Raw genomic sequence first — 144179 nt, forward strand, 5'->3', positions numbered from 1 at the left:
CTACCCCTGCATCAACAAACCCTGAACGGCCACCAATCGGACCAAAGTTAGGAGTAGTAATCCCTAGCGCCCCTTACTCACCTGGAAGTGTTGGTTGTCCAAGTTGGCGTTCAAGGGGTAAACGTCCAAGCTTTTCTTGGAACACCCCTTCTCCCAGAAACAGAAATTGGGCATCAAGTCCAATCCTAGTTACCCATAACTGACATTCCCAGCGGTGGAGCCTTGCCCTAGGATTATGAGGGCGCCTCCTCCTTCCCACTCTAGGAAATCTGAATTGAGATCAGCAACTTCCCTTAAGGGGAAAACTATTCATTTTCTACAACTTGTGTTTTCACAATACAAAACAATTATTTTATTGAGCCATATGTTTTTCTAGAAGGCAACTATCGGGATTCCCTTAAACCCCTCCAAAAGTATTGAACCTGATCTTACTTGGAAGATAGTTGCCAACTTTCGTGCTCCTTTCGAATTGTAAGGTGTTGTATATGTTATAGTTTTCATCCCCACTAACTTCTATCAGTATTGCTTTTTACTGTACATCGAAAATCGTTCATTTTAAGTGATTGGGTGGAGACAATGGATTACCCAACTATGAGCGAACACGTTAATAGTGTCCCTTACCTTTAATACCAGGTTCAACTTCATGCAACCCATTGATGTCGAGTAGTTTTGTTCTTGTGTGCACCTCGGTTACTTACTAGTCCGTCGACTGCACTTTGTACCACGTCCATCTCCCTCCTGAACCATGCCCCCTGCTTCGCCTGCCCACCCCCCACCCCCAAAACACCCATACCCCCCTGCATTTACGGCGCTGCCACTCACCCCACCAAGAGAGTTTGGTTAAACTTTGGTTAAGTTCCAAGAAGGCAACTTAGTGGTTCAACAAGGTTACAGACGAGCAGGTTCTCAGCACCTCCATAGCATCTTCACTTCATTCATAGATCTTGTGACTTACCAACAGGACTAGTCCAAAACATGTGTGCTGGGTCCGTTTGGGTACTGTTATGCTCCATGTTTTTCCTAAGGACATTGCATATGGTTGCCCAATTTTGACATTTACAAATTCAGTTTGAACCAGCCTTCTAACGGTTGTAGCATGTCGCGTAGGTAGCTGCCAGGGGTGCCTGTCGGAAGACTTGTGCAGCATGGAATATCCTGAGACTATTAAAACATGGGAGGAAATTAGATCAAGTGAACACCCCAATTATTTACTGGTAAAGTCTTACAATTGCAGTCCCAGATCCCATCCTCCTGGCCTGTGCGACTTGTCAAACATTGTGTCAGTAGGATTACAGGTAGGATGTCTGGTGATTTACAGACAGCGATGGGTAGTTGAGGACTCAAAATACGAGCCATGCCAAAGCAGACAAGCCCTCCCGTTGCTACTGCAAATGAACAATGGGAAAATGGGCTTTCCTTTATCCAGCGGCTCAAGATGCTGACACGGACACGCACAATGTGGCGGAAACAGCTGCGACGAAACCACCACTTTGAAAAGGCCAGCGGTTTAAATAGCCACGAGGAAAACACATTAAGCGACACATCTGGAGGGAGAGCCTTTCTAGTCTGCTTTCACAGTATCACAAGTATGCCCCACCCACTTTACAGCATACAAAGCGCCTCGCCTCTCAGTGTAATCTAATTTACACTGCTCCACCCCCGTAAAAACAAGAAACGAGCTCACAAACAGGTGATGGGCAATAATTAATCTACTGCAGGCCAGAAGAGTTCTAAAAAACAAAGTACAAACTTTATTTTGTTTCTTTACAAAGGCACCATGGCCTCACTGGGTTTTTTTTTTGTTTCTTGCTTTCTTTACAAAATATAACAGCTCCTCAATACAGACCAGACTTTGAAAAATCGTAAAAAAACAAGAAATTCAACAGAACAAGACATCGTGGATGTGGGTGGGAGCTTGCCGAATGGCAGGCACTGCGCACATGGTTAAGACCAGGGGATGAACAGGAGGGCCACTGAAAGGAAAATGGCGATGGATTCTCGATGGGAAGAAACGAGACAGGAATGGATGGGGGATTAGGACCACAGGACACCAAACGCCAGTTTCCAGACCCACGAAATACCCCACAGAGAACGATTTAAGTGCTTAAGGAGGACAACATTGGGGTGAAGGTGGGGTAAAGGATTAGAGATTTATAGTTCCTATTGTATATGGAAAACCCACTCTTGAGCGCTTTGCTTTTCTCTCAACAAGTGTCACAAGCATGGTGTACAATGCTGTATGAACTTGGTGTTAAAACACGGCTTCCATCTTCAGCTCCAGCAAGCCCCTCCCCAAAATGCTTGTTTCCACCTGCAATGAATAGCAGGCAACGCTGGTTGGTTCATTCTCTTGAATTACAGTATTGGTCAGGTCATAAAAGAGACCCAAAATCTTATGCATTTTTTATCAAATGTTCAGCATTTGAGATGTTTGGGGGCAGAGGGTGGAGAGTACACCTGTCCCTTGCTCCCGGTCTCCCAAGCAGTGCTTAATCCTGATGTCAGGGGAGCTCCCCATCACCAAAGGCGTCGTCCTTGCTATGTTCTGCATCGCTGTCGTCGCACTCCGTGTCGGATGCAGTGTCAGTGTCTGCAACATGCTCCGAACATGGCCAACTTGGGTTTACTATGACTGCCCGCCGCCGCTCTTCCTCCATTTGCTGGTTCTCTTGTGTGCCTTCTATGTGCTGGATTGCCTGAGTAAGCAGGAGAAGAAAAAGGCAATATCGTCAGTAAAAGAGGTTGAGACTCTTCAAATACACATAATGGACAACAAAATGCAATTTACACCACTACATTTTAAAAATATGCACCCATAATCGACAAACATCACACTTGATAGGCTGAGATACTGTCAAACGTTTAACAGACAAATCCAGGCTAATCTTTAGACCCTGGAGCATCCTCTGCTCTAACCAGTTTCTTGCACGTAACGGGCACAATGAAAGATTCACAATTACACCAAAAATAACTGCTTTAATGTGCCCTATATGAAGATCATGTGTTGTCCTAAGAAAGCTTGATAAGGAGTCCAAGAAAGACCAGTCTGTCAAAGGTGAACACATTCCAAGCTAGTGCCACTTGAGTTTGTAGAAGAGTGGAGTTAGGGCAGAAAATAGAGGTGGATGGGCAGAGCACCCACCTACATCACCACTTGTTCACAAATACAAAATGCAAGACAATGGATTTTTAAAACAGAGAAGCTGTAGTTCCGAGGAAACCTTCCTGGCTCCTCATGCCCTTTCACAGAGGAGTGGATCTGTAACCTAAGAAAATGGGGGCAGAGGATCCGGAAACCTAGCTAGTCTACAATACGAAATTTAAATAGTCCCATGGTGCAAAAATGCGAAGAGTTTGACATCTGAAAGATATCCAACCATTTCAACATCCTTTTCAATGAAGCAATAAGGGTATAACGACCCCTTTTACTTGGCCCCAAAGTATCTACAATAAACTTCTACATTCCTTTCCTTCAGAAACCTAGTCATCTTCCCATCATCAAGCTTACTGCAAATAAATCAGGGTTAGCGCGTACCTAGGGGTTTAATTTAGGCTCATATTGAAAAGGTAGGTTTAAAGAAATGTTGGGGGTGGGGGAGGCATAGAAATTAAAGCTAGCTGATGCAGCACACTGGGAACCCAATGGGGCCAGATAATCAAAAATGTGAGTTCTTGGTTGTCCAAGCCCGAAATAGCAAAAAGGCAGGATTCTTAATCTTCCTGGCCTGTTTGCTTGGTTACCCTGCTCCAAAACTTTGTGAGCCAGCATTTTCTTAACCAGAACCTGTAATGGAGCCTGGGGCATGGACATCTTTGGAGGGCCCACCCTCCACCAAAGAAAAAGAAATTATGGGATGAGAATAACTGTTCACACCGACAGACCCTCCCCTCTTGTCGCGATCACAACCTTTAGCTTGGTATCCTGCCTCGCAGCGATCAAAATAAGCATGGGGGTCCCCTTAACCTCTTCGTTCTTGCTGTAATCAGAACTATCAACAAGTAGCATTTCAAGGACATTAGCAGTCCACAAGGGTACTTCTGTTCTTGCACAGGTAAAGAATAGCAGTCACGAGGAAGGTATACCGGCTGTAGTATAAATGCAGGACACAGACCATATGAAAATGGTGCACAAAATCCAAACAAGACAAGGACCCAGATTAACTTCCTCACAGTTCAGGCATGGATATAGGAGACCAATTGGAAGCAAGGAGAAAGCTACACATACTATAGCACAGTGCAGGGTTCTACTCTTGGCAGCTACCCAGAGGTTTAGACCGACAACTCCCATGATCCCTCCCCATTGACTATGCTGTCTATGTCTGAGGGTGTTTGTAGTCCAAGACCTGTAGAGAGCAAAAGGTTGCAGACACCCGACATAGTGGGCAAAAATTAGAAGCTACCAGGAAAGTTTCCCTATCCAGACAGAATGAGATTAAAAGAGGGACATGGTTTTCAAGTAGGGTTGCCATTAGAGAATTAAAAAAAGAAATGAATATGCAATAACAATTATAAAGGATGCAACATTATAGCCAGTGAAACCGTGAGTGAGGGTTTTTTGAAGATCATGCTGTCTGAACGAAATCACTCTGAAGGGCTGACAATTTTGACAGGTTAGGCAATTTGAGAGTAAATGGGATGCCTAGGATCACAGGTGAAGCAGGTATTTGCACAGATCTGCAATTTTCCATTGCCTTCTCCTGTTCTTACTACGAATTAAAATGACATTATAGAAATTACTTTCAAAGTACACAAATCGCATAACCAAACATTTCTAAAAAAAACATTAGCAAAGCATATTATGCAAAATAGGAATGATTCATGGGGAATATACAAGTAACAGCACAGTAATTGATGTGACCTTAAAATATTTACTCTAGGTTTCTGCTTTGTATTTTAAAATCTTTAAATACACCCAAAGCACAGGTTTGTACATATTTTATTTTAAAAATTGTGCAGAAAAACCTTTGAATTATACAAAGGTAAACATTTTTTGTGTCAAATAAGCAGACCTTAACATATGCTTACAACAGGCCTGTGAGATCTGGTCCGCGCACTCTCCTAAAACCTTTATCACTGAAATAGCCCATGGCTAACAATGAAAAGAAACATGAGAAGGCAAACCTTATCACACAAGACAGTACAGTATGGTCGTTGATCTAAGATGATTTGTCCAGGATAAACATCGTCTACCGCAAAACCAGGATACAAGCATGTATGCTTTGACTACACGGTCTTCATTGTGGGAAACAATTACCGCTCCCAACTACCCCTTTAGATCATTAGAGGTGGCTGTCTAGGTTTTACAAGTCCCCATCTAAGCAAACCAATTTAAAGACCTCGCCATACTGATGCTATGTAAGTTTGCATGGCAACTGCTATCTGGTGCAGGCACATTGGTGATAATGTCACCTGTTGTGCTACAAAACTAAGTACATGTAGGTTTTTCATCTTCAGACATAGGAAAGGCTGATTCAGCCTTGCTGGAAATTGCTATTGTAATCTTGCAAATGAACACAGATCTCTGCAGCGAGCGCTTAACACCCTGTGCACTGTCTGCACTATCAATGTGCATTTCCACTTTGGCTACAGCACATGATCAATGCAATCCCCAAAGAAAGGGGAGAATGCTACAGGAGTAGGTCATAGTGAGTCCCAAACTATGTATACCACAGTGAACACAGAAAGCATTGCAGGATGAATGACCAGAGCAGAGCGTACCTGTCAACAACAGACAGACGATTAGACCCTGCCCAGCATGACAAAATATCTTGAAATGTGCCATTTAAATTTGGTGAACGATGAGAACTGACTTCTTTTCATCATATTCTCCCCCACTCCCCACCGCATCCGCAAGGTGGAGGCTTAGGGTAAGTGCCCCTTCTGCCCTCCCTTAAAGAAGTCCCTGGTCCATATACTGTACAATGTTAAAGGATATTTGTACCGCGCATTATCACCGGAATGGTCCCCTGGCGGCTCTGAAAAAGGGAGGCGCAGGTGAGTTAGTGGGAATGAGCTGGAGCAGTGCACGATAGCAGTAATGTGCTGTTGGCAGCCTCGGCCCGGTGGGTCCGTTGGCTGGGCTTGGGGTGTTTTACGGTCGGTAGGGAGGGGGGGGGTGGCGGTCTAAACCTCTGGGCAGCTGCCAGCATGTTGAACGGGCCGGCCTCAGGGCAATTTGAAAGATATACTTGCTTTGATATGGTTAGACTTCAGGACAGGCCATGGCCCCTTGACATTAAGAGAATAACCTCTGCTGCTAGGTTGGAGGCCAAGGTTGCATTTTGGTGTAGGCATGTTTAAAGTCCAGTCTGCTTTTACACTTCACCACACCTAAAGAAGACTGCATGCTCTCCCTGGCTGCCTTTTAGAACTCACCACTTGAAGAAAAAAGGTATTTGCAGATATCTTGACTACGGCACAGTTCTCCATGTAGCTCAAAAACGCCCATGGTGGGGATTAGCATTGGTGTGAATACATGTGGGTTTCCAATGGTTTTAATGTAATCCCTCCTGGATTTTGTCAGGTACATCCTTCACAATTGGCCGCCCACCATTTATACTGCTGCAGGTGAACTACCGAGGTCTGAGAGTCTGCTTTGGAGGAAATTCGTTTGTTTGGACAGGTTCAATAGAAAACAGCAGTCATACATTTGAAACAAGAATGGGAACCCAGATTTATAAATATACAAGCGCACGCACACTTTACTCAAATGTCTTTCTGTGGCTTGCATCAGCTTTGACTCACATGCTTTGCATAGGCTGCCATCTAGTTGTTGGCTTGGAGTATTACATGCTGTTTATCAAATTCGGAAAAGGTGGGTTTTCCGACATACTGTCCTACCTTGCACAGGAACATCCTCTGAATCATTGTTTTCTGACATGACGTTTAAAAAAAAGAATCATCTTTAATGATAGATTTGGGCGATAAATGGGCAGGGGCCAGCCAGCAATTGGAATTGAACGAAAATGTAACTCAGCTTGCAAAGCGAAAGGTTGATAATAGAGGCCAGGGTGACAAACTGGGAGGATCAGATTCTGTATGATACACCTTTGTCAGAATCTATTTTGAAAGAATTAATTCGCCTGGCTCAAATTGCAATTGAGGAAGGGCACCCTCGTCTACAGAGCCCAGCATCCTCAAAGACGATCCAATCGCATACAGATTAAGAGTTACGAGCTCCAAGGATTAAGCTGAATGGGAAAACGAAGAAAAAAAACGGGGTCGAGAACATGGTACCCCACAGCTCAAAAAAAAAAAAATCCGAAAGGCAGACAAACCAGTTTAAGAAAGGACTTACTTTGCTGCTTGTGACAGGAGCAGTAAGCTCACGAAAACGAAAAGAGAAGACTGCCGAGATGGTCAGGGAGGAAGGAGGAGAAAGACTGCTAAAACAAAAAAAAAAAGAAGAGCAGAGGCACTAATTGGAAAAGGAATAAACTCAAATGATTCAGTAGTGGCAATAACAGTAGGCGTCCAAACAGATACTCATCTACCGCCAGTGAAGCTAGCTCCTATATTTTTAAAGGGGAGTGAAGGCCGGTAAGGCACTGCAAGTTCAGAGCGTAGTTCGGCCAAACCAGTGCCCAATGAAAGGAGAAACATTTTGCACGTACAGGGCAGAGATGGTCTATATAAAGAAAGTCAAACACAAGAACAGTTGAAGACGGACGATAAAGCAAATATAAAGGCGATTAGGGAAGGAGTTAAACTAACGTCATTACCCCTGCATTACGATTATTTGGAGGGATAGAAAAAGATCTGAAGATCTGTAATTGCAGGGGTTGTGTGGGGGGGGGGGGGGGGGAACTAGAGAACACAGACTGCAAGTCACAGGAAGAAAACTATCTTTTGCAGATGAATTCCAAGGGTCTGGATGAAACGTGTGATCAGAAACGAGAAAAAGTCAAAGTCTTTGAATCGTGGCGTGATTATTTCAATTTGTAAGGCAATGCAGATCGGTTTTTGTTCTCATATGCGTATAGAGAGTATGTAAGGTTTCCTCATTCTAACTGTACCAGTATGGCGGAAATGGGATTAAAATCTTGTTTGGGGGCAAATGCAATATTACAGGCTAAGGCAGAATTGCAAATGAGGTCATGATGCATCGTTAAGAGTTGCTGTATGAAAGGGCTGTACTAAAAGAAGATAAGCAGACGAGAGAAAACGGTTCATGAGGCGGTGGGTCTGAAATCAAGAATTGTAATCTTAAATACAGTGAGAAGTTAGTTAAAGTCAGAACACAATTAAACATCAGGGCAAATAGATGGGCACTGTTGCCAGTAATACTAACGCAAGTCTTTCAGAAGCTGGCGCTTCCTGGGGAGTCTCTTTAATACAAATATGAAATTAGACTCCTTGGATGAAAGAGGTTCCAGCTCGTTTAAAAACAAGCCAGCTAGAGAAGAGAATTTCAACCAGTATGACAATTACGTTCCAGGAAACCTGGCTTACTTCAAGTGTTGTCTATGGATTCGAGATTGCTGAGCAAAATGCTGTAGGCGGGGCAGAGTGGAGGCCTTCTGGGGGGGCATCCGGGGGATGGGGTCGGCCTCCTCAGCGCCTGTCGTAATTCAATTTTTAAAAATATGGAACTGAGTAATGGCCAACAGGGCATATTTGGCAGTAAAAACAGAGGCAAGAAGTAATCTGTCAACTCAATTATATTAACAATTGATGTATAAGAACCCTGCGGGCCCACCTTAAAGATTTCCTACAGAAGCCATCTTTTAGTGAGACTAGAGATAACATTTGGCTCAATCAGCATAGTAATGGGCGACTTAAACTCTGTTAAAACAACAAATCATAACAGAAGTCAATTTTAAGAGCCATCAGAAAGTGGTAAGCGATGGCTCTTTTCAGAATCAAATGCATCTGTGGTTAATGAGAACATACGGGGAGGAGGGGTGTTCTATCAATGCATACTTGGAAGCGAGGGGTACTGTGGTCAACTATAGATTACTTGCTTCCATCAAAAGATAGAATCAAGGTGAGGAGTAGTAATCACAATATGCTTGTAGAGGTGGTGGCGCATGAGACGAGAAGTAGTCAACCTTGAAGATTTGATAGTAAATAATTGGAAAAACGGAATAAAAGAAATTCGGAAAAAAGGGACAGTTCTCAATGGTAAACTTTGAAATATATTTGATGAATTAGATCACAAGGACATGAGAATGGCTTGTAGTCTCCCCCAACTTTGTAGATTTCCTATGGGATATAGACAAGCCTGTTATTGAAGATCTTGCATAAACACTCTTGATAACACCTGGGAAAGAAAGAATTGGAGGAGAGAAGTTAGTTTACTGAAGGCCAAGAACCTAAGAGGGGGATCTGTATAGAAATAAATTGAAAAATCTGAAAAATGAATACAAGAACTGGCCAAAAAGCATGCACGTTTTTACGAATTCAGAAAGATGGGGAAAGGATCTTGAGGGCCGTCAGTCACTTTAATTCAAGACTTGTTTGGTCCGTTATTAATTCGTTGACGAATAGTCACTAATGTGCAGAGGAAAGTTATAGGCGAAGATGGGTGGAATAAGCACTTGACAGAGCCTTCCAAGAAACCGTCATATTCAGCAAGGGTTGCGCTTGAAGACACTGTATGGGATTTAAAAAAACACAGATTTGGTAGGAGACTTGATAAAGAAATCATCGTCCTCCAGGGCTTCACGGCCAAATGGCCCAACAAGCCAGATCTTGAAATCAAATATCCCAAAAATACTTATGACCCTATTAAGGGGGGTGGCGAGGACTGGAAATCTCCCAGCGTCATGGAAAGGCTTGATGGGAATACCAATTTACAAGGGAGATCTCCCTTCTTGATGTAGACAACAAAATCATTGCGGGTATTATTTGGAGGGAGTTGGGCTGAGACAAAAAGCGTCTTGTCAAGACAACAAATAGGCTTTGGGAGGGGGCTCTCCACCTCGCTTAATAGCCTGGTGCTTGGTTTGGTCAGTAGTGATTGGTTTTGGAAGGCCAAGAGTTTGGAGGGTCTGGGTTGGCGAGTCATAAAATTGGGAAAGAAAGGCAATTGGATAGCCTATGCAGATGACATTGTACTGCTGGATTACACCCTCCGAAAGGGCTTCAACGGTTATTGAGTGCACTTGACACGTTTACAGCACAGAATGATCTACTGATCAATTGTGCAAAATCAAACAAGTTTTAACAGCATTTGACATTTGATTTTATTTATATAGCGCCTATACACAATGTGTTTCAAAGCGCTTCAAGGAGGGAGGGAACATGGGGAAAAAAAACAGTTATATTCTTAAAGTCCTTGAAACAATACAGAATGTGAAACAATACAGAATGTGAAAATAACTATCGTAATAGTCCTGGCTACATTTCGGATTGTGCAAGTGCATGGAACAGGCAAGGCAAAGAGGGAAGGGAAAAGAAGAACAAAACAAGTAGTAACATTACTATGCCTGACAATGGATGTAGTGCATGAAGTATACATGAGGAAGGGGAAGGGGGAATGGAGGGAGGGAGAATGAGAAGGAGAGGAACAAACAAGCTACTGTCAAAATATGTCAGACAAATTTCATAGAGCGCGGGGTTGTCGGAGAAGACAGGGAGGGAAGGAGGGGAGACAGACAAGCTGCTATCAAAAGTCATGGGACAAATGATAAGAGTAAGTGCAAAGGACAATGAAAGATAGGGGGGGGGGGGAGGAGGAGGGGAGGGCAGGGAGGCTGCAAAGCCAGGCAGCTACGATTACTATGCCTGATGGCAATTGGGATCGTGCCGGGCTTAACAGGAAAAAGGAAAGGGAGGGGGAGGGGGGATATGGTGGCTGCAAAAGACAGGCAGCTATGGATTTACGATACCTTACGGCAGTTGAGGTAATGCTGGAAGTTAACAAGGAGGAGGCAAGGGCGCGGGGAGGAGGGAAAAGTAGGAGAGGAGGGAGAATAGAGTGGGTTGAAGAGTAGGAAGGAGGCAAAAGGGGGATTCATGCGAGGGAGGGGGCAGACAGGCAGTTCACGAGGGGGTAAGGGAGCACACAAACACTCACAGGGGGCATAAAGACACTCACAGGGGACACAGACACTCATAGGGGAATGGGGCACACAGACATGGGGCACACAGACACGAGGGCACAAACTCATGGGGCACAGACACTCATGGGGCAAGGGGACACAGACACAGGGGGCATGGGGCACACTCATTGGGGGCACACAGACACCGGGGGGGAGGGGGGTGATGGATGCTAGCTGGTAGTTGGAGAAGCACCAGGAGCTGTAGCAGGGCTCAGAGTGAACAGAGGAGGCAGGAAGAAGTGAATGCAGGGCCTCATTACGGCCTTGGTTGTCTGTGACGGCTCCCGCCTCCTCCAATTGGTCTATCAAGACCAGTGCAACCAGTGGGAGGGGGAGGCCGAGCCCAGACAAAGGCAGCAGCAGAGAACAAAGTGGTGCAGCCATCTTGAAAGGCCAAAGGCACAATGAGGCATCAGTGCCCAGGAAAGTAAAGTGAAGCAAAACCCAGCAAATGGGTTGAAAACAAGAAAAGCAATGTTGACCAATGTTGAGATCTTTCTTGTATCTGGCACCTAGATGGCCAAGTAATAAATGTGGCTCAGGAAAGAACAGGTTTCAAATTAAGGTCTTTCCCGACTGGGATTATAGACAATATTGGAGATGAAATTGATGCAATTGGGTGCCCACTTGAAGTTTAGCTTGCATAAGTACCGTACATTTTCAATGATCCAATGATATGATATGATATGATATGGTATTTGTAACGCGCCTATACACAAGTGTTTCAAGGCGCGACGAGGCGGGGGGGGGGGGAAACAAGGGAAAGACAGACAAACGATCCTACTAGGCCAGGTGTCATTCAGATCGCGCAAGTGCCGAGGTAAGGGGAAAAAGGAGAAAGTGCAAGGGGAGGAGGTGGGGGGGAAAGTGCAGTACAAGGTAAGTAGCGTAAAATAAATAAATACAAGTATTGTAGCTGAAATGTAATCCATCTCCGATTTGCTGTATGGATGTAAATCCAATGGCGAGATTCATTAACTGCGAAAAGCTGGAATGTAGATTGTGGAAAATGTACTAGACATACCACAATCACTGCCCATAGTAGCTTTGAAATACGAACTGGGAGTCCCTCCAATCAAGAAACTGGAGGGTATTGAGTCACTGTACAGATTAATAGTGGTTCCACCGAAGAACACCCTATGAAGAGATGGAGGTAATGCTGAAAAAGAATACCAATTTGTTTTTAAACGGTTTAAGATCAAACATGTTGGAAGCGGCATGTGATCTCCATCAAGGAGACTTGTTTCAAAATTCAATTAATGTAAAAGAAGCCCTGAAGAGGCCAGATTGTATAAAACAATCTCAGAGATGTGTAACTTGAAAACGTCTCAGTCATCCAATTTGCATAAAAGAGGTTGTGTCCTATGTATTTAAAGAGGTTCACGGATTCTCAGTGGAGAAAAGAATTTAAATTTACTCAAGACAAGGCTCATCTTAAACCTAAGGTATGCGGTATTGTACACAGATGACCTCTGCCAATTGTGCGGATGTGGAAAAGAACAATCTCTGAAACACACACTGCTAGAATGTGATGGGACCTGGGAGCTCAGAGGAAAGATTGCCGATTTGTAGAGAACGACTAGTGGCTAAATAAGTCTGTTTTGGGAAAGAAATGGTAGCAGGTCATGAAACAATGTTAACAGTGGAAGTGCTGAAATTCTTGAAACATTTTGATTGGTGTTTTAAATGTTGGAAAGGAAGGCGTCCTATCCAATTGAAGTACTATGAACATTTCGATCATGTGTTTCTCCTAATAATTCTGTAGGGAAAGAATGGTAGTAGGACACAAAACAAACGCTAATAATGGGATAAGGAATACATGGAAATGAAAGTGACAAAAATCTTGGAAAAAAAAATCAAAGTGTGATTAGTATTTTAAAAGCTGCAAATTAAATGGTCCTCGCAAATTAATTATGCAACTGTTGATTCTTTTAGTCTTCAATCTTTTTGTCTGCTTTTACTCTCGTAATCTTTTTTTTTCTTTTTATATATGTGTCTAATTTTGTGGTTTAGTTGGGACTGCTTATTTTTTTTAAATGTGTTTTTATATGTGAAAAGCCGTAATACGGCTAGAACACAGTAATATAGAACACCGTAATAAAAAATAATTAAAAAATATCTACCACACGAGTGTAGCTGTATTTTGTGCCGAGCCTTTGCTAAAGTGCGGGGAAGATGGGCATGCACAGGATTCTAAGGAGCGGACTGTGTAACGTTGTGTCTTCGAAAGCTTGTGAAGCAGCTTCACATACTTTGCATAGGTTAGCAAGCACTACCCAGTCAAGGTGTTGGTGAGCTGAAGGGACAGTGGACAACACATTCTTTAAAAAAACTGTCCTACTTGGCAATCTCCTCTTGCCTGTGTGTCCACACAGTAATGTGTGTGTGGTTGCCTTACCAATCCTATCAAACGGTTGCCCGGGTGCTGTGTGCAGCATGGGCTTTAGGAATGAATGGAAAGGGTTTGTTGGCTTGGGTTGAACAGTAGTATACACCAAACAACCCACCTTGCATGATGGCTTTACTTCGGGATCTCCCTCCCAGTTGCCATTGAAACAAAGAACTGGTCGGCTTTTCTTCGCTCTGCCCTTAAACATCAGTGTGTGTAGTGTTTGGTCTCTATTTGGAAATGACAAAGCTATTCCATTTGTTAAAGTAGCAGTGTGTTACGGGAGGGAAAGAAACCCAGCAAGTTATCCATGCATCGTGGGGGGCTATTTAAGAGTGGCCAAATTCTACGATTTCAGGAGCCAAGCTGGTTGTGTGCGCGCTCGGATGTGTTATTTTCCGTTTCTGCTGTTGCAGATTGGACAGAGTTGGATCGGTAGGCATACCGACATGTTGAAGTACTGGCCATACCTCTCCTGTCTCACCGTCATTGGCGCAATGAAAATGAACATTTTCCTCAAATAATTTATGTACTACTTTGTGCAGTAAGTGTGTCTAGGAGGGCCGTGGGGGAAGCATTTGTAAATATCCCAAACCAGTTCATCCATAGTGCATTGCATTAGCACCCTTGTAGCAGGTATCTGGGTGCAAAACTTGTGCATTTAGTCTTCTCTGCCGAGAGCTACTGTTGGGTGTCCCCATACTGCAAAGATCTGTTTGAAAGAGTTCCCATTAATGTAAAAGCACACATCCTCTGTGAGACAGAGTTACTCCCCTGGCATTTGCTGGGATTGGATGAATATTTTTTTGGGGATGCACCGGCACCATACCAATTTTACGAGCAAAGGGTCTGTGAATGTGTGCCGCGGCTGCGGTATTGGGTGCATTAAGAAGGAACAAGTTACTTACCTGTAACTATTGTTCTCCATCATGGGTCTGGCATGGATTCACATACTCTGGGATAACGAACATTACCCCTTGTCAGGCTGGGAATCCTTGGTAAAAGAAAACAGTATTTCTCCTTTAAACCAATCACTGTCCTCTGGGTCATATTGACCCCACCTCTCCCTAGGCCCCTTCAGTGGCAGCAATCTTCAGATTTGATAAGCCCGTAAAGTGGCAGTATGACCAAGAAGAGCTGCAGAGGGGTCAGAGGGAGGATTTGCATGTGAATCCATGCCAGACCCATCCTGGAGAAGTTAAGTAACGTGTTCCTTCTCCAGCATGGGGTTTTGGCAGTGATTATGCTCACAAATAATGAATACATAAAAAGTACAACACATGAGGTGGCAAGGCTCAACAGAAGCTATGAACTCTTACCTCTGGAACAGACACACCCAAGCACAGGTTGCGTAGCACTGCTTGGCCGACTCTGGACTCCTCCCTGGAATCTCTGTTGATGCAGAACTTTTTGAAGGTGTGCGTGGACCTCCAGGTAGCAGCCCTGCAGATGCTCAGCAGGGGCACACCACATAGGAACGCGGTTGTTGCAGCGATCGCTCTTGTGGAGTGGGCTCCGACGGCCGGGCAGCGGTCGATTCGCCAACCGATGACAGTGCGTGATGCAGCCAGAGAGCCACCTCAAGATGGAAGCCTTGGACAAGGCCTTCCCACGGTTCACAGGACCAAAGTTCACAAACAGTTGAGAAGTACTCAAAAACTCTGTGCGTATCACGTAAAACCTCAGGGCACGAGCAACATCCAGCGAGTGCAAGGCCCCTTCAGCCAGTGGCGAAGGCTTTGGAAAAAACACAGGTAACACCAAAGGCTCACTGAGGTGGAATTCCGACAGCCTTTGGCATGAAAAAGGGGTGCGTCCGCAGCACCACGATCAATTTGTGGAAAGTCAGAGATGGCTGCTTGCCGGATAGGGCCTGGATCTCACCCACTCTCCTGGCAGAGATGATGGCCACAAGGAAAGCAGTTTTCCATGAGAGGAACGGGGGGGGTGTCTGACGCATAGGCTCGAAGGCCCGACCCCCCCCGCCCCACCCCCAATGAGCCTCGTCAGTACCATCTTGAGTTCCCATGCCGGGGCAGGAGCCTTCACCAGTGGGAAAGATCGATGATACAGTTGTTCTCCTAGAGCCTTTTCTTTAATGTGAATGTCATCTTTGATCCAACCCAACAGCTTTAGATTATTTAAAAACCCAACATCTAAAATGTATTAGTCCTAAAGAATTTCAGTGGCCCATTTCCCAACTCACTGCATATAATAGGAACTCCTTTGTTTTTCTCCACAAGGCCAATCTGACATGACGAAATAGTGAAAGATCCTTTATATCCAACTCTCCTTTGGTGTACCCCAACACTAGTTCTGCACACAGTCAATTACTAGTTATTACACTGCCATCAGCAGGTTCTCCCTTTCCAGCCCCCATCAGAGGATCCAACATGGTTATCTTATTAGAAAGTACCATAGCTCCTAGGAACATTAGAGCACACCCAAAGGCCATCACGCAACCACAACAGGAAATTGCACCTGCACACTAGTGATTGCACCTCCGCCCACAGACCCACTAAATTTCTGCCATCCAACAAGTGAAGATCTGTGTCTCTTCTTTGGATTACATTTGCTTCTAGTCCTCCCAAAAAAAAACACCATCACTAACCTCATCTTTTAATGTCCCCCCACATGTGAGTCAAGTAACTACATTCGTCTCCCTGACTCTTCTACTCTTCCCTGCTCTCCTCCCCCCCCCATTTTCCATTTCAACTCACAGAAAGAGTCTGGAAATCACACTGCACCTAAACGAACATGGCTCAGCGCTTTAAGGCAACTACGGTATTGGCGTGTGCAGTTTAAAGAACGAATGCACCATACACCAATGGCCCACACTAAGGTGTAAGGCCTGCTAGAGGTTACTTATTCATGTTTCAAATGCTCTCACTACGGCACAATATCCTTTATTTCAAGGTTTGGAAAACCACACAATATCACCATGGCACAGAACGAAATGCAAGATTACCCAAGCAGGTAATTAATGACCATGTTTCCTCAAACTCAAAAAAATATATGCTTACCCAGTATTATTTAATGGATATATGCACTACACAGAAAATAAATTACTTGTTAAACACTAACATTAAGCATGTATCCATCTCCACAGATTACCAGTCGTTGGGCTTAAGGTTATCTGCAGCAGAATATGAACACTTGCGAACAGAACTTAGGACAGTTGAATACCAGCTGGGAATGGGTGCCTTCTTTTCCCTTCAATAAATGTCGGCATAAACTGAGCTAGAGTGCACTTTACCCTCAAATGGCGGGTCCGAGGACAGTGTGTTGTGGAGACCTGCACAAAGCCTAGCTTAGTGACAGGTATACAGGGACAACATGGAGGAGAGAGGCAGGTTAGTCATACAGAATAATTGCCAATTTACTAGAATTTCAAATCCTGTGTGGTTGTAACTATGGGTCTGTAACCCAGGAAGGGAAGTTTTCATCTTTTCTTTCTAGTCATTCTCCCCACCCCCTATTCTGCGAATGTTACAACTTATTATGGTGCATTGACTACCCAGGAAAGCATATCCCTTTTAGCGCATTCCCAGTTCCTTTCCAGCTGTCCAGTTCCGAGGACTAGGTGGTGTGAATGGGATGGTGTCGGAAAAAGGATGCCTGCATAGAGTGTCCATTGTGTTGTTGAGAAGCAAAATGTCAACCGTTCTTAATAAGAATTGCTTTATTTTGCAGAAGAGCGAACGCTAGTATCAAGCTGTAGGTTTTCTTGGTAACATGTATTAAAGGGTGGAGCACCAATGCAGATCTGACTCACCTGTACAATGGTGTCCAGGTTGTGCCTGGATGTGGACACAGTGTTGATCACAGACGGGGGCCCCATTGTTACTACGTTTACGTGATGCGGTGGCAGGGGCAGAGCAGGGGCTGGGACTATCACAGTCGGATGATGAGTGGGCGCAGGTGGAAGGTTGACTGGTAGAAGCTGCAAGGCAAAAGAAAAGTAAAAGGTTAAGTCCTACAATGCATCCCTTCAAGTTAGGCCATTACCAATTCAACCAGTTGTGCATTTTCTGCATGGATATTCCCATTACTAAAACAGTGTTCAGGCACCGCAGAGATTACAAGCTGGATGTTGACAATCCTCCAAGCAGAGCATAGACTGCAGTGGTTATCAGAGCAATTGTTGGAGCAACTGAAGTCTTAATGCATCATACTTTTAACATAGAAAGCAAGTCAAAGGCGGTTACTAAGGAAAGGAGCTCAACGAGCATCTGTTGCCAATTTCCCGATACTTTGCACAAAGCAGCAGGAGTGGATCAAAATACAGACTTGCTAAATTCACATCACCCAAGTATTTAAAGAATCGTCCAGTCTGCTTTAAGTGTTATCCAGTGCAGGCAATACCCTAAGGAAAGGGATTGGGCAACCTTAAAATAGAGCATCACGAAAAGCAAGGGTACAACCGATTAGGGGAGATTCCCCTTTAGCCCTGTGATCAGGGTCTTGAGGTGCAGCTTTCAGAATTTAGTACGGTTACGGATTCCCTCAAGGTCACGAGAGGTGGTTGGGGGGGGGGGGGGGGGTTTAGGAGGGAATTGATAACTAGTACCTTACACGCTATTAGAGAATGCCCACACTTTATTTGTACACATACAATCTTTACATAATGAAAAGGCAAAAGTCACACTTCTAGGTAAATCAACAATGTTCAGGTAAGTAGATTCAAGAAGAGTGCTTTATTCAACTCCAAATAGTCTTTCCTAGAAGGGAAATGCAGTACCAGGCAAGTAAAATGGGTCTCCTTTCTAGGCAAGAAGGTTTCCAGAGACCAAGGAGTACTGGGGTCAGCTTGTTGGGGGGTTGGGTGGGGTGGGCAGTGCTACTCTGGTCATTCTGGAGAGGTGGAGCTTCAGATTGTCTGCTTGCATCCCCCTCGGGAGGCAGTGAGCGAACAACTTGCCAAACCACACACCAAGTGGTCATTCAAACAAAGGTGTGGTCAGCCAACGACAGACCACCCCCCTCCTAGTACACCCATTCATCTGAAAGTCAAGTAATGAATCCACACTATGCCAGACCAGCATCTACCAGTCTGAAGTGGTTTTTAGACTGACATAGCCCCCACAACAGCCCCCAGAACTGGGATACAAGCACTCAGTAGTCATGGTGGTGCCCCACAACGCCTCCAACCCCCACCCACACAGGGACAAGGGATAGTGTGACACTGCCCCCTCAAGGCAAACAAAGGCAACTATTTTGGTTACTGGAGTAAGGGGTCAAAAAGATGCAGCCGGGTAACATTGGTGCAACTCAGTGGAACCATATTAAACAGTAAAGAGCCACCACCAACCTGCCCACATGACGAAGAGAAGGGACACAGTCTATAGGACAAGATAGCTCACTTTTGGGGTACCCCTATACAGCATACCATGAAGCCTAGCTGAAGCCCAGACCAATGCCCGCGTATCAGAGAAATCTGTCTGCCGCTTTCAACTTGGTCTACCACTCAGAACGTATGAGGGGACCCCATTTCATTTAGAAATTTGAGATAGGGTATTAGACAGGGTAAGGTCTGGTCTAACTGAGTATATCCAACACTTCTTGGAACCTTTCCAATCAGAAGGTCATCAACGGTGCTGGGGTTTCCACGGTCCATCACTCTCCATCCTTCTTTTCAACCTGTTCCCATCTCCTCTGACCTCAAGATCACTCACTCTTTCATTCTAAAACTATGCAGAGGACACCAAATTAAGCCTCAAGCAGGAGTCTACAACTGCCAACAGCCTTGCCAGCATAAGGAATTGCAGTCCAAAGAATCTGGCAGCCACAGGTTGACGACCCAAGTCCTAAAGCTTTACAACAGCTCCACACCACTACCAAACATTTCAGACAGCATTAATGAAGTGGACCTATGGATGGCACACAACCAACTACTACTAAAACCATAAAATAAACATCTTGAGCAATCCTACTCTTAAACCAGAGGCACAAACCGCCATATCTGTACTTGTTACCACATCACCTCTGGTAAACCCTCTGTGATTCAATGAATTCAGATCTTGCTCTTGGCCCTCAGATAAGTGGTTGAAAAACAAGTACTTAGAAGAATTCTTCCTTTCTTAACTTAATGCAAAAACAGCCATCGTGCTGTCCAAACTAGACTATGCAAATAGCTTAATTGATAGGCACAGTAATACTGAATTGCTAGACTTCAGTAGTACAAAATACAGCTACCTGTAGTTTAATCAGTCCTTGATGTGCACAACACACCTCTCCAGCTAGCCAATCTATAGCCAATCTAGCCAATCTCTACACTGGCCCATGCGAGCCTGCATGCCCACTGTATACGAGAAAACTCCATTTAGCCCTTCATTGTGACCTACATCTGTAAACCAAACATTGCCTGTCAATGCATCGCACCTTTGTCTAAATTAGCAAACTTTTTCCAGCTCACACTGCCCTTCTATAGCATATTGTACTTAGCCTGCCCTCATTCCCCCAACATGCTACTCATTGGTAAAGTGCATCTAGCCAACTCTCCAATATAAATACCATATAAATTTGTCTGTTGCTGCATGGGCCGTGGGCCAGGAACCCTGCCCAAATCACCTACTGCACACTAACTCGTAAGTACAACTGCTCCCCTGACTTATTCTTAAGCAACTCTCGCTGCCGTTATGCCCGCCCGCACTCATTCTAACTTTCACAAGCAGCTAAACAAAGACCATGCCGGATTATTCCGCCATAACCAAGGCGCACTGATTGTGCTCCCCTGCCAACCTCTAGCTGCATACCACTGTGTTGCCAATGTTATTATGACGCCATTACCACTGTGTTCCACTGCCAGCCTCTAGCTGCCTGCCATTGTGTGGCCAATGTTATTGTGACGCCATTACAACTGTGTTCCACTGCCAGCTTCTAGTTGCCTGCCATTGTGTTGCCAATGTTATTGTGACGCCATTACCACTGTGTTCCACTGCCAGCCCCTAGCTGCCTGCCACTGTATTCCACTGCCAGCCTCTAGCGGCCTGCAATTGTGTTGCCAATGTTATTGTGACGCCACCGCCATTGTGTTCCTTTGCCAGCCTCTAGCGGCCCTACCACAGTGTTGCCCTGCCATCCATCGGCCCGGCCACTACACGCGCCACCAGCCCCTAGCTGCCCGACAGCCCTAGCACTGCTGCAACCTGCCCCTAGCTCTGTACCGCATAGCACCACCCAGCTCAGTGCTCTAATGCATCCCCTTGCCACCCACCTCACAGTGCCCACACCCCCCCCCTCTCCTTCTCCTCTATCTCGCTCATTTCTCTCTCTCTTTGGGCCATCTGCCGCTTGCTTCCTGCATACCCAGACCTCTCCCCACCACCCTCCATCATGCCCTACTCCCTATTCACATCACCACACACCACTCTCAACCACTGCATCACCATCCCTCCTGAACACCCTCTTAGGCGTTTCAGACTAAGCACGCACCAAATCCTCATTTTGGCTCCGCAGCTCCCCTCCGTCTACCCACAATAGGAACCAAAAGCTCAGCTATCGCACCCACACAACATCTTTACGCTCACACCCTCCAGCCCATGCACATACCCACCTCCAGACGCTCATTTATGCTCTCACCCCCTTGCTCTCACCGAACACCAGCATTCATGATCCACCACCCACCAACCGCACCCTAAAATGCGCACTCATCAACGCACGCTCCATCCATGCCCATGCCATAGAGATCAATGACCTCATCACCACACACAAACTAGACATTAGCAGTATCCGAAACTTGGCTCCATGAGGCATCCAACCCACTCATACACCTTGCCCTCCCCCAGGATTACTCCATCCTTAGACAGGACCGCAAAACCTCTAAAGGAGGGGGCGTCGCCCTCATCTATAGAAACACACTTGCCATTAGGCAATGTAACCAACATTGGGACAACAACGCTGACCTTCTCTACGCCAAACTAGCTCTTTCCCCTAATTGCACCATCAACCTCCTAGTCACATACAGACCACCAGGCTCTCCTACGAACGTCCAAAAGCATCTCCTCTTAATCATTAGCAACAACCTGAAAAGCACCACCAAAACCATTCTACTTGGTGACCTTAACCTGGGCTTAGATGACCCTAAGGACAAATCTGCCACCCACTTGGCCAACGACCTTTCCAACAGGGGTTCATCCACAAAATCACCAAACCTACTCACTGCAAAGGCCGGTCCATCAACTGGGTAGCAGATCATAACTGTTCATCTACCATCACCTCCATCTCCATCTCCATCTCAGCCCTCCCCTGGACAGATCATCTCATCCAATTCTCCATCCCCACCACACCCACCCGTAAAACCCTTACTTATGCACCCCCCGCCAAAGTCAGAAGCTCCAAAAAGCTCACAGCGACCAATCTCGCTCCTCTTCTCGATATCCCTGAACTCAAGCATCCCTTCACCCAAGATCCCACCTCTCTCGCTAACATCTACAACAACGCCCTCACCCAAGCCATTGACACTATTGCCCCGATGGAAGACAAAAAAGGAAAAAAATCCATGTATTCCAACTCTTGGTTCTCAGAAGAACCATCTGTCCTGCGCACCTTGAAGCGCAAAGCCCTATCCAACTGGCAGTCTACGCCCAACCCATACTCTGAACTCGTTGAAAGAAATCTCACGGGCCTACAAAAATGCCATCTTCGAAGCTAAATCCGAATCATACAAAGAATAACCAAAGCCAACTCCAAAACTAGAGAAATATTCTCTATTTTCAAAGAACTCACCACTCCCGAATCCAGCCCAGACAAAATCATCAAGGATGAAGCTTGGTGCACAGGCATCCAGACAGCCCTCCTAAATAAAGTCAAAACGCTTCAAGACAAAAATTGCATCCCAACGTAAAGCACTCAATACCTCAGCCACGCCCCCCCCTCACAACCCTCACCCACAAATACCCCTATTTGCCTTCAGAGAAGTCACAGAACTAGAAACCGCCGCCCTACTCAAAAACATCAAACCCTCCACCTGCAAGGGGGACATATGCCCTCCCACTATCATCAAAGAGTGCTCACAAGCCCTCACCCCCATCACCACAGCTTTCATCAATGCCTCCTTCTCCTCAGGAACCGTACCTCACTGCCTAAAAGAAGCTTGGGTTCGCCCACTCGTAAAAAAACCCACCTTAGATCCCACCTCCCCCAGCAACTACCGCCCCATCACCACCGTCCCCTTCCTCCTCAAAATACTTGATAAAACAGCCCACAACCAAATTCAGCAATACTTAGAAACCCATGCTATCCTAGGCAGAAGACAATCGAGCTTTCGCAAAGGCCACGGGACCAAAACTGCCCTACTAGATTTAAAAAATCAAATCACCAAAATAATGGACACAGGCAAACCTGCTCTCCTCCTGCTACTCGACCTCTCTGCAGCATTTGATTTAGTGGACCATGACATCCTCACATCTCACCTCTTCAATGCAGCCCACTTCTCCCTTAAAGCTACCTCCTGGATCACATCCCTTCTAGAAGGTCGAGCCATGAAGGTGTATTCTGACCAGGCCAATGCTCCTCAGACCATCATAGGTTGTGGAGTCCCACAAGGGTCATGCACTGCACCTACTCTTTACAACCTCTTCACTAAACCCCTCTTTGACCTACTGGACTCCCTCAGCATAGCTTACAAAAACTATGCCGATGACACTCAAGTCCTCCTCCCCCTCACTGGAGACTATGCCCGAGACACAGAAGCCCTCCTCAACATTTACTCCACGATCCAAGCATGGATGGCGATCAATGGCCTCTGCCTTAACAGTGACAAAACAGAGATCATCATCATGGCCCCCAGCGAAATCCTAGCCAAGCTCAGCCAAGACTACTCGCACATAAACATCGACAATACCAACATACCTGTAGCCACTGCTGTGAAGACCCTAGGAGTATACTTAGACGCTACTCTCTCCATGACAAGACAAGTCAATGCCATTTCCTCCTCCTCCGTGCTGACCACCAAACTCATTTTCACCATAAAACCCTATCTCACCTCTCCCAATTGCCTCTCCATTGCTAGAGCCACCATAGGAGCATAGAGTGAGGCTAGACTATTGCAACGCCCTCTTAGCCCGGCACATCAACAAAAAAATCTTAACAAGCTCCAAACAGTGCAAAACAATGCGATCCGTGCTGCCCTGCACATCCCCAGAATCGACCATGTGTCACAGGCCAGAAGAAACTCACTGGCTCCCAGTTAAAGAAAGAATTAACTTCAAAGTACTCTCCCTTACACATAAATGCATCAATCATACCGCTCCCTCCTACCTAGCAGAAACCATCATCAGGAAATCCTCCCTTCGTCCTACAAGAACCCCACATGACAACCAACTCCGAGTCCCCACCATAAGAAGAGCTAAAGCTGGAGGCATTGGCTTCCCACATATAGCACCTAAGCTCTGGAACAACCTCCCCAACTCTCTCAGAGCGGAACCCTCACCGCTTTCCTTTCGGAAATCCCTCAAAACCATGCTCTTCACATAAGCACCTCCCTTCCGACATGAACGACAAATCTTAACGCCCTGATGTCGGCGATGCCCATGTATGTAACTAAAACTTGATACTGTAAATTGAAATGCCTTGTAAACGTATATATCTAAAACATGATACCGTAATTCAAAATGCGTGTAAACTTAACCTTCCTTCTGTAACCAGCCAAATGCTTATATGTAACAGTGCCACGATGCCCACGGGCTGAGCGTGTGCTTTAAAAATACGAATAAATTAAAAATAAAAATGCTGGCAGGAGAACTGCTGTTAAAGACCCTTAAATTATATTCTGAGATGCATGGAACTGGTGCTATATGTTTTGCAATGGAAGCAGAGATCATTTTCTCACTTGACATGGTTGGCGGCTTGTTTGGCTCCACACCACTGCAATTACCTTAAAGGGCATCAGAGCCACTACAGATTATCCAAGAGTCAAAAAGGGGCTCACTCTTTGATCCCCAACTAACAGCACAATTCAGAGTTGGAATTTGTATTAGGACACCTTTGGGGCATTTCTAAAATAGCACTGAGGCCAGAAAAGGGAGGCTTGATTCACCATTGCATACTTGGTTTTCTAGAGCATAGCCATAATTTCTCCCGTTTGTCCTCCGTGGTTCTCTTCACCATTCAATACAACTTCTTCACAAATATTCATCTCGTGTTGTCAGGCAGTCTACGGCTATCAACTCTTATCCACATGTTGATTCACCTTTTAGGTTCACTCTTTGACAAGGTGGTCAGACCGGTTAACAGTTTGATGTTCGATTTATTATCGTTTATGGTTCTTCATGGCCTGAGTGGACATCTACCTATTTGGAAGGTTTCTGCTTACGATTTCTGTTTTCAGAGTAGAGCTCGGAAACCTTCACTGCAAGCTGGATCTCTTATTGCACTCGTTAACATTCCCACTGACCTTCAAGCAGTCCAAAAGGTCTCACAAGGGTATAGGCAAGCCTTCATAAGGATAATCTGTCTGGTACCACTTCGCATTCGGTTAGCTAACATAGCATAATTTATTCTAGGGGAGAAGGAGTCTTCCCAATTAAGAATTGCATAGGTAACTATCACATAGGTAGCCATCACAACATACGTATCTGATAGGAATACATTTGAGCACCTTAGTATACTTCATCTATTGGTCAAGCTTGCGTGACATTTACTTCAAATCATCTCCCGCCAGTGGCCAAATTGGTTCAGTAGGTAGAGGCATGAGATCACAACAGCTCCCATTCACCCCTCACCACCTTTCCACCATACATTGCCATCTCTTTGCACCAACACCTTGGTCAGTTGGCTTGACACCACCACATTTCCTGCCGACTGTATGTAGAGGGGAACCAGGCTAGACTATCCAGTGTTAAAGCCTCCACTTGGCAACTTTCAGCACATGATGACCTCATGCATCAATGACCGGATTGAGGCTAGGATTACCCAGCATGTGTCTAGAGCCGCTATGCATGAATGGGTGGTTGCCGTCATGTACTGCCCCCCCCCCCATCCTGAAAACATTTAGCTTGCATCAAACCTTTGACTTTAAACACATTCTTTCATCCATCCAATTCCTCCAATTTGCCAGCTTACTCCCATCTAATCCACTTTTCCTTAGATACCCCTCCCCCCCACGGACCAGCCTGTTTCCTCCCCTGGGCTGCAGCACGAGTCCTCTCGAAATCGGACTGCTGTTGAAGCTACCTGCGCTCCGTTCTGCTTGACCTGCACCGTTTACCGATTGAACTGAATCTTGCATGTGTGCTCCAATTTCTTTTAATCGAATATACATTGTAGTAATTTTATGAAATGTACTTAATAGCACTAGATATGCGAATGGAAGCGGTGTAATTCCTTAATCAGCATTGGAGGATTTTGACCCCAGAAGGAAAGAAGCTTACCGGGGCTGGGTGGTTTTGCTGCTGAAAACTACATATTTGTTTGGCCTGTTCAGGCTGGTTGACGTAACACTCTGCCCGTTTTATTCTCTAGTCAGCAGAAAGCCACTCCTGCTGGTGCGGCGGTCCTAGTGGGTTGGACCGTTCACCCAAACTTGGATAAACTGTAAACTTGACAATATTATTCACACACCTAGCCTGCCAATATACAAGTAAAATGTACTCCTGTGACTCCCTGTTACAAATGAGGAACAGCTTGGGATTTCTCAGGCTACGCACATTAAACTCAGAGGGCTGGCCATTGTTAAACCTAAGCAGGCCTTGCATCACTAAACAACATGGAACACACCTCCTCCTTCTTAGTGCTTTGATCAATACTAGGTCTGCAATTAAAAATGCTGTGGCTTTGTAGGACTTTACCTCACAGACTTCCTTTTCATTACAGAAACTTAGTTCCGGGTTATTTCGGTCACCCAATTTCACTTGTTGGTACCTTCTGGGTTTTTGATAAAATTTGAAACTAGAGACACTAAGAGGTGGTGGGGAGGCAACGATTTTTAAAATCTTTACCATAAGCAATGTTCATGGTTTGCAATGGGACAACGATGTTCAGACGCTTGCCTGCACCTTCTCTACTTCAGCTAAAGAATCCATGCGGGTGCTTCTATGCCATCGACCCCGGGTCCCGTTGGGTCTTTTTGAGAAATGTAAACAATATTTGGCATCAGAAGCATTGCACTGCCCTAAACTGTTGATCCTGGGCGGTGGTGCAATTACCCTATTAATATAGATTGGCTACGATTGAGCGGGATACTAACAGCCCACGACCGGTCTCTGTTCAGTTCATCTGTCTCGCAAAATCTGGGTCACTGTCTAGATATTGTTTTATCTAGGGGGCTGAATATCTGCCATGGGTAAAATGAAGCAGTTACCTGGCCAGACCACTTTATGGTGGCTTTCTATATCCTGCTTCATTTAGAATGTCCATCGGCAGGCACACTACCTAAATCTGCTTTATCACAAAGCAAGATGGCGCTAGATGCAATAACAGGATCATACCCAACTGCTTAACTCTTGCCTGTTTCTTTGGTGAAGGACTACATCAGCTTAATACATCAATATTAAGGAAATGCTGTGATGCAAGAGCACCTCCAAAAAAGAATAAAAATGATTACCTGATACAGACTCCTTAAAGGAATTGAAGCAGAATTACAAAAATATGGGCGAGACTTAATCCGTCCTCCCACCAGAATGCCAAAGAGGAACTGAAACTATAAAACAGCGAACTATTTCAGCCAAATCTCCGTTCCTCCAAGAGCAGATCAACTCATCGAAGAATAGGTTGAATGACCTTTTCGCCTTGATTAGGAGCCGGACGTCAGGGGCCAGTCATGCTCCAGCAAATTTAACGAAAAAAAATAATCTTGCAGGCAATTGGATTCTCAAATCGAACATCGCAGTGATCTCTAATCAATTCCAAGAACCTCAGAAGGTCTATTCCTCAGGTCCCCTTTTTCCTTTTCCCTGGTTAATTCCAAAGTGATTGAAGACTTGATCTCACAATTTAAACCCACAAACCAGGATTATGATCAAATCCCAGCATATCCGGCAGTAGCACATGCCCCCATCTTATTGTGAATGCATCAGCGCAGGGAGTTGTAAACCAATATCTAAAGAAACCTGTTCTCACATCCCTGTTAAAAAAAATCTACTTTGAAACACCAAGGCATGGGGAATTACCACCCAATTGCAGGTCTACCCTGGACTGCTAAAATCCTGGAAAAGTTATTTAGAGGAACATTTAATTCTTTGACACCTTTTTAATCTGGCTTCAGGCCCGGTCATGGGACTGTGACGACACTATTGGATGCGTGGGATGATATCTGGAGGGCAGCTAATTGGGAGGGGGAGGGGGAGGGGGAGGGGAGGAAGGGGGTCCAAGTATGTTAATTATGTTGGATCTGTCTGCAGCCTTGGACACGGGCGACTGAGCAATTGACCAGATTCTCAAACTCGCCCAGGTGTCAGAGGTTGCCTTGAAATGGTTTTCCTTCTTCCTGAAAAACCAGACCCAAGTAGTTAAGCTAGGAGGTTATAATTCCGAAGCCTCCCAGTACTGTTTGGAGTTTCACAGGGATCTTCACCATCACCAATACTGTCTAATATTGATCTCAGGACAGTGATGGATATCTTCTCCAGGTTTAATCTGAAATACCACTCCTATGCAGACGACACGCTAATATACGTCAGACTAAAATCAGCACCAGAAGCAACAAAACGTGACTTGGCCTGTACTGAAGCCATAAAAGATTGGATGGTTGGGGCTAGACAGCGCGCCATGCGGCAGCAGCTGCTGTAAGCTCCGTGTTGGTGCACCCATTGAAGTAGTTTATGGCGGCCTGAAGTATACGTTTTTTTACTGGAATGGAGGTCGGATGGTGCCGAGCCACTGCTGAGCTCGTCCAGGAGAATTCTGAATAACCGAACGCCGGCATTTGGACTTTTTCCCCCAGGCTCGCCACTTGCAAGATGGCAGGCGTCTCCTCGGAACATTAAAGTGAGGAGATGGCGGCGGAGAGAGTGCCCTTGCATCAGTGAAGAGGGCAGCGACACAGGTGTATTTATTTGCCTGCGCAGGGCAACAGAAAAGAGTCACTGAGGACTCTCTACGTCGGAGTAGGGACGTGCCGCGGCGGGGCACCCCCCTGTACCTTGGGGCAGCCTGTGCGTGCGTGTTCCACCTTCTAAGGTGGAACAGCGGGAGGACGCAGACTGCTGCCGTTGCAGCGGACGTCCGAGGAGGAGGCTGGCTGGCATGAAGAGTCTCAGCGGATGGTGCCTCTCTCGCCGTCTGCCTGGCTGCCGTTTTAGGCTTGCGGCGGGGATGTTAGGCCGGTAAGCGGACACCCGAGGCCCTGGAGTTGATGCGCTCCGCCAGCAGCGGGAAGGGGTGGGGACAAGGCTTGAAGAGGGGTTAATTGGGCCCGCCAAATGAGGGACTGCTTGATCTTTCGTGCAGTGGGGTGGTGATCCCCCCCCCTTTTTCTTCCAAGAAAATACTGACGACCCCCCCAACTTTTCTCTTTTTTTATTTTTAAAAAGGAGAAAAAGTGAGCTAATTGAATCAAGTGCAGACATTGAAAGTGGCACAGAGCTTGCATTGGGCTTTCACAGGCCTTCGCCTCACAGGGGCTCAGCGCGCCCTTTGATGAAGCTAATGTAAGGGTGGAGTACATGGTTGAAGCTTGAGGGGGGGCTGACGCAGCCAGTTCACCTGGCAATGCCCAGGTCTGCACAGAAGCATAAAGGAGGCAAAATTACGGCATATTTGACATCTCGAGGGGACGGTGAACAGAAGATGCAATCAATAAGAGCAGACGTACATTCCCCGCCGTAAGTTGAACCCTCTGTGGAACCTGCGCTCTCTAAACAATATTTTGGAGAAGTAATAAGGGCCCTTAAACAGGACGCAAGAAATAAAATCTGAAATAAAATCTTCCAAAGACTCCCTTGCACACTATCACAGAGCTAGACTCTCACCTAAAAGGTCTGGAAGACAGTCAACGAGCTGGAGAATACAGCATGTGAGCATGAACATGATCACGAGGAACTCTAGAACACAACATGTGGAGGACCGACTCGAGGAATTATGGGCTGAACAAATCGATTTTGAGAATCGGTCTAGAAGAAATAATATCCGGTTGCGTGGAATTCCAAAGAATGTGCTAGACCATGAGCTCCCGGAATATGTCGGAGCCCTCTTCAGGTCCTTTCTAGATCTGGGCGAATTAGACAATCTGATCCTTGACAGGACCCATAGAGTCTACTCCTCAATAAATAATAGATAAAAGATCTTCTGCCTGACGTACTCGCAAGAGTGCATTTTTTTCACCAAAAAGAGGAAATCATGCCGGCAGCGAGAAAGGCCGAAACAGTGCAGTTTTGGGGCTCCACGTTGACTCTTTTCCAGGATCTCTCCTTTTACTCTGGCGAATCGCAGACTACTTCAGAAGGTTGCGGCCTGGCTTCGGGAGAAGATCCGCTACCGGTGGGGGTATCCGTGCAAACTGCTTTTTGAATACCACAATCGTTCTTATACAATCCACTCTGAAGAGGAAGCAGAGAAACTAATGCAGGGTGAAGGTGATGTTAGAGATGCTGGGATGAGAGCTGATGATGCAGAAGACCGGTCCCATAGTCCCACACCGAAGTATGTAAGAAGAAAGCCCAATGGCTGGCGCGCAATGAAGGGGACTCCTGGTGCAACGAGAGACGGTGCAGACCCCACATGATCTGCCGAAATAAGTTAGCACAATGTAACGCCCCTCTGAGGGACTGGAGAAATTGGCCTTCTGATACCCTTAATTTTTAACTTGGTATAGGTTGGGGTCCGTCCCCAGACCCTGCAACCGTTTCAGGAGTACATTGCCAGCCTCTGAGATGTAGATTGTACTTAGTCTTTTTGTGGGTCTGTTAATGTCGCTCTGACATGCTTTGTTACTTTTCCTCTGGTCTGGAGGACTGCTCGTCTCTCTCATGGGAAGACCCACTGAAGGATATTTCCTCTCTGCCATAAAGGGTTTCCCTGAGAGATTCCATACTGGGATAATTACATTCCCAAGTGATGACTCATTTTGTAATTTTATCCAACGTCTTTTGTAAGTGATTATTGTGGGCTGTCCTCAAATGGTAATCGCACAGATGTCTACGAGTTGCTGGCTTCAAGCAAACTCCGCTGGTTGAATTTGTGATCTAAATACCACTGCCCATTAACAGATAGCTTTGCTTTGTAATTAGCAGAAGGGCATATACAAAGTCCAATATTAATGGGGGCCCAACATACATATTACGCCCCCCACAGTGGTCCTATGTTCTGGAATGGGCTACGCTTTAAACTCTTAGAGGCTTTTGAGACCTATCAACCGATGGTCTTGTTTCTGGTTTGGTATACTTTGCATGTTTTCTCATGGTTAAGTTGTAAATTTTGTTTTTACTTTGGTCAGTTCACTTGGAAACGTGGCTCAGCTTGCAAAGTTGGTACTACGAGAGGTTACACATCATACATTACAACATGGTCAGTCTGGGGAGGGGGTTTCTCCTGGTTGGTTCATTGAACCTGAGCATATGTTACGTGGGCAGCAGGAGAGGAGTTGGGGAGCTCTCTGGGTGAAGTTCTGCGTGGGAAATTATTATGTCTGACATGCATGATGATCAGGGGGATATCAGAATGGCGATTCCGGATCTAAGTTGCCTCACCCCAAATGTACAGGGACTAAATTCCCCACTAAAACGGAAGGCCTTATTCCATCGGATGGCCACACTTTGCCCCAGCATATCGTTTGTCCAGGAGACTCATCTTTTACCTACGGATGAAGCTCGACTTAATGATAGACTCTTCCCCCGTCAAATGTATTGCCTCCTCTGGGCTAAAGAGGTGCAGATTGGCCATTCTGGTCCGTAAGGGAGTTCCATTAAAGGCTCATAAGATTCTGCGAGATAAAGAGGGGAGATGCATCCTAATAGTGGCTACACTACAATGGAAGCGGGTGACTGATATCTTTATACGCACCCAATTCTCAGCAAGATTTGTTCTTTGCCTCCATGTCAAAGATTATGTACAAGCATGCAGACAGGGATCTCATCATGGGAGGGGATTTCAATGCTGTGATTAACCCATTGGAGGACAAGTCTTTACCTCCAACTCCGGCGGACAAGAAACATTTTTACCTCTCACAGCACTTCTCCAGGAATATAAGCTTGGCGTTTTTTTCATCAGGGAGAGCGCCATTACACTTTCTTTTCGGCAGTACATAAAGGGTTCCCTAGACTGGATAGGTTTTTTCTTTCGGATAACCTCATTCCGCAAACAACTAGCATAGAGATCCTCCCGAAGGCTGTCGGATCATGCCCCGGTACTGTTAACAATTGCCCCCCTGCATGATGCCCCGGAGCCTGAACGTACATGGCGGTTGAATGAGTTCCTCTTGGGGGACCCACAATTCTGTTCCCATATATCAGACATTGTAACTCATTATTTCACTGACAATGATTGAGAGGAGACGGATTATGCGGTGGTATGGGACGCAGCCATTGGATTCCTTCCTCTAGGTAAGGGCCCAGGGCCAGATGGCTTCACAAATAAATTTTATAAAACCTTCAGGACCGTACTTCCCCCTACCTAACAAAACTGTTTAAAGTGGTCTCGGAAACGGTCGTCATGACCAAATCAGCCACAACACTGGTGCCGAAGCCCGGGAAAGACCCTACGAATTGCGCTTCCTATCGGCCAATTTCTCCGTTAAACACAGAGGCAAAACTCTTCAGCAAAATGATTGCGTGACGGTTAGGACGAATTCTCCCTTCGCTGGTAATGAATGATCAGACAGTATTCATACACAATCATTCAACATACAACAATGTGCGGCGAGCTATAGACCAGAAAGCCTTGGCTCCGAAGATTCCAGGGAGATTTTCCTTACTGTCTTTTGATGCCCATAGGGCATTTGACAATATGTCCTGGAAATACTTAGAAGCTGTATTAGTAGGGTTTGGTTTTGGTTCTGGGTTTTCGAAATCGATTCAAGTTTCCAGATTCCTTCGAGCAAAGTAAAATTGAATAACTGGATCCCACTGATCGTTTTAGGAAAAGACACTAGGCAGGGTTGCCCCATCTCACCTCTGGTTTTTGCATAAGCAATAGAGCCCCTGGCCCAACACATTAGGCTCCACCCAGAAATTCGTGGTTTTGAGGTAGCAGGGGCATGTCATAAAGTAGCTCTATGTGCGGATGACTTGCTTTGTTTTTTTAAATGACACCCCCAGCTCAATTCCGCCTCTTATGAATCTCCTGGCACAGTTAGCCTCAATCTCTGGCTTTAGGGTTAACTCGGCTAAATCTGTAGGAATGGCTCTAACTGAAGACCCCTCCAGATTGGGTGGCATATTCGCTACATCACAAATTCCATGGTCCTCTACTGAGATCCCATACCTAGGGATAAAAAACTCGACTTATGCTGGCCTCTACAAAGCAAATATCCCTGCTCTTTTTAAAGTAGCCAAAGAGTGGCTGCACCGCTGGGATTCCCAAGAGATCTTGTGGCTAGGTCGGATTAGCGCAGTTAAGATGTCTCTCATCCCGAAACTCTATGCTTTCCATTCCTTGCCAATATTCGTTGCAGAGAATTAACTCATAGCTATGAAAAATGAGATTGGCCAATTTATTTGGAAAAAGAAAAAACCAAGTGTTCCCCACAAGCTCCTCACAAGAGGAAACCTGGTGGGAGGTCTAGACCTTCCCTCGGTTTTGCGATACTTTAGGGAAGCCCAAGTCGCGGTGATGCTGTCTTGGGGGTGGGGCTCCCCGGAACCTCCCAGATGGCAGGAGATTGAACAGGCGCTGACTCCATTCCCCTAGCTCACTTCCCATTTCTCCCCAAGGAGGCTCGAAGGTATCAGGATGAACTATTAGCCACTACTCTAGCCACTCTTCGAAGTTGGGATAGGGCATGTACGCAGGGGGGTATTCTATCAGGGTTGGGCCCATTGTCCCCCCATCTCTCAGAATCCCGCATTCACCCCAGGTTTGTGTGCCAAAGCTTACCAAAATTGGAGTTCAGATAAACCCTTGCGGCTGAGAGATTTGATTATACATCTCAGGAACCCCTGACCTTTCAAGAATGCAAGGTAAAATTCGGGATCCCCAAAACAAAACGAAATAAATACATACAACTCCGGCACTGGTTAACAAACGGGGACACCCGCCAAGCCGATTTAAGAACTCTGGCTGGTATAGAACTCCAGATCCTAGAGGGGCAACAATCTCATGAACTAGCTAGCTACATGCTACAGACTTTTAGAAAATGCTCCATTAGAGGAGAAACTCCCATATATGTCAGCCTGGGAAAGAGAATTAGGCCTAGAAATTTCAGGTGGAGTCAGTGCAGCGGATTTGGCACAGAGGCCAAAAGAGTTTGAGATGCACCACAGTAAAGGAGAACGCCATTAAGGTCTGCTTCCGGTGGTAACTACCCCCAAGCAAGCTTCACGCAATGAACCCAGAACACCCAGGCGCGTGTTGGCATGGCTGTGGAGAGCGGGGAGACCTTGCTCACATGTGGTGGCATTGTTCAATTATCCAAACGTTTTGGTAGGATGAGAGGTCTAAAATTAAGGAGAGTATGTGCTCTTTGCTCCCCATGGACCCAAGCGTATTAGTGTTAGGAGATGTGCCGGAAGATGGGTCTTTCCCGACGGCGTGACACAGGGCTGCTTTGATTTCACAATTACTTATTGCCGCCCGACTTACAAGAGCCCGAGTTTGGAAATCTGTGGAAGGGCCACACATAGCATATTAGTGGGTTAAAGTGTGGGAATTGCTGGGACTGGAGAAAATTACAGCCATACTTGAAGGGAAACTCCCGAAGTTTATAAGAACATGGAGCCCATTCTTAGACTATGTTTCAGACAGGGAACATATGTATTTTCAACCTCAATTGATAAGGCACTTTATGAATTCTTGATATGGACTATGAATTATTGGCTTATTTAACTACCCCCTTTTTTATTGTTTTATTTGCTTACCTCTTTCCTCGCTTTCTTTCCTTCTTCTAGTTAGACGTCTCCTCGACGTTTGCCTGTGAATTAATCTTTCCTCTGCTAATTTGTTGCATAAGGAGTTTCAGGAATGTTTGAGCCGTTTATGAATTGTGGAAACTATTATGGAAAGGATGAGGATTGTATTATGAAGGCGAATGAATTATCATGTCTAGTTATATGTTCTGTATTTGCTTGTTAAAAATGTTAAAAAACAATCCCTGTCCAGTAGTGTCCATATTTCAGAGGTTGTCAAATTGGTTTATTTCAAGATTAGACTCCTGAAACCCATGCTGCCCCTGGTTTCCGAAACAGATCATGCAACAATTGTAGGCACTATGGTAAACTCAAGATTGGACTATTGCGGCACAAGCCCCAGATTGTCAACTGCAACGGCTCCAGGTAGCCCAGAATGCGGACGTTCAATAGTGTACAATCTTCCAAAAAGAGTTTCCATCACCAAGTACCATAGAAAATTGCACTGGCTTCCAGTGCGGTAAAGAATTACTATACCTGATGGTGCATTCAGGGAACTGCACCCAAGTATTTGATATCAGGACCCCATTGGTCTGCACATTCATTACGTTCCACCGGTAAAAATATCCTGGTGGTCCCCTCATCTAAATGCCTCTCTCGGGGAGACCAATGCTTTTTCATCAGGGGCCCTCAACTCTGGAATGCTCTTCCAGCAAAACTGCTTAATATGTCGTTATCATTCGCTTGCAGATTTATTTATTTATTTATTTTTTAACATACCTGTTCCAGTGTTCAGTTGCGCTCTGTCACTGTGCCTCGATGCGAGTAAAGGATCTTAACACATGCGCCTAGATGAAGTTCACTGTTTGGCTCAGAAAGGATGTGTGCACTCTAAATCCCAAATCTGATCTAATCTCCACAAGGATCACCACTGTGGTGATGTTCAACCATTTTTTTTCTTTTTTTTTTTTAAGTGATCAACCTCTTTCCTTGCTCCGCTGTCTTGAGGCACTTGGAGCTGCAGGCATTTGCTGAACCATAGACAAGGTGCACCGCTCCCTCCACCTACCAAGGGTGACGCCTCAAAAAGACCCCCGCCCCCACACACTAAAAACTGGAGTGAACAGTGCATCAGGCTCTTTCTGCAGTGCTTATGCTAGGAAACCCAAGAGATTCACCATGCACCTTGAACGTCCCTTCATCAGTGTTCCCAGACTGCCACTTCCTGCGATAGGTTGCTCCAGGGCCCCGCAAATCAGAGAACAGCAGCAGATTAGGTGTTACCAAGGAGGGGGAGCAAGAGAGCGCAACTACATGGAAGCAAGCGTTTTGCATACAGGGGGAAGGGTACCTCAACAAGTTAGTGCTAGTATGTTGCGTGAGCAGCATCATGAGTGCAATTTCCAGAAGTAAGGTACATTTAGTGCAAACAGCATCATGAACACAGTTTAAAAATGAATACTGGTGTGGGTGACCTTGCAACCATTTGATTTGTTTCCCATGATATACGATTGACAGAAAATTAACAAGGAATGGTGTAACCCACCTAACCTGTCAATGAGGTTCATTGTGAATTATGAGGAAGCATGTTACAATGGTCCATAAAAGGGAGACACCATGTCTGATAGTAATGTGTCGAACTGAGTGAACAGGTGGTATGATAAGATATGGCATTTAACGCGCCTATACACAAGTTATTCAAGGTGCAAAGAGGCAAAGGAGGGGAACAGAGGACAATATTACTAGGCCTTGTGACATTGAGATTACACAAGTGCGGGGGGGGGGTGGAAAAGTGCCAGGGGAGCAGGAGAATGGGCGAGTGCCGTACAAGGGATCAAAACAACAAGTAGTACAGCCACCGAGTGGCAAGTGTAAGGGTTAAAGTGCAGACAGCAGGTGCAAAAATAAGAGGCCCATCAGGGACCTGGGCCCGAATTCAGAGGGAGACTGAAAGGCTCCAGAGAGAGTAATCCCACACCAGACTAGAGCCATTGGCATCGAGGGGGCGAGTTCAGAGGGGAGGTGGGCATTCTGGGGTGGACGAATGGGGACAGGTTTTTAGCTCCGGATATCTATGTACAAAAAGTTACAGTAGCCTACATACAGACGAATTGCACTCTGGCTTCCTTCGTCTGGTATGTCCCTAGACAAGGCACGATGCGTCTGCATAAGGAGATTGTAGAATATTTTTCTCACACCCTTTTCTCTGTTAGAGGGATGATAAATCACTATAGCCAATTGATGCTACAATTCTTGTTTCAGTCACTGCTATGGTCTGCGGGATCCATTACAAGGTAGCATAGCAAAGTTCCCAAACAGATTTCTGACTACCCTAGATCTGCTTCGAAATCAATAGTAACGGATCAGATGAACGCCCTAATATTTTATTGTAATCAATAAAGTGTGCTTATGAAGAAAGTTTAAAAAGAAATCAATTGGCCAAAAAAGCACTGCTGCCGTACTTAAATAGGCACACTTCAAAACAGGTTATGAAACAGCCACTTTAAATAGACAATGTCACTCCCCCTCCTCCCCCCCCCCCCAGCATGCCCTTGAAGCCTTATTCATAGATGGTGTCATTGTCCTAGAAAACAGACCCACACAAGTTAGCTAGATGGTGCATTTCGGAGAAGAGAATTTGATTTTTTATAAAGGGAAAAAAGGCACGATCCATGTCAGTGGACAGAGTACAACTGTGTATTGAGAAAGAAAAACTACCAACGTAAGGCAATTTCCCACATCGCATGTAGCCAAAAGGGTTTTACATTGGTCTCCTTTAATGCCAGCCTAAAGGCTTCCAAAGGGAAGAAAAAAAAACAAAAAAAACACGACTACAACAGCAGCAGCTGGTTTAAAATGTTCAAATTAAAAATCCAGGTTTTCATTTCTGGTAGCTATTAAACATAAGAAATGAAGGGTGTGGGGGATCCAAAAGCCTTCTTTAAGAGAACGGGGATCTCACCTGGGTGTGAATCTGCCGCCCATGCTCCACGGGTTCCTGGTGCAGTAGCCGCACCTGTTCCTCCTCCACCTGCACCTGCTGAGCAATCTCCTTCAGCTTCTCAGGGTACATGTGAGCATCGAGGAAGCGCACCTGTGAGCCAACCAGAGAAAGAACCCCACACCATTTGGTCACCAGAGAGAACTCATCCTGGTCCAATAAATGGGGGATGGGCAATTGTGACGGTTAAAGTTAAGATGGGGTGAATAAATTCAATGTCATAGCCAATGACGCAGGAGACAAGACGACCACAGACAAACATGAAGATGCGTACACGAGCAGTGACTCAGACAGACTGAGCAATTGATTGGCAATGTGGCCTGTACAAACGAAAAGTTTAACATATAAACTTCACGGCACCTTCAAGGAGGATGCTTTCTAGTCTAAACAAATCTATGGATAGCAGCAATGGTGAGGAGACGGTGCGTTTGTTCAGAAATTATGCATTCGAAGGCCATTTCAGCAGCTCTTCAGCATAAAAATATATATATATATATATATATGTTATATCCCGCTTTATGCCAGAGTCCAGCCTCCAAGTGCAGGATCCGGTTTCAAACCCACGCTGCTCTGCACCGTCTGGTTTCCTAGATCAGTGCGTTCCCGCTGAGCTATACTCCCTGCTGTACAGGACAACAGTACCTAGAGAGAAGCATGAAATCGAATATGGTTGAACGCAGATGTAGGCACCTTAAAATTAAGCCATCTTCAAAGATAAATGCCTGCATGGGCTCTATACTATGTAGACAATGCTTTGGGCTACCTACCAAACCACGGTTTTACAACTCCCACCCCGAGACCACATTTCTTGCCCAAACATCAAGAGCATAATATTTAGGACCCAGTTCAGATTACATAGTGGTACACCAGAACTAATCCTTGTCAGTTCCAAAATATGCCCTGAAATTACAACCTAGTTTCTCCCACAGCGCAGTGAACAGTTTAAAGTTTTCAGTTTAGCGACACCGTTTCACCAATCCCTCTCATTTCAACTTTGTGCATTTACAGCATGACTGACGTTAGCTGGTGCAGTACCCTTCTTATACTGCATTTGCACCCCTCTTTGCTTAGCCCAGTGTCCACTTGCTTCTGGGCCCCCTCGCCATCCCTAGGTGATGATCTCCAAAATGTCAGAGATCACATATCCCATTTTGCACCAGAACCTGCTTCCCAATTCCAATTGCGCTCTACCGACTCATATTGGCTTTCTAAAGTACCCCAACATAATTCTGCTAATCCCACACACCACCTCACTGCTTTAAACTATAGGAATTTGATAATTCCCAATACACTGGTCATATTATTCATCTCAGGAACCAGGACTAAGGAGGATAGTCATAAGCAAATATGCCAACATCTCGCTAACCTGTGCATATCAGTGTCACAATAACTACAGCAACATGAATTGGCACTATGGGCCATGACCCACTGTAGCACATCATTCTGCCCTCGCCGAAAACCAAGATATACTATAGAGTTTGGACGACACAGCAATAGAGGATGCAGGTTATAAAAGCTGTGATAATGGCACAAGTTATAGCACACTTCCAGAAAGAGAGAACCTTAAAGTAGGCTTGTGGATTACTGAAACAGTGACAGTACCCAAGGCTCTTCCCAGACTTCGAACGTCTCGTCAAATTAACAGGGAGCACAAGTGTTAAAACGCACTACAAGTTGAGGTCCAGTTTCAGCCTTTGTTTCTGCTGCATGGCATCCAGAAGAGGTAGCTGGACGGCATGAACTTTTTCACAACAATCAGCCTGCAGGCAGTGTCTGCCTCCGTTGAGCAGAGAAGTTCTTAGGTCGACCGGCAGATTCTTGTGTGCGAACTCAAGAAAGTGTGCCGAGATTTCTTGCCTACCAGAAACTGCCAAGGAGGTTTTGCACGGTTTTACCTCAGATTTCAAGAACGAAGATTACTATTGTGGTTCAACTTTTGAGAAGGATATACACAGGTTAAAAGACAGCCCACAGGCAGGCTACTGAAGAAACGCGAAAAGTTAGGAGAGGTCATGGATTTGGACATTTGAAAAGTTACTTCTTTTTGACAAGCTGGGGAGCAGCTACAGATTTGCATAAAGAACAGGTTTTCCTAGAAAGCCGTTTCAGATTTAAAGGAGCGATAGTGAGGGGTGGGAGGGTGGCGGGGACAGGAATTGTGCCAAGACATTTAAATGCATGTTGAGAATTAGCAGTCACACTACGTTTTTGAGAGTTGTCAAAAGAGTGCATCAGTGATGTGCAAAATACCTGTGCATTGTCTTTTAATAGCTATTAATGACAAACATCCAAACAAGCGTGGTTTGGATTTTTCCTCTAAAAGCTAGGGGCCGGAATCTGGTTTAAAAAAAAAAAAAAAAAAAAAAAAAAAATATGAAAATCCACATTTCTAAAACCGTGAGGAAAATATGGCGTTACCTTCAACAGTCACGATTTGTAGAACTGATTTGTCCCTCAACAAAAGGATTATGCATATCAATGGCACTCTTAACAGGTGAACGTGTTTTTTTCGATTATGTAGTTTCCTAGTAGTAGTTGAAGACGGATGAAAGTAAAAAGCGATCTACTTTGGGTGCATTCTATGGCCCGCAACTCATTCCAAGAAATATAGAAAATTACCTTTTAGGATCTACCGAAAGGGATCCGAACGTAGCGTTTGAAATTAACTTGGTAAAGAAAAGCATGCACAGATAGTGCCAAACTAAAAACGGTGGGTACTGAAAAGCCGCATCTGGGCTGAGGGGACACATTTCGACTTGGTGGATTCCTGGTGGAACAGACATCCACAAACAAAGAGGCTATACCCGTTTTTTCCTTTAGTGTACCAACCCTATTCTAGACTTCCTACGTTTTTATTTCAAAACAACTGGTGCGGAGCCTTGTGGGAACTATACATTAGAAATGGATTGAGATTTTTGGAACAGTGAAAAAGCAAAAAGCAGAAAATCACTAATGAATGAGCAGCTCTCTATGAGCAGGGAAATCAATCATGCAGACTTCAGGGTAATGGCCCGGAATGTAGGTCCTTCATAAGATATTAGGTTAGAGATAGAACGCAAAGAATGGCGTTAGAGTTGACAACCTTAATAAAAGACCAGTATACTTGAAGAGATCTCCTAGCTCCAATAATCTTAGAAACATAAAGACCCTCGACTACCCCATTACATTGGAGGTTTTCCTACTGGTCAGGTCATAAGCGGCTTTATACAAATCCTTTCTGGAAGGACGTGAGCTGGCCGCTCGATGTTGGAAGCAAGGTGATGGTCAGTCGAAAGCCAGGAAAGATAAGAGGCTTTGTGCTTTTTAATCTGAAAATTGGGTTCTTGAATTTCGAGAACTAGGTTTACTCATTATGCGATAGGGTCAACGGGCTGGCCCGGTCAAGGTTGGCCAAGGAACCCAGAGATCGTGTGGGTGAAGTTGAGTGGGACCGCTGTCCCCAGCATGTTTGGAGCGTGTGTAGTCATCGGTGGCTTGCCCACCTGCCTCCGTCCTGGCCAGGTCTCCTTTGACCTTTCACAACATTTCCCCAGAGTCGTTGAGTTCAGAGCAGCTCGATAACAGAAGATCCACAAACCACAGTAACCATCAGCCTCAGAAATCTGGAATGGATCTCGGGAAGCAGCGGAACATGAAGTACCACAATGTACCTGGGCCTAACTGACAGGACGCATACCAGAAGAGAACGGTTTCTTCTTTGGCTCCTGAAGGAAGATGCCTAGTGCTTTGCATTTGGTAAACCAAACACGCACCCCAGGAACCCCAGAATCAGTGCAGGGAACAGTGGAGTAGCAGTGGCAAGCCTGGAGCCAGTGGTAAATGTATAGTAGTATGGGAGACCAGGGAACACTCAAGCTCATTATGGCAATGACTAGCAAACTATTCAGGGAGCAGTATTCAGGGAGCAATGTCAGGATGAAAGACAATTGCGGCTGAAAGAGGGCGGTCGGGACAGAGGGCCCTTAAGACTCCCTGGAGAAAGCCCAGCACACAATGGGAGGCGTTGGCATTATCTTAACTACAGATTGGCAGTGGGAAGCATCGGATGGGAGCAGAGAGCCTTTTAGGAAGGGGAGAGCTATAAAAAGCCAGCAGCTAGTCACCAAGAGATGTACAGGTGAGCTCAAGAGGTGGAGAAGAGGTCTAAAAGACCAGAGAGAAGTGTGCAGCAGGTGGAGGACGACTTGGAGAAGATCGTTTTGGAGAAAGTGAAGAGATTGCACGAAAGGTAAGAAGTTATAGAACAGTGTGTGCAGCAGAAGAGGATAGCAAGGAAAAGGTTGAGAGTCAGTCAGCCAGACGAAAGTCATGCAAGGGAGAACCAACAACACAGTTTAGGTCTCCTGTGATATATGATATTTTATTTGTATCGCTCTCGTACACAAGTGTTTCAGAGCGCAACAAGGCACAGGGGAGAACAAAAACAATGATCTTACTAGGCCCAGTGACATTGAGAACGTGCAAGTGCATGGGAAAGAGAAAAGCGCATGGAAGGGATAGTGGAAAGTGTGGAGCAGAGGAGAAACAGATAAACAATACATACATACATACAAATAAAATAGATATGGAGCAATAGACCGGGGTAGTGCAGCCAGCGAGTGGCAAGTGCTGTGATTACGGCAGCAAAACTGGGTAAATCTGATAAGTGCATAAAAAAAAGAAGTTGGGGGACTGTATGGGTACAGATACAGTGCCCAGTGTATAAGGGTGGCCGGAGGCAGTACAGAAGGGTTGCAGGGTGAGCAGGTACCTGTGCCAAGGGGGGCAAAGGGTGGCCTGGTGCACAGTGCGAAGAGAGCAGATCAGCGAGTGAGATGGGGGCTGTGGAGTCCCTGAAGTTAGAAAATGATAGTAGGGGCACTCTGGTTATAGTAAACCAATCGTGGAGCGAGCCATTTTGGTTAGGGAAATACAAGCCCTTTCAAGGGGTTGGGGAAAGGTACTTGGACCACCACTAGGCTGGGAAACTGAATTATCCATTTTGTAATAATAAAGGTCGAAAACTCATCTACATTGTCTTGCGACCGAGAACCTGGTCAGAATCATTACAGATAGGCTAAACTGAAAGAAGAGTAACTTCTCTCATAGAAACACGTTTGACAATTAGACAAGTTTTACTTGTGCTAGATTAGACAAACAGGATCCTAGCCCTATCCTTGCCAGCTTAAATTGAATTTTGGCCCCCATATAACTAATGTGATCTCAGCAAATCATACAACCTTTCAAGGAATTAAAGTAAATGGGGCAGCTACAACCCGAAATCAATTGGAGAAAGGAACTAGACAATCCTGCCCTCTTTCAGCCCTGTTCCTGGCCTCATCAATGGAGCAGCTGCCAAAACCAGGAAGGATCCCGAAACTAGGTGGTAACCACCATCAAATGTGTCTTTTTTTGCAGAGGATTTATCATGGCGACGTCTGTCCTGCCCGCAAGGAGTTTAGAAAGGATACCAGGTTTTAAGTTCAAATGTCTTGAAAACAGAAATTCTGAATAAAAACGGTCCCAACACTTCCAATGGGCCACAAACTAGACATTTGGGCATTAAAATCTCTTGGCCTTGACAACTGAAATGGGAAAGCTAATTGCACTCCTTTGTCTCAGCCACAGAAAAAAAAGAAAATCTGATTGGAAAAGAGACTACTCAACAAGGTTTAGTTAACACATTTCCAAAGTATACCTAATCCAAGCCATATCAATATCAGAATCAATTTAAGTTACATTTTGCCAGGCAATGCTTCGTGAATTGTATTTGGCCGGGGAAAATGACAAGTAAAGTTAGTTATGTTCACTAGTAAAAAGATTCAGATGCCCAGACTTGTGGAAATACTACTTCGAATCACAAATAACAGTGAATCGCTACATGGATGTGAAAATAGCTAGGAAAACATTGGTTTTATATAACAGGCCGTTATATGAACATTATTCTAACCATGGCCCCAAAAATAATTACAAAAGGCCAGGTTCTAAAGTTTAGGGATACAATAGTAAAAACTCCAGGTCGAACTCCCTTTCCCATCCCAGTTATAGGACTTGCCCCCAGTCAATGAAGATACGGGTTGTGTAGGGAGTTATAAAATCAGCAGTGCAAGGAAGATTTAGATTAAGGGGAGCATTTTCATTATTGGCAGATTAGATGTGCCTTAACAGCCCACCCGCCAATAGAGAAGGAGCAATTTTAGAATTATTAGCTCAAGCAAAATGCGGAGTCCAGTAAGGGACTAAACATCTATGCCATGCTGGCAGGAAAAGGTTGCCAAGAGGAACTGGGGATTACCATTATAGAGTAAAAACTTGGAACTACACAGATGACGAGAGACCCTTAAATATGTGCATGTTTGGTAGAGGCTTGAAGGAAAATAAAATGTGGCATCTGAACAGGAAGGTCTCCTTTTACCGTAGCAGTTACAAATTATCGAATTTCTGATCGAGTCCAAACTGAGAAATAAGCGATCTTGATATTCCAGATGATCTGCTCTTTTAATGGGTGCTGCAGATGAATTATCGAGTGGCCTCATAAAGAGGGTTTTGGAGGTACTTGTGGCGGTTAAGTAGGCTCTCTGGAACCAGATCTCTCCTCCCAATTAAACTTTGAGGGGAGTCAAGGTTTGCGATTTAATCTTGGGGATTATTAACAGCTCCAATCTGAGAAGGGGGGGGGGGATACACTCCTTCAGAAGAGATGAACTACATTTGGGATGATACGAGAGAGGGGTTGGCGGTACTTCCATGACTGAACATTCACAGGGAGAGTCAAAGCCCTGAACTGGTTTGATATTCCTGTAGAAGTTACAACTTGTTTCTGGGGACAAGAATATGAATAAGTGAAGAGAGCTCAGTTTTAGAGGTAGCGTAAGGTTTCAGAGGAGAAGGCTACGATGGAGGGGTACTCCTATATAGTTCTAAATCGAGAGCACTAAAATAAAGCAAGCCTCTGATTCAAAGCAGAAACTTTATTATGCACACATTGGAAAGGTGGAAAACAAAACTAAAATCTACCCACTGAAAAATCATGAATAGGCTCTTGAATAATTATTCAATTGAAGAACATAGGTGCTCTCCTCGAACACAGTCAAAATAGGAGGTTGCACAACATTTACATACAAGAAAGCAAATCTGGTCAATCAGAAGTGTTAAGCCCACAGCAGAAATCCAATTCCAACAGGTCTGTGAAAGATGCAACAGCACCAAAAAAAAAAAAAAAAACAAATAAAAAAAATCAGTGGATACTACAAAAACTGTGAAAAGAGCAGACAGGCTTGGTCTGGCAGTTTTGTTTATTCCTTGGCATTTTCTAGGTTTAAATGACAATCAGAGGCAACAGCTAATGCAAATAAACTTAGCACAACAGGGAACCTTACATTTCCTAAAAACTGAATCTAGCAACCAGAACCGCAGTGTAAAAAAATATAAGTGGAAGGCAAAATATGTACTGTTGCAGTACAGCCACACACTTGCCATCAGACCTTCCACTCATCGAGTCGAACATAGTTATACTAAAAAAACGGGTTCACTGAAATTAATCTGGATTATTCGCCGACAGAACCGACAGTAAAGGAAAATACAGCACTGAACACCTCCTCAAGGTGGGATGACATTTGGCTTCCGGCGTACAAATATTTGAAAGAGTGCCACTGCCAGGAATAGAAGTAGGCCACTACCTCCAGCACGAATGCCAGTTCTTCACATGCACACAACACACCACTTCTTATTCGCCAAGAGTGAATTTTCATTCACCAATTAAACGTACACATTTTGCAGCCGATCTTAACATTAACTTTTAAATGAATGTCCTTTTCAAATGTTTGTTAAACGACTTTCAATTCCAAGTGTCTACTGATGCATTTGCTCGCAAGTCAGTAAAGGTTGCCAGACAAGCTTCCAAGTGTTGCATTTGAAAGAAGAGCAACCAAGGCCCACGCCCCAATGCCTCATCTGCTACAGCAGTGGCTTCAGGTACAGGCGGAAACGAGCTGCTTTGCCAAACAGCCGCTTTCGGTCCACCTAGAACAGATTGGCAACATACTGGAGGGCCATCAATCAAACTCACTAGATAGTAAGCTCACTGGCTCCCTCTGAAATAATGCAAAAATACATCTTCCTCATCAGGCTGTCTTCCCAGTAGAGGCTATACGCTCAAAATTTCTTTTTTTTTTTGTTAAACGGTGTGCTGCATAAGCAGAGCGCGGCCATTGGGTTTTTGTTAAAAATATGCGTCTCACGAATCAAAATTATTTGTACAATTTAATACAATACAGACAGGGTATTGTTAAAGCATCTACTATCCCTTTTCGCTGCACTTTGCCTCTTGTTCCAAGCTGTTGCACGAGGTGTTGGTGACGTCTATTATCAAGAGGTTTTTCTCAACTAACTTCTATAGAATAAAGATTTTACTCGAAGAAAAAAAAATACTCTGCCCACACTGGAACTGGCGTTTTATCAACTGTTCTTTTGAGCAATTGTGAACTATGTGTAATTAGGTTTCATACATTAAAAACATGCATGTTCCTTATTAAGGAGTTAAAGTATAAGTCCAAAACAAATCTGTGGGAACAGTGTTGAATATAGGGGTGTTGCTGGGGGGGGGGCAAAGGGGGCTATAGCCCCTGATCTTTTGGTTGTAGCCCCGGATAGAATCTCTTTAGCTACAGCCAAAAGACTAGCTAGCCCCGAGTCCCAAAAGTTCGACATCAGCGTAGCCCCGGGTCTTTTCCAGACCTAGCAACCCCCCTGGTTGAATAAATGAGTTTGCCTACAGCAAACCATTTATGCCAAAGACCCATTCCCCAGGTCCAGCTTTGACGCTGCAGGGAAACATTTTGTGGGTCCGCTCCCTCTCTCCTCTTGTGCAGGGGACAACCCTCAACCTCTAGACCTCACTCCCCTCCCCTCCCCCACTACAAACCACTCCTTAACCTACCTTGCTTGCAACTCCTGCTTTATGGAACTCTGCTGTCATGTGGGAATTTGCACATGAGCTAATTGAGACAGTACTATGGGAAAGGCGGCCTGTTAGGGAAGAAATTGCACTCACAATACTTGATCCATAAACGGATTCACCATCATTTCATGTGATGGCTTAGAACAAGTGGCAAAGAGCAGAGTAAAGCAACAAGGATTGTATATGCTTTAAGATTAGTCTAGCAAACTTCTGCAACATTGCCATTACTTAGAACGCCATCACAGGGTTTTGGCTCACTTTCTATCCTCTTCTTCTTACTGCTGTTTAAGTAGTGTACACAGATTTTACTGCAAGGACGGTTATTTGGTGCAACCAGGGAAACAACTGAGTTTTACTAAAAATAATTTAACGGGACCGCAGGTTGTAATAAAAAAAAATTAAAAAGAGAATAAAAAGTAGTACATAGCCATCCGTTATCCGACAAGTAGTTTGCCATCAAATACCAATGGGGCAAATTGTACCCTGCCTGGAGGCTAACCAATGTGCACCAACATACCAGTCTAGAAAGAGCATCCAGGGGCAAAAAAAGCAGGCATTCCTCAAACACCATTTTGGATATATTCACATCTTAGTGCCCTTTATTCATTGCTCTGGTTGGAGCCTTACAAGAGAATCCACTGGGCATTTCTAAAGCAGAGAACGACACACGACGTAAAATCGTGGTTTCTTTTGCATGGGTGGCTTCAGTAAATCTACATCTAGTGCTTTAACAAACTCCCTTCTTGTAGCACATCAAGTTTTTGCCTGCTGAAAAGTAAGGCTGTTGTGGAAACCACATGACGTTTTTAAGGAGGCCCACACAAATTAGTAATCCTCCTAGCCTCGCCAAGCCTTCCTTTTCCTAGGCGTAGAAGGCAACCAAGCCTGGGAACCTATGCAGGGCACAAGAGAAGCAGGTCAAATGCAATGGCATCATTGGGCGAACTACTGTTTTTTTTCATTAGGGCACGGGACCCCATGCTATGAAACCACAAAATCGGTCTTTATGTGCAGATCCAGGTATGCAGGCACAAGCCTTTCCTGTTAAAGGGTGACTGAATAGTGTGCCACAGGGAATAATAGGTGGCCACCTAGAACAGTAATATTCCTAGGTGGGGTGCATAGCCTATAGACCAGCTGATCGGACACTGTCCAATTGAGAAACAGTGATCAATTGGATTCTCTTCCAATATGTGATCCAACTCTTTTTGGGGTGGAAGAAGGAGGCAAGAGTTTATTGTGATCAAGACTTGTCCAAAAGTAACTACCGTTCGGAGCAAAACAAAATTTGCAAGCAGGAACGATTCAAGAAGCTTGGAAAGCAAAGATAAGGAAAATGTACAGGGAATAATATGGGGCTCACAGGAGTAGATTCAAATTCCTACAAGATTACAAATCTCGGTTTGACATTTTATGTTTTACTCATATCGTTATGAAACATGGTTATGTATTTAACGTGAAGGGGTTCCATCTGTGCCCTAGCATTTATATTACGGCTAAGACTAAGGCAGAAAATCTGAGATACCCATTCTACTCGATCCCGGAAAACGTTGGTAGTATGAATGCACTTCAGTATAGGGAAACACGTGCATTGCATGTGCAGAGCGGTCAGATTGTTCCATTGCAAGGCTGCATCTCAGCCTCCATATATACTGACCCAGCCCGCTGAAGCCATGTCAAGTTTATTAGTTTCAGCCACATTTAGATGCCCCAGTAGGTCCTACTCTTACCTAGCTGCGATTCCTCCTGATATTGGACCACTTTGCAGAGGAAAATGTAAGCTTTCCTCATTGAGGCATACCAAGTTTGTCCATGGTTCCAGATCTATAGGTCTGTTCGATTCCTTACTGTGGCAAATGTAACTTGCCAGCAATAAGCAGACAGATACATTCCAACAATAGCTTGATCGACCACCTTTAAGAGTCCATACGAGTGAGCAAAAGGTGCATCTGGCCATGACCAATGCACAGAATCTTGCCCCCACCACCCAAAGAAAAGCACACAGGGATGGTAGCCATGCAAGATATGCACAGTAGCGACAGGATGAGTAGACAACCCACCTCGCATGATCGCAGAAGCGCGACAAGAAGCTGTATGTCCTCTGCGCCTTTTCCACTTGCCAAGGATACCATGCCACTGCACTCACCTGCTCCTCAAGCATCATGCGCACCGATCGCTCTTTGTCCAGTTGCTGGCGCAGTTCAATCATTTCCCTTCGCAGATCATCGGCCTTCTCGTCCTCCCAGATATCAGGGGACCCAATGCCCTCATCCTTGTCTTCTGCTCGCCGCCTCTTTGGAGATGAGCCACTGAACTCTTGCTATGGAGAAAATAAAGGCACATTTGGCCCAGTGAGGAGCATGGTCAACTGATGCAATGGAAGCAGCCAACTGTGACAATTTCTGGAGTAGCAGGTCATCCGATCACCCGCTTAAACTGTCGGGGCAGGGTGGCGCAAAAGGCCAAATACACTTACTAGGCGCACCAAACGTCAGTGATGCGTCCAAAAGAGCACATGGTGAATGCAAAGAGACAGATCACAGCATGATGGCTAAATAACATAGCAGGGAGGTAGACGATGCAAAAGGAGTGAGTGAATGAAAAAAATTAGGACATTAGTCAGCATGGAAACGAACAGGAGAGGAAAAGCAAAGAAAGGGTACAACTACAGCCTTGGACATGGCATCGGGGGGTGAGGGGCTAAAACCCAATCTCATAGGAGCACAGTCTATAAAGTTACCTGGATAAACCTTTTTAGCTGTGTGTTCTGCTGTAATAACCGGGTCTTTTCCTGTTCCAGTGAGAAGATGTATTCAGCAGTTTGCTGCAGGATTGCCGCCTGTGACAAGGTTGAGAGACAAGTGGTTAAATGTAGCACAAACTTACCCAACCCAGAGTCATGAGGAGGCAGCACTTCTACAGGATATACAAATACTGCATACCTTGACATTAAATTTAAAAGAATGTATGTCATAGCCAAATGCAGATTCATCCATAAAATGCATTTTAGATCAACCTGTGTTTAGATTTGAATATATACACAGACATCAGCTCATTCTTCAATGACTCCATAGCATCAGATAATCAGGGGGTTGCTTGCTACTAGCCAGCCATGAATAGTCACTAGCCACCTCAATTCTACACATATACATACCACACCATTTCTTACTGGCCAACAGTAATTGAACACTAACCAACAGCTAGTGGCGAGTGCTAATGTTTCGCCCGGACCATAATCCTTTTTTCAAACGCCACACATCTAGAACCGACCAAAATAACAAATGAGACAAAGATTTAAACTAAAATGTGGCCAATCCGATTTATACTCCTGTTGAAAATCAAGGCCAAATGACTACACTAATAAATACATTGGCGCATCCAAAAAGGTAAACGCATGGGTCTGCGAGGAAGGTCTACCATAATTTCAGCATATCTGGGCACGGAGATTTTCTATGAACCTGATGAAACTGTCTTCATCAGGGTCATTAAATTGGATATGCCACATATAGAAAGTGAATAGGTCATGGAACGGTGACCGCTCATTCCACTCAATAGGAATTGCCACAAAGAATTCCAATGGAATACCAGGCATAGACCAGCAACTAACCATGATGCTCCCGCTTTCCCCTCCCCGGACTGACCGTTTCCATGAACTTGGTAAATAACTAAACATTCCCCACAAAGCAAAACAAGTCATCTTTATCGGTGTGGTTTTCAAAAATAGTGTCAATTGCTAGCGATTCAAACATCAACATCAGTGTTCTCTGGAATGATTCTATCACAGGACCAGCGGCGCTACAATGTTCAATTACTTTACGCCATATAGCTCGCAACTCTTCTGCAGCAACCTACCACGTCAGTCCAAAAACATTGCAGACCCCACATACTGCTACCCAAGTGTGCCTTGGCCGCCCACACAGCACTACCTTCATGATATCTGGGTCCAGGAGCACAGCTTGCCCTGTGCAATTGAACACCAACCTGAAGCAATAATTCACACTAACTTTGCTCAGCTAACCCTGCACCATGGAATTCCACCAGCAAGACCATACTCCTCTACCATGCGGCTTTGCACATGCACCTCAAATCATAACTTGCATTCTACTTGATGAAAAAAGCCGTTTGGACATTAGCATCCTAGAAGACCACCAAGTCCACAGAGCGAAGGATGAAAATAGTTTATATACAGCCTGATGACCTTAAAGTACTAGTATTAGGATTATGTGGCCTCTGGTCTTGTGATAAATCTCAGGAGAATTTGCATTTACTCAGTACCTCAATCCCTGCTCAGTTTGTGGAATGTCAAACCATGCATATCAATATTTGCCCCCCCCCCCCCCCCCCGATATCAGCCCTTAGTCAAACTCCTTCACCTTGCTAAGCTTCTCCCCATCTGTGTGTGGAATGAGTGTTTTCAGAGACTGGAAACCTGCGTTGATGCTCTGCATGCGCCGCCTTTCGTTACTGTTAGCGATCTCCCTTCGAATCCGGCGCTCCTGGTCACGCTGGGTCTCTGGTGTTAACGGGATGTTAGCCAGGCTGTGATTAAACAAGGAGAAGAAAAAAATAGCCCCGTGTTAGCATATGAAAAGAACTCCATGCTCTACAAAGCCCTGCAAACTTTACTTTATCACACAGAACCATGGACTTTCCAAAGCATTGGGAGAAGGGGAGATGGGGTAGAGACCAGAAGACATAAAATAGGCTTGTAGCAAAGATGGAAACGAGACAAGGAAAATGTGCATAGAGTTAAAGGTGTCCTTGAAGTAAAACATTCAAGCATAGGACATGACAAGGGAACAAAGCAGCACTTCATGTCAGCCAGTGGCAGCAGTAGGGAGTATTATTCCATTTACTCATGAATCTGTGAGGCCCTGAGCATATTGGGACTAGGTTAGCATTCCGCTCTATGGGAGAAGTATGCTAGGTTAGCATTCCGCTCTATGGGAGAAGTATGCTAGGTTAGCATTCTGCTCTATGGGAGAAGTATGCTTTATAACAGAGTGATCATTATGCGCAGGAGATGGCCGCAGTTTGAAGCAGATCACGTACAGCGGCGAGGTCTAATGTTTAAATGAATTTATACAGCGCCACAGGCAGACTGAAATCAAAACCCAAACAATGACTAGCAACAGAACAAACGGGTTTCAGGGATTTGTGGAATGCAAAATGGGGATCCACCAGATGAAAGAAAAGGGGAATCGAATTCCAAATGGGGGGGGTGGAGAGGTCGGTCAGATGTTTGCAAACCATATAGGCATTTGAAAACGAGGCAAAGGATAGTCTACAACAAATTGTTGACCAGGGAAGGGATCAGCAGGGAGATGTTCCATGGTCAAAACAAGAACAAGAGATTAAAAATCAATCTGACTTCCGCATTTTGCATCTTTGCAACCCATCCAACTGAAACTGGCATTCCAAGACAAACTGCAGAAGTCAATATGTTATATGATAATGATTGGTTTAGAACACACTTAATACCCAGAGGTTTCTAAGCACGGACTTGGGGAATCAAACCTGTATTGCTCTGCGTCATCTTGCTTCCAAGATGAGCACGTTGTCGCTGAGCTATCCTCCCGAGACAAAGGGATGTCTCAGCAGGCCTATACAGGCTGCAGGCATTTTTCCCTCATTCTTGGTTTCTTTTAAGTAACCCACTCGGCAAGTCTTATTGCAGGCATTAGCAGACAAGTGTGTGGGAATGGCCAATGTCAAGCCACAGCTCACTGGGATGGCCTGCTTAGCAGACTAACAATGCATACTAGCCTATGCCTTGTCTGCTGGGTTGACATGATAACAATGTGTTTATCCTTCATGAGGCACTGCACATTGTATTTACGTCCTGCATAACAAGATGCAGGACATTGTGAAAACTGCATTCTGGGGCTCGTTTGTAGTTATTACAGGAAAACCAGAGGTATACTCCCAGAATCAACTTCGAGGCTGGAAGGCCTTCTCCGAATGGAATGGTGTGTGGGTGCGTTTTCCAAAATGTTTGGAGGTCCCCTTGCCTGCAGCTAAAACCTGTCTGCATGTGCTAGCAAAAATGTATTCATCTGGATTAGTGTAATGCTTCCAAATGCAAAGGTGCCCTGTAAAAATGGTAAATGCGTTTTTTGGGGGCAGTTTCGTTTGATGCAGTTTTGCGCACATAGCCGATCACACATTCAGTGTAGTTAACCTTTCTGACGTGGGCGGCGACTTGTCCAATTGGGCTGAGTCGTGTGTGTGTGTGTGTGTGTGGCTATGGGCGGGGCATACCTTAGGGTTTTTGATTTGCAAATGTATGCAGGTATGCTCCCACTGCTCAATTAAAAAGCAAAACATGACTGGGAGGCTCTCGAAAAAGGCCAATGACCCAGATGGGAAGTGCTGCAAAGCAGCGAACAACTTACCTCGAACTTAAAGAGAAGCTGCAAGCATTAATGAGAAACACCCCTTCTCTTTCAGCAGATCCCGAACAAACTCTAAAAATAATCTCCTGTGGCTCCACGAACGAGCCTGCCTGCTTGGTATCGACGTCACAGAGCATCGAATCGGCCACAAGAGGGCGCGCGTACCTGGAAAGACGACGACCCTGCTTAAATATCGTGCGGCGATGAAAAGGTCTGCTTCGGGGCTCAGTTTCAACGATGCACAAGCCACCAAAACAGGGCCGCTTGACTTCTGCTATGCGGCCTCATAGTAGTTCACACGGCCGGGTCGGGGCAGGGGTGGACTGGGAAACAAAGGTGGCCCTGGAACGTTTTCAAGTGTCCCCATGTTGCCCTTTGCGCGCATATGTAGCAAACTATTCCTTCCCAGTAGGTAGACATGGCAAAAACGGACATGCAAGATAGGATAAGGAGAATAGAACCCTGGAAGCTTTAGAACAATCGCCTACAAAAAAGGATTGGAGAGACGGCAGGGGGTGCAGAAAACTAGGGTACCCACACAAGACCCCAGGTGCAGAGGCCCACTGGGAAATTCCACGCAGGCCATTCAACCATTGGTTGGAACCGGGGCTATGTGCACTTTTGAAAGTTCGAATCCTCTGCACTAAAATAGGCAAATGTTTTCACTTTACAGTGCTTAGAAGCAGAGGTGGCCGTTAGGTTCTGTAAAATGTGAAAATCTGATAGCATTCCATGCCCCTCAAGACACCATACGCTTGTAAAAGTGCATACAATCAGCAACTCACAGTAAGCAGGGAGGTCAACACTTTACCAAGCGCTATAGGGTTACATTTAAAAAAAAATAAAAAAATTAAAAAACGCACCACACTCTAGGGCGCCGTGTGAAACCACAAAAATAATAACCGAAAACCAAAGTGGCTGACTCCCTTGCTTTACATCTAACTTCAAGGTTAAAAGAAGGGCCACACATCAAAGAGCAGACCCCCCCCCCCCAGCCACTCTAAATGACATTGCTATGGCTTTCCTCCCGTTTATTTCGACTAATAACGGACAGAATCTTTGTGGTTGAGATGATGTTTTGTTTGCAAGTTACCCAGGACTAATTGGAACCTCTGTTATGGTTTTATTCAGCTGAAGCCAGCCATTCTTGAATTAAGCAGCATGCGAACGTGTGGGGCTGTCCTTCCTATCGGCGTGAAGATGGGCATTAACCATGTACATTTATTTCATGCTGCATAAGGAGATGGCCAGCTAAGGTTAACTATTCCAACCATTGAGGCGCTGCATGCATCCTACCATGAGTCGTCAGGCAAACCAGAACCTTGATGATGCCATGACAGATCCAGTTGACCCACAAGAGTTTCGTGGCCTCCGACCACATACATCCCTGAAAATAGTTACATGATGCAGTTCCAAACCACCTGAATTTTCAGTCACTTATGGGCGTGCATGCAGCCAAGGCCGCCATCGCCCGACGAGAGGTGGGTGGGGGGGGGGGGTACATTTTGGACGTGTAAACGATTCACCATGTACCGCTCAACCCCTCCGACCCCTTCCCAGGGCCTTGACATGCATTTGTTCAGTCAGAGCAGCTCCAGTACCATTTCAGAGAACCCCTCCCACCCCCCCAACCCCCCACCCGTTAAAAGCACCTGCAGGATTGCCACCTGGTCCACGCCTCATTAATTCTGCAAGCATAATTTCCTGGTTCCTGTGCAGATGCAAGGTTCGGTCAGGAGTACCCCCATAGAGCAGGGATATGAATGTTACTCTTTTCTCTGTACCCATCCCTACCTGGTCATACTCACAAAAAGGTATGAAGAAAAGAGGCCATGACATAGGCGCAAGTTAAAGTTACTCACTGTGTGGACTACTACAAGGCCGAACCGAAGACTCAAAATACTGGTGTGGGCCACTTTTTATTTTGCCAAAGTGGGAGACTTGTTTTGCCCATGTGTGCCAGTTTGAGGCGTTAGTTCACTCTTCGGCTAATAGCAATGACCAGTGTTGCTGAATAAATATTCTTTAATGCACAATTTGCATTACATTTTAATCAACACACTCCCCATTGGGTACTATTCAACAGTATCACAAAATGAACGAATAGCCATTTGCAACGGTGGGTCACTTTTTCATTGGTGTTGTACGAGACAATTTCATGGCCCAGTCCGACCCTGCTGGCAGTAGAAGAGGCGAACGATTGGGAGCCTAGGAGCGTCGGGGTAGCCAGCGCACACGCATTCCCACACATGCACCCTCAGCATTTGCACAGCAGAGTGCTCTGGGCCCTACCCTGCAGAGCTGGCATTGCAATGAATGGTAGGAAGAGGATAGATTACAGTAGCCTTTAAGTCCACTGACTTTTTCAAAGGCAGACCATTCACCCAAACTCCTTGTGCGTTTTGGTCAGTGGAAGGGGCGAGTCTTCAACATAGTAAACCCCATCACACCAGAAAGAGGTGCTCAACAAGGCACAAGTCTGTCCAGGAAAGGAGTCTGCAAGCTAACAAGGACAGGGTGGGAAAAGTAAGGGATACAAAGAAACATACAAGTTTGCTGGCATGGATAGGCCCTGTTAAATATCAAATCTAAAGAGATCCTGTGCATCGCAGCATTACTCCAGGATAGCAGAATTTCAGACACTGGTAAACGGTTCAGAAACCATTTGCCTGAACTCTGGGAATAACCAACAGAAGCCTTATTTTGGAGAAGATCTAGATAAAGCAATCCAAAAATAAATAAAACACAAAAGTATGCGATGTACTGTAAAGTCCTAGAAAAAATATCAGATATATAAAATAAGGCAGTTAGGAGTCTTAGAAGATCTGTAAATAGCACATAAGCCACTTGAAGGAATGGTTCGGTCAAACATTTTTATTGTCCCTACGGGTCGGCCATGTGTTTTTAAGCCCAAGTAGCTCGCTTTTAGATAAATTTCCTATGGACCTTGCCCGAGTTTGTCCATTAAACGCACGCGAAAACAGGCACCAGGGCGCTGCCATTTTGTGATAATCCTATGACTTGCCCCATCGCCCTGGCTGACCTGCTTTTGCGGCACTAAATCATATCCCCCGCCTCTGAGCCTGTCATCAGAAGACACGTACCGCCCATTTCACAACGCCAAAGCACGTCGTGTCAACAATCGATGCGCTTCAGCTAATGACATGTCGCCATGGAAATGGCAAGACGCCTCTTTCCTCAGTAAGTATAAACAGACCGTTTCACAACACACAGCAGCAGATTTTCGATTCCATTCCTCTCTGTGTTAGAGTATTCTGTGACTCGTTTCTGTGCTCTGGTCAGCTACCTTTGCCGCTTGTAGCCCGTGTGAACACCTGCACCATCGCTATAAATTTTAGTTTGTTTACCACACAATGGCTACAATAATGCCCTATATGTACGAGCCAGAGTATACAGAGGAGGAACTACTGGAAAGGGAAACACGCGAAAACAATGGGGCTTCGGACGGCAGTTGGCAGGACGAATCAACGGAGGAAGACACTGGACCTAGTCGCATGGACGGTGTTTCCACCTGGTGCACATGCAATGGGTGCGAGCTAATGCCAACCGAGGAGGAGAACTGCTGCTGCTGTGAAAACTCGGGATGCGTGGCCTACATATCGGAAGGCGAGCCACGACCGCAATGCATCCGCTGCCAGACTTCAGGGCAGCCTGCCTCACACGGTCTGTGTTGAGGATAATGATGGTGCTTACGCACGAACTTCATGCAACTGTTCGTCCTCATAATCAGAGTAACTAGTAAGTATAATCTGCTTGTGATGCCACTACTATTTCATGGTCGTCTCCTATATCCAAAATTACATCTACATATTCTAACGCATGAAAGTCATTCAATAGTGTGCAGTGTCTAGATAGCATTTGCCCGAGCAGAATGCCATTAGTTACAAGAATTGTCATTGACAACAAACGTTTAATCAACTTATCTTGGTCATTTAAAAACAGTTTATATCATTTTTCACAGGTGGTACCGGCTGGTGGCCCATCGTTCCTTTACATGGTGGCTTCACGGGAGGCTTGGACACCGCGTTCGAAGAGTAATACCCGCCTGTGCCGTTCGTGCCATAAGAGAAACTTTCCCGAATGACAGCGGTCAGTACAGGGGATTTTCCCCTCGCTGTGCTGCAACCTGACCTGTACAATGTGTAAAGTTTTGTATTTTTGTGCCATCAAAAAAAGAAACAAAATAAAACAACCACATATTTTAACAACGGTTGTTTCAATTTTTTAAATTAATCAAGTGTGTCTCCATTCAGCAGTCTTCCTGTGCCTTGTCTGCACGCCCACCGGCCCATCCATCCATCCACCCCCCCCTCCTCTATCAAAGGCGAAGTATAATTATATAAAATATAATAAAGTGGTTAGTTTAACAAAAACAAAAGTCCATAACAAGTCCAGTGGGTGCGCCAGGACACCCCCTCCTCAGACCCAGTGGGTCCGGCCAGGACACCCCCCCCTCACGCTGGCCGGCCCCCGGCAAACAACATAATACCACGACATACACACGTCATTCACAAACACACCCGTTTGTAATACTTTATAAACCACTTGATGTCTCATGAGAACAACTTTGTGCTTTGCAAGTCAACTCCTGAACGTGCTACCTGAGAACCACTGAGATCTATGCTAATCTGCTCATCGTCGTGCTATCCGTGAACTTCTGTGACCGCTTCGAGCAAACTCGCCAGTGTGCTCCTTGTGGCCATCTACCTGTTCTCCTGCAACATACTGCTCTGCTTGCTGAATCCAACTGTTTGTTGGTCAAGGTAAGGCCATGTATCCTAGTGATATCTGGTTGATTTTTAAATTTCTATTTGCGAGTAGAGTACTCAATAGTGCTATGTTCATTGGTCTCATTAATATTGACTTGAGTTTTCATTGTTAGGCTATCAATAGATCTATTTATTTTCATCTGTGTCAATTGTCATCAAATTGCATCCTTCAGGGGTCCAGTCTGTAATGTAAGCAGGTTTCCTTCTCGTGCAAGACAGACCATCCAAGGGACGAGTCACATGTTCAGAGTTTAGTCACATCATTTATACATTTCTGCAATTTATGCAAATACTAAGCCGCACATGATCAACTGGTATAGTTCCTGTGACCAAAACAAACCTTGCATTGAACATTGTATTTACTTTTGTATTCACATTTTTATTCATCAAGATTGTATAATAATGTCGATATTCAGAATTTTCAACAATGCCTGCCTGTTCGATTAGCAGTTGCCCTTCGAAGACCCATGCTAAATCTGAAGGCACTACAATGCATGTATTCCCGAAAACTGTTGATCGAATAAGAGAATGGGTCAGACATTGCGGATAGCTGGAAAGTAGAGTCCAACAAGTTTTAGAGGACAAGAGGTGTGATCGATACCGCATCTGCCCGGCACTTTTCCTCAAACATGTACACAACATCTTGGGTAACAAAGAAGAATAAACGGCGAACGACACGAAAATTGCTTGCGAATGCTATTCCCACTCTATTCGTCCACATTCCGCCACTGGTGAGTCAAGTGTCCGGATTTAGCTTTAGGCTTTGCGGTAGTGTGTAGGTAGCCGAATGGATTCATTGATATTTTAGGTGTTGTGTCCCTTGTAATACTTGACATTGATAGGAGTGTATAGCTTTTTGAATAATGACATTTATCAATATATTCTTTTTCGATTTCATAACCCACAAACGAAATGTATATATGGGCACAGGGAACTGTGCTATATTGCGCATTTTCAATAGCATTCTCTCAAGTATTCTGACTCCTTACATGACAATTTTTAATATTGCCATTTCATTATCAATCAATAATTTACCTTTACAACTGCTTGACTATCCCTTGAATCTGAAGCAAGAACATTCTCTGCGACGTGCTCGCAGTCATCAACCACTTCTAGCACGTATCAGGTAATCTTACTTGGCTATTCCGCTACAGACTTGTTTTATGCATGTCAAGTAATATTTTTATTGTATCTTGTAATTATTTTACCAAATGTTTGGTTAGTGCTTTCCAATTGATATACACCTTAGTTATCGTCCACTGGTGTTTGTTTTCAGCTATGATTAGTGTTATCCATAGTAATGCAAGTACTGTCTTTCAGGGAGATGCTGAAGCATCCACCACATTGACAACATCCCTAGATGTTCTTCAGCAGCACGAGGTATGGATACTGACAGCTCCATCGAACTAGATCAGAGCTGGAATACTTGTCGTTTGATTTTTCTACACAATGTTTCATTCGTGGTTGGCCATTGATATGTACCTGTGCGGTCGACCCAAAGTGTGTGTTATGTTTTCAATATTGTAATCCTTACTAATGCAAGTACTATCTTTCAGGCAGTTGATGGAGCGTCAACCCCTGCACTTGATGCGGAGCCTGACATTCAAGTAATTCCTGGGGAAGTGGAAGCGGGACCTTGCGTATACGAATCGGCGCAACAGCTTTCGGAAGTGCGCACTTCATTTACAACATCCCTACATATTCTTCGGCAGCACGAGGTATGGATACTGACAGCTCCATCGAGCGTCATCATATAACGTGATTCCATTTGCTATACTTTCTTCCCTATTAAACACAAGTACTGTGTTTCAGGGAGACGACGGAGCTTCCACTACAATAACATCCCATTTATATGCTGCAGATGTAAATAAATCAGAGAAATAAGTCGATGAAATCTGATCATATTTAGATATTCCTTGATTCTTTTAGACAATGCATCATTTGTGGTTATCTCTTTATATGTACCTGTGCCGTCGACCCCAAGTGCGTGTTATGTTTCCAATATTGAAAACCATACTAATGCAAGTACTGTGTTTCAGGGTGTTGCTGATGCCTCCTCTCCAATACAACCATTCATGGCAGTCCATACGGAGCCAGAGGTATGGATACTGACAGTTCCATCGAACTAGATCATCAGAGCTCAAATACTTGTTGTTTGATTGTTCTACAGAATGTTTAATTCGTGTTTAGCTATTGAGATGTACCTGTGTGTTCGTCCTCACGGGTGTTTTATGTTTTCAATATTGTGATACATAGTAATGAAAGTACTATGTTTCAGTGAGTCGATGGAGCGTCATTCCGTGCTGCCTATGCGGATCCAGAAAATAGTCGTTGCAGCGCAAGAGGAAGGGAAGACATGCGGCAACGAATCGGAGCAACAGCGTGCAGATGTTGAAGTTCGAGTCAAGAAAGTTGCAAAGAAAAGAAACAAAAATAAGGTTAGTTACAAACAGTTCATAATTTTAGGAATTGGTTTGCGCTGGGGACTATATTATGTTTTTTCCTGTCAATTGTACTACACTTTATATTGTGTTTAAAATGAACATCCCTTTTCCAATCTGTAATGAACATCCCTTTTCCAATCTGTCCTCTAGTTACCCGTTGGTGTACGAACTATACATACACACAGTGAAGCAAATGAGAGATGTTGCTTGCCAGACCATTTACACTATGGAGGAATATTAATTCAGACGCAGCGTGTTGAGACTCGAGATGCTCATGTCCAATGGCCAGAACATGAATTGAATGTGTCTGGAGAATCCAGTAAAGTTGTATTGGACCATTGCTACAGTTCGACTGCACCACCAAAAGAAGATGATACTGAATGTATTGAAGATAGCTCTGAAGTAGTCGCAGATCAATTCACACAATCTACACCCGCCAAAAAAATGCCACCCAAAAAGCTGTCTACATTGTTGTGTTCTCCCATCAATGCTGAAGTAACAGATGTTGAAATGACAAAATGAACCAGCAGCAGCACCCAGCGAAGCATCAGAACTTGGTATCAGCGATATTTCTTTCAAATTTGTTGATATGTCCTAAACGGCACACCCCGAATCAACTTTCACGCCGGATGACAGTCTAATGAAAGAGGGCAAATACATAGTATTCGACAGTTATTTGATGAATATTTTAAGTATGCTGAAATGTGGGCATTTAGTTGTAGGGGGGGTGGGAGAATGTGGGGAGCCATTGATTCATGTGACTCGTCAAAAACAAGGCAGTAACGTCAAAATACATGCCGCCTGTAGATTAAATCATGCGTTCTCATGGTCTGCACAACCGATGCTGGGGAAGCTGCCAGCAGGCAATCTACTGTGTGCAGGTGCCTCACTTTTTAGTGTGTCCAGTTTTAGAAAGTTAGAGTCTTTCTTTGTTTGTGGGACTCCATTTCATTTCTAGAAACGCAGTACTACAAATACCAACATGATTATCTGTTTCCAGCCATTAGTGATGCTTGGAAAATTGAACAATTGTCTCTAGCAAGTACATTCGAAGGGAAACGATTCAGGCTAGCTGGCGATGGCAGAAAATCCAGGGCTGTCGCACTGTCCAAGTACTGCACCTACCACTTTCAGGACATGGATAGTAAGAAAATTGTGAGTTCGGTGGTCGTGCAGGTAACACAATGTACACCGTCAGTGGCCATGGAGAAACTAGGATTTATAAAATCATTGCAATATCTACAATCAAGGGGAATGCACATCGACCTCATAGCCACAGATAGACACGTTTCAATTGCCAAGACAATGAGAGAGCAGTTCCCACATATTAAACATCAATTTGACGTATGGCATCTTGCTAAATCAATCATTAATAAAATCTCGGCTGCAGGGAAAAAAAAAAAGGTTTTTAAAGTATTTCACAGTGGTCCCAGTCTATCAGCAACCGTCTATGGTGGAGCTCCAAAACTTGTGAAGGGTCAGTGGAAATCCTACTTGAAAAATGGCGGTCATTGATGCACCACTGTACCAACGTTCACCGCTGGACAGAAAACCAACATTTCCACCAATGTAAACATGGCCCTTTGTCCACAGAGGAGGCACGGAAGAAGAAGTGGTTGATTGCATCTTCACCTACACACAAAAGGCATTGAGAAGATTGTTTGATAAAACAATATCAAGAGATTTGACTGACAGAATTCTGTCACACAGGAGAATTGAGGTGTTCCACAATATGTGCCTAAAGTACAGGCCAAGGCGATTGCATTTCAGTTTACAGGGCATGAAACATAGGACTCTACTAGCGGTCTTGGCCCATAACGAGAATGTGGGCCGTGAACAGTCTTAGGACTACGGGAAATGTAGGGATGCCTCGCTACACTAAGACCTTTGGAAAAAGAACTAAGAAATGGGGGGTAAAACCAGTATATGAGGAAATGAGTTCGACTTTGTTAAAGGCCTTATTGTTAGTGTACTAGAGAAGCACAGATATGGAATTTTGAGCGTTTCTGTGCAGAGCACTGATGCGTTGCCACCAAACATTGCCACTGTGCCATATCCACCCAAAGCAGAGCTCGTTGAGTAGTTCAAATCCCGGTTTAAATAAATCATTGTAATCTGATTGTCTTTTTAAAAATAATGTTATTGTACAGGGTGCATACAAAGTATGCTAACCCTAAACCCTCCATTCACCATCCTGGGTGGCGAACAACATGGGTGTCATCTTTGACTTCTCTCTCTATTCACCTCATATCGCTGACCTTGTGAATGTGTATGTATATGTATATGTATATATTTTTGTTGCTGTAACTAAGTTTCGCAATCTCATGTAAATGCTGTGCACTGTTAACCGAGGGGAGACTTGCATATTGCAAATAATAAAACAAATAAACAATAAATCTCACTTTCAACTCCACTCCGAGTACTTTATACTTTCCCTGACCTTCCCCCAAAAAGTTAATGTCTCCATAGTTCTGGTTCTTTAGGGCTGCAAAGCTCGCGGACAACGAGGACAAAATTGGGGGCCTTAGAACGCGCCAAGCGAGGCCTAGTACAAACATGGAGTCGAAAATTCAAGTTCTCACAGATGGCTTTAGACAGGATGCTGCAAAGTAAGAATGTACGCTCATGCAGAGTGAAGGTCAGCGGCTTAGATTTTTTTGCTCGCAGGCTGAAGAGGCCCACGAATCGCACTGGCAGTATAAGGTTCTATTGTTCTTGGCCTTGAGACAGGGACCATACTTCATTTGAAGGAGGGGGGCAATAACGTAAGACGATAAGTCTGAAAATTCTGAAACTAGACAGAGTTTCATGTTAGTTCAGTATATGAAAAATCGGTGGCACGAACACAGTGGGATTTACGGACTGCATTACGCAGATACACAATGGAAATGGCAAATATAATGTAAGTAACTCTTTAGACGCTTTTATACCGGAATGAATGAAGAGCAAGTACAACATTTGTGGGATCGTCTTTCTACCGGGCACATGGGCATGCATGTGCCCATTCGACACGCATGTAGACAAACAGTCTTTTCTCAGTGGTTCAACGATAAAAAAAAAAATCGTTAGTTTGTGGGTTTCCCTCGATTTAGTTTTCGCATTGCTTTTAGAGCCGAACATACTCCATTGCACTATCCTCGCAAGCAAATAGTCAGCTCGCCCGTAATAAATAAAATGAATAATAGTAATAAAGATCGGCTGGTGAGACTAATTTCAATTTTTATGTTTTCTAAACAGGTACATCGTACCGTACTGCCACTGCCACCTATTCCAGACCCCGGCAGATGGATTTTTCAAACGCCAGCTGCAGCTTCTTGTAAACAACTGCACTACATTGACCATCTTATGGGATGATCGCCAAGGGGCCATACGCCCTTACGCAGTACTAGCGGATAGAAGCAACATATCGACCTTTACGGTGGCCTAATGCCTAGTTGATGGAACAGCCTTGCGGTTCACCGTGCGTCCAAAGTGCTTCTTTTAAAGAAAAACAACACCCTGTGTACCGTAAAGGAACAGCATGTGACTCACTTTCCGGATTTGCGGATCGAGATAAAGAAAAAAAATTCCATTCCGATTTAATATGCCAATTGCTGAATATTCTGCTGAATATGAGCTGCCAGAAGCACGGAAACTGTTCTCCTGAACATCCGTGAGGACCTGCTCTCAAACCTTGACTCCAACACCCCTTGTGTTCTCATCTTGCTCGACCTCTCTTCTGCCTTTGACACGGTTAACCACACCATCCTACTCAACTGTCTCCGTGATAACCTGGGTATCACTGGTCAAGCTCTGGCGTGGCTGTCCTCCTTCCTCTTCAATCGACCCTCCCCAACTGGGTTTCTTCCGCTGACATTTTCTCTACCCGTGGTGCCCCCCAGGGATCTAACCTCTCCCCCTGGCTGTTCAACCAGTATCTGGCACTTCTTTGTCACCGCCATAGCCGCTCTCTGTCCCAACTTTCAGTGCTACGCGGATGACACCCAGCTCATTTTCAGGCTACCCTCGGCCTTCTCTTCCACTTCCCTCATCTCGGACTGTCTTTCTGCTATCCAGGAATGGTGTGCTGCCAACGACCTCTGCCTCAATGCCAGCAAGACTGAGATTCTACTTATCGGCACACCCACTCCCTCCTTCCCTGCAGCTCTCTGGTCGGCCTCCCTTGGCCGGCTTCCTGCTCCTACCTGCACGGCAAAAACCTCGGGGTCATCTTCGACTCCACACTCTCCTCTCCTCACATCTCCGATGTCTCCAAGAAGTCACACTACCAGCTACACCTCCTCAGAGGTATCCTTCCTTTTCTCTCCTTCCCCCAGAAGCTCACTGTCTCCAGAGCTCTGGTTCTCTCTAGGCTGGACTAACAGCCTCTATCTAAATCTTCCTGCCTCTACTCTCCGCCCTTTGCAACTCATCCAGAACAGGACTGCGAGACTTGTCCTTGGCCTCAAGCCCAGGGACCGTATCTCTCCAGGACTGAAATCACTACACTGGCTCCCAGTGGCTGCAAGGATTAAGTTCAAAACCCTCTGCATTGTCCACAAGGCCTTCTGGGGCCTTGGGCCAAAATACCTGCAACTCTCTCTTCCTAAATATCTTCCTTCTCGAGCCCTTCGCTCATCCACCTCCAACTACCTCAGGGTCAGCCGCTTCTCCAAGCAACAAGCTGGGGGGGTAGATCTCTCGCCGCAGCAGGGGCCTCCCTCTGGAACAGCCTTCCTGAAACTTGAGGAGAACCATCTCCGGTTCAGGAAGCACCTCAAAACCTTCCTCTTTGCCTCTGCTTTCTCTCCCTCTCTCCCCAGCTAAAATCACCGAACCTGCAACTGGGCCACTCACCGATCTCATGTCCTGGCCCAGCCACTCTTCCTTGCACTGCCCACATGCACTATGGAACTGTCTGTATCCTACAGCCCCTTCTCCCGGCACTAACTTTGCACTTGCCACCAGCTGGCCCTATTATTTATCTTGTATTCTAACCATGTACTGAACTTCCCCTCTCCCATTCCCCTGCACTTTTCCCAGTCCCCCTACTCTTGCACTTGCGCAATCTGAATGACACCTGGTCTAGTAGGATTGTTGTCTGTCTCCCTTTGTTTCCCCCCCGCCTTGAAACACGTGTATAGGCGCGTTACAAATGCCATATCATATCTAAACATTTAATATCAAATATATGTGCTTTACCAAATGTACCGTATTGCTGTTTGATTTTAAAGTACAGTTTCATATTCCGAATTGTGGCGCGCTGTGTTGCGAGTTGATCTGTGTTTGTTTCCGGGTTCTGTGTGAAGTCGCGTAGAAGACGACTGGGTGCGTTTTACGCAGCACAGTAACGTTACGGAGAGAGGCGGGGAATATGAATGTTTTGATGTCAGGCTCAGGGGATATGATTTAGTGCCGCAAAAGCAGGTCAGCCAGGGCAATGGGGCAAGTGATAGGATTATCACAAAATGGCAGCGACCTAGTGCCTGTTTTTGCGCGCGTTTAATGGACGAAAACTCGGGTAAGGTCCATAGGAAATTTTTCTAAAATCGACCGATTTAGGCTTAAAAACACATGGCCGACCCGTAGGGACAATAAACATTTTTGACCGAACCATTCCTTTAACAGGTGTGCATTGTAGTGAACAGTCACTTTTCTGGGCACAGGACTTTATTTACAATGCCAAGGGATGTTGGGAGTTGTAGTCTTGATCACACCAATGGCCCCAATCAGGTACTCCTACACCTTGGTTTGTAAGGAGAAAACAGTACCAGCCACCTACCGTCAGATTTTGATGGTCTTACAATGTGCAATTTTAATGTTTTGTTCAGTGGTTTAGTGCTGGCTTCCAGGTGATTCAGAGAGGTTTGCGTTAACTGCAGCCATTTCGGTTCTACATCTTTGTTACCACTTGCTCCCGATTGGAGTATACAGGCGTTGGTTTAACCAAGGACACAACGTCAGTTTGTCTAACAAATGTATTCGGATGTTAGCTTGCGACTTTTGATAGTGCTAAAAGTCGCTGGCCAATCAAATCAAGTCAAATCGGGGCATTGCAAGGACTCACTATTGTGTACAAAGAAAAATATATAACACTATGTAGAGTGGTAGCGTTGTACGGGGGGACTGATAGGGGGGGGCACCAGGCTTTTAGGAAGCCGTCCCCCCACCTTTACGTGCAATTGACATGTTCTTCCAGGCAAATTATTTAAATTCTGAAGTTGGAGACGTCAAGGCAGGATTTTAAAGAAATACCTCAAATGTAACGAATTTCCTGCAAATATTCAGCTTTCAGTTGTATCCCAGGGAAACCACCAACACTGTATTCCCCACATTGGCCTAGAGGCTCCGATAACGTCCGTATTCCTTCACAGAACTCATAATCAGCACTTTGGTGTACCTCAAACAGACCTACGCAGTTGCACCTTCACTCTCCCCCCCCAGCCCCCTCTAACCTCTTCCTGGTGTTCCGGAATTATTTCGATACTCACACCAGCGTATCTTCTAGGGCAAGCTGCGGTCGCTGCAGCTCTTCTACACTTGCCATTATTACATTTTTCAATGCCTCATCTAACGTTACTAAATTGATGCCAAATGCAGTCACTGGCCTCGCCTAAATAAGGGTTCAGTCAGCTAGTCACATTACCCTGTGTGGACCTACTGAACCAACGAGGTGATCCCACAGTAACCGCGTGTTTGAAAAACAAATAGAAGCTAGTAAAATGGCCCCCAAATTAAGAAACGTACCATGTTTCAATCCGATCTCCAATATCGGATCTAGAAGACAGCCTTGGAAAACCCACCCATTAAAAGAGGATAGATGAACGAACTCAATGGAACGGGCATGCTAACGTTTTGGCCATGCCCAGACTTTTCCCCCCCCGAAAAGCATGGGCCTTCAGGTGAGAGTTTTAACATTTTCCAACTTGAATAAACGGCATGATCCTGGACAAAAACTAATCTAATTTGGCTGAGTTTTCTTAGTTGCAAAAACAAGGATCCCTTAAGGACTATATTTTCACTGTTCTAGAGACTAACGGACACTGCGCAGTTTTCAAAGTAGTACCCCCCCCGCCTCCTTCAATTACCTCAATGTGTCCAGCCGGAAACCCCTCCTGTCCATCGGAACTCTCTGGCCATTAGCTGGCCGCCTCCCGCTTCAAACTTGGCCCATCGGATCAGTAAGCCTCCTACAGGCCCATAAAATAAGACACCAACCCGATGTTCCTACATCCCAGGCCTTATTTTGCACATAGCGCTTAGAAGGGAATGCCACACGCAAGTGCTTGCGAGAAAATAAGCCAAATAAACAACTAGGCATTTAAAACTTTCTAACAGTTTCCGGTGTGGGAGATTGCCACAGTGCTAATAGGTCCGATTTAAAGATCCTGGGAAGTCTGGCAGCGCTTAGAAAGGGTCTACCAGGAAACTAGCCGCGTTACTGGCAACACAAGCATTCTCAGCACAGACCAACACAGCAGCTCAAACTCAGGTCAGTCTGGCTACAGAACGCAGCCGTGGTGGAGGGGGCTGTGCATGCGGGTGGCCCCCCTCAGACCTCATGACTAGAGGAAGTGGATCAGAGACATTCCAAGCCCCCTCCCTACACTAATGGCTTCCAGATGAGAATGCAGGGAAGGGCGGCAGGCCCCACCCTGCCAACAGGCCTCGCCCCTGCTTCCGCACTCAGACCACCCCTTCCCCCCCCCCCTCTCCGGCCCCCCAGCTTCCGCCCCACCTTCTATGCTCTATCCTGTTCCCAGATGAGCTGGCAACAGGGGGAGCAGGCCGCTGGGAAAGGGGCCGCGGGTAAGGCAGACCCAGGGAGGGAGGGGCGAGAGGGGAATGTCACACATCCTTTGTTCTGCAAGCAATCCACGAGGAGAGGCCTGCGAGTCTCACACGTGCCAACTTCCGGTGACGGGCAATGGACGGCGAAGAGGAACAAAAAAAAAATCCTTAACCCACGCTACTCCCGTTGGCCCGACGGTTGCACTCACCCGGTGTGAGGTGCTCTTGCAGGGCAAATAAGAATGTATTGGTGTCATTTTCTGGCCATGCAGGAGCGAGCAGAGTCATCGACACAGGGGCTTTAATCACAGGTTTTTATATAGCGCCTCAAGTCAGATTTCTCTCGCTTGAAGTGCCGTTAGGTCAGTTTGTTTTATACCGTGCTTTGTTGACACTTGCATGGACGATTATCCTTCTCGTGGACCTGAAAGCGTGGAGAGGGTTCGCTTAGTCGGCCGGGAAGGAGGAAAAATGCCGATACATGCACTTCAGAAGTACTTTAGTACATAATCTCTTCCTGGGTTTTGCGTCATGATGGGCTTTGAGGCACTGTGTACAAAGTGTAGCCTTGTGTGGCGGTGACGTGAGGCTACATTGGCCGGGGCGTTGGTTTAAGATGTGTAGTATTCTTTTTTGATGGCAGTTTAGAGAGGCTATTAAAATCTCCCCATTGTATGCATATAGTGCGTTTAAGCGGGTTACTAGTGCGTTAGATCACAGCGGACGCGAGGTCACAGAGGACTGAGGCCCTGTGATGAATACTTCCAGGGCACCAGTGGTCCAGGGATGAATATCCGTTTCTAAACCATCAATCAGCCCCATACTTCTGGTACACCAAAAGGGATCCGAACAGATTGGAATACAAGTGAAATATAAGACCCCCTTGTCCAATATTTGGTAACGTGGACGAAACTACAGGCTTATCTCTGCAAGGTTGTGGATCATTGGTTAGTTGCAACACAGAAAAAATGCAATTATTACCCAATGATAAAAAGGGACTGTCCAGTCAAGGTTGTATAACTTACTTCCTTTAGTATTCAACAGACAGTTCTAGCACACTATAAAATACACCCCACCCTGTAAAGGAACACAGGACAGAAAGGAAAGGGATGCACTCTGGATACTGACAGGAGGGTAGTTGGTAAAGTAATCAGTCTTACTGTTCAAGGTTTCAGCACCAAGGGGGTCAAAGGATCATAACTGTCTCTAGGGGCCTGGGGAGAAGGACCAAGGGGGCAGAACCACAATGCACCTGGTGCTGAAGAAGTTCTTGGTGCTTGACATATCCCTGTCTGTTATAGATCAAAGTGTGTCTCTGGTTAACTGAGCCCTCTGACTCTTGATTAAAGCGCAGGGTTCCCTTGAAGTTTGTGCTGGGAGCAGACTTCCCATCTCCCCCAAACTACATACTTCTCCCCTCTGAAAGGGGTCATTCTAGGCTAAATAGTTGACCCAGACATGTATTTCACTGCCTTACAGAGGACTGGGAACTAGCTTTAAGTTGACACATTGCATACCAAAGGGATGTTAGTCCTGCCTTCCTGTTGTCTCTTCCGGCAACCAAGCCTCTCCTCTAGGCATGCTTCAATTATCTCGTTAGTATGCAGTACAAAAGGAATGCAGATCCATTGGGCCTTCGATATTTAAATTAGGCTGCCCATGCTGACGGAAGGTGTGCCTTTCCCCTCCTTGAGATGCTTTGATGTACCTGGGGCCGTCACATTCCAGCTGAATATGACAGGGGAAGACGACGCCTGTAGGCAGTTTCTTCCCGGAGTACATGTGGCCATGTGTTTTGTGCGGGAAGCAGATGCACTTTGTGCGGGAAGCAGATGCACTTTGTGTGGGGTGGCCTCAGTCCTCGTAGGTTGGTCCCCCATCATTCTTTTTCATTATTTAAAAAAAAAAAAGCCCAGGTGAGAGCACTCTCCCAGTGTGGATTGTCAAATTCCTCACAATACCCATGACAGGAAAATGTAGATACGCTAGTGGTCAAGTTGACTTGAAAGTGCAAAGCTGGAAAACCGGGCCCAGAGTGGTTTTGTGTCTTCGGGTTGCTTGGGGACACAGTCTAGGGTCTCCAGGGGTAAAGTATACCCTTGATCTGCACTCTCTGCCAGTAAGGCTGCCAGATGTCTTGTCCAGGGACCAGGAAGCTTGGTGGTTTTAAGTGCAACCGTGCCTTTTCCAGAACACGTCACCCCCAGTGTTCCAATAAGACAGTAAGGGGGGGGGGGGGGTTAATCGTTCTCTCTTGGAACCTTTATCTTCATCTCTACTGAAGAGGACTTTAGGCCAGAGTGTATCCCCGCCCCCAACAGAGTTCCATGTGAACTCCCATCTGTAATCCAAATGAGGATTCATATGGGGGTAGTCTCACCCCATTATATAGGAGGGCTGCCACACTGGATCCCTCCCCTGCTAGCCTTCTGTAAGAGTCCAATCCTTGCTGCCGTGTTCAGGGCCTTTTGCCTGGCAAGTTCAATCTCAGAGTGCTTTGTCTGCAAGAAGTGAGGTTGGGGAGCCGTAGGTCTGAGCTAGGCCCAAATGTGTTCCGTTTTTTAGTAAAACCACAGCCAAGACATATACTCAACAAGGCCCAGTTAGTGGAAAGGGTCTGCAGCAGTCATACAGGGAATACAATTGTGCTTTTTAGAGATGCATGTAGCGAGGTAGGCGAGTGCACCATTGTGGATACAGCGGTGGATGATTGAAATGATTTTAAACTCGATATGTGCCTTGATGTACAGCCAGTAAGCTTCACGTCTCACTAGGGAGATGTGATCTGCTCTTTTTAGGCCCCCCCACCTCTAAACAGCACAGAGGGCGTTATTTTGGATCAATTATAGTTGGTTAGGTTTTTGGTGGCAGTTCCCAAAAGTATGGCATAATCCAATTTGCCACCGATAATGGCTCTCACCAGGGTGAGGCAGATGGTTGGGGAGAGGTTGATAAGTTGGAGGAGTAAGCGGCAGAGGAGGCAACAGCTTTTACATGTTTGGTCATGGCAAGTTGAGAGTCTAGGTGGACTCCCAAGGTTTTAACAGAGCTCGACACTTGAACGTTTCCATCAATGGACAAGGATGCAAAGGCAAGGTATAGGTGTTTGAGACGGTGTGGGGAGCCTGTGATGAGGAGCTTGGTCGTCATTCAGGCATAGGTGGTGGGTAGCCATCCAGGCCTGAATGATGCTGTAAGCCGGTTGATATTAGCTGAATCAAGACAGTGATCACTAGTGAGTTTGAGGAGAATTTGCGTGTCGTCATCGAAGTTGGTGAAGGGGATTTCAAGGTTGTCCAAGTGGTCAAAGAGTGGCTTACTATACAGGGTGGGAGAGGCATGAACCTTGAGGGAACGGGGATAGGGATAGGGGCAGCAGCTTCTGATCCTGGAGATCATTCACTCAAAAAAAGAGTCAATCCAGTTTTTTTCATGAGTTGATGAGATGGTGACACAGCATATCGTGGTCAACAAGGTCAAAGGCCGAAGAGTGGTCTAGTAGGAGGAGGCGAGGTCGCCTGCACCCCGGATGGCGTCAAGTTGATGAGCACACTCTGTACTATGATGTCTTGGACTAAAGCTGGATTGGCGTGTAACTAGAAGGTTATAGGCTTGCATGTAGGGTTGGAGTTGTGTGTAGGCTATGCAGTCCAGCATTTTAAGTAGGTAAGGTACAGTCGTAATGGGTCAGTAGTTTGTGGGGAGGGTGGGTTTGAGCGATGGCCTTTTGAGAAGGGGAGGGGATGACCCATGATTATTTGATGGTTTTTGGCATTGTGTTGCAGTTGAGAGGCATTAATACAATTTGCAATAATAGGAGCGAGGGGTTGTGCACACATCTTGACGATCTGGGATGGGCGGAGGTCTCCTTTGCAATTAGAGGTTTTTAGTCGATTGATGCTAGGGATTACTTCAGTTGAGGATACAGAGGAGAAGTGGAAGGGAGGCAGGAGCAGTTTAGGGTGAGCCAGTGTGTCTGTGGTGGGTGCAGCATTGCGAGAGAGCAAGGATTTATGAATAGTTTTCGCTCAGGTTATGGGTCTTGTTGGCGAGTCCAGACTGGACCAGGGAGCACCAGGCTTGGTCTTCCGGAAAACTTTCTATGGGCTGTGCCAGGGATTCAAACTGAGTATTGGGGTCTCATTGATCTAGTTTTGCAAATGCTGGCTTTGGTGGTAATGATGGCAGTTTTATAGGATTTGTCCGTCGTAAGAAAGACCTCCTTATGGCGCATGGATATACTGCCTAGGTGTTCTTGGGCACGTTTGGTTACAGAGGGGGATTAGTTCCTCTGTTAAGCAGTTATGTTTGTTGGTAGTCTTTAGTTGTAGTTTTGAAGGGGGCATGCAAGTTTAGGGCATGGAGGAGGGAGGAATTGTAGACCACAGGGATAGTGTCTGGGTCCGTGCATTCAGGTATCAGAGCTAGGAAGCACTGATGTCAAGCAAGTGATGGAAGGCTAGATGTTGGTTATGCGTGGTGCGTTTGGGTTGGTGGGTGTGGAAAAGAGCATCGGTGTAGTCTGTCCAGGCGACAGAGTAAATAGCCGAGATCGTGATGGGCAGGTTGCAGTTCACAATCTAGTAGAAGATCCTCCCTTTAGAATGGGTGGGGACTGAAACGGCTGGAGTAAGGTTCATCTTAAGGAGATTAGTACTCAAGGCTGTGGCCTTTAGGTCAGAGGATCATTAAAGATTGTGTTGGGTTTGAGGTTAGGTGCGATGTGCGATGGTATGTCCGTTTTCTGGAATGTTAAGGGTGTTGGGTTGGCGATGGAGTAGGATATGTTAAATGTAATTTGGGGCTAGGTACAATTTTGGCAAGGAAGATTTAATTACCTGGTATGGGAGGTAAGGAGGCCGCCCTGATGGGGACAGAGGTCTTGGTGATAACAGCAACTCCACCTCTTATGTTGCATAGTCTGTTCAAAGTACAGACTAGCCATCCGGTATGGCGAGGGACATTGAGGGGGCATGCTGCGTCATGTCGCCACGTTTCAGTGATGGCGAGGAGGTCGAGGTTGTCTTTAGTATGAGATTGTGTAGGTGAAAGGCAAGAGCACACAGCGAGCCATCATTAATAAGATCACAAGTCAGGTGATCGGGATGAGGGGCATTTGAGTGTGATGGTAGGCTAGTCTGAGTAGGTGTCTGGAAGGTAATGGCGCGTGAGGCGCTCGGGAGTAGTTTTCCTTGGGGGCCTGGTGTTAGGGGCAGGTTGTGTGGGTCTGGGATCAGAGCGGTTGTCGCCTGCCTTGCCCAGTACGGGCTGGCAAGCAGATTCAGTTGGTTGGTGACCGTTCTAGAGGTCTTTGGTGTTGTAGGACGAGTGGTGGAGTGGCGGGTAGTTTTAGGATGGATGTGGTGTCTGGCAGAGCTGACAGCAGGGGCGCTGGTAAGGAAGACGATTGGGGGTCCTATGGAGGTGCTGGGTGAGCCAAAAGGCAGGGCACTGGGCAGGGACTTAAGACAAGGAACTACAGCAGTAGAGGGCACGCTTTCTGCGTGTTTTGAGGTGAGGCACTGGGGAGCTTGGCGCAGGCATCATAAGTAAATCATTGGGCACGGGTGCCAATAACAAATTATTGGGTGCAGGCATTATAGGCAACTGTTCTTGGCATCTTGTTTTGGAGCAGGGCAACCGATTCTACAGCTTTTCACCAATATAGCACTTGCATCTCACTCCGACCTCCATATCCCCAACCAACTCGTCCTCCCAATAGCTTGGTGTCGAATGGCACTGCAAAAGCTCAGAAGTGGGACATACAAGCGGAACATACTTTCTTCAGACTAGATGCATTGCATAAGAGTTTCATTTAAGAGCGGGTCTACGTTGCACTGGTTTCAGAGTACTTATCCTTCCTCCAGTCCGCACATTGCCAATTATTTTTAAAATCGTAGTACATGTTCTCAATAATAGCACAAGTTCAGCTTTTGAAACCCATTATTCCTCATGGTAGTTGACAGGATTTATACCTGCGCTTCAGTGGGGACCACTCTGAAACCAAGTGTAAATACAGCCATGCAAATACAGTAAAATAATCTGCACAAAAAAAAAAATACTAAAAAATTAAAGCCAGCGGATAACACGTTGCCTAAACTAAGATAGTCATTATAAAACAATTGGATGTTTGCGCTTCAACCATGTCAACGAAAGTTGTACCTCATTAACAGCAACCAATGCACTAAATAAATACGCATTAAATGACTAGAAACAAAAAGGGCAGCTATCCAAGAATTAAGATGAGCCGCTGGCCCTACGATGCACACAAGGATAAGAAAACCTAGCAAAAAGTACTGTTAGTGTAACAACTGGTTCATTTTCATAGCTCTTATGCAAATCGAGCATACGCATTAAGAACTCAATGACAGCCTTACAGTCACACATAATGAAGTTGCAATACCATCTCCCCTCCATCCTCTACAAAGCAGGGCTACCCAAGTACTCTTACAGGCTTGCTCTCCGGCAAGTACAAGACATACTAAAGCAGGCCTTGCACATTCTTACAAATACCACTAGACCTGCAGGGCGAGTTCCTTAGTTTACACTCTACCTAAGAGAAATGCACTTGCCCCAAGGCAACTGGTGACAACATATTTACCAGTGCTTTTTGTAAAATAGTGCATGTGGCCATAAGCACACTTCATATTTGGTGCAATGCTGTCAAGCATATACACAGTGAAACATTTGCCATTTACTGCAACCAAATTCTGTTTGCAGCAAATGAAAAATATGTTTCTAACATCCCCATGCCCGCCAGCAAGGTGGAGTATCATGCAAATGGTACTCGCCCTTCATAAAAACTACTCAAGGCAAGTGAGCTAGTAGATTCTGTGAGCCCTGTAAAGGGCTCACAGGTGTAATCTACTAAATTACCACTACTTTCCACCAACAGTAGACATACCTGTACTCGCAACATTAAACAAACAAGACCAGCTAGGTGTCTCTCAGTGTACAATCGGACGAGGAACCAGTAGAATGCTGGTGGAAGGGCAGCTGCGAATGGCAGTACACAAGAGCACATGGCCATGGCAAGTGCGCATTTGGATACATGCCAGGCAGTACATTGTGCACTCTTAACTACCACTGTAAAGCACCTCTTCCACCATTACACCTTTGACAGGGGTTTGCAACCTTTGGCTCCCCAGACGTTTTGGACGACAAATCCCAATTCGCCCTGGCCAGCTGAACCCATGGAGAGACCAAGGGAATTTTAGTCCAAAATCTGAGACACAGGTTGCAGACTCCTGGCCTATGGACTGCTTATTCTACTGCAGTTTCAGAGAGGATAAGAGTATGTTTTCCCACCTTCCGCATGATTTCCAAGCAATCGGTTTTAGACTACTGCACAGCTCATGTTCTGAGCCCCTCTGTAGCCCAAGACCCCCCTTCCTATATAGAAGGGGGGAAAAAAAGCTCAACTGTGAACAGCACACCTAGGAGGGACCACCCTCAGCCCACGAGGGATCCAGAAGACCACTACAGTCATCAGCAAGACACATTCTAAACATTTGGAGGCAGCTCGCTCCAGTGCACTGTTCTCAGAGGAACCACAGTTCAAAGTTTGGGAGTTTGTCATCCCAATAGTCTTTTGCCTATAAAACTTGAACGATCAGTGCGTACGGTGCAAATAGTCGACCACCCTGCTTCGCGCAGGGCTCTTCCAAGCACTGCTTAACACATTGGTCCCCAGTCTACCCAACATGACTCAGATTTCAGTAGCTGCCCTCTCCTAGTAACCCTTCCAATGGCGCGACCTGCACAGAAAATAAGTCTTCGGTACTGTAAGCACTCCATTACCTAAATCAAAAACTTGCACCCATTCTCTCCCTGGATGGGACAGTCACGGCCAAGACTCCTGCCCCATGGTAGATTTTGTAAATATGGCACAAAATGTTTAACGGTGGGTCTATTGCACCAATTTGTCACATTCCCACTGTATACACAAACCATAAATGCATACCATTGTAAATCACTTGACAGAAATGCACCATTTGCTCTATTGTTGGGACCGCGATTCTGGTAGCAGCATTATCCCCCAGAGCAGATAAACAAAAATACAATATGCTCTGCTCATTCCCACACAATGCCAGAGCCTTCCCAGCCCTCACTGTTAAGAGGCCACCAACTACAAGTCCACATTGCTTTACATGGTCTCCTGACCGAACCACATACCGCATTGATATTACAAGAGATTCCACAGTATCTTTCTGCTGAGACCACAGTAAATATAAACCAGCCTAGCATTTTACTGGCAGTGTAACCCAAGTATCGCATGCACCCCACAGGAGACTGGCCCAGGACCACCCCCAACAGTCGAAGGGAGGCAGAGCTTGCCCAGTTTAGTCTTGGGAATCGGGAGGGACTGGTCTGATCTATGAAGAGCTTGTTGTGACAGGGACTGGGTGAGGTGACACGAGGCGCCTTGTGCTGACCCATCTCCAGGGCAGAGCTACAGCCCCAGCGTTGCCTAGAAACGTGGGTTACTGGGCGAGTTTGCTACCATCCAGAAAAGATCTGGAGCAAGGAAAAAGTATGTGTGCATAACTGAGTATACTGCAAGTCGCACTAACCCAGGGCAAGCCCAGGGACTGTATCTCTCCTGCCCAACAAAGTTTTCACTGGCTCCCGATAGCAACACAGATTAAATTTAAATCCCTCTGCATCATCCACCCATTGGCTGTATGGGGCTGGGGACCGCTATCTGCAACAACCAAATACCCTCCCTCTAGACACGTGTTGCACTGGCTCAAACGCATGTGAAGCGGTTTGCGAAGGTGGTCAGTCGCTTTCCTCAGCGGGCTCCCTTCTTTGGAACAGTCTCCCCCTTCGTCTTTAGCTGACCTCCTTAAGTTCCAGAAAAGCCTCAAGACCTTCCTCTTTACCTCTTCTTTCACCCAGTGTCTCTGCTGCTAATCGCACAGTAGCTGGACTGGTGTGCAGGGCCCTTATGCATCCTCTGGGCCCTAACCTCCCACATCTTTCATCCCAGCTGCCATCAATCCCCTGCACTTGCCACGGCTCACCTTCCACCACTGGAGGTTGCACTTCCCTTTATTTATAGCACTTCTCTCCATGAGCACCACAGCACCTATCCCACACCCCACCCCTGCACTTGCACGTTCTGAACACTCACAGGGCATTGTAGGGTTGTCTTCCCCTCCCCATTGCCTCTTCTTTGTTGTATTTAATTATTTAACATTGTTGCAATTACTATCCCTGCTCCCTCCCTGTTGCCCTGTGGGCACTTTGAAACCGTATTTGCTTCCTGTGTAGTCGCCTAACAAGTGAATAAGATATATATTTTTTTAAAAACCAAAAAAATAAAAAACTCCCAACCCCCTATTATACCCCCCCTTTTCTCCCCCTGGGGTCACCCACCCCACCCCTCCCGACTGATTCAGAGTCACCCACTACACTCCCGATAATCCAGGGAATAAATATTTACACTGACTAGTAAAGTTCACCAACTGTCGCTGGCTGCATCTGCCCCACCCCAGCAAGTCTTTTGCCAAAATAGTTGAAACTGAAAGCAACAGCACTGCTTTCATTGTTACTCAATTGCAGCCTCATTGTTTTTTGCTCAGTGCTACAAGACAAGTTTACGCAGTTTGAAGGACACATGTACGGACCCATTTTTATTTTTTTGTATATCACTCCTCTCCCAATTGGCACCTTTGAACAGGTTTTGTAATAAGGGAGATGGAGACAATTAAAAGAAACAGATTAGCAAACATCGAGATTAATAACTTCAGGATTTTCTTGTGGACTTCACAAGATCGAGGAACAGTGGGGGCAATGCTCCAGATAAGATTTGAGTGCAAGTATTTTACTCCCAGTTTTTTTGTTAAATTGGCATTTAAATGATTTTTATTTTTAAATGATTTTTAGGGAGTACAAAATTAAGTCCCAATTCCAATGCGAACATTTGATAAGCGATTAAACACGTTTAACAGAAATGTTTTCTAAGAAATATTTTTCAGTAAGTTATGTAAGCACATTAAACTATATATGGTTACCTTTTCAGATCTGTTAATAGGTATATATGCAGCACCCCATACACTACCGATCCAGTCTGATCCATGGAGTGGGGGTGAAAGCAGAATGATAGGCTCTAATCTTTTACCTATTTTATTTGGGAGTATTTTTACTCCCTGGTTTTATTTTTTGGGAGTATTTGCCTATTATTTTAGGGAGTAAAAGTGACTGATACACACCTTCTCTGTAGGGCTGAATAGGAAGGCTTTGCACGCCGGGCTAGACAAGCAACTAAGAACCCCTTATATCACAATATAAGGGAGTAAAGCATGCATAAAGACACTTAAACATTTGCAAACTCTGCGAAGTCTGAAACGCCAAGGAATTCTACTCCTGGGTGGGGCCACCATCATCAGCAAGGAAGCACCTTGGGATGTGTCAAAGACACAGATCGAACCCAAGAAAGGGAGAGGTGCAGAAAGAGCCATCTCCTTCACATCCATTTTTCCGGTCTTGGACAATGAGAATCAGACCAGTGAGGGAGTAAGCAACAGGGCAAGCGTACCAGCAGGTGTGGATATTTTCCTTCCCCCCCCTCATCTCCTCCCCAGTTGAGTCTTCCAGGTGCAGGAAGTTAGGTTTCAATACAAGGCATGTTGCTGGCTTTATACACCTTAGTATTGGTGAAGTTAAATCCAATGTTCATGCAGTGTAGCCAAGCTTACATTTTTAGTGGGTGTAGTATTACAATTGAAAACTCTGTATACAATGACCAATCAAACACAACAATGTATGCTGGCGTACTCCAACTGCGAGGGGCCAATACCGAGTACAGCTTATTCATCTCACACTGGTGGACTGACTTTCACACCTATTGAAACACTAAAGCAAGTGCTTCTAGGACTGTGGTATCTTACATGTCACGCTACCATCAGGTTGACCCTGGACCAGGAGGTAGCATCTCTGAATTAACCAGTCTTGTTAAATGCAGTCAATCTTAATTCCCAAACATTTTGGCTTTTGCCATATGATGGTACTCTCCATACAATCGAACACAACAAGATTTCTTCACAATACAGGGCTTGTGTGTAAACGGTCAACAATATGGAAGGCATAGGGGATGATTTTTAAATTGGACTATTATACCTGATCACCTTGGTCAGCACCTTATAAGCACCCTTAATAGATCCAGGTAAATAATCCCCTGTGAAGTTCAAAAGGACAGTCAAGAGTCAGTTGCTGCAGCTTAGCAACTGCACAAGTGAACCAGTATTTCGTTACCACCACAGAACAGGTAACATGCTGCTCCATGGCCCAGGCAATCATAAGCGATGAGTTACACCCCCACATATCCCACTCAAGAGACACATCGCTTGCTTAGGAGCAAAAAACTCCAGATCTATGCCACGGACTACAAATGGCACCAGCCCTAGGCAGCATAATCAATGGTTAGGAGTGGACTCATGGAGGCTGTAGCACAAAACATAGGGAGAGCGAGACCACAGATACCTACGCAAGACCTGTGGGGATTGGCTCAAAGTGGTAGGTCAAGTAAATCGGCATCAAAACACCAGAGAACGCAGGTTTTGTGTTGACAGTGGATTACCAGATTAAATTCACCTCCAAAAGGAAGATCAAAATATGCATAAACCCAGGCAATCGTTCACAAGGAAGAAAATTAAGATCCAGTGCTTTCCTCCGGCACTGCCAACATGACCATTAATGATATCCTTGTGGTAGCTGCAGAGTTGACACTAATCTGCCTTTTTTCTAAACCCCCACCCCCTAATGAGGAAATGGCTACTGCTCAGGGAGTACAAGGGTGAGAAGTGGCTAAAGCACCTACTCAGGCCAACACTACTACTAAATCAGCAATGATCCCAATCCGCCCTACAGATAATGGGTCTATCAGCCACTTTTACTCCCAATAAATATGCAAATACTCAAAAATAAATAGCTTTCACCCACAAAGCTCCATGGTTATGCACCAGTAGCGCACTCGTGCCGTTGGAAGAAACTATTTTACTGCGGATGGGAAAAGTAAACCTGTATTTTGTATGTGCATGAATAACATAGTGCAAAGAAATGATTACAAAAATATTTCTGTTTTCCAATTTCAAAATTTTTACTCATTAATAAAATACTCCAATTTGAAATTGGACTTACATTTTTACTCCCTACAAAATCGTTTTAGTCCCAGCTTTAAAATGGTTGTTAAAATACTCCTATTCCAAATCTTATCTGGAGCACTAGTCCCGATCATAAAGGTGCAAGCCCGGTGGGTAGATCTCCTTTGCTGTTTGCGGTAGTGTAGCCTATTCTCGTCAGGAGTTGCGCAAGCTGGTATAGAAGCAATCAAAACAGTACTGTGGTACCAAAAGCATAACCAATCTAAAAACTGATTTAAATTATTAACAAAATAAAGTAAAAGAGCAGCTCACAACTAAATATGCAGCTAGACATGGCTTCAATTAGGATTTTAACAACCGACACAGACTCGAGAGGTACACTACAAGGTTTGGGACCAGGGGTGTATAGAGTTAAAGCCCCCTCCTCCGCCTGTTGTAACTTTGGGTTTCAGTATGTGACCTTTGATTCTGCTCCCTGCCACTGCAGGGTAGCTGCTGGGATGTCAGGATGCATCCACAACAAGGGAGATGTGTGCATTACGCTTTTTGGAATGAAGCATTATGAAATTGGGGTCCAATTCAGAAAGCGAATTACCAGCACCTTTTATTACGAATAATACAAAAACTCAGACTTTCTGTCCTCTCACCCACAAAGAACGGAACTCGATGATCGTGAACTTCATGGATACATGTTCATTTATAATAGATCCATCAATGTCTGCTCTTCCACATTCACATGGGGAGAATTTACGACCTTGCTTCCTCCTGGGGATTTCTGTGCTTTGGTGCATGCCTGAATGTGCATCACCGGAGACTTATTAGAAAGTATATAAACAGAATGTACACATGTTGAACGATTCGAAACGCGCCCGGACTTCATCCGTGCGCACAATGGAGGTTTTACATGAATGGATCGCCACGTGCAACCGGCAAAAAAATAATTTAAAAAAAGTAAAAAAAATGCACTTGCACGACAGTGATGACAACTGAGGCCTTAACGCGACGAGTTTGCGAAGTGGGCAACAAGGAAGAAACGGGCAGGAACGGTGCTAGTTTTACTATCGTCTATAAATGATTTGCAAACAAAAAAAAGCAGAGATGGTTGCGGAAGGAGTGCGATGCATATAGTAGGTCAAAGGAGAATGTACACACAGAAGGACGAAATGCAATCGCGTTCCATTTGGCCAAAGAAGTGATAGAAAGGGCCGCTGACTTGGGGAAGGGGGAAAAAGGCAGATATGGCTGGGAGTAAAAAAACAAAACCAGCCACGCATCTTAGCTATTCGTTCTTCCAATCAGGGACAATCAGGTGCTCCCTGGCCCAGGCCCTGCCCGCCATCTGTGAGTTCCTATACTTTCAAATGGGACTTTTTTTGGGGACCGCCCACCCCCGGAAAACAGAAGTCGGTGTCACTGCTCCCAATTAACCGAATTGGTAATCGGTTACAACCCATTGTTAAAAAAGCCTTGATTTACCATTTCAGGCATGTATTTTTGGCAACGTTCATATTCAACTCTTTAAGGGTAAGATGTATGCCGTATTATTGCACCCCTAATCGAAACAGGTTTCTCCATTATCCCCCAAACCCCCAGGCTGGATGAATGCACACACACACCTGTACTTGCATTTAAAATAATGCACGTCTATCCTGTACAACCCCCACTCCCAGTTTACTCTGGTTTCCTGGCGCATCGTATTTTAGATCGCACAAACCAACCGCCTTGCCAGGTTCAACAGCAAAGCCAGATGAGCGAAGTGGTGGTTAAGTAATATATATCCATTTAACAGATATTACAAGAGATCCCACTGTATCCTCCTACCCCACGATCTATTTCGCAAGGAGGGGCCACAAGAAACGTTGAGCTACCATATGGATCTGCAAGGGTGCTCCGATCAAGGTGATGGGCGCATTGAAAGATGGGGAGGGCAGATATCTTTTGCTTTCTGCTCTCTTGAATGGGCAAAGGGTTACATTGGCCTTGATCTATGGTCCAATTGACAGGCAGGACATGTTTCTGGCCAATTTTTACGAGATCCTAACATTTTGCTGAAGGGGAGATATTAGTAAGGGGCACATTTATTTGTGCGGTAGATCCAACTGTCGATAAGTCACTGGCGCCCACTGCTAGGGATAGGAAGAATTTTCAGGCTATGATAAAACTGTTACATGACCATTCTCCCATTGAAGCTTGGTGTTTCTCTCTCTTCCCCCCCACCCCCGGGGATCGGGAGTACACTTCTATTCAGCAGTTCACAAGGGCCTTATGAGGCTGGATGTGGTTATGATGGCTAGTACGCTCACCCCAGAAGTGACGGGGATAGAGATCCTCCCTAAACCCCATTCGGATCATGCCCCAGCCACATTGACGTTAAACCCCCGGAGTCACAAATAACCCGAAACAGACCAACGCCCCCGCCAGCCCCCCACCCCAAAATAGCCCTGGAGAATGAATGATTTTGTTCTTCAGGACATAGCAATGAAACCCACATGGACTCCCTGGCCAACTTATATCTGAGAGAAGGATACTGGGGATTTGGGCTTCCAAGTGGTATGGGATGCCGGAAAGGAAGTAATAAGGGGGGGAACCATAATTGAACAAACAGCGTCCCTTAGGAGGGTCACACTGGGCCATCATTCCATACTGAAGGGGGATGTTAAGGATACAGAAAGGGAGCATGCACAAACTTGTCAATCGTTCCGGGACCGGTGGATGGCACGACATGCACTGGAAGCTCAACTGGCGTAGAAAATCGGCCCACTCTATCCTCCTTGTGAAACACAAACTGCGTAATCTTACACCCCACAATTATATCAGAGCCCACTTGACACTCCGTTGTCCTTCCCTGACACGGGCAGGAATGGCCGAGTCAGCCACTTCCTTCCTTAGCCAGGAAGGAATCCAGAAGCTTGAACTGCCCATCGCCCAATAGCCCTGCTGAACACAATGCCAAATTCTATAGGACGGTGCTTGCTGCGAGGCCAGGGCGATGTGCTTCCAATTTTTATCAATAATGATCAGAGTGTGTTTATCCAAAAAAAAAAAAAAAACGGGGGGCGGGGGGGGTACACAGCACATCAGGAGGGTGGTTGATCTTATAGCCCTGGCCCCTATTGCTTAGGAAAAACCTTCAATCTCATCATTAGATGCCCATCGTGTTTTTGATAGCATGACCTGGGAATACCAGTGTATGCTATGGTCAGCATTTTGCCCAAACGTCTCCAAATACGTAATGGCAAACTTACAGATCCCCTCAATGATGGTGAGGGTAAATGGTCAATGTTTGCCCCCAATTAATCTTGATAAAAGGCACCAGGCAAGGATGCACTTTGTCCCCCCTTGCGTTCGCTTCAGCCATAGAGCCTCTGGCCCAGAGGATTGGCTTGCACCCCCAGATCAAAGGGTTTGGGCATTAACCAGAAAAGCAAAATATGTTGAGGATGTTCTATGCTTCCTCACTGACCCACTGATGTCCATGCCAGCGCTAATAGCGTTGCTGGTAGAGTTTAGTTTAATTTCAGGATACTATATAAAAGATTGGATTAAACATAACTGAAGGGCCTGAAATCAAGACTCTGAGCACTAGATTACTGTTCCCCTGGGCTGATCGGGAGATTTCTTATCTGGGTGTTCACGTTATACCTAGATATGAATCCCCAATGGCAGCTAATATTCCCCCGCTATGGAAGGAGCTAAAGATATGTTAAAGCGATTGGGACTTGGATCTCCTGGCTGGCCCAGCTCAACGCTACTAAAAATGACACTGCTCCCCAAAATGCTCCACGTTTTCCAGTTGCTTCCACTCTGTCCTGGAGAGTGAGCTCTTAAAGAAATTGGGAAGTTTATATGGAGACATACGCTCCTGCTCTGCCCCCCAGGTCTCACGTAGGCTTCTCAGGTCCAAGGGGACGGGAGGATTTAATTTCCCATCTTTACAAAGGTTATTTCCATGCTGTCCAGCTGGCCCTTATAGATTGGGCTTCCGAAGAGAGAATCCCGAAATAGAAATTGATAGAACAGTGTAGTTCGTCCTTCCAGCTTTCTCACCTTCCCTTCCTCCCGAGAAAGGCCAGGCGCACTGCTCTGGATATCCTGGTTACCACAGATGTCACCCAATCACATCTGGGACAAGGCTTGCAGCCAGCAAGGGATGAGAGCTTGGCTGGGGCCTCTTTTCCCGGTTTTTCCAGAACCCAGACTTTACGCCACGTTTCAACAGCACAGCCTTCATGAACTGGGAAACTCTAGGTACCCTGAGATTAGGTGAGCTGTTCAAGGACAGGGTCCCCCTCATTTGTTGAGGGTCAAGAAAAGCTGAATCTACAAGAAAAAGTACTTCGCTACTTCCAAATAAGTCGCTGGATTACTAATGGTGGGTTAAAGCCTGCTGGATCTTGGTCCCCCGACTGGCTTAGAACGCCTAATAAGGTGGGGACAGGAAACAAAGAAAGTGTCCTCTTGTTACACGCTTACTGGAGCATCCACCCCCCCCCCCTCCGCACCTCCCTCAGAGGAGAAACTCCCAAACATGATTAAATGTGAACAGGAGCTGGGTAGAGAAAGGGGAGTCCTGGCAGCACATTTGGACTCGGGCACACAAAAGCTCTTGCTTCATCCTGGTTAAGAAGGGTGCACTGAAACTCTGCTTTCGCTGGTAAAGGACCCCTCTGCGGCTATACAGGATCCAACCTGAATACTCAGATGGATGCTGGCATGGATGTGGCAAATTGTGAGATCTGGCTAATTTGTCGCGTTTTGCCCGATTATGCAGACACACTGGGAGGAGATTCGGCCGAAAATTAAAGACTTACAAGCAGGCTTCTCCTGATGTGCCCGCTTACTCTGATCCTGGGGATGTCCCAGATCCTGATGTCTATACCATGACCAGACCTAAAGCAGAGTTGATAGACTCATACGCATGGCAGCGAGAATACATTGTGCCAAGTTCTGGAGGGTTCAGGAGAGGGGGTGCATGTTCTTCAGGCCGCTCCTTCTAAAGGCCTCGTACTTGGAGCGAGGTGAAAGGGGGTGGCCACAACCTATGTGTTGAGTTGTGTTTGACTCAGAGAGTGAGAGCTGAATTCAACTCAGTAAAATGAAAGCTGCAGATATGTACAATGTATACACACTCAAAACCAGCCCAATGTCAAAGTATGCAATTCAACCCTGCCCTAAACTGACTGGGACCTTCCATTGCACAGGCATTAGAAAACACACAGAGCGGTAGCACACTTCAGATCCCGGCAGCATTCCTCACTAGAAAGAATCAGGATGTAAATCAATTATCCAAAAACAATCAAGAGGCCCAAGCGAAGAGTGAACACGTCTCCAACCAGAACTGCAAAATTCCGTACAGCCCAGCCAGAGTATAAATGGTGTTCTTTGGACCCAGTCTAACGAGGCAGTGGCCAAGTACGAGAATTCACAGACCCAAAACAAGGCTCCAACCCAGCGGCACAAATAGACAAACTCTGGGGACATTGGATGCGGGCACTAAAACATCAGGCTACCTACAGAGACTGTGGGTGGGGCAGATTTTCCCCATTCCCGTTGTCGCTAAGGCATGTTTGGGGGAGTTTGCCAAATTATCAAAAAATGCTGCAATTTAAAAAATCACCTCAAAACATAGAATCTGCACAATGCACATTGAAATTTAACGGTCAGCAAGGTATTGCGGTGGTTAGAACGTGGTACAGTTAGTTGTCAGTTGGTAGTTCATGGTGCATATCCAGCTGTATTGTACCATAATCCCATGTAAGCCTGAGTGGCGCTACAGATGCAGTGTCTTCGAGGCCTCATTCAAGACTAGATAGTGTGGTCCACGAATGTGTGTCATTGCAGCGTCACAAGATGTAGCATCCCATCCAGTAGCCCAACACCACAACACACAACTCTAGCAGAAAGATCACAAAGAGGAATATATACAATGACAAAATGCCTACACTAAATTTACCATGACAGCACAACTCTCCATACTCAAAAAGCAGCCAAGCACACAATTAACTGGAGCGCAAATTAACCACTGCTCTACACGAGTCACAAAACAGCTAAAAAAGTACACTGACAGCCTTATCTATACAGATCACAGCATCGCAACAACGCATCCTTGCTGTGATCTGTGCTAGTCCCCAACACCCACCGCTTGCTGCTCCAAGCAACTGAAAAAAAGAGAACGAAGTGCATTATGAATGAATCAATAACATAACCGAGCATATAGCAAAGCGTTTAACTCCTTCTCGTTTAGGGTAGTAATATGACCGGCGCAGTCAACTTTGGTGACTGACAAAAACAGGCCATGATAATGTCCATCTGCTATGCTATAATGTCTGGTGAGACCATATCAGCCTGTCAAATAGGAGGTTCATTGCAACAATAATGAAATTATTGTTGGCGGCCCGAAGGGACACTAATAGAGGAGCACGAGTCAACTCCACTGTGTTCCGAATGTCATGAAATCTGCTATAGAGGAGGGAGTAGTTTTTTTGATTAGTGTTCACTTAACTGCAGAAAGTGGAGCCCTTTCGAAGAGATCAAGTCGGGAAATTCCACATTTCATGGAAACAGTGATCTGTGATTGTAATGCACTCTGCAAATTGACCACATTACTTTCTGAATATACTTGATAAAATATTTGGCTTTCAGGGACTACAGTAACATGGTTTAATAGTTTACTTGGAGAAAAAAAAAACAAATCTCATAGTGAAGCAACCTGACACTATGTAAATACTTATTGGAACATGTTATGCCAAAAAAAATATACATACATTTTCCACATCCTGAAAACTAAATGATAGCCTGAAACGTCTCTTATTGCAGAGCACTGCGTTTCCAGCACTAAAAAACAAGGGTCATTTTATTTAAAACTTAATTGCAGAGAGGACCGGTTTTGTTTGCCCATGTGTGCAAACACCTCCCCTCAACATGCAATTTTAGTCATTTGCACTATGAAGTACAAAACAAAGGTGTAAATGCAGGCGTAATCACCCGTAAACTTACCTTTTTCACTTTGTATTGCAAACTGACTAAATGCTGCTTGTCATTTAGTCATGGCCAGCAGTGTTTGTAATTGATTCAGCTTGCTTTTAGCTGGTGTTCAAAGCAGTCAGATTCCATACAAATCCAAAGCACGGGTGCTAGCATGAAAAGGACAGGTTGGTGTATGTGCCCTTGTATGACAGTGATCCCCTCATTCCACTATACAAATATGCAAAGTCATAAACATAATCCCCACTAAAGGAAATCGTGTAAAAAGGCCACCTAATATAGCGATTGACACAAACGTCCGGCTTGATCTTATGCACATAAAAAGCAAACCCTTTTTAACATCATGGCTATAATCTTTAATTCGTTTTACGTACTGTCTTGGAAGCAGGCGGAGTTGGTACCAATTGGAGCTGCACTGAGTCTTTCAGTTGGAAATGCCCCATTGCAAAATCAATTCCCTAAAAATTCACACCCAAGAAGGTACTCCCGATAACAAAAAGGAATGTAACTGTGCAGTGTAGAAGAAAATGCAGCACAGATAGTTTTCGTAAAGTGAACTGACAACCAATTTTTTTTTGTAAAATAAGAGGGAAGGCACCATTCACAAAATTATGCCTCATGTTGGATTTTGCATCATGCTCACTGCCATGATGAAAAGGTTACAGCTGTAAAGTGTGAGGTTAAAAAAGCATTTTTCAACGAAGTAAAAGAGAATCCCATGAACTGTAACAACCTTTAAGTGAATCCAGAGACTAGCTTGTCAATGTTAAGGACCATGCAGAGAACTGCAGACATAAATGAGAACTTTCAACAAATAAAAGTGCAAAAACAGCCAGATTTCATGCAGGACACAAACGTAAATAGTGAATTTCTTCAACTATTGTCTGATCAGAATGTAAGGACATACATAAAAATGCACAGGCAAGTCAACGCTGTGCCACATGAAAGACAAAGAAAAGTGTTTGCCACAACCAAAAGAATTTAGCATGCCTCAAGAACATGGATTTAGATTTATAAATATGAAAGAACAATTCCAGGATTTTACCACTGTTCAATAATGTTAGCAGAAGATATGGTTACGGGCCATAAATAAACAGTATTCAAAGTTCCATTGTATTTTCCCCATGCAGTTTGCTTCACTTTGAAAAACACTTTTAACTCAAAATGAGAAGATGTAAAAAGTATTGAATTGGTTCACACTTTTGTAAGATGGAAAGCTGTGTATTAATTAGACGATAGTACGTGTAGTTGAAGTTGACTTACGATCCACCTCACTGCAGCTACATCACAAGATATGCCACAGTAAGGGCCCAATTCATTGTGTTCAAACTAGTTGCAAGCTCTGGCCTCAAACATTGCCAGATACTAGCTAACAAACAAAGTACAATGACACCCGTCACATGCATCACCTCGAAAAAATAAATAAAAAAAATACACAATAAATCCAAAATTAAAAGTCTTGGGATTTCCGTTAACGAGCAAAACTGCCATATACATGTACCAACATGAAGAACGTAACAGTAACCTCTCTTGGCCAAAGTCAGCATTTCTTTACGTATAAATGGAACAGGAAATGTACACGTGTTTTCAACCCCAAAAATGTAATATGAAAATTCATATCTCCATCATGTAAGGTACTACAAACGTAAAATAATGCATTAGAAAGATTTATCTTGTAACCAATATAAAAATCGTCTGGTGCATGATGATAGTTTTTCCTACTTTTCTCATCTCTGCAAATACACATCTTACAGGGACAATAGGAGTCTTTATTTTATTTATCCATTTATTATTGCTTGTTTGGCACTTATACAGCAAGTCAATTCTGTTTCAAAGTGCCCACAGGGCAACAGGGAGGGGACAGGAGAATGAGACAAAAAATTAAGTACAGGGAGGGGAGAAAAAGACAGACCTACTATGCCTTCTGAGTATTCAGAATGTGCAAGTGCAGGAGGGAGTGGGCAGTGCGGGTAGGTGCTGGGGTGCTCTTGGGTGAACAGATGAAGTGCAATATAAGTGCGAACCTCCAGGACATAGGACTCCAGGGCTGAGGCAAGTGCTGAGGATAGACAGAAGCTGGGCCGATTGAGTGTAGGTGGTCAGGGCCCTGAGGATGCATAAGGGCCCTGGTACCCAATCTAAGCAACTGAGATTAGCAGACGAGAGAAGGGGGGGGGGAAAGAGGTAAAGAGAAAGGTCTTGAGGAGCTTGTGGAATTTTGAGGAGCTTGTGGAATTTTGAGGAGCTTGTGGAATTTTAGGAAAGTCCTGCTCCAGACGCAGAGGGAGGCTGGTCCATAGCAAAGAGCCAGCTGATGAAAGCTATCGACCTCCTGCCCTCGGTTTAGCGGAAGGCTTCAGACACAGAATTGGTGTCTAAAGGGGAATATTTAGTAAGAGAATGGCAGATAGCGTGGTCCCAGGCCCCCCGAGCCTTGGGCAAGAATACAGAGGGATCTGAATTTAATTTGTGAAGCAACCCGAGAGCCAGTGAAGATGTTTTGGGTAGGATAGATGCGGTCCCTGGGCTTGAGGCTAGGGATGTCTTACTGCCCTATGCTGGATAAGCTGGAGGGGGTTGCAGAGTGGAATAAGGTAGATTCAGGAGGAGGCTATTGCAATAGTGAAGCATGGAGAGGAGCTGGGCTCGGGCAACATTGAGCTTCTGAGGGAAAGTGAGACAAGATAGAATTAGAATTCCTTTAAGACGGAACAGCTGAAAGTGGGATTTCTTGGCAATGTCCTGAGTAGGAGGAGGGAAAGGAGCGAGGACTCCAAGGTTTCTGGCTTCAGAAGGAGCAGCGGGGGGGGGGGTGAGGCCAGAGTGAAGGGAAGAAGGCGGAACAGGATCTCAAGTTTTGTTTGCATTGAGGCAGATCATTGGAAGTGCACCATGCCTGGATGGAAGATAAGCAGTCAGAGATGATGGAAAGTACAAGAGGGTCAGCAGGAAGTTTAAAAAAGAGTTGTGCATCATCTGCATAACACTGGAAGTTGGGAGAGAAGGAAGACTAACATCTACCTTACACAGCTGCCACTCCTAAAGAGCCAAGGGGAGAGGCTAGAATCCTGGAGGACACCACATGTGGAGAAGGAAGTGTGATAGGAGAAGGTGCCCAAGATGACTAGGGAAGAGCGGTTAGTTGGTCAGCCAATCCAGTGCCCGTTGCGAGATACCTAGGGTGTCGGAGCCTTTGTATGAGGATGGAATGGTTGACTGTGTCAAAGGCAGAGGAGAGAGGAGGACAGCTGGGGAGTTGGAATCCAGAAATTGCAAGCAGTTCACTGTGTTCAGAAGAGCAGTTTCTGTGCCCTCAGGATGCTCGGAATCCAGATTGATGGTCGTGGAGACCACCCACAAATTCAGTGTGAGAGGAGTTGGGGGAATGCCAACCTCGAGAAGTTTCCCCAGGAAGGCGGTGATGGAAAAAGGGGTGGTAGTTGGCTGGGCAGGTAGGGTCTGCTGATTTTTATTTATTTTTTGTTTTTTAAAGGAGGGGATGCAGAAGGAATGCTGGAGGGAGGAGAAGATCCAGTGGTGAAGGAGTGGTTGCAGAGATCAGCGACTGAGGGGGCAAGAGAGCCCATTTTGTCCTTGTGTGTGCTAGTCTTCAAATTGCATGTTCTAATCTACAGAATATAATATTGTATTAAACTTGCACAATCACATCCAAAGTTACAGCATGAAAAAAATAAAACTTAGTTTAGGAGCCAGTTTAACCCTCCCTTCTGCATCATGAATTGTGGAAGCTAAACCCAAGTCAGAGGAGATTGGCAAGAGTTGAAAATAAGATGGCCACACACAGAATTGTGAGATTAATAATGAAAAAAAAGTCAATAATTTAAAACAGACAGCATTTTGTATGAATAGAATGCCGATTTCAGAATTATACCAACTTAAAATAGAATCCTTGGCTCATGACAATCTAGAATAACTCAGGCTCATGAAATATTATTACCCAATGATATATAATGTACATTTGCAGCTGGTTGGGCGCTTGGTCATAAGTTAGTTTGTGCAACGGAAATTAGTACAGAGAATTGATCTGATTCACAAAAAAGAATGCAAGTGTTAAACTCCTGAAGTCCCGTAACTTGTCTTGAAATTCCCAGGCAGACCCATTTGTAATGTGAAATGGAAGGGTGCTTTAGCATGGTACAGCTTACTGGAGAATATTATATTCCCATCTCATTGTAGAGCCGAAGGCAAAAATTAATAGTATATTGAAATCTGCACAGACATGCAAAATTCCTTTCACCACATGTAGAGAAACCATTTTCATCTGTAAACGGGTGTCATTGGGGATAATGAAGACTGTATTTTGATTCAATTAAATTACAACATTATGTCTCATGTTGAAATGCTTTTGAGAAGTTGACAATGACGAGCAATAGAAGTGTTTAGAATGCCCAGCATCTTATAGAATACAATACATATGTAGGAGTATAGAAATGGGTGTGTGAATTGTTATTACGGAGCTTTTTGTAGGCAGGTAAAATCTCTAAATACTGACCAATTGTTTATGAGCCTCTAACATCATAGTGATTTCCTTCATATCACGCTGGAGACCACCTTTGTTTGAAGTGGACTTTAAATAAAAGATTTTGAGAATTCTTCGTTTTTCTTAGCTAGAATTGTGGTGGGGAGCTATATAGGGGACATGCAATTAGTCATGTAACTCTAACATGGACTTTGAATTTAAAATGTATGAAACAAATTCACTGCAGACAGACATTGTTCATCTGCATTTTGTCCTGCTCATGGTGGCTCTGAAGTTCAGCAGGTCCCTCAAGGAATGGCCCTAAATTGACAGGGCTGAAACCCAATGGTGTTGTGCCCATGCTCCAACCTGCCAGAGCGATATGGTAGAATGTGCCAACAGGCACACAGACAACCAAAGTTGTCTTACCCACTTTCTAGGTCCAGCAAGTGTGGAAACACGAGTCAGTGTTGGTCTCCAACCTTAAACAGAAGGCCTGGCAACCCTCACCGAGCAGTACAGCTTACAGACCTGGGAATGGTGATGAAATCATCAATAGCACCAGTAGCTCTTATTGACCGAAACAAAGAACGTTCAAACCGGAGCAGAAACTGTCTATAGGCTTTTGAGCTCATGTAGCTAAGCTTTCATTTAATAATAGGTGTTTAACCAGATGTTAGAACCCCAGAATGAAGGGAACTTTATACTTCGGAAGTTAATTTAAATAGTACCAAAACTGCTACTACAGCGTTTAGGAGCTGATAGAATCCAATAGACGCACCATACAAAAATGTAATACTTAAGCAGTATTGCACAACAGCCAATGTGCAGAAAACACATTTCACAGACACTTATCCCACGCCCATCATCAGACGCCATTCTTCCCACAGGTTACAGAATTCAACACATCTGTCACTTGAGGGGGAATAAATAGAAAAGTAAAACCACACAAACGCAGGCAGTCTTTATGAACTCAAGACCCAACCCCAAATTAGTCCAGCAACCTCCATTCCCATGGAGTTACTATCGCCACAAAGCATCCACTAGGTTTTCATACACTTGGGTTCATGCGACGCCTGAAACTCACTTGAGATTTACTATGGATTGAAAGATGCTGAGGCTGCCATAAGTAACTTGTGTGATCATGAAAACAAGACCACAGGTTATTAGCAGATGCGTTTGCCCTGAAATCGCTTCAATGCACTACAGAGTTCTCAAGACACTATTCTATTGTGCATGTAGTATTGTTATGCAATATTGTACAAACCCAGTGATTCCGCTCAGGCTCAGTAGGTTTCAATAAGCATGCTCATTTAACCAGACCCACCACCACTACTGGTAAGCATCACCATCCATAAACCAGCTGCACAACCTGAAGTCAACTCCAATAGAAAACCATCCACCACAACTAGAGCAAAGAAACCAAAGCCATCAAACGCAGCATAAATCACAGTCTAAACAATTAGTCAAAAGTGCAACGCCATCCGTGCTTTAAAAGACAAGATTATGGAACACTGCAACAGCATGATCGCCCAGCCCATCTGGTGCCTTCCTGGTTACTGCTCTTTTCCCCCTACTTAAGGAGCCCTCCAGCCTCTTTTCCTTTGCAGATGGGTAGCAGGTGCAAGTGATCTAGGTCACAAACACCACCCACCTTCTTAGCCCTGCCTTTTTCTTCCTGCTTGCAACTCTTAGATCAAGGGCATCTCTCACCCGGGTATCCGAAGGGAAGGGCAGAAAAGAAATGGGCAGTTCTTGTTTGGACCAGGAGGATCCAGAGCCCGAACCCCTGCTCAGACAGCAGGTAAGTATGCACCAACATGTGTTTACTCCCTCTGTCCCCACAGGCCATCTCCACCCCTCTGGTCCCCCATATGATGTTACCTTGTGCCCCCCCCCTCCTCCCACACAGGTGTTGCCCGTTTTGCTCGATTCTTCTACCCTGCTCCCCCTTGAACTCCCTCCAGCCTATTTCTGTAGGAGTCTGTCCTGATACATTCTGGTTTCACTATCACCGTCTTGTGGCCAAGGCTGGGTTTGACTTTTAGGGACTTCATTGATTCTCGGTGCATCACCCTTTCTCATGTGTGTTACTGTTGACTTCTGCAATTGTATTTCACTCTCCCCTCTTGCTTCTCCACTCTTTTTGACTGCTTACTCCCAGTTCTCTCCTCCTCTTCCTTCCCTCTCCCCCCCCCCCCTCCTCCGCTTACTACTATGCACTTACTCCATCAGAATTGTCCCTGGACCTAGTATGATTGTCTCGGGAGGATAGTTCAGGTGCAGCGTGCTCACCTTGGAAGCAAGATAGAGCGGCACGGGTTCAATCCCCAGGTTCACGATTAGAAACGTCTGGGTATTAAGCGCGTTATAAATAACCAATCATCATAGCAACCTCGTCCGTCTCCTACCCCCCTCCCCTTGTTTCCCCCCCCCTCCAGCACTATCTAAAATGTCATCAGGCCAAGTACGATAGTTAATTTCACATCCTTAGTGTTAATGGTCTGTAGGAATGTCATTGTATTTTTAAACACATTGTGTATAGGCGCTATATAAATAAACTATAATATATCAGACACCCCCTCCCATTACTCCACAACACTGCCAGGTAAATAAAAAAAAAAAAGAAAAAAAGACTAGCACACAAGATCATATCCTACATGTGCATGTTTCTACAACTATCGTAATCTTCACGAAAGCATCCCACTACTCTTCATTTCATATTCCAGACACTGAAGTCCAACGGACACATGCACGATTGCAGAAACCCACCCTCGACCTTGTAAAACACCATCCAATCACTCACCAACCTTTTCATAAGGGACTTAAATCAAAAAAATATATACATATATAAAACACCAGACCAATAACCATTCAGCTACAGCAGAGGTTCACCCATCAAACTACTCAAAGATTACAAGTTCAGCTTTTGACAATGGTACAGCACTGAAACAGCCACCATCAGAATCGGCGACACTCAACAAAGAGGGACTCCTAGCTATAGGCCAGTTGAACTTTTTGGCAGCCTTCGAATCTCTGCCTTGCAAACAGGGGTTTTATGGCTGACTTGCACTGGTCTACCTCAAACTCACAGATTCAGCAGATGAGTCCAAATTGAGCTACTCTATCCCCAATCATCTGCAACGACTAGATGAAGAGGGGGAGTAAGCAGAGGCTAGCAACTTCAACATACACCAACGACACCCACCTGTCTCATGAGGTCAATATCGTTAAAGCAGTTTCTCAAGAGGTAAAGCCTTGCCTTCACCTAAGCCAATGTGTCAAGCACCCAACGCGAAAAACTGGATCCCACCGACAATGAGGAAGCCCGAGTCCAGACTTCGGCTGGCAAGAAAGACTGTAGACATTCACTTCAGTACTCCGCCTGAATCAAAAAATACCTACACTGATTTGTCACCAATAATAACCTCTTATTCCAGACACAGTGGTAAGAAAATCCAGGCAGCCATAAACCAGCTCTCTATAGTCGCATCCTTCTTCTGCACAACACTTTTCAGAACAGTCATCCAAACCTTTCTTCTACCCCCACTCTACAGCTGGGACAGCCCTTGCCGGTCTCAACTGTGCCACTTGAAAACAGCCCCAACATCATGCAGCAGACCTCCCACACGAGGTAGAAGGAATTCAAATCCCATCATAGCCAAGGTAATGCATTGCTTACAAAGGCCATACCAACCCAAGCAGCAAAATACTCAGACAAATCTCCCACGGGTAATGTAGAGCAAAAGATATCGCCAAATTGTTTAAAAAAAGTAAAAAAAATAAAATAAAAAGAGAGATACCTTTGTACTACCATGCCTCTGCAATAAGTACACCTAGGGGACTTCCGGTGCATTTAGCATATATAGCTTAAAGCGGCGCTAAGAATTTCACAGACCACAATTATTTTGGCAGAGCAGTTTACTTCACTGTGCTACCCGTTAAGGTAATCCCACCACTGTGTGATAACCATGCTGCGGTTATCTCACGTCACTGTTCTCATACGTTGCTGGCCTACTCCAAGGTATTATCACCACTAATATATACTCCACTCCCTTGGTACCCACCACTGTCTAATCCAGGAAGTCTGCCTAGTGTGTTGACCAGTTTATGACCAGTTGCTGTGCGGTCTGCACTACCAGAAAACTCCAGGGTGCTCTAGGACTTCCTTACACTTTCCATAACCGAGATACACCACTACCCACAAGTGGGGTAATAGTGTTTGTATACTCCAAAGGGACTGGTATGGCCAAAATATTGTGAGAGGGGGTGGGGAGGTGGGGGTACATGCCACAGATTAAGCACAGGAGGAACGTGCAAGAGGTCAGCATGGTAACTGACACTAGTTAAAAAGCCCACATGTCCATCAGGGTCACCACTCTCCACACCAACACAAATTCTACTTTACAACACTTGGTTCATACCAACTAAGCAACCCACACTCAGCAATTGAACACCCCCTCCCAAAATACACACCACACCTCTCCAAATATTACAATGGCCTAATCAGGGGATGCTCGTCTCACTTGCAACCTCCTCCATATCCAGGCACACCCAAACACCAGCTTGGCCATGGGCGTTTTCAGCACATCAAAACAAGGGTGCTCAAAGCGAAGCTAAAGGGCAGATAAAGACTATGCGCTATGGCTCAGGTAGTTTTCTAGGAAAGCCCTTGTATCACATTCCATGCTTCCCGCCCGGACCAGAGAACAGAAACTGAAAACCACATTATTTTTTACATTAAAATTAGGCTTTTGTATTGCACTGCATGCAGAGTCTAGCCTCTAAGCGCAAAACCAGGTATCGAACCTATGCTGCTCAGCATAGTCTTGCTTCCAAGACGCGCATTGTCCCCTTTAGCTATTCAGAAGGGGAAAAAACGTTTTCAATGGGTTCTAGGTTAGGAGATGGTTATATGCACCACAACTAAAGGTTTTCAGTTTAAAATTGTAGTCTAAATTTTGGGCACAGAATCATGAAAATGTAAATTGCTCCTGTGTGCGACCTGGCATCAATTGGATTTTCTCATATGCTACCTTCCAAAGCAGACTGCATTTTATGGCTTCTATACCCACTCCCTTTTTTTCATATCTGACACACACAATAACATATCAACAATAATCTTCCATAAACATACTAAGCCAGAGATTTACCTCACTATAAAATTCAGAACCCCCCCTAAAAAAAAAAAAAAAAAAATTTAGAAATATAGATATATATATAAAAAATAATACACTCTACAGAGAACATCATTCCAATTATACTAAATACCTTCAAGTAAACATATCTAATTCGAAATTTTTGTTCGGATTCCACAAGCTCCTCAATCTATGCATCAGTTCATTTGGATTTGAAAATCAAAAATGTGCTCCATATTTTATCAAAAAGTTTTTTCTGCAAGTTCATTACAATCTCTCAACATTACAGATCGAGCATGTTTCATCTAACCATGCATCTTTCGAAAGAAATCACTTGTGTCGTTTAAGATTATTCTTTTCGGCCACCATAGAATTTCAGAATCCAAGTCACTTGATGAGACAACAAATCCGCTTGCTCGCGTGTCTTCGCCCAAAATCAGGCACACAAAAAAAAAGCATACCTCTCCTAGAACCCTGTTCATCATATCTGTAATCCTGTTCCAAAATGTTGCCAGCCTGCAGCAGTCCCACTGCATATGTTCAAGAGTACCTTTTGAGGGACCACATCCCCGAGCAAGAGTCAGTCAAGCTCACGCCTTGTTTGTATAAACGTTCTGGTGTCCAGAAAAGGTCCGATTCATTGAAATCTTTGGAATATGTTTTACACAGAGCCTCCCAACTGGGGGACGACGTTTCATTTGCAAGGCACTGACTAAGAATTAATGTTTTTCATTTCCACTTGTCCGTTTGCTTAGAAGTTTATATAGCCTGGACGCTATATGATCCTGGTCCACTTGGCTTTAAAGAAGAACCTTTAAATCTGCACCTTCCAGAGCTGCCAATGAAATAGCTCTTAGTATTCGATACTCCCCAAAAGTGCAATAGTTTAAAACCATATTTTATTTTCAATTCTGGATGCAAAAGTCAAGACCCATATTTAAAAATGTCACTAATCACATTAACACCCTCCAGGAACCATTTTGGCCGTTGTTTACTCTTATAACTGGATTCAGCCAAATTGACAACGAACCCATTAAGCCTGTGTCCATGTCCAATGTCAAAACCATATTCTCCTCAAGCCATGCTTCTGCGCAAAAGTAAGGCCAATGGATTGAATGAGCCAACCATACTTGTGTCAGCTATAGCCCATTCATCTTATGGTTCAGTTAAGAAAAGTGCCTAGACAAATGCTTGATGATATTTGGCAAAGTTCGGAACATTCAATCCCCCTCTTTCACTATGAAGCTGAAGTTTCCAGTTTTAATCTCAGTTTTTTATTCTCCCATAAACACGATTGAATCATACTAGCTAGCTGTTTCAATAAAAATTTCCTTAGATTAAGGGGAATCATGCTCATCACACAAGTAAGCTTTGGCGCTGCTACTGTCTTTTATTGCATTCACTTTTCCACCTATCGACTACTTCACACAATCCCGAAGCACAAAGCCTGCCGATATCTTACCCATTATTAGTTTCATGTACACATACATCATGTCTTTTTATATGTCTCTTGTAAGCCATATCTTGCGATATGGCATCCTCAAAGGGCACCATTGTAAGCCTAGATTTTCCAACTCCAATTTATTACACAACGTTGTGCATGGCAGTGTCTCAGATTTTAACCAATCGATTTTGTAATTCAAGATACATTTCTCAATAAGATCCATCAGTATCCGAACCAATGTCAATTCCTGAAAAACCAAAAGAATAACATCTGCAAAAAGCCATAGCTTCTGCGACATTCCATGAAAGTTGATACCCTACCCTTTATTCCAGTCTCTGATCTGATAGCCACAGCTATCAGTTCCAAGGAAACAACAAATAGCATTAGTGACAGTGGGCAACCATGGAGCATTCCTCGTAACAATTCAAACTTGGATCATATCATTCCCTTTGTTAATACTTCAGCCATTGGGTTTGTGTTTAGCAATCTTACCCAGCTCAGGGATTCTGCTCCAAAATTCATCCTCTCCAATGTCCAACAACCTCTGTCTAATTCCTTCTCTGCATCCAAGGACAGGACAGCCAAACCCACCTTTTGCTTGTTCGCTTCCAACATTATTAATAGGCGATTCCGCACATTTGTCACAAATACTCTTACTTTAATGAAGCCCACCTGATTCTTATGCATCAATTTCAACAAGACTTTCTCTTGCCTGCCTGCACCTTTGAAATAAGTTTTTATAGGTCTATACCTGCCTGGACCCACGGGTGGCCTCTCTGGTTTCAATAAAATTGATATCATACTGTGTCTTGGCGCGAGTGGGAGCCTACCTTTACACCTGCTTTGTATGAAGGTATTCACAGGTTTTAAAACTCCCATTGTAAAATTCAGCAGGAAAACCATCCGGCCCATGACACTTCCTGAAGTTCAATTGATACACAGCCTGATTTCGTTAACAGTTATTTCTGCCTCCAAAATAGCCATTTCACCCTCTGTTACACTCTCCAATGGTTGACTATTCAAGAATTCATCAATCTCGGCAGAATCGTCCGTCTGAGTTTCACTGTACAGATTCTCAAAATTGTCTAAATGTTGTGCTCATTTCCTGTGGTACATAGGTAATATGACCATCACTCTTACGAATTGCATGAAACACATTCTCATATCGTTTTTGGCCCGTTTCAACATTAAATTTCACCATTCCCCTTCCTGGACCAAAGCATGAAGCGATGCAGTGATTTCATTGAGGGATAGTGCAGGGTTTGAAAGGAGAAGGGAGCTATTTAGCTCCTGCTTCTAAGCTAGAAGGTTGATATCAACTGCTACCAAGAGCTACCTTTGGCTTCCCATGCCAGCCGATAATGAACAAATCCACATATAACAATTTAACTGTTTGGTTGAATCTAGAAATAAACATTAGGATACTATACAAAATTTAAAGCATAATGGGCAATAAATAATGGACTAAATTATATGTTTGCATCTTATGTGGCAGTTAGATGGGTGGAACACTATGTTCTATCCCCTTGTTCCCCAAGCAGTAGTTTCTGTAGTATATACAACCTAGTCTTCATCCACTCTGAAACACTGCATTCACCTTGCACACAATGTATGCTGGGCGTCATCATTTCAGAGTTGGGGGAGCAATGCAGATTTTCCATGTCTACGCTTCTGGGATGTTAAGGTACCAATATGAGAACAAAAAAGGGTTCCCAAATGTTGGGGGAACTCCCATCCCCTGCCCTCTATGAAAAAGCAAAAAATGTCAACATTTCTAAAGAAGCATTTAGAGTTAGTCCTGGTTTGTTCTAAATACTGTTACAAATTAGGCTGCCTATTCCTCCTACGATTAAACATGTCATATGCATATAATTATTCTTTTGCGAATTGGTTAATCATAAAACATGATTTTTTATTCATAGGGTGGCCAAATGCATTTTGAGAAAAATTCTCTTCATTAGGGGTCTTCAAGCAATAGTGTGATCTACAATTGATCTAAAAACATTGTCAAAGTTCCATTCAAATATCGAAGGTTAAGGTAACAAGCCAACAGACAAACAAGTATCCATACTTCAAGGGTGCGCTGGCCACATCTAAAGTCAAATCATGCAATCCATAGGCGATTCCAGTACTTTAAAGTACTAGAAACTGCCATCACTGGTAACACACTCATTCTGGAAAGCAGCAGGTCTTAACCACACCCAGCTGTATGCTTAGATGGCTCTTCTGATACCACTTCAAGCCATCAAAAAACCCAGCCCTACCTTCCTCACTCTCTTACAAATATGTGAAGTTTGTTTTACTCTGCTCCCCTTCCCCAATGATGGCTTTTCCCATTGCTCCGCAGACAACTGTACAATGTATTTTCCGGGCAAGGCTTGGCGCCATTCCACTGCAGTGGTGTCTGGAGCATTATAAAATGCCATTACGTTAAGCAAAAATGATCACCTTCTCCCACGGATTATACATCATTTATAATGCGCGTGACTCCTCGGAAGCCTCCCTCCCTGATGGCCCAAAAGCCCCTATTGCAACTTGCATATCAGTGTCACACACAATGCATCCTCGCACTACGGGAACACGAGGCTCCTGTCTGAATAGTTTTCTCAGGTCGACTCGAGCCGATAGAAACAGACCTGCACACAGTACCCAAGTACTTCCAAATTGCATACAAAAACAAGTAAAGCACACCCACCTACCCCCCCCCCCCTCCGCTCCTCTTCCGCTAAAAGTGTCCAAAATACCATTTTCAGGGACCAAAGAGGAGCCAAAACAAGTAACATGCAATCAATAACAGACAGAACACAGTGGATTGAGGAAGAAGTGGTTGCCACCCTTCCCCAAACGTAAGGAAAATTATACAACCAGGAAGAAAATACAGGCGATGTGAAACAGCACCGAACAGGTTAATGTATTATAAATAAAACCACGCAATTAGCCTATAAGAAAAAATATGAGCACTTGTAGGACATAGCTGAAGAGTACTTTCACAGCTATTAAGATCGGTGCAAATGGTTAACAAAATAATGTCCGTTTAGATTTGGTGAGGATAAATGTGTACCTGTAGTTTACGGAAGCTGGAAATAACGTCGGAAGTGCTGGTAGAGAAAGGGACATTTATAAAAGCCTCCCGTTTGTATTTTACGGTGGTGAAAAACACAGGGTACATATGTCACTTCCAAGAGCAATTTTTTTTATTTAAAATGGGGTATAATGGTAATACCGTAGACTCAACTCAATCGCGCTCATTAAGTGGTGCTTTTTGTATACTTCCCCCTTTAAGCCAATCGGCCACACGTATTTCAAGCGGCGTAAAGAAAAAAGGAAGCTGGCCCATAGGGGCATTTACAGCGTTTGCTCAGGTGTGCAGGCCTCGGAAGTGGATTAGGACGGGGCCACGTGCTCAGCAGTCGGCACGGGCCACGGCCGCGTGTGAAGACACTAGAGCGGCACGGGCTCCAGAGAGGCGGAGCTTGCAACCGTTCAAAGTTGCCACTGGGGTTTTCCGGCACCGAAACGCACGCTTTGCCTGCCTCATACGAGCAATTCAAATGCACGAGGTGGCAACAGGAGAGGACCAAACAGTGCCACCGCCATCTCGACGAAAAAACGAGCACACCGAGTGGGGTACCAGTTCTGTGACGTGTGGTAGGGCTATGGACTTTGACACCCCAGAGTCATTCTACCACTCGTTGAAGCTTTCGCTTTGTGTATCGTCGAACGCGTGGTGAAGACGGACCTACAATTCCCAGAGTTCGCCTTTTTAGACTACAACCCCCGGCAGCCCCTCTGCCTCCCAGGAGGCTGCAGAGTCACCGCCAGGCCCAGCTGGTAACACACCCCCTTCCACACATACAAAAAAATTACAGAATGGTCCATTTTAAAACAGCCCCCAAACGCTCAGAACCACCAATGATTCAATTACTCTCACTCGCCACACAGCCCTCAAATACGCCAACACCGGCCACGAGGTTACTAAAACGAAACATGATGGGATACTAGCCATTACATTTTCGACAAGCGGGGGGGGGCGTAACCATGTGCGAGGGGAGTAAAGGAGGGTGGTCAGCTGAGAATACCCCCCCCTCCCCGTGCAGAAGCTCTGGCTGTTGCAGCAAAAAGAGGCGGGGCGGGGTGCGCTGCAGTAGAAAGCATGGCCGGGCTGCCTGCAGGAGCCGCAGCACGTGGGTCTGTTTGCAGACGGCACCCCGGCGCTGCGGGGCATCCAAGCGGGCTCCGCGGCGTCCCAACAGGCACTTCCCGCACGTTCCACCTAGACTCCCACCCCCACGGCACTGCGCCTGGACGAAGCGTGGCCGTGACTGCATGGTACGGCAGCACACAATACCTCGTGTTGGCTACCACCTGCAGCTCCCGCTCGGCGCAATTACACATGCACCAGCTCCATGCACAGCAGGGGCAAGTGAATGGCGGGGGGCTCTGCTGCTGCGCCGCGCGCGTCCAAGCAGAAGGGGGGCGGCTGTAAAGATAGCAACAAGGGGGCCTCTTGCGCACCTGCACAGGCCTCCGATGACCTCTTTCTCCGTCTTCCTGAAGTGCTGCAACGAGGACACCTTCTGGGCCGGCACCATGAAGTACTCCATGCCTGGTAAAGTGCGCAGCAAACACCCCAATGTGATGGGGGGCAAAGCAGGCCGCGTGCAGAAGGGGGCGGCTACCCGGCGCTCGCTAGTTCTCCCCGTGTGTTTGCAGCTGATCAGATGTCTGCTTCAAGGCGGGAAACAGCTGGTGGGACGTAGCACCGCCCGCCCCCTCCGCGGAGTAAGGCACTGCATGTAAACAAAGGACTACTTTTCATGGGAGGAGGGGGTAAGGAGAGGCGGGGCGGCGCGGCGCGATGCAGCTGGGTGTGGGCTGAACCGGGGACCGGGAGGCCAGAGGAGGTCGGATAGGAATGGCAGGCTGTGAGTAAATGTGGTTTTTACTGCAGATACATCCGCCACTACAATGAGTGAAGAGGCACCATCAGCTGACAGGGAGGAGAGCAACAAGAGGAGCTCAGATCCAATACTAGCCACACTGCAACAACAGCACGGAGCTCGTATTGCGCATTGACCACGCCGCGGCAGCGCACTGGTAATTGCAACAATGGAGGTGGGCATGGTTCTTCGAATGCATTCCCAGAGTTATGCCGCGTGCGCCCGGCGAGTGTAGCGTATGCGCTGAGCCCTATGGAACACGGCCAGATAGTAGAAAGCCGACAGCGACAAGTGTCCGTACGGCAGCAACACGATTGGAGTGTGGAGTTGTGGGGAGTTCATTGGCTCTCTAATTTGAGCAAGATATAGTAACGGCGTGGGTTTCTGACGGTCCAAAACCCTTGATAAACTGGACCACAGCAAAGGTGACCAACATATAGTTTTTTACATTTTGTTTTCTTAACATAGAATACACACACCAAGATTAAGGAGCACAGACAATACATGTGTTTTTGGATCAATTAAAAACAAATTACATGTTTTCTATACCGATACAAATCCACTATCCCCAATAAATGTAAGAAGCTACACAAACGTACTCGCACATCCCAAAAACAGTGCAACTTTTCAAATACCCACCACCTTCATCCCAATATAAAGCTTTCTTGTTTACCCGAAGTTGCATCTACAGGACATATGCAATGGGCATTATGTGACATTTTTTCCTTCGCCTGCATTTCAGCATCCTTTTTTCTACGGCCACTAACTAACACAATAAGGTGGTAGCTCAGTTCCTTCTCTCTAGCATACTGTTGATGGGGTGTCGCCCGGCATGTCACCTGGACTTTCTACAATTAGTTCGCTGTCCATACTCTGTTGCTGTTATCCCGTTTAATCCAAAATATTCTTTATACTCAATTATTGTTTTGTATGTCGCCACCTGCGAGCTCATAATTTAATTCCACTTTTTATATTTGAGTTTGCACTGTTAGTAAGCTATGTCACTCTATGTAAACACGTCTATATTTATTTTCTGCCACTCACTTGCCTATTTAAGCAATGCTACATTTATAGACTCTTTGGCTGACCTAGAAACTTGGCATTGTGCTTCTCCAAGATAATGGATTGCAGGTTTGTTCATCCTAGTGTTGCCAATGACTCAATGTCAGAAGGGACATTATCTCCAGGTACTGGGTTTTCATTTTTCCACCAATTGTCTGCTGGGAGTTGTTGCGTTGGGTCACTTCCATTTAATACAATGGACTGTAGTATAACGAAGTTTAAAAACCTAGCCAATGGCTTAAGTGTGCTATCCCTCATGACGTGGAGTCCTCCATCAACCTTATTTCCACCCCTGCTGTTTTAAACTGCGGTGTCTTGGGATGCCACTGTGTATGTGGGCCCCTAAGTATGACATATGGATTACAGGCTGCCCTGTACCACCACTAGTTCCCTCCTATTTCTTTCCACATTCTGTTAGCTGCAGCTTGTTGCATTTTCCTTTTACACAGTCAATCCTTGTGTTTGTCCTCTCTCTAACAGGTGGTCTGGGCAGTACCAGGGTTAAGCTTTAGGTTTTAGTCTTAGGATGGTAAACTAGAACATTGGCAAACAAGCCTCCCTGCATTAAAGGAACCCTCAAGTACATTGTGAGCTCCTCGCACAGCCTCAGTCCAACTGCAAGCAGTATCTACTGAGTCCTTAGAAACTGCCCTCTTGGCCATTTTGCCTCTAGTCATAGGTATTCTACTATTTATCTGCGCCTGTGGTTCCCTCCAGCGCCACCTGGCTTTTTTCTTTTCCTTTACACATCTCGGTCTCAATATGCTAGGCAGTGGCTCAGTAAACAACTTCACCTGACAAGCATACATGCTTTTAGACCACTATGGTACTGAAGGCAATGTAATTGCCTACTAAATACTGCAAATTGTAATGACCCATCCAATGAGCTATTATTGGGGAGCATCTTGTGCGATGCAAATCTTCAATGTGAATCCTCTAGAGCGATCATACATGCTCCCTCCCCCCTAAGTCCCCAGGGGACCTAGCCTGGAATCCTTTGCTGGATGCAAAACGATGCACCACAAACTATACCACCCGAGTCATTTCTTGCATCTTCCAATACATCAGTGGGAAATCCTCAAGATCCACCTGAAAGGCCAAACCAACAATCTACATCTAGGAACACAGAAGGCATGTGTGCTGATGGCTGTGCTCCCAAAGATGTTAATGCTCTAAAAGTTATCAGTCTGTCCAAATCATAAGGAGCAAAACTCCCTGATTCGGTTAGGAGGCCAGGAGTTAGATTATGTCGACAGTGGACAGAGCATACTTTCTCTGCTCCTGACTCACATTGAATCAGATGCAAAAAAGCATCTTGAAAGTATAAATGACCATCCTCAAGCCACCCTATTCATCAAAGAAGTGGTAAAAGCCCTGACTGTGACAGTACAATTTACTAAAGATATTGCACAACTGACCCTGAGTCTAATAACGATTCAAATGAGAAATCCTTGAAACTATCAAATGAGGCCTTGTACAGCAACACAGATTTACTGCAAGACATTCCAACAAAAAAAACATGATTATCCTGGATGTCGGAGCCTTTGAATGAGGCCCAGTCACCAATAGTCTCCCAAAAATTTGGCATTTCTCAACTAAGAAGACATTATAAGAACAAACAAAGGAAAGAAAGTACAAGTGACTTTCCTCTTCAACAGAAAGCGACTCTTCTGGGGACAACTTCGTGTCAAAGGAAAAAAAATCAGTGGCCCTCAAAAGAAACCATTTGAGCCGGAGAAGCGAGCCAATTCAACAATGTTGAAAAATTGTGAGCCAAACTGGGCTATGCATCTACAGGCGAATATGTCATCAATCAACATTGCCTTGGCACCGTATTTAAAGATGTATGAGTCCCTAAACAATAACTTAAGAGACCAAACTACGCTACTAGCTCTCATGAATTGAACATTGATCTATGTAGAAGCGTTAATCGAATTTATGAAAGAGAAAAAGGCCAGAGAGAAAGAGATGGGTGGTGTAATACTCAAATCCCTTCTGGACTCAATGCAAGATGCAAAGACGGATAAAATGATGTTCTTAGAGGCAGTTCGTGAAATCGCAGCATGGGCCATGAAACAAACTACAATGCAACAGGCTGACAAAACTTTACCTCAAATCATCCAAGATCTTGATTGTCCAAGGGGATTGACACATAGACCAGTAATGAACCTCATGGACTCAATGTCTCGCGAACTTATCATGCTGGTGCAACCGATAATCGCAGTTGAAATGCCTCTCGGTAAAAACCCTCCCCTCGTCTCAAACACTGTAGTTGTGAATAAATCCCTAGACATCATATTATCAATGAGCAATTCAAGCACAGCTCAAGAATCTATAGTAGAACCGGAAGCCGTAGGAGACACCTCGCTCATCAAACTCGTACTAGCGATCAGAACTCGGAGAGTTTGAATCCTTTCTCCGCCTTTGAACACAAACACATGGTGCCTCTCTCCCAATTGCGAAGCTGGTGCCTCAAACAAGAAAGACAAAAATATGCGAAACCCAAAGAAAATGAAATCGGGTGGATCCGGGAGTATGCTGCAAAGCCTTTAAAACTGCTCTCTTGGGCCCTCCACCGGTCCAGGAAAGGACCAAGACCAAAATCACTATACCCATTGAAAATTCAGAAGTACCCATACTTCTGTCGACATCAAATGCGCAAGCGCAACCTAGAACTGCCACAGAGTTGATGGCTGTTGACAACATGCTATTAGGACAACATGCTATTAGAGTTATCAGTCTATGAGGAGGATGATTTGGAACAGTTAGAGGTTTCGACTATGCCTACCACTGCACCTTTTCCCACAAGAAACTCTGCTCATGACCTCACAGAGCCAACTGTTTCGTGGCACTCTCCTTCTTTGACAATAGTGGATAAAGGAGCAAGAGCCAAATATGCACTTGAGGACAATTTTAACGGGCAGCGGCTCACCTAAAGCCGACCTTATGGAGAAACTAATTAAAAAAATCACGGAATTACCGCTCTGCAATTAACTGTACAGAATTAGGTAGGACGATAAGCGACAACAAAATACTGTGACACGATCAGAGAAAGGACAAACCGAGGCCCAACAAATGAAAATGCATGGCCCTACCATCCAAATCGAATGAATCTTAAGAACAGACGTCAAATTTGATTCTAAATCAATCAAATTCTCTACCATATTCCAAAACGGAGTAATTGTGATGATATAAAGATTGTAGACTTTGTCGAGGAGTCAAAAAATGACAGTCAATCTTCACATGGGTGCCTCCTCATTAAGCTCCTTGCTTTCGGAAACTGGTGATGGTTTATGCCTATTGGGATTTGATGTCAGCAGAAAAGAGAATGAGCAGTTGCTTATAAAAGAAACCAGAACAAGTTTGTTTACAGATTTCCACACAGAAGGTATCTGTATTCTAGGTCCACTGGCAAAAGCGGTTCGCGTTGCCGACTTGGAGGACTCAAAGCCACGAGCTGTGATGGATGCAAAAACAAACAAAAATCCGATACAAATTACTATTGCAGGAAACAGTATGCCACATAATAATGGAAAGATGGCACACCATCCAAAAGAAGTCAACTTAAAAAAAGAGGACGAATCTTGGGCATGGCTCGCCTCGGCTTTGGTTCCAAATAAACATGAATAGAGCCGAACCCTGCAAAAAGTTGAAGCCCTGATAGGATCTTGAAATACCCAAGGCTTCTCACATCTCTTTCAAAACCTGGATCCCGCCATTACAGCCACTGATATAATGTGCATACAAGAGTCCTACCTCACGGAAAACACCCTTGTTGGATGGATGCATTCTTCATCTAAACCAGGCACAAAAAGGACTTTGAGGAAGACCTATTTCTGGGCTAGTCGCGATCATTAAAAATGGCAGGGCCTTACTTGTAATTGAACACATCAATCCAAATCCATACATTAAAATTGTGATCCTGCAATTAGATGTGGGCCCCAAAAAGCCCACAGGCATGTTGATCTTGTTTAACCTTTACTGCAACCCAGAAGCAGAAGAGTGCCGCCTCTTTGTGGACATAGTTACAAAATGGATGGATAAAGTAAATAGTACCATCAATAATCCGAAAGTGGTAATCTGTGGAGATCTAAGTATCGAGTTCTTGACCTGTAATCAAGCTGAAACCTCATTAAAGATCAAGAGAAGGAAGGAATGGCTTGAACAAACGTCTAACAGAGACTTTCATATGCTAAACGGGCAAATGAATGGAGGCATCAAGGGATTCCCCACCTGGAGGAATGGACCCTCTATGCCATACAGGACTACTTCTTCGTGTCCAGGGATTATTTGCCAGAAATTCAAGCCTTGAATCTGATATACAACAATTTCAGTGACCACAATCCGGTTCTACGATGCAAAAGCTTGCTGAAACCAAATAGAAAGAGATGGAATCACATAGTAGAAGTAGTGGGCAGAAGAAATCGCCTGGAAATCTAACCGGAGCCATGTCAATCTGGGAAGGGAACACTGGCAAGGAAGTAGACTATGTGAAAGCATTCTGAGCCTTTAAAAAACTTAAACCAACAGGCTCCCTTCCAAAGCAAGAACAAATTCATATGTATGACTGTAAAGTAGCAGCACAAAAGAAACTCCTGAGTAAAAAGACCTGCGGAATCTGAGGGGAAAAAACACTAATAAACAAAGATGAATTGATAAGGAAAAGGAAACAAACTTACAAGAACTCGGTAAAATAACATAAAATGATAATTATCCAAAATGACGCAGAGCGTATTCTGCAAGCTCTCACACAAAAAAAAGAAGCTTATGGCAAATTCGAAATGAATTGGAATTATTGCAAACAGCGCACAAAGCAAACCCCATCGCAGAAGAAACCTGGGTTCGACACTTCAGGAAACTGAAAGTTTATCTACGACACAGCTCTCGTTAGTTGACACAAATGGCGACTCATGGAACATTGAATTAGACAGGGAAGAGATCCTGTCGAAAATCCAAAGAGCAAGCAGCTCCTGTGCACCAGGCCCAGATGGACTAACTAATGCTATGATGAGAGAGGCGCCAGAAGAATGGCTGACTTTTGTATGGTTTTGTTCCAGAAAATCATAGTAGAAAATCCCAACATCTTGGAAAACAAGCCATAATTGTCTTGATTTTCAAAAGGGGAGATATGATGGTCTCATCAAACTATCGGCCAATGGCCCTCCTAGATGTTCTGGGGAACATTTTTGCTACTATCTTATTGAAACGTTTCAATGAATGGGTTATTCGAACAGCTTTGACAACCGACAAACCGGCTTTGTGAAGGGGGTTGGCTGCAATCTAAATCTATTTCTAATCCATCTATTAAAAGCACAACTAACGCACTAGGGGGCGTGGGTGAAGATGGCCTTTTAAGCCTGTAGCTCCCATCCCCTTCAGCAAAGAGGAGATGATATTGTGCATACATGCCTGCGGTTTCAAAATCCACGAACATCAAAGCATAGACAAAAGCCTCAGGGATCGGTGTGCGGAGAAAGTGGTGCTCTGAGCACACGGCGGGAGGACGAACGCCGTGGAGCAGCAGCGGCGTGGAATGTAGTGAACACTTGTGACTGCCGGAGGCTGGGTGCTATACCCAGCGCTCTGCGAAAGAAGGGCACGCAAGCAGGGGAGAAGACCTTAATGACCCACGAGTGATTGCACCTGCTCTGTACAGGGTTGCCCCTCACTCCCCCCCCCCGTGATCTGCCCCATGGCTGAGGTGCGTGAGCAGAGCACCGGAGAGGAGGCCATAGCGGAGCCGCATGATCGGAGTGGGAGCAGCGAGCCCAGGACAGGCTGAGGAGGAGCAAGGGAGGAGACAGCCTGCTCGACCCCGGAGACTGCAGCAACGAGCGGCAGTGTGAGCTGCAGACCCAGGGCTCACCAAGGGCAGACCGGTGAGGCGGTTGCCCACCCAATCCAAGCGGCCGTGATGCCACGTGCTGAGAGCCCAGGGCCGGTGGTGAGCAGACCGGAGGGGCGGATGCCCGCTTGAGACACCGACAGCTGCAGCAGCCGGGACAGGAGGCCCCCCTCTGAGGGAGAGCAGCCATCCAACAGACGGTGCAGAGGGCGCGACGAGCAAAACCCGAGCTAGCGAAGAACACTGCGTCAGGCATAAGAGGTACATCCAAACCCCCAGAGGAATCCCGGCGACACAGGCAGAGCCACTAGAGACGACCCGGAGGGAAGCAGAGGCCATGGAGTAGAGGAAGATCACAGCCCAACTGGTGAACTGACCTCAAACGAAAAAGGACTGTGGCACAAGAGGCAGGAGAGGCCGTACACCCTGCAGGGCTCACCCCCAACCCCCTGGTGCCGCAGAGAGCGCGGTGTACTAGCCACACAAACCACCTTGAGCCCCACACAGAGGAGCATATTAATACAGGACAATGACTAGGGAATGGGCAGATGATCGATAACAAGCCCGACTAGAGCTAGGGAAGTGTGAACACTGGGCGCTTTGATGCAAGCCACAAAGGATCAGTGGGGACTCCTTGCTGCAATACAGTGTAGACAAGACCCACGGCAGCAGAGGTTTAAGCAGCAGCCGAGGCAGCAGAAGCCTCCATGGCACCAAGGGGCTACAGTGCACATACCTGAGGTGGTGGCCCTTGCTTAAAAAGGGCATGGGTGAATGGAAAAGCTCTGCATTAAGGGGCGGACTGCCGGATACCTGACCCGGGAAGGTGAAAAGGAAGCACCTTGAGACCAAGGCCTACGAGCTCTGGGTGGGACACCATACAGCACCCGAGCAGCATGAAGGGGAGGTTCCACAGAGAGATTCCACAGCAACCCCGACATTGCCACCCCCCCAGAACATAGGAAAGGTTGGAACTCCGGACAGACATAAACAGAATACTTGGCACAGAGAGCCGGGGGGCACCCGGGGCACAGGAATTGCCACCTCCAGAATTGTTGAAGTGAGGGCAAGGGAGTGGAACACTCCGTCAGGGAAAAGAAAGCAGTTATAGATTGTCGCTGCTAGACATTTGACGCCTACAGGCAGTGGTAAAACAGAGCACAGGAGAGAGGACCAGAACAAGAGGAAGGGAAGAAACTGGCACGTAGAGGCTGGAAGCGAAAAGCGCTGAGTGCAAGGCAAGAGGAACGAAAATAAAGAGACGTACAGCCGAGAGCACTAAGGAAGGAGGCGCAACAACTGAAAGCCCCAGCTGCACAAATGGCAACAGGAATAGACATGTCCAGGTTCTCTACAAAAGAAGACCCAGGACACATTCTAGCAGAGATTAAAGCCCTTAGAGGGGACATACAGGCCTCGCTGGCAGACGTAACGGGCAGAATGACGGTAGTGGAAGATAAAGTTGAAGGACTGGAGCAAAATCAGCTCAACGCGGACATGGTGGAAGTGAAGCTGGATACGAGGATGACATAGCTCGAACTCAGGGAGGAAGAAGTCATGCTCAAATTGGATTATCTGGAAAACCGAGAAAAACTAACAACATAAGTATATTAGGACTGAAAGAGTCGGACAGGGAAACCCAGAGACAAGTGGAGAAGGTTGTTGCGCTGATGCACCAACTCTTTGAAGCGGAAGGAGGCAAGACACTGCAACTTGAGAGCACACAGAGGAGGTAGGCCCTACGGAAATGGCCCCTGCTCCATAGTGGCCAAATTCCTGAGCTAGATTGATAGACTGGAGGTCCCGAACAGGGCGAAACAGCAACGTGAAGTGGAATTCGAGGGCTCCAAAGTCACAATATATTGGGACCTTTCTAATCTCACATTAGCGCAACAAAGAAGTTGCAGACCTCTCAGAACCTGGCTGCGGGAAAAGGAGATCCGGTATAGATGGGGCTACCCATTCTCCCTGCAGTTCGAGATGGAAGGAATACAATATATCGGCTAACATCAGCGGAGAAGCAGAACAGGCCATGAGACAGCTTACAGCAGACACGGAAGCCCTGCCAAGAAGCCCGTCGGGCCCATCCATCAGCGGGGACTGAACAAGACCTGCACCGGGCCCAAAAAGGAGAAGGAGAGGACAGACAGGAAGGAAATATGAGACTCACCGGACCCTCGCAGAGAAAGACTCCCAACAGGCAGGAACAACGGCGGAGCGAGATTCCAGAGACTAGATTACAAGTAAATGACAACGTGGTCACTGAAACTGGGCAGATGCCCAGATAATTGCCAAAAAATTGCTGGAGCGGAGCAACTCTACTTGCTCCAAATCGGCCCCTTGTGAGAGAAGGGACGTCTCAGACAAAATGTTTACACACCAAGTTACCTAAGTTACAGATGTTTTTAGTTATAGGCATGGTCTAGTAAAAATTTTTATTGTCCCTATGGGTCGGCCATGTTTTTTTAAGCCTGGCTCGATTTTAGAAAACTTTCCTATGGACCTTACCCGAGTTTTCGTCCATTAAACACATGCGAAAACAAGCACTAGGGAGCTGCCATTTTCTGATAATCCTATCTTTTCCCTGATCGCCCTGGCTGACCTGCTTTTGCGGCACTAAATCAATTCCCCCGCCCCTGAGCCTGACATTATCAAAACATTCATATTCCCCGCCTCTCTCCGTGATGTTACTGTGCTGCGTAGGCAAACGCGCCCAGTCGTCTTCTGCGCAACTCCACACAGAACCCGGAAACCAACACAGATCAACTCACAACACAGCGCGTCACAATTCGGAATATGAAACTGTACTTTAAAATGAAACAGCAACACGGTACATTTGGTAAAGTACATTTATTTGACATTAAATGTTTAGAGAATATTCAGCAATTGCCATATGAACTCCGAAAGCCATTTATTTTCTTTTATCTGTATCCGCAGTAACTGTTCCGTTTCATCTTGAGTCATGCGCTGTTCCTTTATGGTACACAGGGTGTTCATTTTCGTAAAAAGAATCACTTTGGAAGCACGGTGAACCGCAAGGCTGGTCCATCAACTAGGCACTAGTCCAGCCTAAAGGTTGATATGTTGCTTCTAGCCACTATTACAGCGTAAGGGCATGTGGGCCCTTGGCGATCGTCCCATAATATGTTGATCATGCTCCAGTTGTTGACACAAAGCTGCAGGTGTCTGCTGAAGAATCCATCCACCGGTGTCTCAAACAGATGGCAGTGGCAGAATGGGATCAAATACCTGTTATGAAAACAAAAAAATTATAATTAGTCTCGCTAGCCGAACTTCATTAATATTACTCATTTTATTTATTACGGCCGATCAGAAACTATTTGCTTGCAAGGATAGTTCAATGGAGTATGTTCGTCTCTAAAATCAATGCGAAAAGTAACGAGATAAATCGAGATCAACACACAATGATAAACGACAGTCTACATGCGTGAGGAATGATATGATATATGATATGGCATTTGTAACGCGCCTATACTCAAGTGTTTCTAGGCGTGACAAGGCAGGTGGGGAACAAGGGCAGACAGACAACGATCCTACTAGGCCAGGTGTCTTTCTGATCGCGCATGGGGAAGGGCTGTACATGGTTAGTTGAATACAAATTAAATAATAGGGCCAGCTGGTGGCAAGTGCAAGGTAAATTGCGGGAGAAGGGGCTGAAGGATACAGAGACAGTCCCGTAGTGCAGGTAGGCAGTGCAGGGAAAAGTGGCTGGGCCAAGGACCGAGATCGGTGAGACCAGTGGACCTGCATGCCCATTTGCCCACTACGAACACGTTTTACTTGCTTTTCCTAGCTCTTCATTCATTCATTTATTCATGCATCCATTCATTAAATCTTCATTCCGGTATAAAAGCGTGTAAAGATTTACTTACATTATATTTGAAATTTCCATTGTGTCTCTTCGTAATGCAGTCTTTTTCGTATACTGAACTAAAATGAAACTCGGTCTAGTTTCTGAATTTTCTGCCTTATCGTCTCTTACGTTATTGCGCACTCCCTTCAAATGTAGTTCTTTTGGCATGGTCCCTGTCTCAAGGTCAAAAAACAATAGACCCTTATACTTCCAGTGCGACTTGTGGGCCTCATCTGGGCGCTGTCCTTCGCATTCTTTATTTGCAACATCACGTAGTATAGGCATCTGTGAGAACTTGAAGTTTAGAATCTGTCTATGTAGTGCGCCTCAATGTGCAAATGCGAACTGGCTTCTCTCCCAAATGCCACGGCCCGCTTGGCTGGCACGTTCTAAGTGCCTCAATTTTGTCCCCGTTGTCTGCGAGCTTTGCAGCCCAAATTGAGACATTTAATTTTTGGCGGAAGGTCAGGGAAAGTATAAAGTACCACAGGAGTTGAGTTAAAAGTGAGATTTATTGTTTGTTTGTTTGTTTGTTTGTTTGTTTTATTATTTGCAATACGCAAGCCTCTCCTCCGTTAACAGTGCGCAGCATTTACATTTACATGAGATGAGACATGAGAAAAATATATACATACACATGTGTGAGGTGAATAGAGAGAATTCAAAGATGACACCCAGCTTGTTCGCCACCCATGATGGTGAAGGTAGGGGTTAGGTTTACAGGTACACTGTACAATAACATTTATTTACAAAAAGACAATCGTATTGCAATTATTTAAACCGGATTTGTACTTCACAGTCAGCTGTGCTTCGGGTGGGCATGGCACAGTCGCAATGTTCGGTGGCAATGGATCACTGCTCTGCACAGAAACGTCCAAAATTCCATATCTGTGCTTCTCTAACACAGCAACAATAAGGCCTTTCACAAAGTCGAACTGCATTTCATCATAGACTGGTTTGATCACCCATTGCTTACTTCGTTTTGAAAACACCTTAGTGTAGCGAGGCATCCTTACTTTACCCCTAGTCCTAGATTGTTCACGTCCGACATTGCTGTTATGGGCCAAGACCGCTAGTAGAGTGCGATGTTTCATGCCCCGAAAGCTAAAATTCAAGCGCTTTGGCCTGTACTTTAGGCACATATTGTGGAACACCTCCAAATCTCCTGTGTGACAGAATTCTGTCAGTCCTCTCAAATCTCTTGATAGAGTTTTGTCAAACAATCTTCTCAATGGCTTTGTGTGTCGGTGAAGATGGAATCAACCACTTCTTCCGTGCCTCATCTGGGGACAAAGGGCCATGTTCACATTGGTGGAAATGTTCATTTGCTGTCCAGCGGTGAACGTTGGTACAGTGGTGCATCAGTGACCGCCATTTTTCAAGTAGTATTTCCACTGACCCCTCACAAGTTTTTGAGCTCCACCAAAGATGGTTGGTGATAGAATGTGACCACTGCAAAATACTTTCAAAACCTTTTTTTTTTCCCTGCAGCCAAGATTTTCTTATTGGTTGATTTAGCAAGATGCCATATGTCAAATTGATGTTTAATATGTGGGAACTGCTCTCTCATTGTCTTGGCAATTGAAACGTGTCTATCTGTGGCTATGAGGTCGATGTGCATTCCCCTTGATTGTAGATATTCCACTGATTTTATAAATCCTAGTTTCTCCATGGCCACTGACGGTGTACATTGTGTTACCTGCATGACCACCGAACTCACAATTTTCTTACTATCCATGTCCTGAAAGTGGTAGGTGCAGTACTTGGCAGAAAATCCAGGGCTGTCGCACTGTCCATCGCCGGCTAGCCTGAATCGTTTGCCTTCAAATGTACTTGCTAGAGACAATTGTTCCATTTTCCAAGCATCACTAATGGCCAGAAACAGATAATCACGTTGGTATATGTAGCACAGCGCTTTAGAAATGAAATTGAGTGCCACAAACTGAAAGAAAGCCTCTAACTTTCTAAAACTGGAGCCACTAAAAAGTGATGCAGCTGCACACAGTAGATTGCCTGCTGGCAGTTTCCCCAGCATCGTTTGTGCAGACCATGAGAACCTATGATTTAATCTACAGGCGCCATTTATTTTGACGTTACTGCCTTTTATTCGACGAGTCACATTAATCAATGGCTTCCCACATACTTTCCCTCTAATGGAATGCACACATTTCAGCATACTTATAATTTCCATCAAACAACTGTCGAATACAATGTATTTGCTCTCTTTCATTAGACTGTCATCCTGCGTCAACGTTGTTTCGGCCTGTGACGTTGTGGAGATTTCAACACATTGGAAAGTAATATCGCTGATATCAAGTTCTGATACGTCTATGGATGCTGCGGCTGGTTCATTCTCTGTCATTTCGACATCTATTACTTCAACATTGATGGGAGAACACAACAATGTCGACAGGTTTTTTGGTGGCAAATTTTTGGCGGGTGTAGATTGTGTAAATTGATCTGCAACTACTTCAGAGCTATCTTCAATACATTCAATAACATCATCTTGTGGTGGTGCGGTCGCACTGTGGCTATGGACCAATGCAACTTTGCTGTAGTCTCCAAACACCGTTAATTCATGTTCTGGCCATTGGACATGAGCATCTCGAGCCTGAACACGCCTCGCCTCAATTAATAGTTCCTCCATAGTGTACACGGTCTGGCAAGCCACATCTCTCATTCGCTTCACTGTGTGTGTATAGTTCTGACACCCACGGGTAACTGGAGGAGAGATTGGAAAAGGAATGTTCAGTTTAAAAACAAGATGGAGTGTAGTAGAATTGACTGGAAAAAACATAAAATAGTCCCCAGCACAAACATTTTTTTAAAGTTATGAACTGTTTGTAACTAACCTTTTTTTGTTTTTTTTTCTTTGCAACTTTTTTGACTCGACCTTCAACATCTGCATGCTGTAGCTCCGATTCGTTTCTGCATGTCCTCCCTTCCTCTTGCGCTGCAACGACTATATTTTCTGTATCCGCATAGACAGCACGGAATGAGGCTCCATCGTCTCCCTGAAACATAGTACTTTCATTACTATGTATCAAAATATTGTTAGCATAAAACACACGTGAGGACGAACACACAGTTACATCTCAATAGCGAAACACGATTTAAACATTGTGTCCAACAATTAAACGACAAGTATTCGACCAGTGATGATCTATTTCGATGGAACTGTCAGTATCCATACCTCTGGCTCTGCATGGACTGCCATGAATGGTTGTATTGGAGAGGAGGCATCCGCATCTCCCTGAAACACAGTACTTGCATTAGTATGCTTTTCAATATTGGAAACGCAACACACACTTGCGGTCGACGGCACAGGTAAATATAAAGCGATAACCACAAATGATGCATTGTCCAAAAGAATCAAGGAAAATCCAAATATGATCACATTTCATCGACTTATTTCAACGATTCCTTTACATCTGCATCATCTAAATGAGATGTTGTGATTGTGGTGGAAGCTCTGTCGTCTCCCTGAAACACAGTACTTGGATTAGTATGGTTTTCAATATTGGAAACATAACACACACTTGGGGTCGAACGCACAGGTACATATAAAGAGATAACCGCAAATGATGCATTGTCCAAAAGAATCAAGGAAAATATAAATATGATCACATTTCATCGACTTATTTCTCCAATTTATGTACATCTGCATCATCTAAATTGGATGTTGTGATTGTAGTGGAAGCTTCGTCGTCTCCCTGAAACACAACACTTGCGTTAATAGGGAAGAAAGTATAGCAAATGGAATCACGTTATATGATCACGCATGATGGAGCTGTCATTATCCATACCTTGTGCTGCTGAAGAATATCTATGGATGTTGCAAATGTAGTGCGCACTTCGGAAAGCTGTTGCGACGATTCGTATACGCATGGTCCCACTTCCACTTCCCCTGGAATTACTTGAATGTCAGGCTCTGCATCAAGTGCAGGGGTTGACGCTCCATCAACTGCATGAAACATAGTACTTGCATTAATGAGGATTTCAATAGTGAAAACATAACACATACCTGGGGTCGACAGCACAGGTACATATCAACGGATAACCACGAATGAAACATTGTGTAGAACAATCAAACGACAAGAATTCCAGCTCTGATGACGCTCGATGGAGCTGTCAGTATCCATACCTCCAGCTGTTGAACATCTAGAAATGTTGTAGATGTGGCGGACGCTTCAGCATCTCCCTGAAAGACAGTACTTGCATTAGTATGGATAACACTAATTATAACTGAAAACAAACACCAGTGGCCGATAACTAAGGTGTATATCAATTGGAAAGCACTAACCAAACATTCGGTAAAATGATTACACGATAAAATAAAAATATTTCTTGACATGCATAAAACAGGTCTGTAGCGGATTAGCCTAGTAAGATTACCTGATACGCGCTCGAAGTGGTTGATAACTGCGACCACGTCAAGGATGTAGAATGTTCTTGCTTCAGATTTAAGGGATTGTCAAGAAGTTGTAAAGGTAAATTAATGATTGATAATGAAATGCCAATATTAAAAATAGCCATGTAAGGTGACAGAATACTTGTAAAATGCTCAATACAGCACAGATCCCTGTTCCCATATATATACATTGCGTTTGTGGGTTATGAAATCGAAAAAGAATATATTGGTAAATGTCATTATTCAAAAAAACTATACACTCATATCAATATCGAAATTATTACAAGGGATAGAACACCTACAATATCAATTAATCCGTTCGGATACCTACACACTACCGCAAGGCCTAAAGCTAAATCCGGACACTTGACTCACCGGTGGCGGAATGTGGACGAATAGAGTGGGAATAGCGTTTTCGAGCAATTTCTGTGTCGTTCGCCGTTTATTCTTCTTTGTTACCGAAGACGTGGTGTACATGTCCAAGGAAAAGTGCCGGCTGCAGATGCGGTATCGATCACCCCTCTTGTCCTGTAAGACTTGTTGGACTCTACTTTCCAGCTCATCCAGTGGATATCCGCAATGTCTGACCCATTCTCTTATTCGATCAACAGTTTTCGGGAATACATGCATTGTAGTGCCTTCAGATTTAGCATGGGTCTTCGAAGGGCAACCGCTAATCGAACAGGCAGGCATTGTTGATAAATCTGAAAAGTAAATATCGACATTATTATACAATCTTCAAGAATAAAGATTTGATACAAAAGTAAATGAATCATACAATGATCAATGCAAGGTTTGTTTTGGTCGCAGGAACTATACCAGTTCATTATGTGCGGCTTAGTATTTGCATAAGTTGCAGAAATGTATAAATGATGTGACTAAAAACTGAACATGTGACTCATCCCTTGGATGTTCTGTATTGCACTAGAAGTGCTTACATTATAGACTGGACCCCCGAAGGGTGCAATTCGATGACAATAGACACAGATGAAAATAAATAGATCTATTGATAGCATAGCAATGGAAACTCAAGTCAATAGCAACGAGACCAATGAACCTAGCACTATTGTGTACTCAACTCGCAAATAGATAGAAATTTAAAAATCTGCGAAATATGACTAGGATACATGGCCTTACCTTGACCAACAAACAGTTGGATTCAGCAAGCAGAGCAGTATGTTGCAGGAGAATAGGTGGGTGGCCACAGGTAGCACACTGATGGGTTTGCTCTAAGCGGTCACAGAAGTTCACGGATAGCACGACGACGAGCAGATTAGCGTAGATCTCACTGGTTGCCAGGTAACCCGTTCAGGAGTTGACTTGCAAAGCACAAAGATGTTCTCATGAGACATATCAAGTGGTTTATAAAGTATTAGAAACAGGGGTGTGTTTGTGAATGAATGTATGTCGTGGTTTTAGGGGGGGCGGCCTGCTTCAAGGGGAGGCCTGGCTGGAGACACTGGGTCTGAGGAGGCCATGTGACCGATGGCCCCTTGGCATGGGATACTTTTTGAAGTGTACATGTAGTTCGGCACCTTGGCCTTTCGCGCCCCTGACAGCCCCCCATGCCAACGCACATCCACTGGCGCGAACTGCCTTTATATCAGTATATCGTTGCTTATCAATAACAAATGCCACATACCGGAGATTCTTGTGAGCACAGACCCACACTTCAACCGGTGTATTATAGTGGTCAAGACCCTAAGGCCTGTATAATCCAATGGTAATTGTTAGTATAGACATATGTGTGACTTTTATAAAGACATAACCCACTGAAAGACTTTGAACAAGTGTTATTTAGTGCATGCATTATCGAGAATATGTTATGTTAGCTTAGATAGATAGTGACCACCCTGCTTCACAGCGACCAGACCTTCACCTATTCGGAGCACAGATGTCTGACGTCCATCCTTGAATGGAGACACACTTGATTCATTTAAAAAATCGAAGCAACAGTTGGTAAAATATATGTGGTGTTTTATTTTGTATCTTATTTTCATGACACAAAAATACAAGACTTTAAAGATTATACAGGTCAGGTTGCAGCACAGCGAGAGAAAATCCCCTGTACTGACCGCTGTCACTCGAGAATGTTTCTCTAATGGCACGAACGGCACAGGCGGGTATCACTCTTCGAACGCGGTGTCCAAGCCTCCCGTGGTGCCACCATGTAAAGGAACGATAGGCCACCAGCCTGTACCACCTGGGAAAAGGAATGAAACAAACTGTTTTTAAATGACCAAGATAAGTTTAATAAACGTTTGTTGTCAATGACAATTCTTGTAACTAATGGCATTCTGCACGGACAAATGCTATCTAGACAATGCACACTATTGAACGACTTACATGCGTTACAATGATATGTAGATGTAATTTTGGATATAGTAGAAGAACATGAAATAGGAGTGGCATGACAAGCAGAGTATACTTACTCTTTACTCGGATTATGAGGACGAACAGTTGCGCGAAGTTCGTGCATAAGCACCATCATTATTCTCAACACGGCCCGTGTGAGGTAGGCTGCCCTGTCGTCTGGCAGCTCGGTGATGCATTGCGGTCGTGGCTCGCCTTCCGAAATGTAGGCCAGGCATCCCGAGTTTTCTCGGCAGCAGCAGTTCACGTCCTCAGTTGGCATTAGCTCGCACTGATTGCATTTGCACCAGGTGGAGACTCCGTCCATTCGACTAGGCCCAGGCTCTTCATCTGTTGATTCGTCCTGCCAACTGCCGCCCGAATCCCCATCGTTTGCGCGTGCTTCCCTTTCCAGTAGTTCCTCCTCGGTATACTCGGGCTCGTACATGTAGGGCATTATTGTAGCCATTGGGTGTTAAAAAACTAAAATAATTTATAGCGGTGGTACTGGTATCTGTTCACACGGGCTACAAGCGGCGAAGGTAGCTGACCAGAGCACTGAAACGAGTCACAGAATACTCAAAGTAACACAGAGAGGAACACAAAAAGAAGATAAAGGAAATAGAAAAGAAAAATTACCTGGGGAAACACAATTGAAAAAAATCTAAGGTTGTTTGTCAAAAAAACAAAAAAGGCTCTCAAAAAGTAGCTAAAAGGTAATTAAGGAAAATAAAAAGAAAACATTCTAAGGGAAACACAGTTATAATAATATAAGGCTGTTTGTCATAAAACCACAAGAGTCTCCCATGCATTAAAAACAATAGCATTGGGGGGCGTGGCCTGGAGCCGACTCAACTGGAATGTCTTCCTGAGAGCTCCCGCCTGGCCCAATGCGCCTTTTCATAAAAACCCCGCTTTTAGCCTCCGTTTTTCGCCGGGATTGAAACCTCCGGCAGTGGAACCTCCCCTGCACCCACCGGCCAAGCGATTCCCGGCTTCATCCCGAGACCGCCATGATAGAACCCTCGACAGCCCCGGGGCCCACTCGGCGGCAAGATGGCCGCCGCAGCTTCGGGAATTGGAGGCCGCCCAAGAGGGGGCGGAGCGGACACTGAAGCCCTGCCGATCGGCAACCGCCGGAGACGGTCTGGAGTGTCCATGCTCGTCGATCACTGCAGTGTCCCACTGCCTTGGACCCAACACCCAACCTCCCCAGTCGAGCCCGCCCGGAGACACTGTCGCACCCCAGGAATCGAGGACACCAACCCTAACCCTTGACGATCGAACGCGGTCGCCGACCGCGACCTCCGCGCCTCGGCTCCTAGCACAGAGGGATCGACTCTGCCCACGCTGAGCCCATCCAGCACAGGCACCCCCCCAAAACTCCCTGCAACGCCGGCGAGTGCGGGAGACCGCACAAGAACCTTCGGCACCCGCCCACACCCGGACACCCGCCCCCACCCGGATCAGACTCGCTCCCCGGGTGGAGGCACAGACAACGCTCATCCCCGTCGCCGGCGATCCGCCACACAGCCGGCCTGCCTCTGCACCCACCACAGGAGACTATCAGCCTTTACCAGGACCCTGACTGAGGCCCAGCCATTGAGCCCACCAGGTGAGCGCGCGCCCAGAGCCCGCTCACAGGACTGCACCGGACCCATAGAGGCTCGGACCTACGATCCTCCATCTCCCTTCGCTGAGCACATTGCAAGTGGTGATACGGCCACATAGTCACAACGCCTCCCAACGGTACTGGCACGACTGCCTCCCCAGCTTCATCACCCCCGGGCCCGGGGGCCGTCTTGCGGTCCAGAGCCCGGAGCACCCACCACAGCATCAGGCCCTCCTGCCACCCGCACGCCACCAACGGAGACGACCTCCATCCAGCCTCCCCAGCAACTACATCCAGGCCAACAGCCACCCGCTCCTCGTGTCTCCTGCCCCTCTTCCAGAACCGTCGCTCCATAGGCCGGCAGGGGTTGCTGCCCCCAACATCCTCCCAGGCTGCTCCTGGTCGCAGGATACCCACGCACTCAATACAGCGGCAGCACACTCCGCCACAGGGGACAGGAGGTAAGGAGTCGGGGGGAGAGCGGGAGGACAATCAGCCCACCCCAGGAGCGTGACAGAGGGGGGCCACCTGGACTCGCTGGCTGGCTGGCTTAACTTTCCAAACCCGACACCCACCCGGGATTCCGGCGCAACCATTTCCCCTCTTACTGTGCCCCCACACCTCTGGAACAGACAACTTCCACTTCCCAGAGCTCCAACCCTAGATCCTCCCGAGCATCTCATAACTTTCACCACCTCGCTAAGACGGAACTACTGCCTCTCCCTGCAACCCCTCACGGCAATGTCCAAAAGCGGGAAAGCACCTAAACAAGCGGACATCATCTCCCTTATGTCGTCCGCGACCGCCGAAAGAGCAAAGAAAGCCGACCTGCCGGTGGAGACCATGAAAAATACCACCCCACCAACCACAGAAACAGATCCCACCCTGCCTCAAGCTGCAACCAAAGCAGACCTACAAGAGCTATTAGTAGCCCTAACCAGGGAAATTCAAAAAAGCTCCGAGGAAATTACTAAGAAAATAAACACTCTGGACAAAAGAATGGGGGAAGTAGAACAGCGAACTGCCGAAATCGAATCCGAAATCTGCGACCAAAGATTCGAAGATGAACACAACAAAGACCGGATAGCTGCCCTTGAAGCAAGATGCAACATCCTTGACGCAAAGCAGGAGGATTTGGAAAACCGATCAAGGAGGAACAACATCAGAATCCGAGGTATCCCAACCACGATCCCGGATCCAGATCTGAAAGCCTATATATTGGATCTCTTTCGTTTCATCATCACCCTCCCAGACACCTCCCCCCTAGAATTGGACCGGGTGCACAGAACAACCCCAAGGAAATCCTCAACGCTCCCCCCGGATGTCCTGGCCAGAGTACACTTCTTTCAAATAAAAGAGGACATTATGCGAGAAGCAAGACAAATGAAACAGATCACCTTCAGAGGTTCCAAGATCTCTCTTTACCAAGACCTAGCGAATACCACACTCCTGAAACGGAAAGCAATGAAACCCCTAACATCCTGGTTACAAGAAAAGAAAATCCCATACCACTGGGGTTTCCCCACTTCAGTAAAATTCAAATGGGAGGGAACACAGAGGCAAATACAGACTTTAAAAGAGGCGGAGAAACTCATGGGCGTGAGCGGTGCCGACCCCAACGCCGAACCCGAAGAGGCAACTCACCCTCCCCGAGACATATCCCCAGGTGGGCCATGGTCCAAGTCCAACAGACGGCGCAGACTTAGAGGCCCCCCGAAAAAAGACGGCGACAGGGGCTGAACACTCAACAGCAGCTCACCGGGGCAGGAAACAAAGCTTTCCTCAAGCAATGCTCTCCCAAGACCAAGGAGGACCCTCCAATCACATCGCAATCAACCCTCCCGCTCCGACACGGAGAGGTATCCCCCGACGAGCTTACTCCCGATTCATCTCGACGGCCCAGTTGGCCACACCGAGCGCATTGGTGCCACAAGTTCCCCAGTGGCAGCAGGTAGAAGTTCCATCTACCAGTCCAACGTTTGGAAAGGAGAAAAGATTCAGAAAGAAGTACGAAAACTTGCAAGAATGCTTTACTCAGTTCGTTTATTCACTGGTCCCAGAGTCAACAATAGACTCGGCAGCACAACATGCAACAACACTCAAAAACAAGCACGCATCTCGTTACACTCATCAAGCCTGACACAACCCCCACAGACCAGCCCAGGGACAAACCCCAAGAATCAGCCTCATCACAACGCCACCAGAGACGACTAACACAAGCGAGTTAAGATTCCTCTCCTGGAATATTCAGGGGATGAACTCACCAAGGAAACGCAGATCGGTTGAGCACCGCCTGAGTCAACTGGCCGGAGATATCGTTCTACTGCAAGAAACGCACCTTCTCGCCGAGGATGAACGACGCATAAAATTCAAGAGATATAAACAGTCCTACTTCGCCACCTCTGGCTCAAAGAAAAGAGGGGTGGCAATTCTTCTCAGCAACAAAATTCCACTACTCAACATCACTATAAGAAAAGACCCAGACGGCCGTTACCTACTTCTTAAAGGTACCTTTGAAGAACTTACCATCACGATAGCCTCAATCTACAGCCCCAATTCCTCCCAAAACAAGTTCTTAAACGACATCCTGCCAACGATTTTAGCTTTCAGAGAAGGACACCTATTTATCGGAGGAGATTTCAATACCATCCCTAACCCACAGTCGACAAGACTCTCCCAGCCACGAACAATGACTACGTGCAGGCCCTAGCCTTACTTAAGTTGTTCAGAGAAACAGAGACAGTAGACGCATGGAGAATACAAAACGGCGACACAAGAGATTACACACACTTCTCCAACGTTCATAAGGGATTCTCAAGAATTGATCTAATTTTAATCCCCGGCATCCTACTCCCATGTGTCACTGATACAGAAATCCACACACGCATGATCTCCGACCACTCCCCGATATCTGTAAATCTAGCCATTTCAGGCCAGAAATCCCCCCCTCAAAGGTACTGGAAACTGAATGATGCACTCCTTCTAGACATCAGCATAAGGGCCGAAGTGGAGGACTCACTGATAAATTACTTTGTAGAGAACACCACACAAACATCCCACATCAGTACAATCTGGGACGCAATGAAAGCGGTGGTTAGGGGTGTACTAATAGGAGCCGGAGCTGAACAGCGAAGGATCTCAAACATAGCCCTCTCCAAACTAGAAAAAGAAGTATCCCTCCACGAATCACAGCTAAAAGCTCAATACTCAAGGAAAACCGAACGGGCCCTGAGAAAGGCGAAAACTGCCTTGGAAATGCACTGTGCTGACCGGACAGCTAAATCCCTGGCGTACACAAAGCAATTTTACTACGCCAAAGGAAACAAAGCAAACAGGATATTAGTGCAAAAGCTGAGGGCTCTCCGTAATCGGAACAACATACTTAAACTACGAGGAGTGAACGGAAAACTGCTCTTCTCCCAAACGGAGAAAATGAACGAACTCCTGAGATACCATACAGCGATAATGTCCAGTGACCCACTAACACTAAATGAGCTACCAGAATACCTGAGCGCACTTCCGCCCCGCAACCCCACACATCTGGAGCATCTGGAGGCTCCCATTGAAGTAGAAGAAATTATTGAAGCCATCAAAACTCTCAAACCCTCCGCCCCAGGCCCGGATGGCCTAACCGCAGCCTTCTATAAAAAATTCGCCAGAATTCTGGCCCCACAATTATCCGCTTTATTCAACTCCTTCCTATCCACGAAAACTGTCACGAAATCCATGGCCGAATCAATCACAATCCTCCTACATAAACCCGGAAAAGACCCTGAACTCCCAGAATCCTACCGGCCCATCTCACTCTTAAACAATGATGGGAAGATCTTCGCCAAGGTACTAGCCAGAAGACTGGGCCCAACTCTTCCAAGCCTAATCGACCGGGACCAAACAGGATTTATCCCTGGCAGAGGGACAAACGACAACATTCGACGAGTTCTAAACCTAATTGAAGGCGCTCACAAATCTAAAACAAAAATGGCAGTAATCTCATTAGATGCACACAAAGCCTTCGATCGGGTGGACTGGGGATACATCCAAGAAGTCCTCCAACGCCTCGGCTTCGGCCCCAACTTCACAGCTTGGGTCATGGCTAACTATCAAATTCCCACCACACAGCTCCGAATTAATGGCACAAGGTCCGAACAGATACGCATCACGAGAGGCACCAGACAAGGTTGCCCGCTCTCGCCCCTGGTCTTTGCTCTATCAATGGAGCCTTTCGCCGCTAGAATCAGACAAAATGAAACCATAAAAGGAATCCAAGTGGGTAATCACGAGTATAAAATCGCACTCTATGCTGACGACGTGCTCTTAACGATTACAGACCTGGCGGCCTCCCTAAGGACACTATGGAAAGAGATAGAGGAGTTTGGCACCATGTCAGGATTCAAAGTCAACTTAACCAAATCCTCAACACTACCCATTAACCTAACCCACCTGGACGAGGCCGCCCTCACACCGCTCTCACCAATTCCCTGGGCCAAAGACGCCATAGGATACCTCGGAGTCCAGATCACCGAAAACCCAAAGCGACTATACTCAAAAAACATCCCACAATTACTTAGCACCCTTCAAAATGATCTCAAAAGATGGAAACAACAAGAAATCTCATGGTTCGGACGAATCTCAGCGGTAAAAATGAACCTAATCCCCAGATGGATATACCATTGCGCAGCCCTGCCAATACAAATCCCACCCCCAGCCATACGCGCACTACAGAAGATACTAATGGAATTTGTGTGGGGAGGGAAGAGGCCCAGGATCAACAAACGAATCATGATGAAAGGCAAACCTTCAGGAGGAATGGGTGTCCCTGACCTAGCCAGATACTCGCTAGCAGCTCAACTATCACACGCATTCGCTTGGGTGCAGGAAGCTGACCCCCCGCTATGGCGTCAAATTGAGGAGTCCTGGTGCCCGGTCCCCCTATATGATCTCCCACACCTACCATCACTAAAACCTCAACCCAACTCCGGGCCTCTTTCGGCCACGACCATCACAACCCAATGCTGGAAAGCCGCAGCTCGGAAATGGGGACACTGTAGCCCCCTAGGACCCTTGTCACCTATCTGGAACAACCCGGAGTTTACCCCCGGAAACCCGCCACGAGATTTTCACGCTTGGATAGCGGGTGGTCTGGCAAAAACCAGCGATTTTATTGAAGTAGGCCTACCCATCACCTTCGAGAGATGCAAATCAAAATTTGGAGTGGGGGAACGGGAAAGATTCCGATACTCACAAATCAGACACTGGATCTCGCACAGAAGAACCCGGGACAAATGCTCGAGGGAACCATCAGCCCTGGAGATCACATTAACTTCCCCGACTAACAAAGGGAAAATATCCTCCATATACCGGCTCCTAGAAAGATCGGACCCAGCAAAGAAAGAAAAATATATGACGGAATGGGAAAAGGATATTGGCCGTGAAATAACAACAGAAAGCTGGGGGCAAATCTGGTCCAGACTACATAAAAGCTCACAATGCCTCACGAACAAGGAAGGAGGCTACAAACTGTGCTACAGATACTACATCACCCCCGTCCAAATCCATAAAGCCAACCCGGACTTCCCCGCCACTTGCTGGCGAGGATGCCAAACCCCCGGATCTCTCTATCACCTAGTCTGGAGCTGCCCAAAGGCAGAAATATACTGGAAAGAAGTCCTGAAACACATCAAAGAAATCTCTGGCCTCTCCATCCCTTGGGACCCAGGAATTGTCCTCCTGGGCGAAACCGGCGATGGAGCATTCCCAATCTCAGGTCACATTTCCCGACTATGCAACCACCTGCTATTAGCCGCAAAGATAGCTATGGCCCGATTATGGAAAGACAAAAATGGCCCCTCGATCGCCCTATGGTGGGCCAAATGCTGGGAGATTGCAGTAGCAGAAAAAATCACGGCAATCCGCTCGGACTCCCTAAACAGATCCCTGAATATATGGGACCCATTCTTGGACTATGCGGCCAAATACCCAACCCTCACCAGGAGACCTCCACTCACTAGATGGCTCCAATGTAGCCCTCTCTACTAATCACCGTTCAATCACCGAACAGACCGGAACAGAGGGAACAAGCATCCAGAACTCTGCCACCCAGCGCCACATCCAGAAACTGTCCACCATTTCCTCCATCCTACGACTCACATTGGGCTACAAACACACTAATTAAATATTTAAATTATAATATTTTGCATTGTTGCATGTAACACTATATCCTGCAAGATCAATAAAATGTTGTTATGGAAAAAAAAAAAACAATAGCATTAAGACAATAGCATAGGCTGTGCATACAGTAAAATGTATAATTTTTGTCTAACCCATTAAGGGGTGTACATTCTTATCGCCTAGTCATGAGATTTTTGATTTCTTGTGTACCTCTTGTGAATCAAATATCAAGGATATTAATGTGGGGTTTTACTCTTGTCTGGTCAAAAACCAAATAGTTTAGTCATAAATCTGGATTTGAATTAAAACATAGGATAGTCACTAAAGAGGGGATCACTTGTCTATGCTTAGAGACATGTCTACAGAAATGGGCCTAAGTAGTACTCCTCATTTAGCCCCAGGGGGAACATAGCATCTAATTTTTGGATCCAATAAAGTTCTCTTTGTGCTAAAGGTTTTTGAAGATCACCTCCTCTTTGTAGTGGATGGACTACTTCCAAAACTACCATTCTCATTTGTGAGATATTGTGTTTTTGGTCTCGGTAATGTCTGTAGACAGGTGACTTCACGTTCTTTGTTCTTATGTTGGAGTTATGTTCCGTCCACCTTTCTTTCACTTTCCGATTGGTTTTTCCAACGTAGTACATTCCACAGGGACAGCAGATTGCATAAACCAAATTTTTTGTATTGCATGTTGCATAGTCTCTCAAAGTTATTTTTTTGCCTGTGTTTGGATGTCTCACATGGTCTCCTTTTATGATATTATTACAATGTTGGCAATGTAGACAGGCAAATGTTCCTGTTTTCTGTTTAGTGAGAGTGGTGTGTGTTCTTTTTGGTTTTTCTGCTCTGATAAGTTGATCTCTGATGTTTCTACCCCGTTTGTATGCCATCATGGGGGGGGGATCTGGAAAGAGTTCCACAAGGGTATTGTCTGTTCTTATTAGGTCCCAATTTTTGTGGATAATCCGTTTAACTTGGAAACTTTGACTTGAGTACTTTAGCGTGTGTATTAAACTTCTGGTTTCTTTCTTTGTGTGTCCTTGGAGGAGCTCTTCTCTTTCTTGTAAATTGGTTCTAGCTATTGCTTTGTCCAATGTTTCTGTCGAGTATCCTCTTCTTAAGAATCTCTGTTTCATGATGTCATATTCATTCTGTAAAGTAGTCTGGTCTGATGTTATCCTTTTGAGTCTTAATAATTGGCTGTAGGGCAAGTTTTCTTTTAGATGTTTTTGGTGAAAGCTGCTATGCTGAAGGCAACTGTTTACATCAGTTGGTTTTCTATATATCTTTGTCTTGAGTGTTGTCCCTGATCGTTCAGTTGTGACATCCAATAAATTGACATCTGGTCAACCGATCTCTATAGTGAAACCGATCCTGTCGTTGTACCTGTTCAGGGATTCCCAGAATTTTATTAATTCGCTTTCAGTGCCATACCAGATCCCAAAGATGTCGTATATATTGTGTCTCCACATTTAACTTTGTCTCTCCATAGTGGATTTTCTAGTACAAATTTAGTCTCAAATTGGTGCATGAAGATATTTGCATACGATGGGGCCACCGATGAGCCCATCGATGTTCCAGAAATGTGATAATAGTATTGGCCATTGTATCTAAAATAGTTGTAGAAGATATTGATAAGTTCTATGGCAAAAACTCTTTGTATCTGTACTTCTTTGTTCAAAAGTAAAAACCATTCCATGGCTTCTATGCCTTCTTTGTGAGGGATTGAAGTGTACAAACTATTAACGTCCATGGTGAATAAAATTAGTTCTTCCTCTTGTAAATTAAGTGTGTTGATTATGCTCAAGAAATGAGTCGCATCCTTCAAGTTTTGGTCTTTTGTACAAGAGGCTGTAATGCAGTATCCAGATAAATTGCTAAAGGTTGAAACACACTGTCTGTTCTGGCTACAATCGGTCGAAAAGGGGGGTCTTCTTTATTTTTGTGTATTTTCGGTAGCCCGTAAAACACGGGGATAACCGGGTGTTTCTGAATGAGGAAATTGGCTGTTTTCTCACCGATCCATATCTGTAGCTTTGTCAACTATATTTTTGATGAGACCTCTAATCTTTAAAATCGGGTCACCACCTAGTGGTAAGTAATACAGGCTAAGATTCCAGCCATTTTCCAAAATGACGCCACCAATAGGAACCATTGGAGCTTTTTAAACCTGTTATATCCACTATGAGATCTGTTTGTCTTTTACCTTTATGTTTACCTATTAGCCAACTTCTTTTAAGCAATGAAACTGGTCCTGAGTTCAAAGAATGTATTAATGATGTATATCGAAACATCTATATGTGTTTCTTACTTGTCATTGAAGAACTTTGTTTTGCCTTACATGCACATATGAATATCAATATAAATATCAGATGATTAATTTAATTTATTTTTTCTCTAGTGTTTAAAACTTTATACTAAGAATACAGAACACATTGCCCCTGATGAAGAGTGAAAATAGATACTCGAAACGCGTTGGGCCAGATCATATTTTGAATGCATTTTGTTAAAAACCTTTGAATAAATTACTGTCTTTTTGATAACAGATGAATTGTCAAGTATTAATTGTGAGACTCCAGAATATTTTGCGGCCATAGCAAAGCAAACAAAATTACTGAAATAGACAACTAATTATTGTGAAAATAAATAAGGTTACTACTTGTACCCTAAAAAATAACATACGGGCCCCGGCCCTTGTTGATAGTGTGCAGGGGACGCGGGTTTCCTGAATCAGGAAACCATTTTCCCTATAAAAGATCACTGGTAGCCAGAGAATTCCGCAAAGGAACCCTCAACGTGTTGTTTCTACAGGCGACACATTTAATACAAGGAGAGGAGAGAGCGATAAGAGTAGCTAACCTCCTAAGGGAGGAACTCTCGTTCCTCCTGGTCTTTCTGGCAGCGCTGGTGCCGAAGACCTCCCTATGGCTCTCACACATTCCCAAGATGGCGACGAATGGGTCCTCAGAATATATTCAAACACTATCTCTCTACTCGCTCCACCAGAGGGCAGTATGAGCAGGCTGCTCAAGCTCCGGTTTCTCCATTAAGCATATAAGCCGGAAAGGGAGAGAGACTGGTGTGTTGCTTCGTGCTTCTTTTCAAAGCGTTAAGCTAGTTTTCACTTTTGCTGGGTAAGCTAATCCTTTTTCATTCAGCCCTAGCCTTCCTTGGCTCTTACGGGGCATTTATTCTACCAACCTCTCCACTCGGTTCCTTCCTTTCTCTTCTGCTGCTGTCCTCCCTCATATGGTTGGGCAGTTTTCTTCCTGCTATCGGCTGTCCTGCTTACCTTCCCGCAGATCGCCTGCTATAATTATTTTCTTTCTGCTTGCCGCGTTAATTCTCCCACGACACGGCTGTTTTCTGGCTATCCACTATATTGCCGTCTCTCCCCGCGTCTCGCTGCACCTACCCATCATCTGTGTTTGCCAGACAGTTTCTCTGTATGTTAGTTTTACCTTTGGGCTTGCCTGCCCCTCTATCTTGCAGTCCAGCTGTATGCCCGGACACTGTGTGTGTGTGTTTCCTCAGCCAATTTCCTACATTCTGCCACTGGAATACTTCTTACCCTTTCTGCTGCTAATTACCTGACCTTGCCATTTCTGTAATCACCCTCATTCCTTTTTGTGAACTATCCTTTTTGGTACATCCAGATTACGTTTTGCAAGAAACTCACTCCTCTGGGATTTACTGTGCCTCTTTGATCTACTGGGACCCTCAGAAGTCAGCAGCTGAAAGAAAAAATACCTACACAGGGTTTTTCCCCGTTGGGGAAGGTTTCCCGTCTGAGTAGTACCAACTCTTATCTATGGAGCTGGGTCGAGCTTGGGTCTTAAGAGGGAAATCTGGGACTATCTCGAAGGATGGTTCTGGAAAAAAGTGTTGCATCTACCAACATCCCTGGCCTTAAGAATCATTTTCCAAGTGGGCTTGACATCCCTACACGTGAGAGTCATCTGGAATGCTCTCTCTTTTTCGGAAGATGTTACGCCAAAATGGCCTCTCCAGTTCGAGGTGCTCAAAACAAGAGGCACATGTGAATGACAGAGTCTTGAACATTTGGAATCACTAGTGTAGTACCACTTTACAGAATCTTGGCACAACCACTGATGCACTGATTAATAATGCCATGCACATGAAGAAACTGGGCTGATGATTGGAGGGAAACAGACGAGCACAGGGCAAAACTCGACTCTCCACATGCTTTCAAAGAACATCTTTGGTGCCCCTAACCTGACTCCGCAATACCTGCAAAAATTCCCCAACAGAAAATACCGAAACCTGTTCCTAAGAGTTTGGTTGAACATCTTACACACAAATGTTGTATTAAAGAGATGTGGGCATAATGCGGACAGCAACATGTGTAGATATTGCAAGAATGCAAGTGAATGTCTCCAACATCTAACTCTGTTTTTCCCCAATTTAAGAATGATACACCTATATAGAGTACTGTATGAGAGATATGAGTTAGACACCGAGAACTGGTGGGAATCTCTCTATGAAGGGGAAAAACAAAAGAATTAAATATTTACTTGTAAAATTTCTTGAAGCAATCTTTAATAGGCCTTCAGCTAAGATATAAACAAAACTTGCTGCACTGATACATGGACGATCCACAAAGATTGTGAGTGCGACTATAGCAGACTATTGGCTACAAAGGCATGTGAGATCTATAGCATATGGCCTCGTGGTTGCTTTTGTATGATGGATTTCACGTTGATAATAATGAATTGGATATAGGAATGTGACTAAAAAGTTTGTAATACACAAAATATGTCAATTAAAAAAAAATGTACATTTCAATGTCTTGTAGCATAGGCATCAGGAAATGCATATCACAATTTTAGCTAAAACCTAGCCCGCTTTTTGGGACACTTTAAAATTCTCAATCTTCTCAACCACTTTAAATTCCCTCTTCTAGGATGTTCAACACATATTCTTCTCCTGCTATAGCTTTCAGATAAACCCGGCTAATGCATCAATTTTTGGAGATAGCAAACAGGCTATTTATTAATTGGCTTGCAAGTAAGAGAAGACTGCATACTGTGTCTACCCAGGACCCCACTTAAGCAACCTGTCGTGCTCTCCAGACCGCTTACCAGGTCACTGGTCACCTGACTAGAGAAGATTCCAGAGCATCACTGCTAGGCCTTGAGGCACACTTATTCTGCCACCCACCTAAAAATTAGGCCATTTGTGAATGTTTATTCTGTTGCTAATGTTCAGATTGGTATATAATGTAATGTTATGCCTTTTGTCAGTTGTTGCCCGGCAGAGCGGCATTGCATTTCTACCCCCATGATAACTTCCAGCTTTCCACCTCAGCCAGGGTGTGTTTGACCTCCACCCTCTTGAAGACTTCTGGAATATTTATGAACGCTTTGTTATTACCAGTACCAACTGTATTAATCACCTGTGCCCATGTCACTGCCCTTGGCCCAGTTATACCAGCTCGGCAGGGGTCTGTAGTTCTTTACTCCCTGTGCATGCCTGAATGAGTCCTTAGTTCAAACAAGTAGTGTCAAAGTTCATATGGGACAGGGTTGGCCTAAAAAGAGCCTGTGATAATGGAAAAATCTAAGAAATTTAATGCAATGACATAATTGGAGCACCTATGTAAGAACGCTTTCCTGCCCCTCAGCCTTCATGCAAACCTTTAATTTTATTTGGAAGATCTGCTCCCAAATAGCTTAAAGTTTCCTAAATGATACCGGTGGCTATCCTTGTTTAAATGTCAAGCACCAAATACCACAGACAGCGTGAGGGTGAACATCACCTTTGCCCACCTGCTATTCCCTGTGTGACAGGGTCAGGGGCTTAACCCTGTCGTGAGAGAATGGATAACACTCAAAGAAGGGGAAGAGGGCTCGGGAAGTTCCAGCGGTTCTTGTCCCTACCACACACCCCCATGTGTGCCAGGAATATCATTAATGGTACCATTTATTTATGTATTTATTTATTTATTTTAATCGTATGATGCTGCCCATCATTTTCGCTGGCCAGTGTTTTTCTTTTTTAGGAACATCCGCTCCCAGGATGACTGGAACCAAATAAGCAGAAAACCTTAAGCACTGCAATGCAACTAATACCGGCTGTTAACCAATGCAACCAGACAGCGTCCTGCACCCCAGACAAGTAGTGCCATAACAGCCATCATACTGCTACACAGTTGTGCTGGAAAAAGGCGAAGGGCTTAGAGGTTTCTCATCTGTAACAGCCCCTGGGAAAAGGTAGCCATAGATTGGCCATTTGAGTCGGATGAGCTCTGGCACCAATGGTAGGGGGGAGGGGGTTACAGGCAGGAGATGGTATATAAGCAGAGTGAGTGAAGGACAGTGTGGGTTGCAGTGGGGAGGTGTGGAGGAGGACCAAGAGAACAGGCAGAGGAGTGGAGTGTTAAAGAGTTGGTGACAAGATTTGGGCAGTGTGCAGGTGAGGTATTTGTCAGGGAACGTGGTATCGGTTTGTGAGAGTGAAGCAGTGTATGAGAGTATTGATGAATGAGTGGGAGACAGAATTAAGATTAAGGCAGTGGGGGTAATAGAGGGAATGGGTGCTATATATCTATATATATCTATATATCTATATATATCTATATATATATATATATCTCCCTGGGTGTGCAGCACCATATCACTGAGCAGAGTGAAAAGCAGTGAGAGTAGCAGGGCGTGGAGCAGGTAAGAGTTGAGGGGCAAAGATGGGGTTTGAGCCGAAGAACTAGGAAAAGATAGAGTGAGAGTGTGGAACATCAGAAGGCCGGGAGGAGAACGAGAGGGAAAGGGGACATTGGAGTAACGTAGGAAGAGGGGTAGTAAGATCAAGGGAAAGGAGATGGAGAGGAGTGAGTGTGAGAAAGGACAAGGGTGTCTGCAACAGAAATTATGGTTTCCTTTTGCCAACTGCAAACGCTGTGCATAAGAACACTACGGGGAACCCCAGAGGGAGCTAGATAGATAAGACTTTGGTCTTTAGGCCCCAGCCTAAGATAGTATTATAAGTTGTTGTTCCTAGTTATAGAACCTAGGATTTGGTTAAGGAGGTCAATTCATGGGAGACAAAAGGACTCCGCCCAGTAGTGTATCCCTCTAGCCCCTCTTCTCCTTTCCAGCCTGGTGCAAAATATTGAACCATCTATACCGTATTCCCTGAACAGTCAACATATTTCAAGCTGTTTTTGCAACTAAAAGTCCTTGAACTATCTCCCAGGTTCTGGCGATTACTAAGGGCATCTGTGACACCAACCCCAAGCAATCCCATCTTATTGAGCAACAGGGAGAGGCTACTTAAACTACTTTACCTACACCATCAACCTTAACCACCCTCAGCCAAACTTTGCTAGACTCCTGTGCTCTACTCGGCTGACACTACAGATTTGCAAAAAACAAAACCTTCTTCCTCCACCAAGGGGAAGTGCACATTGGACATCAAACATAACTCCTCTTTTAAGAGCACAGTCTCTAGAAAAAGAAAGCTACAAAAATACCACTTGAACATTTCGAGGAACCCATTTTTGGCTTTGGGTGTCTGCTACAAGGTCATACTCAAGCAGGATACAATATCTAATATCCAACATTCCACATTTTTAACAGTATGTTTAGTATGTCTATGTCTCTGATAATTTAACAGACAAATTTGAAAACGTAAACTTACTTATATGCAAATTGTGATCTAAAGGATATTTATTTCAATTGCAAGAAACCATAAATTGACCACAGTAAAGTGACCTGTTTGAGATTTTCACTCCCATGTGAGGTCTATTCACCGAATTCCTGGAAAAATGTGCATATCTAGAGAGCCGATTCACAATGAAAAATTTTCAGGACTGGTTACAATTATAAACTATAGTTGAGGATATGTTCCCAATAACAATGTCCTCATTAAACAATTTCATGCACTTGTAAAGCCAAACCATTAGAGATTGTAGAATAGAGACATAGAAAAGGACTTGGAAATCATTTCAATAGCGGGATAGGATGCATTTTCATGCATATTTCTTTTACTTTGGAGGCACTAGTCCTATTGCTTACTTGTCACCTATGCATTTGATTCCTGAACAATGATTCACACCTGAAGACATTGTTTTAACTCCAGTCCAGATAACCATACAAATGCAAAGGGCACTTGTTACCAATACATATAGATATGGTACAGGTTGAAGCTGGCACATGCACATGCATTATAACATAGCTTTCAACTAACACACTGTTGGCAGGTGTCACCAGCGGAGGAATTGGTTCACTCACCCGCCAAACAGTTAATCTGTCCATTCAATTCAATGGGCGCTCATGCGCCTTAAAGGAAATCTTGTGTTTTCACCCATCCTGGGGAACGAAAAGGTATGTCATAAATTCTTAATATATTTGTTTGTTGTCGTAAGAAGCCACTTAATTCGCAACCGGTGTGAACCTTCATTATAGAGCAGATTTGAGACCAATGCATTATTTACACTTGGCCAGGAATACAATTAGTGCAATTCCTGATATTCCATAATAAACTCTAAAATCATTTTACACTGATGTGTCTGCCATCCCAGACAAGTAGGAAAACAAAATCGGTGTTTGCTTCAGTAAGATATTTGGCACACAAGAATGTTTGAGACACTACGGTTTTGGGAGATATATATCGACTAGGACAACAGTTAAACAGCCTCTTGCTGGCAATTCAACAGGGTGTGCCTAAACTGCTCATGATTCAGATGTAGTGGGAACATTTAGCATAGATCAATGTGCTTCTCCAAGGTGGATTTAGGATTAATTCAGAGATTGTTAAATAAAACAATATTTGTAAAACACGTCTGGAAACTGATGCGAAATATCAAAGAACCATTCTCTCTTCTGGGTAGAGCATACAAGTGCAAATTAATCAAGTAATTTGTTTAGTTATGGTAATGCATTAGCAGACAAATCCATCAAAGAGTGCACAGTGAAACAAATAATGGCAGCTGTAACTCTGACAGTTAGCTTGATGAGGACATTAAAACATGCATGTAAACTATTTCTAACCATAAGCGGCAGCAGGAGGGGTTCTAATTATTTAGTCACAAAACTAAGAGGATTAGTTCCTATTCCCAGACTCCTAGGGGAACCAACCAAACCTATCAATCAAATAGCCCCCCAAAAAGTAAACTGGGAAAATGTAATGTTCGATACATATGATGGTTTGCCAACCACTACATTGGGGTGTAAGCAATGATTCAGCTGCTTCTAGCTGGATTTTCATAGCCAGTATTAAAAGTAAAACATTACATTACAATCTGTCACTTGTTTACGAACAATAGATCACAGTACAGAAATGGAAAGAACTCCTTTATCGGGGTCAAAGTTACCATTTGAATGTATACTCATGGTCCATGTTCTGTGACTACCTGTTCTCAACCAATGTAAGAACTAGTTGGTAATCGTGAACATACCTACATGATTCATTTTATTGTTTCCCTATCGTAGAGCTGATTGCAGAACAATGATAAAAGATCTGCGATCTCTAATAGCCATGAAAGCCACTCAGATATTGCATGCTGACAATGGACCAGCATTTTCAGGCAAAGCTTTTAAACCCAATTCAGTTCTCTGATGACTCCCAAGGTTACCATGGGGAGCACATGTAGATGCAAATGATGGCTTACTTGCATTGGCTCAGGTAAGTTTGAATTCACTTGTAATGTTCTTAGGAATCTGTGTTCTGTTCTGAACCTACATGTATGCTATGTTGTTCCTTATAAAACTTGTGCAGGCATGCCCTGGTTCTCAGGCGATTTTGTCTCATTCAAGTATGTGTTCTTGTCACCAAAATATGCACACCTTATGTGTTTGCCCAGTGTTTGAATAACTGCTGATGCATCTTTTGAATCATTTTGTACAAAAACAACCTCTTTTCAGTAGACACAAAAAAATCACAATTTATTTTACCAAAAGGAGTAAAGAAATGATTTTATACTCTTTTAAATTGGCTGGTGCATAAATTAACCCTCATATTGAAAGATTAAATCATATGAATGCTACGTTAATAGATGTTGAAATTAGACGTTCTTATATGATCTTAGACGATCAGGTTAAGATGATCAATTTATGTCATGCATGTAATGTTTCTGTCAGTATTATCATTATTTATGTAAAGCTCTTTGAGCTAAATCACAATAAAGATTATTAAAATATGTGGGTGCAGCTATATGACCGTGTATGCAGCTTTCTTGACATGGATTTCGTGTGTGTGTGTGTGTGTGTGTGTGTGTGTGTGTGGCTCTCCCCAGCTGCATTAAATGCACAATGCCACTCCAGGTAATAGTATTATGCATTTATACTATAGCCCAACATGACTGATTTAAACCACTACTTCTGTTCCGGCACCGATTTAAAACACTACTTATATTTAAAATTATACTTAATTTACACTGTAGTGGCAGCCAAAAGGCTTTCAGGTGGAATTGCATTTTTACTGCAAGAAACCACGTCTCATTTTATATTTGAGATGTAATACGGAACATGGGGGAAATTACAACCTGTTTTTAGAGTGCACCCCCTTGCGTTTCCAGTCCTTTGACATTCCCAGATTTTACTTTTTTCAAATTAACACTTTGGGGTTGATTTACCTTTCCAGGTGTAACCTCTGGTTTTGGGAAGAACCATCATAGTAACCCAGTCAGCCGGCATCATTCCTATAAAGGACCTGCTATTCAGGTGGCTTATTTGGAAATAAATCCCCCAAGCGCCAACTGGTCATCCTTCTAGGTACTGTTCTCCCTTCCTACTCTCAATGAACAAGTCTTTCCTTTGGGTAGAGGTTAGTCCTTCTGCTGTCCAATCTCCAGCTTGTTAATCTTCCACGCCCAATGTTCAATAATAATCCTCCAGGTAAACGGAAAGGCAGGGGTCCCTGTCTTCCAGATTTTGGGAAAAAATATATGTGAAAACTGAAAATTAAATCTGGATCAATAAATTGGGTCCACAACTAGAATATAGAATCAAAAATAGCAACATTATATTTACAATTCATGAAAAGAACGCACATGGTACATGCAACAGAAACACAAAATCAGTACAAATAGGTGGGTTAGTCATTCAACATCACATACATAGTATCCAACCATACCATATAGACATGAGCCACAGCACAACATACTGCACATATAAACTAAGTCGCACAACCAGGGTCTTGTATGGGGAGTCACAACAGAAAATGTCTAACTAAAACAAATGACACAGTAATATGAATATCTGTAGCCAATAGGAGAACAAATACATTGAATTGTTGTAACTGTCTTCCAGGTACTTCCAAAGCACTCGCTGGTTTTGACATAATAAAATTAGTTATAAACTTCTTCAGGGAAACAAAAGAAATCCTGAAAGAACATATGAGGAATCTGTAACTTGTGAAACTCAGTTGTGTGGCAGTGCTCTGGAATAATCGGGGGCAAAACAATTAAAAAAAGCCTAAAAAAATGAACAGGAGACCAACATTAATTGGGAACCCTGATCAGAAAACAAAAGTGCACTCATCAGTAGAACCCCTGCTGTCCCAATATGAATGGGAGAAGGCAGAGTGCTACCCAAAGTTACACTTAAAACATCCGTGGGGAGTGACAAAGTATGACAAGCAGTTGAGCCACCACAGTGACACACCCATAGTATACACACACTCATCCAATGGTGCCAGAAAGACATACCTTTTAAACTAAGCAAGTGAATGGAAGAATAGTAGATGTAGAAATGGGGGCACACTAGTATACCTGAAGGGGCCACCCAATGTTCTCAGGAACCGAGCAATACATTCTCAAAGCGCAGTGGTGAGCACGCAGCCCAATGGTAAATACAAAAAACAAAGACAGCTTGAAAATGGCAATTCAGAACTGCAGTCGAATTCCCACCACAGGATTGGTGGGAAAAAATGTTGCCCAAAGTAACATGTGCTGCATAATGGAGGCACTGCATAGGGAAAGCACAGCAACGGTGTGCCAGTAAGTAAATTGAAAATGCTGTAAAGCAAACACATTGTACATTATATGCATAAACTCAGACGAACGCTAAATGGTGGCATGGAACCTACCGCAAGTGGGCTTGCACATGGAGATGTCTAAAAAGGTACATCCAGCAATGCATGGCGGCCACATCCAGAGAGTACTGAACCGGAAATTAGAAGCCACAGCTGCAGTATAAAGATACCAGAACTTGCAGAATGGACACTAACGCGCCCCCATGAAACAGAAAGGCAGGAGCCCCTCCTTCCAGATTTTGGGAACAAAAATATAAAAACTGAAAAAACGAATCTGGAACAATAGATCAGCAACACCACTTATTCCAAAAACGTTTTATGTGAAATTCCTATGCCATTTTGATCGAGGAAGGTGTTGTTGGAAAGGGGAGACTCTTCCCCTTTCCAACAACAACTTCCTTGAAGCATTGCTGGATGCGGATCACTCAATCTGCCCCCAGCAATGCCCCTAGACCACCAGGGATCCTTTTTGGGGGCTTAGTATATAAGTGGCCCCCTCCGGCCCCTAAAGCATGGGGCAGTATGTTTAGCCCACCCTGGGGCAAAGGAGCACACAAATGTCACCATCTGCCCATAGGGAAGGGGCAAACAAAGAATACAAATACTTTTTTTGTTGGGGTTGTTCTGGGGGGTGGGTGCCCACTAGACCAGCAGAGATTTCTTTTATATAAACACAGGCCAGCTCCAGGATGGTCGGGGATGATGTCCCTGGACTTGGGCGGCTGTCTACCATGCGGGTCGACCATCCCCAAGCACAGCGGCAGTACCAGGGAGCCCTGGCAGGGTTCCCGACCATTCCCGGAGGGAGAAGCTGTAACGCAGGTCAGCCAGAGCTCCAAAATAGTCGGGGATAATGTCCGTGGGCGGCTGTCTCTCATATGGGACGACCATCCCCAAGTGCAGCAGCTGTCCCAGGGAGCCCTGGCAGAGTTCCCATCCCTTCCCCGAGGGAAATTTTGTAACTCCGCACAGCCAGTGCTCCAGGATGGTCGGGATGATGTCCCTGACCTTGGGTGGCTGTCCACCGTCTGCAAGCCCAGGCTGCACTTCTGGGTGGGCTGTGTTACTGATTTTCTTCCTCAAGAGAGGAATGGGGACCCTCCCGGGCTCCCTGGGACTGCGGCTGTGCTTGGGGATGGTTGACCCACATGGGAGACAGCCACCCAAGGCCGGGGACACAACTTCTCCCTCCAGTTTAGCCTTTTCCCTTTGCCGCCAAGTAAGGGGGACCCATGCATGTGAGGAACCGTTTTCATCGGGACACCTGTGGGGATGTGGGAAGGTAGGACATGTGGTGTTGCTGGTGTGTTTTTCAGTGGTTTCCTGGTCGCAAATGTCTGAAAAGTGTGTTTCTTTCCCCCTCCTAAATGTTGGAATTTGCTGGGCATTGTGGGTAATAAATTGTTGGGCGATTCGCGCAAGTCAGACCTTTTTGGATTCCCACGGATGTCTTCTTTTCAGAAATGTATGCGGTTCCCTGTTTTCCTTGGTCGCAGTGACAGCCTAGGCCCAAATCTGTAGGTTGTCCACAAGAACATAATCCTAAAAATGTCCTTCTTCCAAACCCTTTGGGATACCAGTGATTTAGCCTTTTCCCTTTGCACCCAGCTAGGTGCATCCACACATGTGAGGTACGGTTTTTGTCGGGACACCCATGGGAATGTGGGTAGGTAGGACATGTGCTCACTGCTTTATTATTTGCTTACTAATGAAGCAAGGGTTTTTATGAAAGGGTACCCTGTATTCTGCCTTTTTGGACATTACAAAGGCATTTGACTTGGTAGACCGAGTCCGTTTATGGAAGATGCTGAGGGACTGGGGGCTGCCCCGAATATCTGGTCAGTATTTTATAACACTATGGACATCCGCCTAAAGGTTAAATTGGACCAAAAGGGAAATTTCACTGAATGGGTCTATGCAGCATGTGGTCTTCGGCAGGGCTGCATGTTAGCTCAGTTCCTATTTAATCTATATATCCTAGGGATATGTGCGGCTCTGACATCCACTATCACAAACCCTCTGAAATTGGTTTCAACTAAACTGCAGTATTTGCTTTATGAGGATGATACAGTCCTACTTGACTATACCGCAGTGGGACTGCAAACTTCCCTGATGGCCATTGATTACTATCTTAAGGATTTAGGGCTGCACATTAACGTCATGAATCGGCAAAAGCCGTTGTCGAGCTGAAGACCTTTTTCTTGGTTTATTGATGGCCATAAACTGGAGGAAGTGGCAGCATTTAAATATCTCGGTGTGTCCTTTAACTCCAAGAGATCATTGCGATTGGCAAACCAGGCCCTTGAGCTCAAAGCCATTCGGCCGCGTCCCAACTTCGGGCTCTGGATAATAAATATGGTCGATTCTCTCTTGCTCCAGTATTGATTATACAAATCCTGGTCCCGCGATTGATCTATGGAGCCGAGGTGTGAGAAGATGGTTTGGTGTGGACAAAAGTTGAAACCACTATTTGGAAGCAGGTTCTAAAGCTCCCATCTTGTGTTCCTTTGGCCGCAATTCACTGGAAGCCATGATCTCTTGGTGTAAATTACAGCTTCAATGCAGTATTTTATTTCCTCCGGCCGGTACTCTGTTTAAACAATTAAATATCCCTGTCTCCTGTGACGACTGTAGCAGTTTAACTCAATGGATTAAGGGGTCCACGAAAATCCGGATGACAAATGATTTGCTACTAGCTGACTTGGTATATACCCCTACTAAGGACAAGAGGAAAATGATTGGATAACAAACAGAACCCGGTTAGAAACATATAACATTTTGTATTTCATATTAAAGAATTTAACACAACTCGGAATTGCCTTCTCAGACATCCTGTTAAGAACACAAGGTCTCTCTGGGTACGTCTGAAGTTTAATCTCCTCCTGATCAAGGATGTATTGGGTACGTGCAGCAAATTAGCTGAGCCTGATCGATCTTGCTGGTATTGCTCTAATACAAAGGAAACTTTGAAACACATAACTATAGAATGCACTGCACTTTCTGATTTTCGCAATCTGATGTTGGAATCTTATTTTAAAAATAGGCTGTTTTTATCTTATGAACATTTGTGCTGGACTTTACTTGTTGAACCAAATAATCATTAAGTGATCTCTATAATACATTTTTTAAAGACCTGTTTGTCTTGTTTGATATGTTGAATCATTGTTATTTTGTGTAACTCTGATTTAATTTCCGTAATAGGTATTGTTCTGTAATATGTCTGATGAATATATATGTGTAAAGTTTTGTTTGAGAAAGCTAAATCACAAATAATTAAAAAATTGCTTATTTTGTGAAACATTATGGAACATTTGTGATTCCTAACTAGAAGAGTCTGGGAAAGTAGCATTGCATTGCTTTTCTCAATATTCACAGAAACCATTACCTTACAGGTTTAAACATGTCCAGCACATACCTTTCTTTTCTGTCATTTTTCCATTTCTTTTCCCAAACTATGGGAACTTTACCTACATAGCTGTTGCCTGACCTGTGCAAATGACCCCTTCCTAAACTTGGAATTTTGACCACTTTTCAGAAATGTATGCCTTTCTGTCTTCCCATTCAGCTTTCCTACCCTCCCCTTCCATTCTGTCCATGCATGTTCTATTGGAAAAAAGGGACACACTGCCTACCTCTCACAAAACCAATGGTAACTGTATAAAAATGTGTTATTTTTTGTTTGTTTTTTATTTGCTCAACATGTTCTTGAAAGCCTGGAAAATAAATGGTGAATTCAGAACAGCAAACCAATTTGTTCCTAGCTCTCACAAGGAAAAAAAACACAGGCTTCTTGGTACATCATTTTATTGGCATTTTCTTAAACACAAAATGTGCTCTTTTGTTCTGGTTCTCTCTCACCCCCTTACAGCAAACTAGGATTCCTTGATGGTGTTATGACTGCCTACATGTGGGAAGAAAAGGAGCCAAATTTGGCAGAGATATCTCATGTCACAAAAAAGCTACAAGGGATTGAATGGCAACATACCAAAATCTCTATTTTTTTTTTTTAAAAAAGGGCTCAGCACTGGGAGAGAGAGCCCTCCGCAGTGAAGGGGTTAAA

General features: G+C 45.0%; 1 protein-coding gene across 8 annotated transcripts; it reads right to left on the reverse strand.

The window, feature by feature from the left end:
* Window positions 1–1728: 1728 nt before the first annotated feature.
* Window positions 1729–102800, reverse strand: TFAP4 (transcription factor AP-4). Of its 8 annotated transcripts, none has more exons than XM_069646834.1 (7): window positions 102377–102673; window positions 50683–50848; window positions 49050–49148; window positions 48456–48629; window positions 37333–37464; window positions 17210–17377; window positions 1729–2696 (listed from the first exon to the last, which is right to left on the reverse strand). In XM_069646834.1, exons 1-7 carry the CDS (start codon window positions 102463–102465, stop codon window positions 2502–2504), a joined length of 1023 nt encoding a protein of 340 aa, XP_069502935.1. In that variant the 5' UTR covers window positions 102466–102673; the 3' UTR covers window positions 1729–2501. The 8 variants fall into 8 exon arrangements, with proteins under 8 accessions (XP_069502935.1, XP_069502937.1, XP_069502933.1 ...); XM_069646836.1 differs by lacking the exon at window positions 102377–102673 and adding an exon at window positions 102210–102271; XM_069646832.1 differs by lacking the exon at window positions 102377–102673 and adding an exon at window positions 101085–101488.
* Window positions 102801–144179: the final 41379 nt, after the last annotated feature.

Source organism: Ambystoma mexicanum, chromosome 2q (genome assembly GCF_040938575.1).
Source record: "Ambystoma mexicanum isolate Mex_15411 chromosome 2q, UKY_AmexF1_1, whole genome shotgun sequence".
NCBI classification, from domain to species: Eukaryota; Metazoa; Chordata; class Amphibia; order Caudata; family Ambystomatidae; genus Ambystoma; species Ambystoma mexicanum.

Coding starts and splice junctions, on each gene's coding strand:
- TFAP4 (XM_069646832.1), bottom strand. CDS start 101,206: ATGCCCCTATGGGCCAGCTTCCTTTTTTCTTTACGCCGCTTGAAATAC. Junction 50,849..101,084: donor GCGATTGAGTTGAGTCTACG/GTATTACCATTA, acceptor GTTTAATCACAG/CCTGGCTAACATCCCGTTAA. Junction 37,465..48,455: donor GCATGATGCTTGAGGAGCAG/GTGAGTGCAGTG, acceptor GTTGGCTCACAG/GTGCGCTTCCTCGATGCTCA.